The 144179-nt window shown below is 41.6% G+C and overlaps 2 protein-coding genes across 7 annotated transcripts; both read left to right on the forward strand.

The window, feature by feature from the left end:
* The first annotated feature begins 13456 nt into the window (after positions 1-13456).
* On the forward strand, positions 13457-80606 carry LVRN (laeverin). Of its 2 annotated transcripts, XM_043470658.1 has the most exons (21): positions 13457-14704; positions 34406-34548; positions 35895-36034; positions 40629-40755; positions 47491-47645; positions 48891-49004; positions 55891-56034; positions 57042-57107; positions 57201-57266; positions 57888-58060; positions 59564-59640; positions 59989-60128; positions 62376-62431; positions 65753-65906; positions 67414-67508; positions 68877-68984; positions 70119-70286; positions 70509-70646; positions 76474-76549; positions 79141-79288; positions 79392-80606. In XM_043470658.1, the coding sequence occupies exons 1-20, from the start codon at positions 14016-14018 to the stop codon at positions 79279-79281; spliced, it is 2970 nt and encodes a 989-aa protein (XP_043326593.1). In that variant the 5' UTR covers positions 13457-14015; the 3' UTR covers positions 79282-79288; positions 79392-80606. The 2 variants fall into 2 exon arrangements, with proteins under 2 accessions (XP_043326593.1, XP_043326592.1); XM_043470657.1 differs by having other exon boundaries at positions 13458-14704; positions 79141-80606.
* Positions 80607-85150: 4544 nt separating this feature from the next.
* Positions 85151-109246, forward strand: ARL14EPL (ADP ribosylation factor like GTPase 14 effector protein like). 5 transcript variants are annotated; one of them, XM_043472823.1, is made up of 5 exons: positions 85151-85337; positions 86519-86666; positions 101337-101441; positions 103475-103614; positions 108501-109246. In XM_043472823.1, exons 3-5 carry the CDS (start codon positions 101346-101348, stop codon positions 108721-108723), a joined length of 459 nt encoding a protein of 152 aa, XP_043328758.1. In that variant the 5' UTR covers positions 85151-85337; positions 86519-86666; positions 101337-101345; the 3' UTR covers positions 108724-109246. The 5 variants fall into 5 exon arrangements, with proteins under 5 accessions (XP_043328758.1, XP_043328757.1, XP_043328756.1 ...); XM_043472822.1 differs by lacking the exon at positions 86519-86666 and adding an exon at positions 89123-89182; XM_043472821.1 differs by lacking the exon at positions 86519-86666 and having other exon boundaries at positions 85151-85293.
* Positions 109247-144179: the final 34933 nt, after the last annotated feature.

Consider the following 144179-nt stretch of genomic DNA (forward strand, 5'->3'; position numbering starts at 1 on the left):
GAGGAGACACATGTGCTGACAAAGCAAGAGACTTTATTGGGAAGGGCACCCGGGTGGAGAGCAGGAGGATAAGGGAACCCAGGAGAACTGCTCTGCCGCGTGGCTCGAAGTCTTGGGTTTTATGGTGATGGGATTAGTTTCCTGGTGGTCTTTGGCCAATCATTCTAATTCAGAGTCTTTCCTGGTGGTGCATGCATCGCTCAGCCAAGATGGATGCTAGCGAGAGGGATTCTGGGAAGTGGACGGACATGCAGTGTCTCCTTTTGATCTTTCCCGAACTCTTCCGGTTGGTGGTGGCTTATCAGTTCCGTATTCCCTACCAGGATCTCCTGTCATAAAACAACTCATGTGAATGGTTACTACAGGGCCTGACCAGGGTGGGTGGTTTCAGTCAGTGTGCTTCCCCTAACAGCTCCCCTCTGAGAGACTTCATATTCAAGATACTTCTTGGGAATTGGGGTGGAGGTCTCTTTCTTCTGTAACTTCTTCCTGCTGTGCCTGGGCGTAGGCCTGCCTAGCAGAGCAGAAGTCTCTCTATACCTGATCTAAGTTGCGGTGTTCCACATCTGAAACCAGCATTCACCCTTGTAATAACAATTTAGTTTGAAACTGTTGGCTCCTCTCAGAGATGAAATAGACAGGAGCCAAACAGGAGACCTAACAGGATGGCCATCTCTGGTCCCCGGAAACAGAAGGCAACATTTGGGGTGAGGGCTGCAGGGTTTGTGAAGCTTTTTGATTGGTGGTGGTGAGGCAACAGAGCTGTGCTCCAGGACTCTTGTGTTCAGTCTGAAGGTACCATCCTCCACCTGGGTGGGGGCTCCAGTTCTGTAGAAGAACTCAAAGACACTGTTATGCATATTTCTTTGAGTAGGAACCAGGACCCTGTCTCAAGGCTGTACAAGCATTTGATTGTTTCTCCTCTGTTTCTGTATCCCCTCCCTTCCCTGATTAGCAATTGTTTGAATCCACCCTTTGGCACTCAGGGAAGGTCACGAGGCTGAATGAAACCTATATCCTATGGACAAGAAATGGAGAACACAGAACAGATCTATACTCCAGAGCCCCACAGAGTCCTGCTCAGTTTTAATTCAGGGAACTGGGCAACTATGACTGTGATAACTTCCTGTCAAAATGGGGCATAGGACTGCCTCAGCTTGGAGAAGAGACACTGAATTGGAAGTATTCCTGAGTTCCAAGTCCTAGATCTGAGCCTTTGTATGATTAAAATCTCAATCGCTTGGTCTGCCATTTTGTTGTACCAGACCCAATTAGAAGTAGCTGGAGGAGGGATAACTGGAATTTTAATAGACAAAATAAATCTCAATTCTTTTTAGAAGAATAGGCCTGAAACCCACTCTGGACCTGGCACTTTGGGGAGACTTGTAGCCAGGTAGCCAGTTGCCTAGTTTTCATAAAAAGTAAGGTGGCAGTTACTAACTTCCAGCAGACATTGTTTTGAGAATGGAGGCATCTAAGCCTGCCACGACTCAGAAAACTCAAGTGTTATCAATACAAAGTCTAATCTGAAATTACACCATAGTGTCACCTAGTTATTTCCCAGGATGTCTGAACCATAGCCACTCTATTTTGTTTTTTTAACTGTAAAATTTTCCTTAATAGCCAAAGCAGATGTCACCATTAATGACATCAGTGTTTCTCTAGGTATGAGAAGATGCAAGAATTGGAACTCATAAAGTCTGCCCCTGAAAGGATCTAACTATCTGAAGGCCTGTTCTGCCAGTTTTTCCCAGAGCACAGAGTGCCTCATTCCTGATTTTCACCCTGAACTCCTTTCAGGGGTGTTGAAAGTCAGCAGTTGCACAGGCCATGATTTAATCTCTGTAGATGTAGATGACAAGTGTCAATCTTCAGTTGGCAGAGCCCCTTTTTGCTCAAACTTGACCATGATTTTGAGGGGGGCATTTCATGACCATTTTATCCCATGGTGCTGAGAATGTCCATTCTCAGGTTTGGCAAAGATTTTGTTGATAGGCCACTCAATGTCCTGTTACTGGACTAGGCCATAAAACAGTATCCAAAATTCTCTGGACCACCTGTCTTACTAGCCCCTTGGTTCAGGAAAATATTCCTTCTTGTTGCTTCTTCCCATATTTAGAATTACACTGTTTCCATCATCAATCTCATATGGGACTATATATTATTCTATCAGAGGCCTCAGTCACATTTGGCACTGTAAGAAATGGCAATTTTGTAAAACAGGGGAAATACAAAGAACATAGCCAGCAGTATTAGTAAAGTCACAAGTAAGACTTAAGAGCTTCCGTTAGATGTACCCCAGTGTATCTCAGGTCATCTGACTTAGTCTGCTCTGTAGAATCTTTATCTTACAGGGAAATTATATATTGGACCATCTATAAGGCACATAGCCCAGTTTTCTAGTGTTACTAGACTGATTGTCCTTCAGTTCAGTTCAGTTCAGTTCAGTCACACAGTCGTGTCCGACTCTCTGCGACCCCATGAATCGCAGCACGCCAGGCCTCCCTGTCCATCACCAACTCCCGGAGTTTTCTCAAACTCATGCCCATCGAGTTGGTGATGCCATCCAGCCATCTCATCCTCTGTCATCCCCTTCTCCTCCTGCCCCTAATCCCTCCCAGCATCACGGTCTTTTCCAATGAGTCAACTCTTCGCATGAGGTGGCCAAAGTATTGGAGTTTCAGCTTCAGCATCAGTCCTTCCAATGAACACCCAGTACTGATCTCCTTTAGGATGGACTGGTTGGATCTCCTTGCAGTCCAAGGGACTCTCAAGAGTCTTCTCCAATACCACAGTTCAAAAGCGTCAATTCCTCAGTGCTCAGCTTTCTTCACAGTCCAACTCTCACATCCATACATGACCACTGGAAAAACCATACCCTTGACCAGACGGACCTTTGTTGGCAAAGTAGTCTCTTTTTTTTAATATGCTGTCTAGGTTAGTCATAACTTTCCTTCCAAGGAGTAAGCATCTTTTAATTTCATGGCTGCAGTCATCATCTGCAGTGATTTTGGAGCCCAAAGAAATAAAGTCTGACACTGTTTCTACTGTCTCCCCACCTATTTCCCATGAGGTGATGGGACCAGATGCCATGATCTTAGTTTTCTGAATGTTGAGCTTTAAGCCAGCTTTTTCACTCTCCTCTTTCACTTTCATCAAGAGGCCCTTTAGTTCTTCTTCACTTTCTGCCATAAGGGTGGTGTTGTCTGCATTTCTGAGGTTATTGATATTTCTCCTGGCAATCTTTGATTCCAGCTTGTGCTTCTTCCAGCCCAGCATTTCTCATGATGTACTCTGCATATAAGTTAAATAAGCAGGGTGACAATATACAGCCTTGACGTACTCCTTTTCCTATTTGGAACCAGTCTGTTGTTCCATGTCTAGTTCTAACTGTTGCTTCCTGACCTGCATACAGGTTTCTCAAGAGGCAGGTCAGGTGGTCTGGTATTCCCATCTCTTTCAGAACTTTCCACAGTTTATTGTGATCTACACAGTCAAAGGCTTTGGTGTAGTCAATGAAGCAGAAGCAGATGTTTTTCTGGAACTCTCTTGCTTTTTTGATGATCCAGTGGATGTTGGCAATTTGATCTCTGGTTCCTCTGCCATTTCTAAAACCAGCTTGAACATCTGGAAGTTCTCGGTTCACGTATTGCTGAAGCCTGGCTTGGAGAATTTTGAGCATTACTTTACTAGTGTGTGAGATGAGTGCAATTGTGCGGTAGTTTGAGCATTCTTTGGGGTTGCCTTTCTTAGGGATTGGAATGAAAACGGAACTTTTCCAGTCCTGTGGCCACTGCTGAGTTTTCCACATTTGCTGGCATATTGAGTGTAGCACTTTCACAGCATCATCTTTCAGGATTTGAAATAGCTCAACTGGAATTCCATCATCTCCACTAGCTTTGTTCATAGTGATGCTTCCTAAGGCCCACTTGACTTCACATTCCAGGATGTCTGGCTCTAGGTGAGTGATCACACCATTGTGATTATCTGGCTCGTGAAGATCTTTTTTGTACAGTTCTTCTGTGTATTCTTGCCACCTCTTCTTAATATCTTCTGCTTCTGTTAGGTCCATACCATTTCTGTCCTTTATCGAACCCATCTTTGCCTGGAATGTTCCCTTGGTACCTCTAGTTTTCTTGAAGAGATCTCTAGTCTTTCCCATTCTGTTGTTTTCTTCTATTTCTTTGCATTGATCTCTGAGGAAGGCTTTCTTATCTCTCCTGGGTATTCTTTCCTTAGTATGATTTAATTGTTTCCAACACAGAGGAGGCTTTAAACCTAAATTACCATAGCCTGGTGTTATCCATATAAATCCACCTCATGATTGTGGGAGATGTTTTCCTACTTTGTTGAAACTTTTCTTGTTGCTCTGATTGAGCTTGAGTAATAGAAAAAAGCTCAAATTTATGGCCAGAGTCAGAGCAGGCATTATTAATTGGCCTGGTGAGGGGATCTCATTTAGTAATATCACAGTGACCTGAATATGACTATAATTTTTTTTTTAAGTAAATTTTTTCAAGGACAAACCAGTTAGAGCCTTGTAGTAGAGAAATTTACCAAAGTAACCCAGAACTAGACACAGGTAATTGGCCACAAACCCAACAACTGGATTGATTTCTAAAACTAGCATAGGATCAGGCCTATGATAGAAAAGCATTTGATTTATATTCAAAGGTCTAAGAAGTCAAGAAAACATTATAAATGATCATACGAATCAGGTCCAGCATCTTGGGCAAGCTGTCTACCTCTGTTGTCGTCATCTTCTCATCCTGGTGTAGTGTAGTTTCTCCTGTTTGAGCATCATTTTAAGGTGAGATCAGGTCAGCTGTCTTCTCTATAGACCAATCTAGTATAGGGACCTTTGGAAGTGGAAATTAGTCTAAGAGTTAATTTCCCTTCAGTTTCATTGTGCATGAGCCAGTTAAGAGTACCTGATAAAAAAGTCCTTCCATCCAGGTTGGAGACAGTCCCTTAAACTATGTCTTTTTCCAGTCCTTGGTTGCAGGTCATGAGGCTTCTGATCTTCATCCAAAGATAGATTACTGAGATAAGCTTCAGAAACAAACTTAGGGTGTTCTTTAAGAATTCAATTAAATTTTACATTCATATCACATAACAGGAAAGAACTATCCAAGAAATGAGTCTTACTACATGCAGACCTCTATTAACAAACTCGGGTTTAACATTTATTGAGACATCTTTTTCTCCCTAAAGTTACCCTCATTTTTATCAAATATAACCAAATTAAGGCTAGTTTGTTTGCAAAATAGGTCTGTTCTCACTAATTTTGGTCTGATGATTTATATAACCAAAATTAATCATAGACTTTTTATTTTCCTGAAACATTTATAGAGTTTCAAACTGAACTTTTAAAATAAAACAGGGCTGGGAAACTCACACCAAAGGCTTATCACAGATTTTGCCTAACAAATCTAAGTGAATTCTTCCCTTTTTAAGGTCTCAAAAATTCCTTGAGATTTTTGTACCTGTTAGTGAGATAACCTTCCTAATTCATTTGATAAACTTACTGGAAACCTAACAGTTTCCAATTTCTGGAGGAGTCAGAGAGAAAATACAATTGTTTTGTTTATAATGTATAATTTTACCAAAGTATTGTCATAATTAGTTTGAGAGGAAGGTTTTCCCTACTCCCAGAAACCATAAGATTCAAACCCATAATTTTTCAGACAGAAACTATAAAAGTTATAAGCATATTTGCTGGTTCATTCAGTCCTTTTGTTACCTTTTGTGAAGTCATCAGGTTTTCCATTAGAATACCAGGACCTATCAGAAAGTTAAGAACTCCATATAATTTCTAGGATATCTGTATTAGTAATTTTACCATACATTATAACATGAGCAGATTTATTACTCATTTGATAATCTTTTTCATGTAATTTAACCAACCAAATAAACACAGTTTAATATCTCTCTTTGGGATGTTTCAGGGGCCCTCTGAAACACCCCAAAGTTAGCTAGAGGTCAAAAGTACTTCAAAAGAATTCAATTTAGGAAGTTTTATCAAAAAGATCAATTAAAGGGTTTAGAAAATTTGGTCAAATTTAGTCAACGTTGATGTGTGTATCATTTAGCTTGCTGATATGTCACAATGGGCATAAATACCAAGGCTCAAGGTCTACTGAAAGTCAGCTCCACCATCTTGGACCTAATTGGCTCTAACCAGTTTTCTTATGGCTGTGTCATTCCTAACAAAAGCCATTTATCTAATTGTAATCCAATTTTAGAAAATCCTGATCATGCATAACTCTTTTTAGTATTTTTCATAGCTTTTTTTTTTTTTTTTACTGAAAACGCACTTCCTACTTTCCTTTAGCAACCAAGAACTAACTTTTATATTAGCATTTTATAGATTGGTGAGCATAGATACCAGTGATAATTTCTAAAACCCTTGCTTTCTTAGAACATTTTAGGATGGCACCAAACATTATTCACTTATAGTCCCAAATCTCTTTGTTTCTCCGTAAAAGGAAATTAGTGTTTAGTAGTAAATGTTTCAAAATCTTATTTTATTTGGAAATGACCTAACTATTCAATAGACTTCTAACACTTAGCACACTTAGCACAACCCTTAGAAATTCAAGTTACGCCAATTTGGAGAGACTATTTTAGACAGATATTCCTAAAGAATAATTATTCTTAATAGAGCTTACCTAAAAGCTCATATCTCATTTACATTTTTTTAGAAGTTTCTTCACTTGAGGCGATGTCCTTGTTGACAAACTTGTAACTGATATGATAATATTTAACTTATATTAAACCTAGGTACAATGAAAATATTCTACTTAATGTTAATTACTCTAAGACATGTCTATATTAGATAGATAAACAAACAAACATTAATATCAGGTATTTAATACTGAATATTTCCCAGTTCACATGAACCTGAAATTTATTGTTTAGTTCAGAATTATTTGATTTGTAAGTGCTTACCTTTCCTTAAGCCAATTAAATAGAGCTCATTTACAAATTAACCTCAAAAATATTACCCAGAGACAAAGACATACCAAGACATATTTAGACAGACACAGTGCAAGATCTAGCTTCATTTTCTAAGTTTTTAGTCATGAATTAGATATTACAATATAAATTTACTAGTTTATAAAAAAACAGTTGGAATAAATAAGAAAGGTTTTTTTCTATTTTTCCCTCAGTCTCAGGGGTTAGAGATGGTCTAGATAAGTGTTCCTGAGAGCCCTGGTCTCAAGGCAGAGGGAAAGAAAATCAAGTTCTAACAAAATGGCGGCAGGTCTAAACCAAATGGTAGCCAGACAAACCAAAATGGCCGTCAAAAATCACAACACAGAACACAGAGTTAAAACACACATAGAGACCTGGCAGTCCTCATCAGACACTCCCTTAAATACAAGAATACAGTTTCTCAGAAAACCTCATATAAAGTTCAGATAAGTGAAAATATCTCAGGTCTTCAAAGATTTCAAAGGGAGGAAAGGAAGCCAGGTTGAAAGAAGAAGGGGGAGGAGGCAGGAGAGGGGGGCAAAAGAGGTGGCCTTACAGACGTCTCCTGCCACCTGCAGATACCCAGGCATTATGGGACTTTTCCCTGGGCTTCCAGAGAAGGGAGGACTGGAACTCAGCCCTACCAGAAATCAGAACCAGAATTCGAGTTCTCTGCCAAGAGGAGGTGATCAGTCTCCAATCCTCAGCTCAGGCTGAGGCCCTTCAACCAGATTCCTGCATCCAGGACCGGGGGACTAGAAAAAAGGGGGAGGATAGGAAGGGTTAAGGAGAGGAAAGAGAGAGAGAAGGGGAGAGAGGTCAATAAAGTCTCTTGTTCCTTAACGGTCGGGGCACTCTGGCCAGTTGTCTGCATCAGGAGGAGACCAGGGTCAAAAGGGTCCCAGTTGCAGCTGCTGGGTCTGGTCCATTGGCAGGCAAGCTGGCCCCTGAGTACCCTGAGTGGTCAGGATGTCAGTCTCAGCAAAGAAGAGTCCCACCTGAGTCACCATTTGTTGTAGGAAGGGGGACCCCTTCCAGGGCCTGAAACTGGGCTCTTGTCTAACACTCAGAAATGAATTGTCCGAGGAGACACATGTGCTGACAAAGCAAGAGATTTTATTGGGAAGGGCACCCGGGTGGAGAGCAGGAGGGTAAGGGAACCCAGGAGAACTGCTCTGCCTCGTGGCTCGCAGTCTTGGGTTTTATGGTGATGGGATTAGTTTCCTGGTAGTCTTTGGCCAATCATTCTAGCTCAGAGTCTTTCCTGGTGGCGCAGCATTGCTCAGCCAAGATGGATGCTAGCGAGAGGGATTCTGGGAAGTGGACAGACATGCAGTGTCTCCTTTTGACCTTTCCTGAACTCTTCTGGTTGGTGGTGGCTTATCAGTTCTGTATTCCTTACCAGGATCTCCTGTCATAAAACAGCTCATGCAAATGGTTACTCAAGGGCTTGACCAGGGTGGGCGGTTTCAGTCAGTGTGCTTCCCCTAACAGTAGCATCCTCCTTTAGCTTTTGTTTATCTGGGAATGTATAATTTCTTCTTCAATTTTGATGGACAGTTTTTATTGATATAGACAGTTTCTGTTGTCTATATCAAAAGTTTTTGTTGATATAGATGGTTTTTGTTGTCTATATCCAAAAAAACTGTTTTTTGTTTTTTTTTCAGTCCTTTGACTATGTCAACCTACTGCTTTCTAGTCTCCAATATTTCTGATTAGAAGTCAGGTGATAGTCCTATTGGAAATTCTTTGTATGTGACGAAGCACTTCTTTCTTGTAGTTTGCAAGATTCTCTCTTTGTCCTTGGCTGTTGATGGTGTGATTGTAATACATTTTAGTGTGAATTTCTTTGAGTTTATCCTATTTGGACTCTGTTGAGCATGTTAAATTTATAGATATATCTCTTGTAAAAATTTGGGGCAGTTTTTATACATTATTTCTTCAAGTAATCTCTTTGCCCCTTTCCCCCCCTTTTCTTTTTGGTATTTTCACAATCTGTATGCTGGCCTTCTTGATGGTATCCCACAGGGCTCTTGGGCCCTGTTTGTTTCTCTTCTTTTTTTATTCAGAATGGATAATCTAGTTATCTATCTTTAATTTCATTGATTCTGTCTCCTTCGTGCTTAAAAACTGCTCTTGAACTCCTCCAGTGAAATTTTTATTTTAGTTATTGTACTTCTAACTTCAAAGTTTCTATTTGGTGTTTTTTAAAGAATTTCTATCTCATTTTTTACATTCTCTATCTGATGAGATATCATTTCCATACTTTCCTCTAGTTTTTCAAACATGGTTTCCTTTGGTTCTTTTAACATATTTAAAATAGCTAATTTTAAGTATTTGTCTCTTAAGGCCAAATTTTATAAGTCCTTAGGAACATTTTCTATCGACTACTTTCACCCCTGTGTATGGGCATATTTTCTTGTTTCTTTGGATTTCTCATAACTTTTCTGATGGAAATATATTTTACATAATGTGAAAACTCTGAAAAAATATTTTCTTGCTTCTTCAGGGTTTGCTGTTGTTGTTGTCATTTGTTTGCTTAAACACTTTTCTAAACTAATTCAGTAAAGTCTGTATTCTTTGCTATAGTATCCACTGACGTCTATGTTCAGTAAGCTTTTTGGTCAGCTGACAGTTAGACAAAGGTTTCCTTAAAAACCTAGAATCAGTGCATTCCTCAGTTTTTGCCAAGCGGTTCTCTGTATGTGTCGAGGCATCCTTTTAATACTCAGGCGGAGAGCTGGCAATTCTGCCATAGCCTGCACATCAGCCTTTAGCAGTGCCTCAAGATTAGCCAGATGTGAGTGTTTAGGGCCTTTTCATTTCCTGTCTGAGCATGGTCATGTGCATAGCTGAATACATGCATGTGGCCCTCTTGATTTTCAGGAATATGTTGGAGCTTTCAAAGCCCCCATAGGTATCTAATTCCTGAATTTTTCTTTTAGGCTTTCTATTGAGCTTCAAGTTTGCCTCAATTGCTTGCCCACCCAGGCAGTTGCAATGTTAAACAATTGCCTATTTTTATTGTCAACCACTGCCCCTGGGGAAAGGCTGTTTGTACTGAATCAGCCCTGAGTCAAGTCAATAAAGACACCCAGGACAGTAAAGTCTTCCAGGGAATCACCAGATAATTCAAATAATGACAGTTCTCTCAGAATGAGGCTTTAAAGGAATTTAACACTTTTATGCTTCGTTGACAGGTTGTCAGACCGCTGGTTTTCACCACAGTACCAGGTTGTTGATTTTTAAGTCTACTGCAGAACTGAGGAGGGGGAAATGCGGACAAAGCAAGTTGAAATGCCATAAAGCTCACTGATTTTTTTTTTAAACTGAAATTTGGTTGTTTTCTTGAACAAACCCTCCCTTAATGGCTGCAAGCTTTTGGTTACTTTCTTGAGCTCTGAAAGAGTTAATTCTGACCATGTTTCCAGTGTTCATGTTGGTTTCATGGAGAAGACTTTCAGTGATCCTGGCTCTGGCTTCTTTCTGGGTATCTGATTTTTGACTCTTGATAAATTTATGATGTGTTGATTGAGGTCTAAAATTTTCTCAGGAGACCCTCAGAGTCAGTTTCTTTACTGATAGTTTACAACTGGATTTATGGTCTGACTAACCTAGCTTGATTATTTCAAGAGCCTCCCTAAGAGTTTGTCCTTTGAGCCCTCTGTAAACAAGATTCCTTTCACAGACCTTAGTGGTTCTTAGTTGGTGACATGGCATGGCCCACTTAGGCAAATAAGGGCCCTTGAGGAGCTTGCATATGGCAGGTCGATCAGACTTCCAATGCTTGCCTGTCTTCTCTTTCTCTTCCTGCACCATATTATTTTTCCTTTAAATAAAAGCTTGAATGAAAGTACTCTGTGAAAGCTGGTGAATCCTTTCAAATAGCCAAACTGGGATATATTAGCAATGGTATGTACATACAGTATAATAGCATGCAGCTACAGAAAGGAACATGAAAGATATCTGTGGACTGATATGAAAAGACATCCAGGATATATTGTTAAATGAAAATGTAAGGTTCAGAATTGCATAGTTAGTATACTATGTTTTTGATGTAGTAAAGGAGCAATACAAGGGTATATAATTGTATTTGCTTGATTTGAGTAACGAAATATTGAAAGAATACAAAAAACCTATTTAAATGATTAACTATGGAAGTGATGGAAGCAAGATACAAATTTTCATGTTGTTTTGATTTTGAAACTTATGAATATTCCCATTCAAAAAATTAAAATTTCAAAGTAAATGAAGAAAAAGGGAAAATAAAAACTAGGTTATGTGGCCCAAGAGGGATAATAAAGTATTATGGAGGCCTATAATAAATACCAAGAAAAAAAAATGGAAAAATAATTGACATGCCAAACAATAAACATAAATAATGAAAGTAAAAGAGACACAGATACAAGGGAGAAATTTCACTTGGGTGGCATAGGAAAGGCCTGGATTATTGCTTAGCTTAGGATTTCTGAAGGGGTGGAGTGTCTTCATTGGAGGAGACTGTCCTGTGCCTTGCAGGCAGCCTAGCAGTATCGCTGGCCTCTACCCACTAGGACCAATCGCAACACACCACCCCTGAAACACTGTGACGGCCAATATGTCTCTAAACATCGCCAAATGTCCAGGCGAGGGGGACACCAAGGCACCCCCAGTGTGAATCAGTGCTTTAGCTGATTTTCTGAGCAACTCATTAAAACTTTTTTTTTTTAAATTTTCTAGTAACTGTTTTCCCGGCAGTTGAGCTGTGTCCCAAAACTGCTCTTTCATGAAAATGTCAAATATTGCATATAACAGTATTTTCCAGTCCTTTAAAAATTAACATAAGCATGACTCAACCAGTACGTTATTTTGCAACTTCTTTTTGGTGACATTAATGGTTTATCAGAACTATTTTCCCTTTTAATAAGATATTTAAATTGCTCAACCACCTGACATGATTTTATCACTTTTTAGCTTTTTATGTGGCAGCCAATCTCGGCTTCTTCAATGATATTAGAGAAGTGGAATTAAATAATTAGATCCACATATACACTTTTCAGTAGAGTTTTCAATTTAAAAATGAGGGGAGGGACAGCTCTAACGTGAAGTAGTTCTGTTACTGACTCTTTTTCTTTCTACTTTTTCCATTTCCTTTCTTCTCTTTTCTTTTCTATCTTTTGTTTCTTAACCTTCCCTTGGAAGTCTGGAATCCATCAAAATGTTTCAAGAAATTGTCCAGGGAATGGTAAGGCCAATAATTAATTAGCTCCATATCTGTGGCAATCCCCATCTGGCAATGACCTACACCCAGAGGGCCTTCCTAGCTCAGGAGCTCACAATTCTGACAGCCTGACTGCTGGTAGGTCCTGCCCAGGGTAAGGAAAGGAGCTTCTCCTCCCTCACTGCTTCCCAGAATCTTCTGAGAGTGGTGCACGTGATCCTAATTATTTTTAACTATTTTATTTTTTTTCTTGTTGATTACCTTTCTTTCTTTTTTTTAAATTTATTTTTATTAGTTGGAGGCTAAACATATATATGGAATTTAGAAAGATGGTAACGATAACCCTATATGCAAAACAGATGACCTAATTATTTTTAAATATGGTTATTCCGTCTCTGAAGAAAGTAACCCCACCTGTAATCACAGCATAACCATTGCACAAGCTTGGTGTTAAGTCTTGTTCTAGTGGTCTTTTTGTTAATGTGATTAATTTCAGTTCGAGGAACTGCGAAGATCACACGGCCCAGGAGAATCACTTCGGGTTACCCCGTCTCTGACCTCTGGTGAAAGAGCTTCCTCACTGGAATGAAGATACGGATCCAAGCAGGAAAGCGAAGACTTTTTTATGGCTGCGAAGACAAAAAAAATTTTCTTCATTCTGTAAAAACCAAAACACCGAAGGAGTGTAAAGATGGGGTATGTCCGGAGCAGAATCTTCACCCACCTCTCCTCCCTCTTCCCCAGCGCCTCCTGGGTCTTCCCAGTTGACTGGAGCGCGGCACGTAGATGGGAACCCGGCTCACAGCGCGCGGAACTCCCCCGGAAGCATCCGGTAAATAGCAAACAGATGCCCAGGACGCCAAAGACCTCACCGACCAGGGCACCGCCTGGGAAACGAGCTCCAGCCGGCCGTTTTCAAGTGGAAAGGCTAACCGCCGGACTGTCCCGTTCCCTGTACTTGAAACCAGTGGGTTTCGAAACCAGGGCGTCCTTTGCCCCAGGCAGGGTGTGGGGAGCTAGTCCGGGCTCCAGTCCTGAAAGCCCATCCCTGGCAGTTGCAGAGCCGAGAGACAGCTTTATGCCTGGTCTCTTCCCGAAGTAAAGCAGCCTTCACCTGGAGACGCCACACTGCTTTGCCTGTTTGTTGTCCCCTCTTCCAGCCCCACTTCCCAAGCTGGGGCCCTTGACACCCTTGCCTTTGTTTCCAACCTCGCTCTTGTGTCTGGACCGCGTGAGTCCCGAACTTATCTAGAAAGCTAACGTAGGGCCAAATATTTAGTTCCGGAAGTTAGTTCAGACAGAGGGACTGTCTCTTGGAGGAGCATCTCAGAGCATATCCTCCAGAGTCCCGGTCCTGTCGCCACCTCGGCTCCTAGCGCAAGAATCCCCAGGTGGGCGCGGCAGGTGTGCGCCCCAAGCTCATCACTGCCGGCCAGGGACTGAGGGCCCTCTGTAACCGTCTCTTTTGCGACAGCACTCGCTACCACACCGGGGCACCCTCAACAAATCCCATGAATCCAAGTACCCCCGTCAGAGATGCCCCGATTCCAGTCTGGTCCGACCGCGCCGATTCTTTCGCGGCGGACTCCAAGAGGCGCGCGCGCTTGTTTGCGCGCGTCCGCCTCCTCCCCCGGCCCTGGCAGGGGGCGGAGGGTGGGTGGGCAGAGGACCTGGATCCGATTAGCTGGGAGGGGAAGCTGTGGTCCCAACCACTCTCTCGTGTGTCCTCCAGGAGGAGGGAGGGACGGTGCTCGAGAGGAGGGGAAGGAGTCCCATCCCTGAGCGCTCAGGCCCGGGGGTCTGAACGCCCGCGTCTCCCCCACCCCGGGCCGCGGCCATGGGACCCCCTGCCAGCTCCGGCTTCTACGTGAGCCGCGCGGTGGCCCTGCTGCTGGCGGGGCTGGCCGCCGCGCTCCTGCTGGCGCTGGCCGTGCTCGCCTCGCTGTACGGCCACTGCGCGCGCGTCCCGCCGTCGGAGCTCCGGGACCGCGGGGCTCCGGCTGCCGCGCCCTCCCTCCCCGGCCAGCAGGAGCCGACCGCGCAGCCCGGCCCCACTGCGGAGCCCGACGTGGCGGCCACCCGGAGCAACCGGCGACCTCCGGGGCCCTGGGACCAGCTGCGCCTGCCGCCCTGGCTCGTGCCGCTGCACTACGAGCTGGAGCTGTGGCCGCGGCTGCGGCCGGATGACCTGTCGGCGTCCGCGTTGCGCTTCACGGGCCGCGTGAACATCACGGTGCGCTGCACCGCGGCCACCGCGCGGCTGCTGCTACACAGCCTCTTCCTGGACTGTGAGAGCGCCGCGGTGCGCGGACCCCTGTCCCCGGACGCTGGAGACGCCTCCGCGGGCCGGGTATCTGTAGTGGAGAGGTGGTTCGCCGTGGACATGCAGTACCTGGTGCTGGAGCTCGGCGACGCCCTGCAGCCCGGGAGCCTCTATGAGCTGCAGCTCGGCTTCTCCGGCGCCGTGAGCCAGGACACCAGGGAGGGCCTCTTCCTCAACCTCTACACGGACCAGGGTGAGCGCAGGTAAGGGCGGACCGGCCCGGGCCCCGTCGACCCCCCGCCCGAGGGCCCCCGCGCGGGCTGCGGGTCTGGCTGCCTCGGGGCGCATTTCTTGGCCCTCCGCAAAGATCGCCAGCCCAGCCCTCGCGACGTTTTCTTCTAGAGTCAGAGGAGGAGTGCCTCCTTCCTCCCATCCCTCCAGAAACTGCTCGGAATAACAGGCTTTGGAGACTGTGGTGCTTCTTCCGGCCAGGTTTCAGCCTCCATCCCTGCCCATCCAGATTGTTCCTATCGTTGTCCCTTTTAATTTTCTTGTCCTCTTCAGAGAACCCCTTTACCTCTAATTCAGGACGTTCTCTAATCCAGATTATCCTCAGGGCGACGAGTAAACCCCTTGCTACTCAAAGTTTGGTCCGCGGACCAGCGATAGGTGTACTGTCTGGGAGCTTGTTAGAAACACAGACGCTTGGGCCCAACCTCGCCCAGGGGGATCCGAATATGCATTTTAACGGAGGTCCTCGGGTGATTCGCCCGCGTTAGAGTTGAAGCTCAGCGCTGGAGCACCCTTGAGGCTCTTCCTCCTTAGCGTCCTTCTGCTCTTTTCCTGCTGTGCCTCTGTTAACTGGAGGCGCCCCAACTGCTGCTTTTGCAACAGAGAGACACATGTCCGGGCTGTTTGTGTCATCGCTTTTTCTTTTTTGCCAAGGTTCTCCCAAAACTTAAGAATCACCTTTCATTCCTGCCCTCCCACCCCTGCCCGGCCCCGCGTGTTGCTTTGCTGGTGAGCGGCCGGCATCCCCTGCTCTTTGACCGGCTGTGTGCCGGCGTTCAAGAGAAGTAAAAGCAGTGACAGAGGACCTCCCCTCTGAGCCTGCAAGCCCACACGTGTGTTCTCTCCACACTCTTCTGCGATAGTGTCTCCCACGCGGAATGTTTCCAGCTCAAGAACTGCCTCTTGCCACGCTCTGGGACCACATCCCTGACCTCAGCCAAGGGCCGGGGAAACTGTTTTTTCCCAAAGTTGTGAGCCCTGCTTCACTCACGTACTCCTGGAGCATTTGCGGTTTACACAACTGCATGTACTTTTCCCTTTATTATTAGAGAAAATGTTCTCAGATGTTCTCTGAGGGAAAGAAACCCACTAAATTACCCCCTAAATCGTCTCCTGAACTATTTTCAAAACTTCAGGGATTTAAAATAAGTTTTTAACAAGCTGGCCTAGGTGGATGTGTAATCTGTAACTTTTGTTTTTAAGGACAGCATGCTTGATTTTTCTCTTAAAAATGCATCAATGCTTGGGGAATAGTTTTGAAAAGTTTCTCATGAGGGTCATGCGATACTGTACTTACATGGGGTTCTGGAAACCTTTTGAAATGACTGAAAAGGGGGATGTTTTTTGCACACCTATCTGACAGTGTTTTCTGCTGTCAGTAAATTTTCATCTGTTCACCACTCTCTTCCTTCCTCCTGTCTTAATGAGCCTTAATGAGGCTATGGCCCAGACAACTGCCCTAGCAGACACAGGAAAGGAAAGTCCCTTTCCATTTTTCTATTGTGCTGCCAACTCTAGTGGTAACTAGAAACTGTATTTTGATAGCATTCAAATTCAAATAAGCAGAAAATTTAATGAAGTCCTACAGATGTTCATAGACTTAGGTGGAGCTCTGGAACTGTGGCATCTGAGAGGAGCAGTTGCCTGGAAGTTGTTCTCTAGTCTCTGCCTCTGAAACCAGGAGGAAGAGAAACCTGCAGTCACACTTGAAGCCAAGGTCACAAAGAACCTGAACAAAACGATGACTTGTGATGGGGCAGAGTTTGGGAGCTCAACAGGCGTGAGTCTGAACTGTGTGACTTGAGGTGGTCTCTTCACCTCTCTGAGTTGCCTCTTTCATCGAATAGACATAATAAATGTCAACCTTTAGAATGTTGTGAGAGTTGAATGGGAAAAGGGGGATCGTGACTGGTATATAAGCCTTGTAGTGGTGGCCACTATCATTAGCTGGGGTATTATTATTAGGCACAGTCTCCTGTTATCTAAGCATGGAACCTGTCACATTCCTGGTAGTTAAAATTCTAAGACTATTTCTCCATGTGAAAAAGTTGCCTACTGTCTTCACATTTTTCTTGGGTGTCTCTAAGTCCAGCCACAGTGGTTGGGACATGTTTACTTCTGCTCCTGGATGGTCTCTTATCACAGTCCAGACAGGCTAATGTTTTTAAATAATTTTACTCAACTCTAAGGGAAGAGAGATGTGGCTTGGATCTCTGGGTCAGGAAGATCCCCTGGAGGAGGGCATGGCAACCCACTCCAGTATTCTTGCTTGGAGAATCCCATGAATGGAGGAGCCTGGTGGGCTACAGTCCATGGGGTTGCAAAGAGTCTGACACGACTGAAGCAGCTTAGCGAACACACACACACACACACACACACACACACACACAAGGAAAGAGAGAAAGTCAATCCAGGAAATACAAAGAGCATCACTGTTTGACTTGTAAAGTTTATGTGACGATTTTCTAGCTTCAGAAGTTGCAGGGGATGCTTTGTACTCATTCTCAGCCTTTCTCTACTTGACAGGTGACTTTACGTTTCTGCCATAGGATCCATCTACTGGATGCCTTGAACATGTACATCTTCCATGTGTGGAAGGTTGAGAGCAAGATCCAAACGCTAATGTCCCTCTAAGCAGTATTTCCCAAGCTTCATTTGCTGGCATGTGACTGTTTCCAGATTTTGCTGTATTCACATATCTCTGGCGGTGTGTGCTCAGTCATTTCAGTCATATCTGACTCTTTGTGACCCCATGGACTGTAGCCCACCAGGCTCCTCCGTCCATGGATTTCCCAGGCAAGAATACTGGAGTGGGTTTGCCATGCCCTCCTCCAATCTTCCCCACCCAGGGATCCAACCTGCATCTCCTGCTGCATTGCAGGCAGTTTCTTTACCATTGAGCCACCAGGAAAGCCCATTTCTGGCCACATTATTTACTTAAAAAGTTTCTTGATTTAAGCATAAATGTTAAGTAGATTTATTGAAGCCACTCTGTATCATTGTTATAGATGGAAAAGCACTTGAAATTTATAGAAAGGAATGGCACAAATACAACAAAACAAAACATTGTTAATATGTTCAATCTATTATTATTGCCTGCTGAAGGATCTGAAGGCTTTGAATAGGAAGACTGTTGTCTCTTTGTTAAAAAGGGAAATTAGAATTAGTTGTTCAAGACAAATAACACCAAGCCAATGCTTTCTCTTGACCTAATCAGAATGATTCGTAAAACTGAGAAAGGACTGACTTTATCATGTGTGAGCCTGATTTATGTAATAGTGTGTCTGAGGGTTACCAAAAATCTTTCTCCATCTATGCTTTGGGAAATCTTGCATTGCAATGTGGTTCACACTTCAAGGTGCATCAGAAGCCCCAGAGGAGCTTGTTAAACATGCAGATTCCAGGGGTACACCCTCAAAATTGCCAGACCAGTACGATGATGTTCATAGCAACTGTTTTCACAGGAGCTATAAGGTAGAAGAACCCAAGTTATCAATTTATGGATGAAGGGAAGAAACAAAATGTGGTATAGACTCACAATGAAATATTTTTCAGCCTTAAAAATGAAGGCAATTCTGACACATGCTACTACACAGATGAATCCTGAGGACATTATATAAGGGACCTAGAACAGTCAGATTTATAGAATGATAAAAGAAGAATGGTAGTTGCTAGGGGCTGGTGGCATGGAGAGTTTTTGTTTGATGAGTATAGAATTTTAGTTTTGCAAGATGAGAATTCTGGAGACTGGTTGTACAACAATGTGAATGTACTTAACCACTCAATGTTATACATTAAAATGGTTAAGATGGTGAATTTTATGTGTATTTTTGACCATTTAAAAATTTCAAAAGCAAAACATTTCTAGAGCAGTGAGTTTTGAGTGAGGGTTTGAAAATTTGTATTTTTTAACAACTGCTGCAGATAATCATTTTTCATGCTTATTTGCCATCTTTATATCATTTCAGTGAAATGTCTCTTAGTGTCTTTTGTCCATTTTCTAATTGAATTGTTTTGTTTCTTTACTGTTGAGTTCTGTTATTTCTTTATATATTCTACATCTGAGTCCAATGTGAGATATATTGCTTACAAATATCATTTTCCTAGTCTGTAGCTTGTCTCTTAATCTTCTTAGTAAGGTCTTTCAGAGAGCAAAAAGTTTTAATTTGAAAGAAGTCCAGTTTATCAAAAATGTTTAATAGAACATACTTTTGGTGTCATGTCTAAGCATTCTTTTTTTTAAGAGAGAGACTTTTTTAAAGAGAAGTTTTAGGTTTAGAACAAAATTTAGAGGGAAGTATAGAGATTCTTCATCTATCCCCTACCCCAACACATGCATAACCTCCCCCCATGATCAGGCACTCATTAGAATGACACTTTTTTTTAAAACTAAGGATGAATCTATAGAAATACATAGTTTACCTTAGGGTTCACTTTTGGTGTTGTGCATTCTATGTTTGATCTAATGTATGACATATCCATAATTATATTGTCATACAGAGTATTTTCACTGCTCTAAAAATCCTGTTCTCTGCCTATTCATTTTCTCACTGTCCACTCTGCCCAGCAACCACAGATCTTTTCATTGCCTTCATGGTTTTGCCTTTTCATATGTCACATAGTTGGAATCATATAGTATATTACCTTTTCAGCATGGCTTCTTTCACTTAGCAATATGCATTTAAGGTTCCTCCATGTCTTTTTATGCTTTTTATTTCTTTTTAGTGCTGAATAATATTCTGTTGTCTGGATGTACCACAGTTTATTTATACATTGACTTACAGAAGGACATCTTGTCTGCTTCCAAGTTTGGCAATCACAAAAAAAGCTCCTATAAACTCTATGGCCAGGTTTTTGTGTAGACATACATTTTCAGCTCCTTTAGGTAAATACCAAGGTGCATGATTGCTGGGTCACATGGTAAGCATGTGTTTAATTTTGCAAGACACTGCCAAGCTGTTTTCCAGAGTGGGGGTAACATGCTGTATTCCCAACAGCAGTGAGTGAGAGTTTCTTTGGCCCCATATTCTTGTCAGCATTTGATGTGCCAATGTTCTGGATTTTGGTCTATATTCTAATAAGTATCTCGTTGTTTTCATTTACATTTCCCTGATGACATATGAGGTAAAGCATCCTTTCATATGCTTCTCTGTATAGTTTCTTGGTGAATCATCTGTTGAAGTCTTTGGCCCATTTTTTAAGTGAGTTATTTGTTTCCTTTCTAAAATTTATTTTATTCAAGTATAGTTTATTTACAATGTTGTATTAATTTCTGCAGTACAGCAAAGTGATTCAGTTACACATACATAGAATGGAGTCGTTTTCTTTTTCTTCCTTGAGTGTGGGAGGAACTGTGCTGAGAAGCTTGCAGGATCTTAGTTCCCCAACCAGGAACGGGGCCAAGTCAGTGCAAGCAGTGAGTCCTAACCACTGGACCACCTGGGAAGTTCCCCTTGTTTTATTATTGTTGAAATTTCAGGAGTTCTTTGTATATTTTGGATAACAGTCCTTTATCAGATGTGTCTTTTGCAAATATTTTCTGCCAGTCTGTCGCTATCCTCTTACTCTCTTTATATTTCCTTTTACAGAACAGACTTTTTTTTACTTTTAGTGAAGTCCAGCTTATCAATTATTTCTTTTATGGATCTTGTATTTGGTGTAGTATCTTAAAAGCCAGCACCATACCCAGGGTCATTTAGATTTTCTTCTGTGTTCTCTTCTAGGAGTTTTATAATTTTACATTTCACATCTAGATCTATGAACACTGTGAGTCAGTTTTTATGAAGGGTGTAAGGCCTGAGTCTAGATTCTGTTTTTTTGAGTGTGGTTGTCTAGTAAGAGGTTTTCTTTGCTCCGTGGTTTTGTCTTTGCTCCTTTGCCAAAGATTAGTTGACTCTATTTATGTGGATCTATTTCTGGGCTCTCTATTTTAGAAAGTCCAAAAATATTTAGAAATATTTCTGTTTCTACTTCTGGGCTATTTTATGCCCTTGACCTGTTTGTCTGTTCTTTCATCAGTACCACACTGTCTTGATTATTGTAGCTTTAAAGTAAGTCTTAATATCAGGTAGTATAAATTTTACAACTTAGTTATTTTCCTTCAGTATTGTGTTGCGTATTCTGAGGTTTTGTTTGTTTTTGTGTCTCACTGTAAACCTTAGAATCCATTTGTTCTTAACTTGCTAGGATTTGAATTGGGATTGCATTGAATCTATAGATCAAGTTGGGAAGAACTGATATTCTGATAATATTGTCTTCCAATCCGTGAATATGAATGTGTTTAATTTGTTTAGTTCTTTTTAAAATTTCACACATCAGAGTTTTCCATTTTTTCTCTACCTAGATCTTGTACGTACTTTGTTAGGTTTATACCCAAGCATTTCATTTTTAGGGGCACTAATATAAATAGCTGGGCTTCCCTGGTGACCCACAGAGTAAAGAATCTGCCTGCAATGCTGGAGACCCAGGTTCAGGCCCTGGGTCAGAAAGATCCCTTGGAGAAGGGAATGGCTACTCACTCCAGTATTCTTGCCTGGAGAATTTCATGGACAGAGGAGCCTGGTGGGCTACAGTCCATAGGGACTGAATGCTTAACACTTTCACTTTTCCAATGTAAATGGTATTGTGTTTTTAATTTCACATTCCATTTTTTCATTGTTGGTATATAGGAAATAAATTGACTTTTGTGTATTAACCTTGTATCCTGCAAATTTTCTATAATTGCTTATTAGTTACAGGAGGTTTTTGTCAATTCTTTTGGATTTGTAGAAAACCCAGATTATGATGTAATCTGCAAATAAGAGTGTTTTATTTCTTCCTTCCCAGTGAATGTACCTTTTATGTCCTTTCCTTGACTTGTTGCATTTGTAATGACTTCCTGTACAGTGTTGAAAAGTGGCAAGAGGAGACATCCTTGTCTTGTCCCTGATCTTAGTGGAAAGCTTCAAATTCTCACCTTTAATTGTACTGTTAGCTGAGTAACTAACACTTTCACTTTATCAAGATTAGGCAGTCCCCTTCTATTCATACTTTACTGAGAAATTAGTCATAATTGGGTGTTGAAGTTCAGCAAATGCTTTCTTTGTCTCTATAAAGTGGTGATCATGTGATTTTTCTGTCTGTTGATGTGATGAATTATACCAATAGATTTTTTTAATGTTGAAAGCAGTCTTGCATACCTGGGATAAATCTCACTTGATTGTGGAGCATAATTCTTTTTATGCTTTGTTGGATTTGGTTTGATAACATTTTGTTGAGGGGTTTTGCATCTGTGTTCAGGAGAGCCGTTGGCCTACAGTTTTCTTTTCTTATAATGTTTTGTTCTTATTTTGGTATTATGGAAATGCTGGCCTCATAGAATGAGCTAAGAAGTATTCCTTCTGTTTCTATCCTCTGAAAATGTGAAAGAATTGATATTCTTTAAATGTTGGTAGAATTCACCAGTGAGTGCATCTGGGCCTGGTGATTTCTGTTTTGAAAGGTTATTAATTATTGATTCAGTTTCTTTAATAGATACAGGTTTTCTCAGATTGTTTCTTGTATGAATTTTGGTAGGTTGTTTCTTTCTAGGAATTGGTCTGTTTCATCTAGATTATCAAATTTATGGGCATAAATTAGTTCATTCCTTATTATCCATTTAACGCCCATAGGATCTGTAGTGATGTCTCTTTCATTTCTGATATTGGTATCGATATTATAGGATGAATATATACTGCAATTATTACTTTTTTCTATTTTTTGCCCTTGTTCTTTATACTTATTTTTGTCTTCCACTATTTTTCTGCTTTTCTTTACTATGCTGGATTTTCCAATCTATGAACACAAAATAACAGTTCATTTATTTAAATCTTTAATATATTTCATCAGCATTTTATCATTTTCAGCATATAAATCTTATACCTGTTTTGTTAGAGTTTTGCCTAAGTATTTATTTTTACTCAAACAAGTATAAACAGTATTGTACATTTAATTTTAGTTTTCATGTATCTGCTTCTCCTACATAGAAGTACTGAGTTTTGTGTACTTATCATATATCAGAGTACTTGATGATCTCACTTGAAATATCTAGGAGTTTTTTGTTTTTTTTTTTTTAATAGATTCCTTGGGATTTTCTGTGTAGATCATCATGTCATCTGCATATAGAGGCAGTTTTATTTCTACCATTCCAATACATACAACATTTCTTTTCTATTCTTATCTTACTTTGCTGGCTGAAATTTCCAGCACTATGTTGAGTAAAAGTGGAGAGTGGAGTTTCTTTTCCCTAATGTTAGGGAGAAAGTTTTTAGCCTTTTACCATTAAGTATGATTTTAGGTGGAATTTTTTGTATGTGCTCTTTATTAAGATGAAAAAGTTCCTGTTGAGTCATAGTATTTCTGGGTTGCTTTTTTTTTTTTTTAAATCGTGAATGGGTGTTGGATTTTGTCACATATCATCATTAGCTGTCACAGGATAGAATGTAATGGATAATGGAGCACACAGCAAAATTAGCAAAAGTGTGCCTGAGGAAGATCTCAGAGCAAGACCCTTCTTCTTCCCTTTATGGTGAGCATGGTTGGCAGTCATTGTGGCACCTGATTTATATACTAGAAATGGCTTAGGCCAATGGCCCTGGATTGTGCAAGTTATCTTGAGGGGATGTAGAATTTTTTACATGGGATAAGGATATTGACTAGGGAGCTCAAGAGGGGCCACCTTGCCAGGGATCAAAGTAACTGTGTTGCAGTGAATGCTATGGAGTGGTTGTGCAAGGTCTGGTTCCAGAGGGAGCTGCAGCCAGGCTCAGAGGACTGGCCTTGTGAGCAAGAGCCCAGATGATCACCGTGTTATCAGTGAGAACTGCTGGGCCTTGACTGTTGTGAAGGAATTGTTTACAAGTCATACCAGTCAAGAGAATGCGGTTAAACCAGTATGGTAAATCCAAGAAGTCCTCTCCTTTCAAGAGATCTCCTCTTTTTCTGCTGACATTCAGGTGTAGGAGAAAGCATCTTAGTTCTCATGTACTTAGGAAATGAGAGATCCCTGGAAGGTAATTTGGATTTTGAATGACTATCCCACAAAAAAGACTGTTTTAAAATCAGTAACAATGAATAACCTGTAATTGGCAAGCTTGCATTTTTTTTCCTCTACGAACTTTGAGTACAGGGGTTCCAGAGTATGCAGTCATAGGACAAGATTGCTTTACATATCTGAGTTTTGGTAAGTAAATTTTGACAATTAGTTCCCTTCATGTAAAATAAATGTTTCCTCCAACATGAATGAGTAGAGCTTATAACATTTGGATTCATCCAAGCTTTCTAAACAGTTCTTCTCCATAAAACAATGTACCTCAAAACTATGTTTCATACCAGTTTCTTCTGACCTTTGGAACCTATTGCAGAGAATACTTATGCTAAATGCCAGTTTCTCAGCTCATGAAGCTTTACTTAGCCATCTGATAACAGGCATATTATGAAAATTGAAATAAAAAACATATTATTTTCTTTCCTGGTAAGTATGAGTCACTCATATGGCCTTGGACTACAGAATGGCTAACAGGTTGTGTTTGGCTGTTTTAAAGATGTAAATAGGTCTTTTCTAAAATATCTTTCTGAGGGTAAAATTGGCTACAGCAGTATTGAGAATATTAGGGGACCATGTTCCACTTATACCTCTTGAAGATGAACTTGACCTTCCCTGAGATGCTTTCTCATAATCACTAATCCCAATTAATAAATATACACCTTTGGAGTCAATTTCATTAATGTGATATTTTGCCATTACTGGTTATGAGAATTTTTAAATATGCATCTCTTCATTTACTGTGTGCAAGATTTATGTTAGGTATAGGGTGGACATGAGAAGCCTGGAATATCTAACTCCATGAAAAACAGCTTAAAAGCATGGCAGCACAAGAGCCACCTCCTTATTTGCTCTCCTAAGTAGATTGAGAGGACTTAGAATGTGTTTAAAAAGCCTAATTCAACTGAGTAAATGTAAAGATGTTAATGGCTTTCTTCAGTGATGCATAAATCAGGCAGTATCCCATCTAGCAAATAGAGAAGTGCCCATATTTTTTAAGCTCTAAAAAATGAAAGAGCTAGCAGAAGTGAGCAGGACAAAGAAGCTATACTGGCAAAGGTTTATGGCAAGGTCATCTTTCTTCAGGCAGTCAAGTCTGATAGGGTCTATCAGACACATAACCTCACTAGTGATAACTAGGGTAATTCCAGGTTGAATGGTTTAAAATTCCATTCCTGGAGGAGGCTGAAACTGTAATTAAGTATTCAAGTCTTGGTTTGGTAATGTGGGCATAGGACAATGACTCCATTTGGGGCCTGTTATCTTGTTTTTAACAAGTAAAATCTTTTAAGTTTACTGTGAAGGAAAAGGCCCCTTTTGTTTGAAAAGCCTAACCTGCTCATGGCACTTTTGAAAGAATGTGCCCTACATGGGCCGTATACCAGTGATCTTCTCCCCATATTCCCGTTCCAGCTTTCTTTACTATTTACATGATACATCTTTTTCTAAAGTTTTACTTTTAACCTATATGTATCTTAATAATAAAAATGAATTTATTATCAAGACATAGTATTGGGTCTTTTTTTTGTTTTTAGTTCTACCAGTTTGTTGCTGCCAACCCATCTCCCTCCACCCTCACACACGCATGCTCAGTCATGTAACCCCATGGACTGCAGCCTGCCGGGCTCCTCTGTCCATGGACTTTTCCACGCAAGAATCCTGGAGTGGGTTACCATTTCCTTCTCCTGGGTCTTAAAGTCTGACAATCTCTGCCCTATAATTGGGGTGTTTAGACTATTTGCATTTGATATAGTTATTGAGTTGGTTGGACTTAAATCAACTATCTTGCTATTTACTCTTTATTGTCTAAATTGTTTTTTAATTCTGTTTCTCTCCTTTTTTTTTTTTTTTTTGCATTGAGTAGTTTTTAGTATTCCATTTAATATTAACTCAGCTAATTAGTTATGTCGTTTTGTATGTGGTTGAGGTGGGAAGTAGGGAAAGAAGATTGCTCTAAGGTTTATAATATGTGTCCCAAACTTACCACAGGCTAAAGTCAAATGAAATTACTTCTCATATTATGTATCAGTCTTAGAAGCATATCCTTCCATTTTACCCATCCTCTACTTTGGGCTATAGCTGCTACACATTTTACTTTTACATAGGTTATAAACCCCACCATATACTGTTACTACTTTTCCTTTGAACAATTAATTGCATTAAGATAAATTTTTACAAAAGAAAAAAATTCTTTTTATTTACTTACATATATACCATCTCCAGGGCTCTTCATTCCTTTGTGTACATTTCAGTTTCCATGTTGTATTATTTTGCTTCCACCCAGAAGACTTTAATACTTCTTCAAGTTTAGGTGTACTGGTGATAAATTCTCTTGGTTTGTGTCTGTCTGAAAATTTCTTATTTTTCCTTCATTTTTGAAAGATAGTTTTGCTCAGTATAGAATTCTAAATTGGCAGGTTTTTGTTTTTAATTTCAGTAGTTTAGGGATGTTACTTCATTGACTTATGAATTAAATAATTTCTGAAGAGAAGTCTAGAAACTTTAATTTTTGTTCCTCTGTATAAGATTTGCTCACTGAGATAATCCTATAATTTTTCTATTTAAATTTGTTAATATGGTAAATTACACTGACTGATTGACTTTTTAATATTAAACGAACTTTCCACTGCCATGATAAATCCCACTTGGTCTTGATGTATTATCCTTTTTATGTTTTGTTGCAGTTTACTAAAATTCTGCTTCTGATTTTTTATCTTTGCTCATGAGACATGTAGACTTGTGGTTTTTTGTGTTGCCTTACTTTTTTCCTTGCGATGTCTTTGTCTGGTTTTGGCATCAGAGTAACACTGGCTTCAGATAATAAATTTGGAGGTATTCCTTCTTTAATTTTCTAGAAAAATTTATGTAGGATTGGTATTATTTCTTTGTTAAATGCTTGGTTGATTTTCGTCAATGAAGCTGCCTGGGCCTGGAGCTTCTTTGTGGAATGGTTTTTAACTACAGATTTGTTGTTGATCAGTTGCTTAGTCATGTCCAACTCTTCGTGACCCCATGGACTGCAGCATGCCAGGCCTCCCTGTCCTTCACCATCTCCCGGAGTTTGCGCAAACTCATGTCCATTGAGTCAGTGATGCTATCCAACCATCTCATTCTCTGCCGTCCCCTTCTCCTCCTGCCAGCATCTTTCCCAGCATCAGGGTCTTTTCCAATGAGTCAGTTCTTCAAATCAGGTGGCCAAAGTATTGGAGTTTCAACTTCAGCATCAGACCTTCCAATGAATATTCAGGACTGATTTCCTTTAGAATTAACCGATTTGATCTCCTTGCTATCCAAAGGACTCTCAAGAGTCTTTTCCAACACCACAGTTAGAAGGCATGAATTCTTCGGTGCTGTCTTTTTTATTGTCTAGCTCTCACATTCATACAGCTGGAAAAACCATAGCTGTACAGAACTTTTAGGCAAAGTAATGTCTCTACTTTTTTTTTTTTACTTTACAATATTGTATTGGTTTTGCCATACATTGACATGAATCCGCCTTGGGTGTACATGTGTTCCCCATCCTGAACAATGTCTGTACTTTTTAATATGCTGTCTAGTTTTGTCATTGCTTTTCTTCCAAGGAGCAAGCATCTTTTAATTTCATGGCTGCAGTCACAATAGAAAATTAAGATCATTATTTGGACAAATTAAGATGAGGATAGCATGATCAAAATCAATCATTTTGTGCAGGTGTCTTATTAAAGAGTGAACAGTGAATTGAAAAAGACTCCAGTTGCTTTTTATGCTAAGAATCTGGCACAGTCCTCAGGGTATGACACACAGGAGAGAAATTGAATAATATTAGGGAAGACTTTAAAAGTCTCAAAACAAGGTCAGTGAACTCAAGTTCCAGGCACATGATATTGTTGGTGTCACAGAGAAAAGAGGTCAGTTCATTATCCTATAGAGGTGTTGAACCCATGTATTTCCTGTGGCTGAGTTGTTTTCTCTGGGAGATGGTTTACTCTTCAGAGTTTTAGAGCTTGTATCTTTGAAAACAAGTGTAACTAGCATATTGAAAAAGCATACCTCATATTTCAGCAAAAATGCAGTCATTTTTCTCTCACTCTCTCTTTGCAGTTTTGTCTCTGGAATATTATCTCCTGCCTGAATCCTCTAATTTTATGTATATGAAAATGCAGGTATCTTCTGTCATGTCTGACTTTTTGTGACCCCATGGACTGTAGCCCTGCCAGGCTTCTCTGTCCATGGAATTTTCCTGGCAAGAATACTTGAGTGGATTGCCATTTCCTTCTCCAGGGGATCTTCCTGGCCCAGGATCGAGCCCACATCTTTTGTGCCTCCTGTATTGCAGGTGGATTCTTTCCCACTGGGCCATTGCGGAAGCCCCGCATGAATGCTCTAGCAACCCATAATTGTCTACTAATTCTTAAGTAACAGAAGATCTATGCTCACTAAGTTACAAACACTATCCAGATGCAAAAAGCTTAGAAAATCCAGTCTTGGATGATACTCAAAACTCTGAACTTCAGTTACTATTAAATCTCCCTTTTTCTCTCTCCAGCCTTACTTCTGTGAGCTTGGGCTGACTTCATGATGGAAGCCTGCAGTGAGATAGAGGGTAGAAGTCCTTCTTTCTCTCCACCTCCTATTTTGAGTCCTCCACCTCTGTCCTGAGAGCTGTTGTTTCAACCCTACCAGGTCCTGGGAGGGAGACAGGGAGAGGCAACAGACGGGGCAGTTCTGACTCGATCCCATATTCTCACTGTTTGGTCTCACTCTGGTCTAGCAGATGCCTTTTTCCCTTGAGATGTCATGTTCCCAGACTCTTCAGAGCTTTCTCACTGTTTCTTTTTCTCTTACAATTCTCTTGTCCCTGCAGGATGCTTCTCTTATTTCTCTGTTCTGATGGTCACATGGGACTCCTTCCTCGGGCCCTAGACACACAGTAACGCATCTCCAAACTCCTCCAAGTGGCTCTGTTGGACAGAACCCGGACAGTCTTCATACTGGCTCACTGTCTCAGCGACCACAGCTCTTCCCAGGAACACTCATACATCCCTTGCCCGAGGCTGATGTGGGTGGCAAGACAATCACACTCTCCTGGTTTTGCCTCCAAAACAGTCAGTATAGATTCCTACCTGATAGGAGCTCAACTTCAGCCAGTGTCAATTCAGCTTTCTCAGAGTGAATTAGTCTGTCTCTCAGGGCTTTCCTGATGGGTAAAGAATCTGCCTGCAATGCAGGAGACCCAGGTTCAATCCCTGGTTTGGGAACATTCCCTGAAAAAGGGAATAGCAACCCACTCCAGTATTCTTGCTTGGAGAATTCCATGGACAGAGGGGCCTGGTGGGCTGCAGTTCATGGGGTCCCAAAGAGTTGGACATGACTGACAAACTAACACCCACTGTAAGTCTCTCAGCCTTGGGAAGCACTTTCTCTGCTCTCTGAGGGACTTTCTTCTGCCTAGCTCAGGCTTAGAGAGTAGCTGCCTGAATGCAGGACGACTTGGCAACACAATGTCCCTCCCCACCAAGGAATCTTTTCTCTGATCACTCTTATCTGTGTTCCCTGACCCTTCTTCTGTGTCCTCAACGTAGCTGAGAATCCCAAGAGTGGCTTGAAGGTTCTTGAGGCCATTTACTTTCAAAATCTTCATAACATGGTTTGGCACCTTTCTTTGGAATTTTGCGTCTATTATGTTTTGTCGTCTGGTGGAACCTTCAGTCTTAAGATCGTATTACATAAGTAATAAACAAACATGATTCATGGACCAATCCTTGAACCACAGTCCGGTGGTGTACCATCTGTCTTTACTAAACATTTTGGTTTCTGAGTGTTGTTACTGTGTTAAAAAAAAAAAAAAAAAATCAGAGGAGGGGAAAATGCTCCAGAGCATCTCATTTAATCTTTAACCAGCTATGCTATTTAGCACTTCTTAACTACAGCTGTAGGCAGACAGAGTTCATAAAATAATTTGGAGTGAAATACTGTACTGAATGGATGTGTTTTCTATGATAGTAGATGGATCCCCAAGGGCATCGCGTATCTTGCCTGCTAAGACTTTTTCCAGCACAAGAACGTGGTAAGTCCACAATTCTCTGGCTGTACAAGAGGTCAGGAGAGTGGCTTTGCAATCCTGAGCCACTGGGAGACAAACTCTCCAAAATTAACTCTCTCCCCAGCTGACCACTCTAAACCCAGACTTCATAGGCACCATAATGACATGGTTCAGTGAGGTTTGCAGGGAGGAGAGGGTGGTAGAGGTTCTATTTTCTGAGACCAGGATATCCTAAGCAGAGAAAGAAGGGAAATAAATATCAACCTTGGGTCCCGATGTGTCATAACCAGATTGTGTGTGATGCTGGCTGGCACTGACATTTGCCGTTAAGAATTAGCCAGAATGGCTCTATGTTGTAGGGCTTTTCCCCTTTTTGTTTCTTTGTATAAAACCAGGGAGGGAAATAATTGAGTAAAACCCAAGTGTCTTTCTTTTATTTCACTTCTCTGGAGACTGTAATCCCAGAATTGGAAGGACTCGCTTGATGCTTGATTTGTTAACGCAGTGACTCCCTAAGCTTGTGTCTCTTAGTCTTTTTGAACCTGCAGCTCCTTCCAGTGAGCATGAAAGTTTCCCACCTCCTTGAAGAGTCTGATTTTCTCCCTCCTCCCCACCTTGCCACCTCCTTGAGATTTGCATGTTTTGGGAAGTCATGGCAGCGGAAAAGATGTTACCAAGCTATATTTTCCATAGTTTCCATTATGGAAACAACAGGCATGTGTTGGTTTTCCAAATATATAAGTGTGTATTACATAGTTGCATGTGCCTTTTCACTTTACCTTGCACTTTTCATGCTGACACATCACCATTTGTACAAAGTATCCTGCTATTTCAGAAGGCTATAGATCGTCTGAAGGTCGTTGTGAAAACTCCCGAGGGGACTGTTTGTCACCATCCCCGATGGCTCAGTCATGACCACCTCATGCGCTCTTTTTTCTCTCCTGTTGAAGTCTTTGTCTCTGTTGGAATCAGTTTTAGAGCTGTAACTGGACTTACAGGCTCATCTAGTCCCATCCCTGATTTTATAGAAATGGATGTTCAGAGAGTTTAAGCAGCTTTTCCAACATTACCCCACTATGCTTACACTGCAGGTCCTAATGACTCAGGTTGCTGAATCCCCTGCTCATTTTTTCTTTTACTGTATTGTTCGTTACTTGAATCTTTCCTAGTTTATCCCATCCCCTTTAAAGATACCAACCAATATTACAAAGTAAATAAATGCCAATGTGGCATGTGGCGAACTCTACCAAAATATTTCATATTCTCCTGCATATATTAATATCAAGCTTCCTTTACTTTATAGTAACTCCAAGGCTGAGAAAATAGTTGCTGTGAACCCATATTTTTGCCAAGTTTTAAAAAATCTTACAAAGGAAAAATATATAACACCTAATTTCTGGTAGTTTAAAATTAACTGGGGAGACAAACATGATTTATTTTCAGCTTATGGCCACCTATGATCTCTGGAACCCTTTTTTTTTTTTAATTTACAATGTTGTGTTTAATTTCTGCTGTATGGGAATAGATACATTTGTAATTAGTGATTTCCAACTCTCCACCCCTAATCTATAATTTATCCCTCCTTGAATTCTTCTGTAGTTCATCTACATCAAGAACAGTTTGGGAGAATAGAAGGAATAGAAGAGAATTCACAGATCATTTACTGCTAAATTTAGTTACTAATAATATAAAACCTCAATTAATAATGAAACAGGGCTAGTGGAATTATTTTCTAGAAGGGGAAACTGAGGATCGGCAAGGGTATGTAACTAGTTCAGGGTTATCATTACGTAGAGCAGAGTCTTGGAACTGAAGTGGCTGCCGTCAGAGCCTCAAATCCTTTCAGCCCATGAAAGTAACAGTATAATAAAGTTGGAAAAAACAAATAAAGCAAAATAGTCTTGTTGAAAATGACAGTTTTGTCACTGTGACGCTAGGAACCCATCACACTAGCTGACTGTGAAAAGCTTCTGAACATGCCCCTGTTCTGCGCAGTTTTTAAAACTGTGTGAAGTTTTATGTGAACAGGGCCTTATCATGGTGGAGGAGGGATTGACAGAGCCGGATCATGGATGGACTGTGTTTTCAAGATATCTGTGTTGAATTCACCTTTTATTTATCTAAGAACTGAGCTGGAACTTCCCCAGTTGTCCATTGGTTGAAACTTTGCCCTCCAAGGCAGGGAGTGTGGGTTCCATCTCTGGTTGGGGAACTAAGATCCCCCATGCCTAATGCCCTGAAAACCAAAACACAAAAACAGTATCATAATGTCAACTAAAAAATGTACAACTGGAGAATTGCTAGTTAAGTTTTATTGGGGCAAAATTAGGACTGCAGCTAGGGGACCAGCACGTCAGAGAGCTCTGAGAGACTTCTCCAAAGAGGCAGTGGGGGAAGGTCAATATATAATATTTTGGTGAAGGTGGAGTTCAATACTCAAGTGCTTACTTTACAAAAGGCTTTCTGCTAGGCATGAGGAGCTGATGTCACCATGAGGGGATTTAGTGATTTTCTAGATATGAAGAGATGCAAGGATTGGGATCATGAAATCAGTTCCTGAAAATATCTAACTAAAGATCTAAACTATCATAACTAAAGCTATGACCAACTTAGCATATTAAAAAGCAGAGACATTACTTTGCCAACAAAAGTCCATCTAGTCAAAGCTATGGTTTTTTCCAGTAGTCATGTAAAGATGTGAGAGTTGGACTATAAAGAAAGCTGGGTGTTGAAAAATTGATGCTTTTAAACTGCGGTGTTGGAAAAGACTCTTGAGAGTCCCTTGGACTGCAAGGAGATCCAATCAGTCCATCTTAAAGGAAATCAGTTCTGAATATTCATTGGAAGGACTGATGCTGAAGCTGAAACTCCAATACTTTGGCCATGTGATATGAAGAACTGACTCACTGGAAAAGATCCTGATGCTGGGAAAGATTGAAGGTGGGAAGAGAAGGGGACGACAGAGGATGAGATGGTTGAATGGCATCACTGACTCGATGGACATGAATTTGAGCAAGCTCTGGTGGTTGATGATGGACAGGGAGGCCTGGCATGCTGCAGTCCATGGGGTCGCAAAGAGTCGGACATGACCAAGTGACTGAATTGAACTGAACGGAAAGATCTGTCCCACCAGATTCCCTAGAGCACAGAGTGCCTCACTCCACCCTGAACTGCCTCAGCAGTTGCTGAAGGTCAACAAGCAGCTGCAGCCACACAGGGTTCAATCTCCACAGAGGCATTTGGCAAACGCGCTTGTTGTTCAGTCACTGGGAGGTGCTCTCGGGAAGTGCCAATTTGTTGTTGACAGTAACAAATTCCTTAAAGGCTTTAAAAATGGTCCACATTAAAAAAAAAAAACAAAAAACAGAACTGGACCTGAAGCTAGACTGACATGAGCATGAGACATTGAATCTCAGCACCTTTGGAGAAAAAAAGGAATTTAGCGTCCGTAATGGTCACCTAAAAGCAATCACCAGTCACAGAGTCTTGGAAAATGGGCTAATGAGGCAGCAGATTTCTTTGGAGGAGGAAGCACCCATGGTCTTGTCAGCCTCCAGCAGTGTTTACAGAGGGTGAAACTGGCAACCTCCACATTTCTTCAGGGTACTCTTGTTCCTAAACTTTTCCCCGTAAATCACCAGTCCATTGTGGGATAATGTCACTTTGGAATTTTTCCATGAAGATGCAGGAAGGAGCAGTAAGGATCCATTGTTGCTGTTTGGTCACTAAGTCGTGTCTGGTTCTTGCTACCCCATGGACTACAGCATGCCAGGTTTCCATTCCTTCACTGTCTCCCAGAGTTTGCTCAGGTTCATGTCCACTGAGTCGGTGATACTATCTAACCGTGTCATCCTCTGTCTGATGGAGACTGACGCTGAAGCTGAAACTCCAGTAGTTTTGCTGCCTGATGTGAAGAGCCGACTGATTGGAAAAAGCCCTGATACTAGGAAAGACTGAAGGCAGAAGAAGAGGGTAGCAGAGGATGAGGGATTCGATAAATCCACCCGTATGCAAATGAAAGTTATTTTGTTCAGTTGGGATATGTCCATATTGGTTAGCACCAAGGGTAGGCAAATTAAAATCTCTTTAAGTCTCCAGCCAGGAAAAAGAAGGAACATGTGAGAAAAAGATAAAAATATAGACTTTCTTCTTCTGACTTACACCTTGGTGGGGAATGAAAGCAACAGACCATCCCCAAAGAAGTAATCCTAGTTTAAAAAATCCTTGGTTCTCAAAAGCCTGGCATTGTATATTTGTTCCTATTTTGTTTGTAAAAGGTTTTAAAGGCATATGATGTAATGAAGTAAATGTTATTTTGTGGTTGAAAATTAAAGAGTTCTTTTGTATTTTAGGTCTTACAGGAAATCTCAGGGGTAGTGAGAACTGGAATTTGTGTATATTATGGGAAGGGGAATAAGGAAGATGAGGGGAAAACGTTCCACCTCCTTTCTTCAGATAATTTTAAGCCATAATCCATCTCTGTCTCTGTCTCTCTCTCTCTATATATATATATACATATACACATATACACATTTGCTTCCACTGATTTAAGATAAAAATAAGTAGATTTGTCCCCCAAATGTATTTCAGGGCCCTGTTAGCATCTCAGATGGAACCAACATTTGCCAGGAATGTTTTCCCTTGTTTTGATGAGCCAGCTCTGAAGGCAACTTTTAATATTACAATCATTCATCATCCACGTTATGTGGCCCTTTCTAACATGCCAAAGCTAAGTAAGTAATGTTTCCTATCATCTTGTATCTACGTGTAATTATATGTTTATATAAATGTATACTTATATATTTTTATATGTGCCCATATCTCTGTGTGTGTGTATTTAACTCTGTAATAGATTTTACAACAGTAGATTTTCTTGGCAGTGTATTGGGAATGTATTTTAATTATGGCGTATTATAACCAGATAGGGCTGTCACCTAGGATATGTGTCAGCACCCACATCCTGGCAATGGTAAATCCTGATCCCTCTTGTATTAGGAGCTGGGAACATTGTCCTGTTTTCATACATCAGTATCCTGTCTGCCCATTAATTTGGGCTTCAGTCTCTTGATCATTAGTGACAGCAAGCTAGTGGACTTAGTCTAAATCTGGTACATAGATGTGGATTTTTTTGTTCATTTCAGGGTTTTTTTGCGGTTAGCTCACAGCACTTTTTTTTTTCTTTTGGTTGAATTAGTATGCAACTTAAAAAAATTCTGACATTTCTCATAAAAGTTAAAATTCTTAGTTTTTTTTGGAAACTCAAACCACCCAACAGCACTGGCCCTGCACTTCCTACATGCCCGTTTTGGTTGCAGGTGAGAAGAGGCTGTCCCCTGTGGTCAGAGCCTGTACCCGGCCTGCCTGTGGTCCCCACCCTGCCTGTTACGCACACCAGCCCATTCACACTGAGCACCTGGCCCTCACAGGCATTGAGTTTGTGATTTCAGGTTCAGAGACCCCAGTGGGACTCCACTGAGACCTGCCCCAAACCTGAGAATGGCAGAATTGTACCTTGTTGACCTGCCACGGGTCTGGGAAACTCTGATTAAGTGCTGAGAGAGACAGGCTGGACTAGGAAACAGCAGTGGATGGAAAGAGAGAAAGCAGCTGCTCATGGATTTGCCCTTCACCCAGACCACATTATTCATGGTGCTAATTCAGAACCAAGAATTGAGTCCTTGGTGGTGATGGTTTAGTCGCTAAGTTGTATCCAACTCTTGCGACCCCATGGACAGTAGTCTGCCAGGCTCTTCTGTCCATGGGATTCTCCAAGCAAGAATACTGGAATGGATTGCCATTTCCTTCTCCAGGGGATTTTCCTGATCCAGGAATTGAACCCGGGTCTCCTGCATTGCAAGCAGATTCTTTACTGACCGAGCTAGGAGCGAAGCCTGACTCTGTCCTTAGGCCTTCCTAATAGATAGCTCGAAGGTAGAGAAATCCAAGCTATTGTACCATGGAGAGTAGTTGGGAAGACCGTAGTTGAGTGGTTGTTGACTTGACAAATTGTTTCAAAGGCAGATAATTGTGTTCCTTATTGCTTATTTACAGTGATTTGGACTAAAATCAATTTCTTTAGGTCAGTCTGAGAAAGAAGATGTGAACGGAAGCAAGTGGACTGTTACCAGCTTTCACACCACGCCCCACATGCCCACTTACTTGGCTGCCTTTGTTATTTGTGACTATGAACACATCAGCAGGATTGAGAGGGGCAAGGAGGTGAGTGAGGGAGATGCTCCAGGCGCGGGACCGTTTGTGCTGGCTGCAGGCACTCCTCGGCGTCAGGGGCTGCACCTGCTCGGTCACGGACCTCTGCTGCTCCTTCCCCCAAGCCCTGTCACTGCTCGGAGCACGATGCTGAGCGGAGCGCAGCCTTTCCGCTGGGGCTCTGAGGAGGGATGTCTACAGAAAGGCTGCGCCTCACGTCCCCTACGGGCGGGTTCTGAGCCCCTTCTTCCTGGGCCCTGCTACCTTTCAGAGCACAGAGAGAAGCGGGGAAGGGGCCGCACTAGCATGCTGAAGCTCAGGTTGCCTGTTGTCTCCCTTGCCTACATGCTCCTGGTACCATGCTGGGCAAGCTGATGCCAAGCTGACGCCAGTTGGGGCAGCTGCTCTGGCTGAAATGCGGGCAGGTTAAGCACCGTCCCTATGAAGGAGCAGACCTACTGGGTATGAGCACTTCCCCACAGTTGTGGAAATAGGTGCTCTGTCCTGGAACACTTAGTTTTCACCCAGTTATACCTTTGTTACATAATAGTCCTTTGGGAAAATATCAAGATGATTGTAAAAGTACTTTATGGACTGGTTCACTTCCCATGCTAGAGTGTGGGGTCAAGAGTGTAGAGTCAAGAGGCTGAGGCTGTCTCCTGGGTGCATGAATTTCCAGCCTTTGGCTTGTGCAGATAAGGAAGCTGTGAATGAACCAGCTCTTATCACCAGGGGAGAATTGCTCAAAGTTCCTCCTCCGAAGGATGAATGAATAATCCTAAATTAGATGCAAAGGACAGCTCATTATCATCCTCAGCTGTTGGCTCCAGCCTGATTTCCCTTATTGAATAATCACTGGTAGATCCTTGATATTCACAGATATAACCTGGGCCAAGTCAAACATTCATGACGTACATTGATAAATCCATGGAGACTCGGTGTGGAAACCTATGCTCTGTACCTGGTATGAAGCAGTGACTCAGCGCTCACGAGCGATCCAGGATGGCTGTCAGCATCCTCATCTCTGTTGGCCTGTTGCTCTCAATGTTGCTGCACAGTGAATAATTCTTATAAACGGATCATATCTGTTTCTTCATGAAAGATCACCCTGCAAAGAAAGCTGCTATGGAAGCAAAGAGAAAATGGAACATGCTTAAGAAAGTAATGGTCTTAGCCAGAAAACTGAAATTTGGGATGAGTTTATCAGTGGAATGTTGTGTTTGGCTATGACTCAGTTCTGGAAAGCTAAGGAATTCACCATATACTCTACAGGGAACCAGACTGTACTCTTGGAATAGCATCCAGACTCTACAAAAAGGAAAAAGGACTCCCTAAATAAGAGAAAAAATTTAGCAAAGTTGAAAATGTGGTTCATGCGTGGCATGAGGATAAATATAAGACACACATAACTAAGGTTGGAAATGAGAAATGGAATATTTTCTGCTATATCAATAGAGAAGGATGTCATTGCTAAGTCACTTCAGTTGTGTCTGACTCTGTGCGACCCCATAGACGGCAGCCCACCAGGCTCCACTGTCCCTGGGATTCTCTAGGCAAGAACACTGGAGTGGGTTGCCATTTCTTTCTCCATGCATGAAAGTGAAAAGTGAAAGTGAAGTCGCTCAGTCGTGTCTGATTCTTTGCGACCCCATGGACTGCAGCCTACCAGGCTCCTCCGTCCATGTGATTTTCCAGGCAAGAGTACTGGAGTGGGGTGCCATTGCCTTCTCCAGAAGGATGTCATAGTCATCAGCAATTGCAGCCTTCCAATGTGAGCTGGTGAACCCTGAGGGAACTCAGGTAGGAAAAGAATACCTGTCGTCTAACAGCCATTAGATGACAGCCACTCCCCAGGGTGAGCCCCAAGGAAGCTCAGGATGTGAAATACACAGGATGTCCGCCACAGATAGCTGAGGTACATATCAAAGGAATGATTTCAGTGAGCCCAGACTCTTGCATCTTCCCACATAGAAAGTGCTAAATTCCTTAACTTGGGATGTCTGGGGTTTTCGTTAATTAACAGTAATCTTTTGATGTTCAGACTACCTGCCCTTTGTTGCAAAACTTCTATGTAAACTGACTCCTCCCCTCGCCTCCTCAGAGCAGTTCTCTCTGGTTGCTTGAGATGCTGTCTCCCGGGCTTGAAGTCCTAAAAATTTCTGCCATAACTCTCAACTTTTAGGGTACATATATTTTTTCATTTGACAGTTATGGCAGCCATGAAGGATGTGAACCCTCAGCGATCTGGGACCAGTACCCTGTTTTTCACATCTTGAGCTTCCTTGGGGCTGCTCACCATGGGGAGTGGCTACAGTCTGATGGCTGCTAGCGGCCAGGTGTTCTTTACCTTCCTGTGTTTTCTCAGGGCTCATCGGCTCATATGGGAAGGCTGCAATCATTGACAACTGTAACACCTTCGTTTCCTGATACAGCGGGAAATATTCTGTTTCTCAGAAATAGCATATTTTGAGTAGAGTTTATCACACATGTGCACATGTAAAGATATTTCTCCTTTAGAGGTTGAGGTCTGCTGGGTCTAAGCAGGACCACAAGGACACACTGGTGGGCTAGCTGTGATTTTGAAGGAACTTTTTCTTCAAAATGTCCCACACATACTTGTGATCCTCACTGCCCTGCCCCTCCCCCACAGCTTGAAATCATCATTTGCCTCCACTGTGGCTTAGAGTGGTCATTTGTGGGAGGAGCCTGTAAACTGGAAATTTCTATACACACATTATTACTGCCTTCCCTCCCAAAAGGCACATCGTATCCTGAACGTGGTGACTGTTACCTCCACTCAGCAGTGTGGGCTCTGGTTTAGATGTCCTCCTGACTTTGCCTTGGAGATGAGAGCTTGGGATAGGGCAGGTACAGGTAGTGTAGGGGCAGGACTGAGGCCTTGGGGTGGGAGGAGCCTGGAAGAAAGGAGAGGATCCAGGCAGGAGGCTTCTAAAACAGGTGGTTACGTTTTGTGAAAGGGAAGCATTCCGAAGCCCTCATGTCATTCAAAAGTCATAAAACGCAAGACAAACTTTCCAACAGAAATAAAAGCAAAGACAAGTGAACGTTTGGTTGAAGGACAGCAATCTGCAGATAATGTTGTGCTGCTTTTCGTTTTCTTCACGTTGTCTCTTGTGTTTTGTAGAGAGCTCATTCCCAAATAACTGTATTCACAATCAGGACGATTATCTTAATTCCCTCCTCGCTGACTTTCATTCTAGAGTTAGGTGTTTCATACGTGTGTGTAAGCACTGACACTAGCAATTCCATTTAAAAGTGTTCAGATGGTACTGTTGAAGGGGTACCATGACTTCAAAACAAAATGACAATGGATGGTAAAACAACATCAAATTAGTCACCAAAATAACACAAACAAGTTGAAGCACCCAAACAACAGTACAGTCACACTAAACTAACAAAACATGGCAGGGATTTCTTTCCATCTACTATTAGCATGAAAGTGTCATATACAGAGGATATAATTTGCTTGCTTCAATAACTGTAGAAGTCATGAGACTTTTAAAATTAAAGAAATTAAGCTTATTTCAAATTTTGAAAATAAGATGGGACTATTCATGTTTTGGGGGCTTCCCATGTGGCACAGTGGTAAAGAATCCACCTGCCAATGCAGGAGATGCCAGTTCAGTCCCTGGGTTGGGAAGATCCCCCAGAGAGGGAAATGGCAACCCACTCCAGTATTCTTGCCTGGGAAATCCCATGGACAGAGGAGCCTGGTGGGCCATAGCTCATGAGGTTGCAAAGAGTTGGACATGACTGAGCACACTTGCGTTCATGTTTTTTATTAACAAATCATTTTAAATTTGCATGATTCACATTTGTTTCATATGTTCTATACTCTGTAACCCCTACTAACTGCACAACTCTGTTTTGAATCACTGGAAATATGTCCTGAAAAGGGAAGCTAGGATCCTAAGGGCCCTTTTACTCTGATGTAGAGTCCATGTTTTCTGTGGGGGTGATACCACTCCCAGGATTTTTTTGATTTATCTTTTATTTATGTTTGGCCGTGCTGGGTCTCTGTTGCTCTGCAGGCTTCTCTCTAGCTGCTGCCAGCGGGGGCTGCTCGCTGTGGTGTGCGGCTTCTCGTTGCAGTGGCTTCTCTCATTACGGAGCACGGCCTCTAGCGTGGCGCGCGGGCTGAGTGGTTACGGCTCCCGGGCTCCCTAGCACAGGCTCAGTAGTTGTGGCGCCCTGGCTTAGTTGCTCAGCAGCCTGTGGGATCTCCCTGAATCAGGGGTCAGACCTGCATGGGCAGGCTGACTCTTCACCACTGAGCCACCAGTGGTAAAGCCCCGACCCCCACCCCCTGCAACCAGCATTATTTTTGAATTATAGAAGTTTTACATGTTATTGCAAAAGATTGAAATAACACAGTTTCTGAAGAATCACTGTTCCCAACTTAATGAATAGCCTCCAGGGCTCTTCTCATTGCATGGTCACATTTAAACATTTTATCACGCAACTTCTTCTGAAAAGATAACCTTTGGCTCCAGAGCATCAGGAAATTGGAGCAAGCAGGCTGCCACTTTCCAGAACCACTGTACATATTGCTTTTTGTAATCACTGCTTAATTGTTTCTGTCTAGATACGCATCTGGGCCCGGAAAGATGCCATCGCAGATGGAAACGCAGACTTTGCTTTGAACATCACAGGTCCCATCTTCTCTTTTCTGGAGGATTTATTTAATATCAGTTACCCTCTTCCAAAAACAGGTGAGGTATCTTCCCTTACAGTGCATTTGATTTCCTATTATGGGTGCTCTAGGTTGAGATCAAAAGATACCTAGATGGGCCTCCAAGGACCCATTGGCGTTTTGCTGTTTTTGCTGTTTTGGAATCAGCCCTGCTGGCTTCCGTCTCGTGTCCTACACGTTCCTAAACACGCAGAGGCCTGCCTGCTCTCTCTCTCTCGTGCCGTATGACTGGCTGGTGCTCAGAGGGTGCCCGGCTTCAGGTCCCTCATGGGTGCTTGCTGGCGGCTTACGTCCTCCAGACCTTACCTTCTCCCTGGCTTTCTGTCCTTTCATCTCATACCGCAAGCATGCAGTGCAATGTTCTGGATCCTTTTAACTGCTTGCGTGAATTACTCCAGTTCCCTTTAGCAAAGTTTTGTTGTTTTTTTCAAAATATGTTCTTTAGCTGTGAGTCATTGGATTAGGACTTGGGGGTCCCATCAGTGAATTTTTGTTGTATAAAATTGGAATCATGTGTGAACAGAATACGATCCTCGAAGGAATATGTAAACATTTTATTTCGCATAGATCTGTATGGAATGTCCTTAAAATTATGTGAGCTGCTCAGCTCAGAAAGTTGTTCCACGTTTTTTCTCTCTCGCTTGAGGGTATCATGTCAGTGTGTCTTGTTCCTCTGACAGGTTATTTAGTCGGAGTCTTGGGGGAAAGTATGTTTGGCCTTTACTGGCAGACAGTGGAAGAAGGTGGGGAGTAAAAATTAGGGCGCTCCAGGCTCCCGAATGCTGTGTAGCCGGGGCCTCTGCCACTCAAGCCTTCCGGCTGAGGACGGACAGGGAGTGAAGGAACGGGGGCCAGCCGTGCCTGCTCGTGGATCCCAGAGGTTACACCTGTCATTTAGAGAGTCGGAGGCAGGGACTGTGGCAGGCCAGTGGGTAAACCTCTTGAGTTTCTACTGCAGGGGCCACAGGTTCAATCCCTGGCCAGGGAACTAAGATCCTCGATCCCGCATGCCACACAGCACAGCCAAAAAAAACTAGAAAAAGAAGGAAAGAAATAAAGTTGGCAGCAACAGGAATCTGAGCATGGAGACCAAGTTTCTGGCACTTCTATGGCTGGAAGATCTCAAGATGACCCTTGTCTAGGCAAGAAAATTTCTCTTTATCTTTATTTAGATAAGGAGAAGTTCAGAGTTATTCTTGATATCCTCTTCTGTCAAAGCATCTCCTCCATGCAGTTAGTCACCTCCTTATTATCTCCCCCTCCACCCCCTTCTTCCCCATCCCCCTCATTCTCCCTAGCTCATGTCACTACAGTCTTGACCACAACTGACCTTGCTTAGTTTGACCACTGTCCCTCTTTTCTCCTCCAATTCATCCTCCACTCTGAGGCCTGAGGGATCTTTCCAAAGCAAAATCTGATCGTGTTACTCCTGTTTAAAACTTTTCTGTGGCTTCCCATTGCCCTGGGGATCAAGTCCAAACTTCACACCCTGTCTTTAATAGAGCACCTCTTGCCAACCTCTCGGGGCTTTTGACAGTTTCTCAGAGTTGGAGGGCTGCTCTAGCAGCGTCTCTGTTCTCTTCTACACTTTCATCTTCTTCTCTTCTTGGTCAGGCTCTTGCACATTCAGTTTGCACATCCTGCCATTCCTTTTACCCAACTTGTTGATTCTTATATTTCTCAACGCAGTGCCTCCTCCTCCAGGAAGTCTTCCCTGATTCTCTCTCTCCCAAGCTTCCACAGCATCCTGTGCATCCCTGCATTCAAGTTCTTGAGCTGCTAGATCCTAATCATCTCTGCATTAGGTCAAGGGCAAGTTGAGGGTCAGGGTCTGGGCTGTCCTTTTTTAAAGCATCTTCTGAGCCTATGACGCTGCTTCTCTCAGAATTGTTTAGTTGCTAAGTGATGTCTGACTCTTTTGCAACCCCATGGACTGTAGCCTGCCAGGCTTCTCTGTCCATGGGATTCTCTAGGCAAGAATGCTGGAGTGGGTTGCCATTTCTTTCTCCAAGGGATCTTTCCAACCCAGGGATCAAACCCATGTTTCCTGCATTGGCAGACAGATTCTTTACCTCTGAGCCACAGGGGAAGCCCCTCTCTCAAAGTAGTAAACAGTAAACATTTTTTTTGTGTGGGGGGAAAAGATATGTTCAATGAGTTCCATAATTCCATGTAAATTCTGGCTAGATTACCAGTTCTTGGAAGTCAAATTTATGTTGGCAGTTTTTTTCCCTGCTGTATCTTTTATAGCATCTGAGCCAGTGTTGCTCTATGAGCACGTGTAGGTGGTGCTTAGTCAAAACTGCCTTTTGATGGATAGATGATTACAATGGAGTTTCTCTATTATTGGATGTTTAAAAGGAAGATGAACTGATGTCTCCTAATTACTTTGACTTTTGGTTGAGTCATTTAAAAACAAAACAAAAAAACTATTACAGCTGCTGGTGGAGTTGGCTGTTTGGATTGTTATAAGCTTTAAAAGAAAAGTGACATCATGATGCTTTTAGGAGTAAGTATGGGTTCAGAGAAGGCAATGGCACCCCCCTCCAGTACTCTTGCCTGGAAAATCCCGTGGACGGAGGAGCCTGGTGGGCTGCAGTCCATGCGGTTGCTAAGAGGCACACACAACTGAGCGACTTCACTTTCACTTTTCACTTTCATGCATCGGAGAAGGAAATGGCAACCCACTCCAGTGTTCTTGCCTGGAGAATCCCAGGGACGGGGGAGCCTGGTGGGCTGCCGTCTGTGGGGTCGCACAGAGTCGGACACGACTGAAGTGACTTAGCAGCAGCATGGGTATTTAAGACTTGCAAACTTTTAAAATAGCAAATTTCCTTTTAAGTTTTAATTTTCTCTTAGCTTGTAACCATAGCAGGCTAACAATATATATTGTACATCTCAGCAAAGTTTGTCTTTTGGTAGCAATAAAACTCACGTACTATATAAATCATAAAGTGGTGCCGTAATTACCGTAATTAGTGAGAATCTACTGAGTAAGTGAGAATCACCTACTACTTTTCTAGGTGCCCTCTGAATGCAGAAGCCGTAGGTGGTAGGGGCTCTGTTCAGGTAGCTGAGTTCGGGCGATAGCATCTACATGTTAAAAACAGAAGCAAACAAACTTCGAAGTAGGAGACAGCACTGACTGATGAAGTCAGCATGAAGTCTCCAGAGAAAGAGGACTATGTGGCAGACACCAACACAATACTGGAAAGCGATTGTCCTTCAATTACAAATAAATAAATTTTTAAAGAAACAGTTAAATGAAAAAGAAAGAGGACAATAAGTGGTAATGGGAGTAGCCCAAATATATAAAGAACACCTACAGATAAATAAGAAAAATACAATAGGAAAAAAACAGGTAAAAGATATATGAATAGATGTTATACAGAAAAGGAAACACATGTGGCTAACAAACTTATGAAGAAATATTTAACCTCATTAAGCAGTCTGAGAATTGAGTACCTAAGGTCACAGTGACAACCTATTCAGTTGTCAGCGAGTAGGCATTCTCACAAATACAAGTGTTAGAAAGTGACTGTTGAAAGGAGTATCAGTTGTTACAACTTAAAAACCTGTTTGTTGTCTTACAATGTTGATCATCAGAAATTCCCAGAAATTCCAGAAATTCTTAAAACCCAGAAATTCCATTCCTAGATATATCTTCAAGAGGAATTTGAGCACATAACGTGCCAGAAGACATGTGCAAGAATGTTTGTAGCTACACGTTTCATACTAGTGCCAAACCAAAAGCAACCAAAGGGGTCACTGATAGAATGGATATGGCTCATTCACACAATGGAAAACTATCCAGTAGAATGGGAAACCCAGGCTGAGGCAACTAAGTGTGTTCAAAGATAATGGAGCATTACCTGTTGAGGCTATGTAATGATCTGAGTATTTCTTACTGTACACTGTCAGCTTCAACCAAGTGTAAAGTCAACTAAAGTACTGAGCATAGCACAGCTAAAGCATTCATGAGGCAAATGTAGCATGGACTATTAGCAATGATATTCTTTCACTAGCAAAGGAAAATTTTAAAACTTGTATTGTTCTAGTTTCAGAAGTAACAAATGATCACGCTGTAAAAAATTTGGAAAGATAGGGAAAGCAAAAAAAAAAGAGAAGCAAAATCTCTTGCAATGCTGCTATGCAAAGATGACCATGGGTAACATTTTGATGTCTATTTTCCCAGTGTCTGTCTTTGTCTCAATGTCCATCTTTCTCTGCATTTGCTTCTTTGTTTTTAACAAAAATGACACCATGGAATTGATACTATTCTTTGATTTAAAAAAAAAATTAACAATATAAAGCAATATGATCCAGGTAACTGTTCTTTTTTATTGTCATTTTAACTCATAGGCTGCCTACATATCAATTTGACAAAATAATTTATTTAATCCTCAGTGTTTGAAAATTTGGACTGATTTTTCCTTTCTTGAGGGGGAGGGGCTGCTTTTAAAACATGAGAGAAAACATAAGGAAGTGTTTACAAATATCCATGCTATTTGCCTTAGTAGAAATTCCAAAAATTGAAAGGCTAGGAACATTTTTAAAAGTTACGAAGCATTTTGCTGGAGTGCTTCAGAAAAACTGTACCAGTTCATACCCTCACCAATAGGCTATGTGTCAGTTTTCCTATTCCTAATTATAAATTCTAGCCAATACTAATTATTAACCTCATACATTTGAAAGCTTAAGTTATATCATTGTTTTAATTTTTGGTTTTGATGCTAATGAAGCTGAAAATTTTAAATAAGACTTTTGGGTGTTTGAATTATTTCTTTATTGAATTGTTCACATTTTTTCTTTTTGTTCACCAAAGTTCTTTAAGTATTCAAAAAATATTATCTAGTTGTGATATAGGCTGCAAATATTTGCTCCAGTCTGTATTTTGCCTTTCAGATTTGTTTGTGGTGTTTTTTGGTGCACTAACATATTTAATTTTAAATAGACTTAATTTTTTAAACAGTTTTAAGTTTGCAAAAAAAGTGTGCCCACAGTGCCAAGAGTCGTCATATATCTCCTCTCCCTCCCCTTACCCCCACCCCTAGTTTCTCCTCTTGTTAACATCTTACACTGGTGTGGATTTTTTCAAATTACAATTGATGAATCAGTACTGATACATTTTTATAACTAAAGTCCATAGCTTACATTAGGGTTCACTCTTTGTGTTGGACAGTTCTGTGAATTTCAACAAATGCATACAGTAGTGAGGGCTTGCCCGGTGACTCGGCAGTAAAGAATCCCCTTGCAGAGCAGGAGACACAGGGGACGTGGGTTTGTTTGATCCCTGGGTCGGGAAGCTCCTCTGGAGGAGGGCGGCAGTCTACTCCAGTGTTCTTACCTGAAGAATCGATGGACGGAGGAGCCTGGTGGGCTACAGCCCAGCGGGTTGCAGAGTCGGACACGACTGAAGTGACCGAGCACATACAGTAATGACATATACCCACCGTTACAGTGTCGTAGAGAGAGTCACTGTCAGAAACATCCCCTCTGCTCCACCTCTGCATCCTCCCTGTCCCCGCTCCCTGACAGCCACTGGTCTTTGTACTGTCTATATAAGCTTGCCTTCTCCATAATGTTATGTACTAACTGGAATCATGTGTAACTTTTTCTTATTGGCTTCTTTCACCTAGTGGGATTCCCTGGTAGCTCAGCTGGTAAAGAATCCACCTGCAATTCAGGAGACCTGGATTAGATTCCTGGGTTGGGAAGATCTTATGGAGAAGGGATAGGCTACCCACTCCAGTATTCTTGGGCTTCCCTGATGGCTCAGCTGGTAAAGAATCTGTCTGCAATGCAGGAGACCTGAATTTGACCCCTGGGTTGGGAAGATCGCCTGAAAGAGGGCCTGGCAACTCACTCCAGTGTTCTTGCCTGGAGAATCCCCATGGACTGTGAGGTCGCAAAGAGTCGGAGATGACTGAGCATATTTCACTTTTCTTTCACTTAGCAACATTCCCTTAAGTTTTCTCGATGCCCTTTCATAGCTTAACAGCTCATTTCTTTTTATCTCTAAATAGTACTCTGTTGTAGGGCTGTACTACAGTTTACTTATCCATTCACCTATTAAAAGACATCTTGATTGCTTCCATGCTTTGGCAGTTATGATTAAAGCTGCTATAAACATTCATGTACATGTTGCTGACTTCAGTTGTCAATTCACTTGGGTAAATCCTTAGGAGCTCAATTGCTAGACTGTATAGCCAACCCATGTTCTGCTTTATAAGAAACTGCTGAATTGCTTCTGAAGTGACTGTATCATTTTGCATTCTCACCAGCAATGAATGAATGTTTTTATTGTTCCACATCTTCTCCAACATTGATGTTTGGTTTTGAACTGCTGTGTCATGGTATCTCATTGTTTTAATTTGCTATTTCCTAATGACATATGATATTGAACATATCTTCATCTGTTCATTTGCTATTTGTGTGTCTCTAGTGAAGTGTCTCTTTAGATCTTTTGCTAATTCTGTAAAGTTGTTCTCTTATTTTTGAGTTTCAAGGGTTCTTTGTATATTTTGGATATAGGTCCTTAATCAGAAGTATTTAATTTTCATATAGTCAAAACAATTTGTTTTCTGACTCTGTCTTCTCTATGTCTTTAATGCCTTTCCCCTGCCCCTTATAGATATCCACTTGCATTTTCTTTCCAGTAATTTTATGATTTCATTTTGAGATGTTTGTATCTGGAAGTCTCAAATCTTGAGAAAGAGATGATTCATTTTTCCCTCCATTTAAATCCACTCAGATATAATTGCTTTGCCTACTTTTGACAACCGTGCAATGGAAAACTGGGGACTATTGACATTTGACGAGTCATTATTGTTGCTGCAGCCAAATGATAAATTAACAGAAAAAAAGATCATGATCTTCTACATTGTCTCCCACGAGATTGGACATCAGGCATGTGGTAAAATATTCTTTCTTATTTCACATGAAAATATTCTCCAGCTTCTGTACCAAAAGTAGCAAAAATCTTTCAAGCCCTACCATACACCAAATTTTAAAAAATAACCTGAAAAGTGGTCCAATGAGTGAAAACAAGGAAGGAACTATGTAATCAGATCCTGATGGATTTGAACTTTTGGTGATAGATCATAGTGATGAGAAATCTCAGAACATTAGCAGGTCGTATATTTAAAGAGTGATTGCGTGCCACAAAGTTCTCTTCAGGAAAAGTAAGCCAAGCAGATCTATGATTATCTGCTTTTCATTCCAGCTTAAAATAGAGTCACTAGAAGATATCCCATTTCATCAGTAGATTGTCACAAACTTTTTTTTTTTTGCGAGAAGTTACAAGTTAAAGGATTATAGTCAATATACTAGTATCACTGAGGTGACAGTCATCTAAACTGTGAAATTATCTTTTTGTTATATGGAAGTTTTAGAGAAGAGTGATTTACTGTGATTAAATTATACCCTGTTACACAGTCAACACATACTTTCACAAGTCTTGATCATCACCCAAAGTGTCATTTTTTATTATAGCCTAAGTGACACATTGTTTTGGAAAATAGGGTGCTAACTATTAATACATCACTGCTATTATAAGAATTTGGTTAAAAACCAGGGTGTGGATTTGTTGGTTTTGGAAATTATTTTGTTTTTCTTTCCTGATTCTCTTCATCATCATTTGACACTTTCCTTCTGTTAAGCTCAAATAGAAAATAATTACAACTGGACTACTTTGCAGAAACGAATACTTGAGTGATTCTTACATGGTACAGATCAAATCATGTCCTTAAAACATAATCAACTGCTTACAGCAAAATCCTGATGTAGTCTGTTTAGAGTATGAGATGCTGTCATTAGTAGGTGTTAAGTGAACATTCAGGCCTTCTACTTTAACTTAACTTTTTGTGGATGTTTAAGAAATGCTATTCTAGCTTACTTTATTTCTGAGCATCACAGTTTTAAAGCAAAAATTGCTTCCAGTCATTGGATGTGAAATTTTACAGAAATACATGAGTGACTTCATGTTATTAATAAAACAACAACATGATTTTGGAGTCCTGTTTTCAAGTTTTATCACTGATAGCAAATTACAGTTAATTTTGTCTTTGACCTTACATTTATTTAACATGTAATTACAATAAATATTACTTAAATTGAAGTTAAGATTGTTCTTTTTATCCCCAACTCCAAAAGTGGTTTGGAAACTTGGTTACCATGAATTGGTGGAATAATATCTGGCTCAATGAAGGTTTTGCATCTTATTTTGAATTTGGGATAATTAACCACTTCAATCCTAAACTCCCAAGGGTAAGTATGTCTGTTGAATTAATTTATAATTATTCTTCTAATTATAATAGTAGTTAATTTTCATTGTTGAAAGTGTGTAAAATCAGAGATGATCAATGTTGTCTTTTTTTTTTTTTTCAATGTTATCTTTTTGATTTGTTTTCTTTTGTCAGGCTTTTATTATTGTAAATATTCCTAGAAGTGAAAATTACGCAGAAATGTGTAATGCCCTGTCTACTTCATACTATATCAAAAGCTTTTCCACAGGTCATTAGATCATTCTTGAAAATAAGATTTTTAAGTGTTGCCTAGTATTTTATCATATAACTTTATAAGATATTTTCCCTACTATTAGATTTTAGGTTATTTTCATTTATTTCTACCTAGACTGAATTTTAAAGCACTTGCAATCAGTAGTCTACAACTTTAATATTAAGTAATATGCTATGTTATATTACCCATAATATAGCTGATATTGCATATGATACTCATAGCTGACATTGTATCTATTATAGCTGATAATCTTTTGCTATGTTGAGTAAATAGTAACATGGAAAATTAATTTATGTGTATGCAAATCTGAATTGAAAGTTATATTTCTAATATTTTATTTAGAGTAGTTAGGTAATGCTTTCAGAATGGCATGATATTAATTTAAGTGTTTAAATATTTAGATTTAATATGATCTTTGACACAGACCTCATTTCTTCCCACCAAGTCAGGGTTTCTTTCTTCCTCTCTGTTCCCGCCTCCCGTCATCTCTCTGATGCTCTGAGCTGCTCTTTCTGCTCCTCTTTCTGGGTCTTTTTGTCCTCTCCCCTCCCAAGTGTTTCCAAGGCTCTACTTCGGGCCTCTTTTTCTTCTCTCCATGCCCTTGCTCATTAAAGTGTATTGATGTTTGACATGCTGATTTCCACTGGTCAGATCTTCACAGGCTAAATTTATTCACTTTGAAGGAGAATCTAAGATTGTTCTTTCTATTATTATGAAAGTGAAAGTTGCTCACTCGTGTCCAACTCTTTGCGATCCCGTGGACTATATAGCCTGCCAGGCTCCTCTGTCCATGGAATTCTCCAGGCAAGAATACTGGAGTAGGTTGCCATTCTCTTCTCCAGGGGATCTTCCCAACCAGGGATCAAACCCGGGTCTCCCTCATCGCAGACAGATTCTTTACTGTCTGAGCCACCAGGGAAGCCCATTAATATTATATTGGTTGTAAACTTTTCCCTCTTTTATGAAAGGAAGAAGATAGATGATGTTTATCTTTTGCTTATTAAAAAGTTGAAAGAATAAAAAATTGACAGACCTCTCTTGGGCGCACAGAAACTTTAAAAAAAATCTTTTTTTTAACCTGTTTGTGAAATTGTGGCTTCTGAGGAGCACTGATGTAGTAGTCTTTTACTGCCCCAGTTCCATGCCACTTTGAAAGTTCAGTTCAGTTCAGTCGCTCAGTCATCTCCGACTCTTTGCAGCCCCATGAATCGCAGCACGCCAGGCCTCCCTGTCCATCACCAACTCCCAGAGTCCACTCAAACCCATGTCCATCAAGTCGGTGATGCCATCCAACCATCTCATCCTCTGTCGTCCCTTCTCCTCCTGCCCCCAATCCCTCCCACATCAGGGTCTTTTCCAATGAGTCAACTCTTCGCATGAGGTGGCAAAAGTACTGTAGTTTCAGCTTCAGCATCAGTCCTTCCAATGAACACCCAGGACTGATCTCCTTTAGGATGGACTGGTTGGATCTCCTTGCAGTCCAAGGGACTCTCAAGAGTCTTCTCCAACACCACAGTTCAAAAACATCAATTTTTTGGCGCTCAGCTTTCTTCACAGTCCAACTCTCACATCCATACGTGACCACTGGAAAAACCTTAGCCTTGACTAGACAGACCTTTGCTGACAAAGTGATGTCTCTGCTTTTTAATATGCTGTCTAAGTTGGTCATAACTTTCCTTCCAAGGAGTAAGCGTCTTTTAATTTCATGGCTGCAATCACCGTCTTCAGTGATTTTGGAGCCCAGAAAAATAAAGTCAGCCACTGTTTCCCCATCTATTTGCCATGAAGGACCAGATGCTATGATCTTCGTTTTCTGAATGTTGAGCTTTAAGCCAACTTTTTCACTCTCCTCTTTCACTTTCATCAAGAGGCTCTTTAGTTCTTCTTCACTTTCTGCCATAAGGGTGGTGTCATCTGCATATCTGAGGTTATTGATATTTCTCCCGGCAATCTTAATTCCAGCTTGTGCTTCCTCCAGCCCAGCATTTCTCATGATGTACTTTGCATATAAGTTACATAAGCAGGGTGACAATATACAGCCTTGACATACTTCTTTTCCTATTTGGAACCAGTCTGTTGTTCCATGTCCAGTTCTAACTGTTGCTTCCTGACCTGCATACTGGTTTCTCAAGAGGCAGGTCAGATGGTCTGGTATTCCCATCTCTTTCAGAATTTTCCTCCTACCCTTTGTGGACATCTTATAAAATGCCCACCGGCACACAGTCCAGGCACTCTACAGTACCCCTGCTCTTCCTCCCCTGGGCTAGACATCATTATATAGATCTGCAGAATGAAGTACTGAAAGGTTAATTGACTTGCCCAAAGTCATTTGCCTGCTTGAGGTGAAACTGTGATTACATTCCAGTGATCTGGGTCTAGGCTGAAGATGAGGATAATGGTGATAATAAATATTAATAAATAATCAAAAATATTATTTAATGCCATTCACTGAGCACTTGGGACTTAACTGCCTGGTAGTGTGAGTCTTATACATATATCATCTTCATCAATCTTCAAGATAATCCTATGAGTATAGTTGTTATTTTTTCTATCTCCTATTGAGGAAACTGAGGGTATAAGTATTAGGTAAGTTGTCCAAGATTTCACAGTTGTTAAAGGTCAGAGATGAGATTCAGTTCCAGGTTTCTCTAGCTGAAAGCCCGTGCTTTAACCCCAGGAAAACCGCTGGTAGTGCTCTCATTCTCAAGGGCTTATGGTGTGTGAGCGTGTTCATTATGACTCTCTTCATATATTCGAACTATATATATATACACAGCAAGTCTTAGTCCTTCCATATATGCTACACCTATGAAATTGTTTATATCTCTCTTTTATAAAGTAGCATCTACACATGGTTAGTGTCATCTGTAACTACTTTTGAAAGCATTTGGTTGTACCCCAAATTACCTCTGTGCTGAGAGTCAATATGGAAAGACATTCCAGTCCTTAAAATAATTAGATTCACCTGTATGTCCTTTATTGACTATACTATAAATTTCAGTTACCTTTTAATGCAACAACAATGGCTAATATATTATCATATCTGGAAAACATTGATGAAAACATGTTACCAATGTTTTTGAAGCTAAGATGGTAAGATTATCCTCTCATATCATTTAGTTTTATTTCTTTTTGTCATTGGTTCTTAATCACTGTTTTCTGTGTGTACATTTCTCAATCACTTGTAGAGCTGAGTGAACCATAACCCTTGCCAGAAGAGTATCAGATCTTGGAGCTTGAAAAAATTGCCATGAGCTTTGTTTTTAAAAAGCTTAAGGCTTTGTTTGAATGGTCTTTAAGAGATCAGAACTTTAGCTTCCTTTGAATCAGTCATTAGATTGAAAGTGAGTAAAGAGCATCACAGAAACATATGCAGAAACAGATTTCCATTTTTTCTAATTCTAGTCTAATTTCAGCTGAAAGCTGTTAACATACAAGATGAATGGGTCATGGTCAAGGATTCAGAACATTCCAGTTGGTTTCTTGACCCCCGAAGCTCCAGCTCTAACATTGGTACTCACTGACTTTTCAGCATCCCTCTTCTGACTGGTCTAAGGAAGCAGCAGCTCTCGTGGAGGCAAGGGGCACGTAGGGGCCTTGCAGTCAGTCAGATCTCGCTATGTTTCCATGATCACTGTAAGCTGAGGCAAGTAGTCGAACACTTCTGAGCTTTCCTTCCTCATCTGTAAGAAAGTTTCATGCAGTCATTCAGTAGATTGAGTATTTAGTGGGCACTGTTGTGACAACCATCATTTACTAAGCAATCCTTATGTGCTTAGAGTGTGTTATGTACAATATCTGATCCACCCTTCTGAAGAACTAATGATGATGATATAATCGCAGTAGTGCTTAACCCTTATTGAGCATATTCTATTTGCCAGTCACAGTGCTAAAAATTCTACGTAAATTAATTTAGACCTGATAATAATCCAGTGAGGACAGTGTTCACCCCATTTTCAGAGGTGAAACTGAATTTCCAGAGTGATGAAATTAGTTGCCTTTTATGAGTCACACAGTCCCTAGGAGGCTGAAGTAGGATTCAGACCCAGGTAGCTTGACTCCAAACCCTGTGCTTTCAACCACAGCGATATTCCATATGAATTTTATAATAAATACTGTACATTTCTTAGTATAATCATAGATCTGATAGAAATAGGTTTGTTCTCTGGAATCTCATAGCTTGCATGAAGAAAGAAATGGAGTGTAGAGACTCACTTTATCCAATCATTATATGCAGTAGCTAGGTAATATTTTTTTTAAAAACCTGATATTGCTTTTTACAATAGAGTTTCCCTTCCACAAGACCAGAACAGACTGGGACAAGCATCACCTTATGGGAGGCCTAAAGTAGAAAAACCTGAGGAATGTTGAGTAAGAGGTGTTCGTCTCATTCATCACAGCTCTTGTGTGATTGGGAGGACACCAAGAAGATTATGTAAACCTTATGCCAGGCAGGCGCAAGAGAGACAGACAGTCCATTCTGAAAGAAAAATATGGAAAAGGTTATGTGTACAAAAGTATTCATTAATACATTGTCTATAACAGAAAAAAAAAAAAAAACAACTGGAAACAAATGCCTACCCATTAGGCAAATGATTCAGTCAATTATAGTCCATCAACCTGAAAGGGTATTATGCAGCTGTGCATTTGTTTATTTTAGTGTTTTGCTTTTGCAAAAGTTATATCTACCCTGTGAAAATCATGATTAAGTTTGGGGTTATTTCTTTCCAATTTGTGTTTGTTTCGTTTATAATACAGTAGCCATTATTAGGAGTAGTTATGAAGATAAGACAGCAAAATTTCTAAATGAATGTGATAATAAGTAAATGAACAAGATGAAAAGTTTTTACAACTGTAAGAATAAATAAATAGGGGGAAAGATTAGAAAGAGCTGGATTAACAACATTCTAATGGGAGTTATTGCAGGATGTGGACTTACAGGAGTTTTTTATTTTGCTATTTTCTTCATTGTGTTTATATGGCAGCGGGGTGGACAGTGCACATTCTCAAGAGCTCTTAGGTGTTAAATTAATAAAACCTATACTTAACGAGTAAGGTGGGACTTTATGCAGATGCCTCCTCTAAATCTTTGCTACTCAGAGTGTGGTTCTTGAGCTATATGCCAACATCAGCATCACCTGGTCGTTTAGTAGAAATGCAGACCCCAGACTTCCCTGGTAGTCCAGTGGTTAAGTCTCCACGCTTCCACTGGAGGGGGCACGAGTTTCCACCCCTGGTCGGGGGAACTTAAGATCCTGCATGTCTCAAGGTACTGCCGAAAAACAAACCAACCAACCCAACCCCAGCACAGACTAACTGAATTAGAATACAATTTGACAAGATCCCCAGGGGATCCTTATGGGCAGTAAAGTTTGACATGCATTTATCTAAATGACAGGCTTTCTCATTTTGAGAAAAGCTGAGTTTGACGATAAGTTAACCAAAGTATGCATAAATCTGAACATAATATGCTAACTAGAGAGGGTTGATTGAAATACTGGCAAATGGCATTGGGGCAGAGTTTGGAGGGGTTGAGGGAGTCAACTGTTGAGGGGTGAGGGAGTCAACGTGGGACCGCAGAGAGAGTCCCCTGGGAGCTGAGACTTCCCGTGGTTTCCAGGTGCTCCCCAGGGTGTGCCTCGGCCGCCCCTGCCCTCTCTTTGGCTCTGTCTTTGCATGCACCTCTTAACTCTTCTTTGGTTTTCCTTCTAGCTTTCCTTCAGAAAGAAATGGCCCTTGTCACATGTCTAAGAGAGATCTAATCTTTTGGAGAGTTCTAGACCTTATTAAAATATCAATAACTGCCAGTTGCTCTGGTAGCTCAGAGGGTAAAGAATCTGCCTACAGTGCAGGAAACTGGGGTTTGATCCCTGGATAGCGAAGGTCCCCTGGAGAAGGGAATGGCTACTCACTCCAGTATTCTTGCCTGGAGAATTCCATGGACAGAGGAGCCTGGCGGGCTGAAGTTCCATGGGGTTGCAAAGAGTCGGACATGACTGAATGACTAACACTTTTACAGTAAAAAAAATTCTTAATGCATGAGCTATAAATTACAGTATACAGTTTGTAGATTTGTTTTGATTTATTTCTAGTAACTAATATTACTACATCATCATCACTGTGAATTTGTAAATTTGACATTGCTTTTGTCTTATAAATGTCCATGTAAGAGACTGATACATTTTGAGGGATTACTAATAAAGTTGCCAATAAAACTCTAGAGGATTAAAACCACCTAGAGATGCTGTTCCCTGGAGGACCTGTCTGGGTGGTCAGGGACCTCCTAACATAAGGAATGTGTTGGGTTGGCCAAGAAGTTTGTCCCATCTTATGGAAAAGTCAAACAAACTTCTTGACCAACCCAATAGATGACTGTCTTGGAAACCACATTAACTTTTGTAATTGATTTTTTTAATTGAAATAAAAAAGGAGACCAAATGGGAAGGAAAGTATCACAGAGTTTTGTTATTCAAGGACTCCTGACTTATTTGGCACATTGTAGCCCGAAGAGCACTTCTCAGTTATTGATTTCTTCCCCTCTTCAATGATAGTTTCTGAAAATATTTTAGGAGCATTGAGCTTCCTGTTTCTGTGATGCCTCAGGAGTTAGTGTGTCTCAATGTTTTCCTTTTAGAATGAGATCTTCTTTTCTAACATTTTACATGGTGTGCTCAGAGAAGATCACGCCCTGGTGTCTAGAGCCGTCTCCATGAAGGTGGAAAGTTTCACAGAAACCAATGAAATAAATGAGCTCTTTGACTTATTCACTTACAACAAGGTAAAACAGTTCCACATTTGTATTTGTGCTGCAGTCTTGCAGAAAGCTACATAAAATGGGTTCTTTGGGTTCTAGACTAATGTGCTGCTACACAATTTTGGTACAAAGACCTTAATATTATTCAGTAGATGGATCTCAGAAAACGTGGTTAAATCAGTTCTTATCTAGTAAATGTTAATCTATAATAGGTGCTCAATGCCATCTACCTTTTTAAATATAGACAGACAGCTGGATACTTTTAAGGTGAACTCTTCTGCCTGGTGGAAATTTGTTCTTGTGTCACTGAAAGAAAGGCACACAACATAAAAGCCGTGAGCTAAGTTTTGTTCAGGAACCTGACTGAGGACTATAGCCCAGGAGACAGCCTCTCAGAGTATTCTGAGAAACTCTTCCAAAGAGACAAGGGGGCAGCCAGGGTATAGCTGAAGGTTTTGTTTTGGTCCTGGGGACAACATCCAGTCAGGTATAAATAGACTACTGCTAGTCACAGGAAACAGACATCTCAAATGAATACTTACACGTGTATGGAAGGATGCAAGAATCTGGGGTCATTGAAAAGTTTCTTTAGATATGTGTCTGAACTATCTTGGGATTAGTATATTCAAAACAAAGAATGCTTCTTAGTTTTCTCCATCCTCAATTCTCCCCTGCCCACCCCCTACACCCACGCCGGGACATTGTCAGTAGGCAACCACAGTAGCTAATTGCTGATCCTTGTAGAACTGGAATGACAGGTAACCTTTATTTATTTATACTTGTCATGTGAGTCTCTCAATTTAAAAAGTTTTCTGTACCCTGAATTCTTATATGTAGGACATTTTCTCATCTTTTATCTATTAATCAGTGACAGTTTATTTTACTAGCACATTTTGGGTTAACCCAGACATTCAGTTGAGGTATACAATGCAATGAGGAGCACAGCCCAAAATCTTGTATGCCAAAATGGAATGTGTCAGTATTTAGATACTGAATTTTATTCAAATAATGGACAACTGCTTATGTCTTAGGGAGCGTCTCTGGCCCGGATGCTAGCTAGTTTCTTGAATGAGAAAATATTTATCAGCGCACTTAAGGTGAGTTTGCAAAATTGTTGTTACCTAAAGACAGTAAACATGAATTGCTTTGGCAAGTTATTCACTTTAACCTTACCTTTTCTATTTTAACAGTCATATTTGGAGACTTTTTCTTACTCAAATGCTGAGCAAGATGATCTGTGGAGACATTTTCAAATGGTAATTCTCTGACTCTCTGCCGCGTTTTTGCTGTGTTGTGCTGTAGGATCTCGGGGCCGTGTGCGTATGCGGACGCCACAGGAAAACCCCCTTCCCTTGTCTGTGAGACTGTTTTAAGTCGGAGGTTACTTCTTTAGTCTTCACCACTGTATTCCCAGGCTTCCCTTGTGGCTCAGATGGTAAAGAATCTGCTTGCAGTGCAGGAGACCTGGGTTCAATTTCTGGGTTGGGAAGGTCCCCTGGAGAAGGGAATGGCAATCCACTCTAGTATTCTTGCCTGGAAAATTCCATGGATGGAGGAGCCTGGTGCTACAGCCCATGGCATTTTGAACACAGCTGAGTGACTACTAACACACCGTGTTTCTAGTGCCCAGGATAGAGCCTGCATATATTAGATCCATAAAAAGTGTGTTCAGTGATTGAATGAAAGGATGAACTAAGGAACCACTCATATATACAGAGATGAACAGAATTAAATTTGATCCAGAAATTCCCCACTGGGTTTTACTATATAAATGAGAGATACAATCACTACGTATTGATGGTTCCTTTTAGGAGTTGGCTACCTCAGAAGACTTGGATGGTAAATAACCGCTTTTGTGATGATTTTTTTTAAAACAGGCCATAGATCACCAGAGTAAAATTCTTTTGCCAGCAACAGTAAAAAGCATCATGGACAGCTGGACACACCAGAGTGGTTTTCCAGTTATCACCTTAAATGTATCCACGGGCGTCATGAAACAGGAGCCATTTTATCTTGGCAAGGTTAAAAATCAGACTCTTCTAAGCCACAAGTAGGTAGATTTGCTCCTGTCTTCACCTTCCTTGGGGCTGAGCTCTGATCAGAAGGAAACCAGCCTATGGATGAGGAAGCGTAACTCCCCCTGGATGCACACCCTCCATGGGATGTGCTCGGGCGGGGCAGAGCCCCTGAGGTCCTGACCGAGGCCGGAGACCTGCCTTTAGGGTTCTTGCGGTGCTTCTCCCCTGGGACTTAGCTTTGCATGTTAGGCATTTCTTTTTTGTCCTTCAGACGGAGGTAATGAATTACTCAGAATTCTGTGTGAAAGCCAGTAAAATTGAATCTGAATGGCCTTACGTTAGTTAAGAAAAAAGGGGATCTGGTTGCCAGGTCATCTTCCCTTCTCTAGAAATGGAGCTGAATGGTGACCATATCCTTGAGGAATAATTCTGTGCATGTATGCCCACACATGTGTATGTGCTTTTGTAACCATACATAAAATATTAGAGTTATAGATCCCAAATTCAAACCTTAGTCTTATTTAAAATCTCTGAGTTTCAGTTTCCTTATCTGTGAAGCAAATGTAATGATACAAACCGCAGGGGCTTGTTGTAGAAGTGAAATGAGATAGGAAGTATACCGTGGTTTAGCAGTCATCACCTTCTCCTTCTGTTTCCTCTTCTTCCTTAACTTGTTAGTTTTCAACTGTTTTTGATAAAGGGTTTGATTCTCAGATCACATTGTATTAAGCATAAGCACGAATGAGTAATTTATTTTCATGTACCATCACCAACATTTTCAGGTTGTCCCACTCTTTCTAAAACCCCAGGGGGGGAAATAGGGGACCTGCAGGTCCCTTCTCCCTGTGATGTTTCATGACTTTTGAGAAGAGGTGGCCTTAGCTACCATATGAACAGAGACTCTCAGTTCAAAGGCTGAGAAGCCAGACGTGCGAGCATTTGAGCAAGATTGGAAATATTGTCTACATTCCGAGTAATGTGTGTCTTCAGATGACTAATGTCCTCCTCGTGGTCAGTGACTTCATCCAGGTCACATCCACCAGCACAGGGAGAGGGCCAGCGTTCAGCGAATATGAATAATCTGGCTGATTGTTGTTGAACACTTTTCAAACTGGGAAAAAACTTGAGGTGGAAAAGCATTTTGAAATGTTTGTCATGCTTTTTCTTCTTAAATGATTATTCAGTTTTCTTGGCCCAGATAGCTTTGGGTATGTCTGCAGCATTTGAATGACCCCTGAGTAAGGCCAGATGGCTATAATTGAATATAAACAGGCCTTGAAAGTTTCAGATACAGGAGAGCCTTAGAAGCTTACCCTGAGTTGCAAGAAGAAGCAAATCTGTGAGGCACAAGAGAATAAATAAATAGCCAAACCTGGCTTGTGAAACAACAGTGAATAATTCTAAAACCAAGTCCTGTATATCCACAAGGAATGACTGAAGAATTTGAGTCCTTTTATCATCTTTTTTAATATTGGCTCAAAGCTCTTATTCTTATGTGTGAACAATAACTGAAGTTTTCATTTTTTTCCAAAAAGTGATACATGGATTATACCTGTTCTTTGGATAAAAAATGGAACTACACAGTCTTTAGTCTGGCTAGATAAAAGCAGCAGTAAGTAACAAATTTTTAAAAATACCTTCATATATATATGCAAATATATATACACATACACATATATAAAAGCAGAGAATAAAATGTTAAAATGTCTAGCTTTTGAATAGCTTATTTAAAAGTAAAATATTACATCATTCTTGTTGAACATAGAGCTTTAAAGAAACATTTCTAATCAAAAGTTATTGTATGTGAAAAAATATAGTTATATGGTAAGATCAATACATATTTTAGAATATCTTTACTTTTTGTTTTACTGGATTTGTAGAATTAAGAGGGCATAGTAAAACACGTAGTGAAATATTTTAAAAATGTACCAGTTCAAACTGTTCACTTGTTTCTTTGTAGAAGTATTTCCTGAAATGCAAGTTTCAGATTCTGACCATGACTGGGTGATATTAAATTTGAATGTGACTGGATATTATAGAGTTAACTATGATAAATTAGGTTGGAAGAAATTAAATCAACAGCTTGAAAAAGATCCTAAGGTAAGTTTTATTTTTATGCCTTTTACTGAATATCATTAATACTGTACTCTCTAGACGTCATAGACTGAGCTCTTATTAACCTGACTGGTGGGAACCTGACCCCTTTGCCACCCCTCAATACCAAGACATGCTGGATTTTTTTTCTTAGAAAAGAGAGGTTTTGGTTGTATGTATTGTGTTTATGAACATTAATCTCACTTTTCCATAATAATTTTACCTTTCTAAGTGAAAAATCAAAATAATTTCTGATTAACTGTTAATTTTGTGATGTTAGGCAAGTTACTTAAATGTTCTGCTTCAATGTCTTCACTTTAAAATGGGAATAATACCGTATCTTTCTTATTCCTTGTGAGAATTAGAGATAAGGTAAGTCAACAAATACTTTAAATGTCTAGGGACTTCCCTAGTAGTCCAGTGGTTAAGACACTGTACTCCCAATGCAGGAGACACAGGTTCAATCCCTGGTCAGGGATTAAGATTCCCCCATGCTACGTGGTGTGGCCAAAGCAAAAATCAAAACAAAAACCTTTCTAAACACATAATAGGTACCAGTACATAAATGCTAGAAAATGTTAATTTTCTAAAAATTGCATTTTCAATCTTCTGGCCAAGGAGATAATTTAATTCACAAGATATCAGTAATAATCCAATATCACTTTAAAGTTATCAAATAACTGTAAATTATTATACAGTATATAAAAATTAAAGTATTGGCTAGCTCTTAGCAGTCAGACTTTACTTAGTTGAATTAAACCAAATCTGCATTAGTGGAGATGGATGCTGGTTTAGAAGTCTGTAGAGTTGGCTCTGCTGTGAAATCTGGGGCAGTTCATTTAGTCTCCGTTTGTAAAACTAGTGTGTTGAACTAAAAGATATCTTAGGTGTCTCTGTCGTCAAAATTTTTGTGAGTCACCCACCGAGTCTCTGGCAAGAGAGGCAGTGCACAGAACTGGCAGAGCTTGGGTTCTCGGTCAGATCAACTTGTGTTAGTATTTTTGATCATCATTTACCAGATGCGTGACCTTGGGCCTCTTATTTAGCCAGTCATGCCTTGGATTCCTTGTCTGTATAATAATGGGTATGATGGACCAATGTTAAAAGCTTGTGAAGATTAAATAAGATGATGTATGTATGATGTTTAACAGAAGCCTAACCCAATTCAGGCATTCAGAACATGATCAGTAATTTTAAAAGATTTATCACTGGGCTTTTGAATAAAGGTACAAAAACCAGCTGTAGTAATTACTTTATTTAAAAATCTTTTTCAGAGTAGCTAAATTTTTTTTCATTTCTAAGGGCAGTCTTAGCTATGGAAACACTAGGTCCTGCCATTATAGCAATGATTTCTTGAAGCCCTTGTAGATTTTACTTATTGAAAAACTGAAGTCAGTTATTCCTACAACATAATTGCTGAGCAAACAAAACATTTCTACTATTAATATTAATCTAGAAAATGTAAGTACTATTATTACTGCCAGAAAAGATATGTGACTACTGCCAAGGAAAGAATTAGGCTTGGCTTGTGCAGATGCTCAAAGGGATGTTGTGAAGATAAATCTTCTGGGACCACATATGTGAATATGCTTGGTGGGGGTGGGGGGTGGGGTATTGCTGTTGAAGGAATGCTGTCGGAAACTTTGGGACCCTTGGGACACAAGCTGAGATGGTCCTGTGGCCTGGCAGTGCTGGGGAGCGCAAACAGAAGCCTGAGAAGTTAGGCTGGCCGTTGACTCCTTTTCATGATTCAAAGGGTTCTATTGGTGGTACTGTGTCGAATTGGGAAACTCTTGAGAAGAGAGATACCACTGAAAAGAGGACCTCAGCATTGCCAAAATAGTGCTAAGTAATATTTATTTAAGGCTTTCTATGCCAAAAAGTACCCTGACAACAATTTGGACGTTGTGATACAATTAACGTATACTTTTTGTTTCAGAGAGGCCCTTTAAACTTGGCTCCCTGTTTTATTTTTTAACATGCTGTTTTTCACATAGTATTTTGGCAGAACTCTCAGCCATATTTAAGCCATATGATTGATGTCCAAAGGGACCGCTTATCAAAAACAGATGTATAATAAATAAATTATGGAAATCATCCTTAGAAATGATCATTTCTCTGTACATGAGATAATGCACATGAAAGTGCTTTGTAAGCAGCAATGATCTTGAAATGTTGTTATTATTTTGAAAGTTATTTTTCTACTAAAAATGTTCTCATCTTTTCCTGAGCATTTTTGGATCTCATCTGCAGGCTATTCCTGTTATTCATAGACTTCAGCTGGTTGATGATGCCTTTTCCTTGTCTAAGTGAGTATATTTTCTTCTCTCATCATTTAACAGTGTAGCTTGAAAAATTTACAAAAATAATAACCTCATCCCTATGAAGTTGGCTCCTTAGTTTACACAAGCCCTAACTTATTAAGATTAGGGTGAAATTCTGTGGTTATTGTGAAATTTTATGATATAAAAGATGCTGGACAACATGAATGGACCTAGAGAGTGAAATATTGAGTGAAGTAAGTCAGACTGAGAAGAAATATCATATTACATCCCTTACATGTGGAATCTAAAAAGAAATGATACAAATGAACTTACTTACAAAACAGAAGGAGACTCACCGACTTAGAGAAAGGACTTAATGCTTGCCGGGGGAAGGATGAGGGGAAGAGACACGGAGTTTGGGACAAACACGTACACACTGCTATATTTAAAATAGGTAACCAACAAGGTCCTACTGCATAGCACATGGAACTCTGATCAATGCTATGTGGCAGCCTGGATGGGCTGGAGTTTGGAGGACAATGGATACACGTTATGTGTATGGCAGCGTCCCTTTGCTGTTCACTTAGAGCTATTACAACGTTGTTAACTGGCTATAGCTCAGTACAAAAGAAAAGGTTTAAAATCTTTTTAAAAAGTTGATGGAATATGCAACAGCATAGATGAACCTTGAGGACATTATGTTATGTGAAATAAACCAGTCACAGAAAGACAAACACTGCATGTTTCCACTTATATGAGCTACTTAGAGTAGTCAGAATCATGGAGACAGAAAGATTGGTGATTGCCAAGGACTGGGGCGGGAGGGAGGGAGGGGCATGGGGAGACACTGTTTAATGGGTGCAGAGTTTCAGTTTCACAAGATGAAAAGAATTATCTAGATGGCCAGTGATGATAGTTGTACATTATGAAGTTACTTTAAAACAATTTTTTTGGAGTACAGTTGATTTACAATGTTAGTTTCTGCTATGCAGCAAAGTAAACCATTTACACATATGAATGTAATTAATACCAGGGAACTGTACACTTTAAATGGTTAGGAAGACAAACTTTATGTTTTGTGTATTTTGCAACAATAAAAAATTAGAAAAAAAAGACAATTCAGAAAAGGTCATCATCAGGAAAGAGCAATAACATCTACTACTAATAAAAAACGAAAGCCACAGGAAATAATGTTTTTTATAACAATTTGACTAGAAGGAATATATGTTCTTTGTCAAGTCAAAATTTGGTGGTTAATTATATGAAAGTCCCATGTATTTTTTATTAAATTAACTTTGGTATAATAAGATTTAAAGTGATCATGGAGAAATTTTGAAAGGGTCTTAAAGGCGCAGTGAAGAAAATTTAATGTTTTAAAAGGAAGTCCTGGGGGGAAGGGAGGATAGACTGGAGTTTGAGATCGACATGTACACACTACTATATTTAAAATAAAATAAAGCGCCTTTCCATGATAAAAAAGAAAAAGGGGGAAGCCCTTAAAGGAAAATCTTTAGAAGGATGCAGTAGAGACGATGTAAGGAGGAAAAGGTAATAGTGTTTAAATATTTATAGGATTATTACAAAATGTATAAGAATCATTATTTTAAAATCTAGATCAAGAGTGAAAACTTAGGTAACATACATGGAGCTCAGACTTGCATTTGTAAAGACTGTTAATGTTCAAATGGATAAATTTAGGAAGATTATGGAAGATATTTTCATATGATTCTAAGATATTGGAAGTTAAGGAAATAAAGTCACTGATATATTAAAAATAAAGAGTTTCTGGAAAGAAGTAGACTATCAATTAAGACTTTGAAATAATTTTTGTTACCCACAAGTGATGGCTGTATGTGTTTTTAATGAGCCTAAATTCTAATGTATTACAGAATGATTGATTTCATTGGTAGTGGATTTACTCTACTGCTAATTTTCTAACCAGGGAAATGAATGTATGTTCAGAATTTAAATTTTTAGACAGTAAAGCTAAGGAGTACACATAATAAATTATCCAGTGTATTCTCTCTTTCCTTCACCTGTTGTATTTCTTGAATGAATGCATATTTTATCCCTCCTTTTTTCCTACTTTCCCCTCGACGTAGAGCACATTTCCCCACCCACTACTTCACTGAAACATTTCTCTGATATTGCCATGAATTTAGTATTGTTAACCACATCCTCCTGCAAACTTCTTTTTTGACTTCCTGAGACTTCAGTGTGCAAACGTGGTTCTCCTCCAGTATCTGACTTCTTTTTCCAGCTGCCCTGAGCATCTTTAAGACCAGTCATGGTTATGTTATTTTCTTCTATCTTTCCTCTGAGTAATTCTTGCCTTCTTATGGTTTCAGTGATCATTTTATTATGTATATGTACAGTGCCCACCAGATATAAGGTATTCAATAAATGTTTGTAAAGGATATGTTGATGACTTCTAAATCTATATATCTACTTATCTCCTCCTGTCTTCTGTTCATCTTGAGGTTATTTAAATTCACTGAACTTTATTTCTGTCTCTAAATTGCTCCTACTATCAGTCTCTCCTTGTCAAAGCTACTACCATTCTTCCCATCTCCCCCACTTGAAACTTTAGAGATATCCTTGACTCTCCTCTCTCTCTCCATCTCTCATCAAGTCACTGTGTCCTATCTATTCATTCTGGGGATCTGGGGAATGTCTTTTGGATTCTCACCTCACTTACCACCTTCATTGCTTCCTTGCTAAGTCAAATTTGCGTCACCCTTTGTCTGGCCTGTCACATTAGCTTCTAGCTGTTAGTCCTTTAGAATTCCATCCTGTCTTCTGCAGCACAAATGGAAACAAAATTTTAAGGCATCAATTTCATGATGTTACCCTGATTGTTTAAATACCTTCCCACCAAATGTAAATTCTTCATCCTGACGGTCAAGCCTCTCCACACTTTTGATTACCTATTGGCCCCCATCTCTCAGTACACACGAGAGAAATTCCCTGCCTTGGTTAACTTGGTCTGCCATGAACCCACGCGTTGTCCTAACTGCCTTCCTCTATCTTTCTACTCATTCCAGTCCTACCCTTCCTTCATTCTTTTTTCAAGTTCTTCCTCCAGAAAGCCTTCCCTGTCCCTCCCATCACATGCCTATATTTTTCTTCTTTGCTACTTTATTGTATTCATTGACCTTTAATCTATCAAGCTGAAATGGAGAGCCTGTCAACATTGCTTGGGTTCCACCTTATCAATGAGATGGGGCGTTTGTCCTCTAGCTTCTTGATTTCATATACCTTCTTGAAATCAGACACTGAATCATATAGGAAACATGGAAAGTGTGCAAATCATTTAGCAAGGAAAGGCTTTTTTGAATCTTTGTTGTTTTTTTAAAAACCAAACAGAAATGATTATATCGAGATTGAAACAGCACTTGATTTAACCAAGTACCTTGCTGAAGAAGATGAAATCATAGTGTGGCATGCAGTTTTGATGAACCTAGTAACCAGGGATCTTGTTTCTGATGTGAACAACCATGATATATATCCATTGTTAAAGGTAAATTATTTCTTTGTTAGATGGTTTTTACAAATAATTCTTTTGTTTCATCTTCCTTCCATATTTTAGATAGCATCTCTCCCAAAATAAGAGACTGTTAGTTCTGTATATATCCATTTCCTTAGGGACAGTTACTTATTCTTAGAAGAAAATACCTTGGTCAGAGAACTGCCCTAGGAGATGTATTTGAGAGAAGGTGCTGAGTTCTTGCTGAGGTGTCAATGTGTCTTAAGAAACCAGAAGTGGATGGAAATGGTATACTTCTCTTTTTTTATAAAGAAAGCATAGTGTCTGTTAACAACTGTTTTCCTAAAAGATTGTTGGTAAACAGAGTGACTTTTCACAGTTCTATATCCATAATTTATATACTCTGATTTATAAGGCCAGCACTTAAAACCAGAGAGCTATATTCCAGAAAAGTAAATATTTTGAAGCTGTTTTTGATGTTGGGAAGAGAGATGCAGAAATTAGAGTTAATGAATGAAGAAATGACTGTGCCATCTTGTCCTTATAAAAGGGGAAAATAGCATCAATAAAAGGGGAAATTTCCATTATTAGGTCTTTAATGGTGATCCAGTGATCATAAGCTAGATGGCATAGGAAAAGCCTAAGTTTGGGAGCAGCCTGTCGGAGATTTGGGGACCGCAAACAAAATAGCAGATGTGTTAGGTGATGATTTCAAGTGAGTTTCCAGGGCCATCTGAGAGCAAAATCATAAGCACCTTGGAGTTCCAGACTTTCTTCTATCTAGTGTCTGAAGTGCTGTTGTGAACGTACTTGAATGTGGGCATAGTGACCAGTAGAAGGCGCTTGGATGTCTGTGGGGTTGAGGTGGCTCATTGATGACATCTGATCCTTGGCCCATGAGTAAAGAAGTAAAAGCTCACTTTTGTTTTTAGAGAATTTCAATGAATAATACTATTCTGAGGGATGTATTGGTAAATATATGACTGTTAAAATGCTGTTATTTACCAGCCAGCAGCTCAGTTAAAGAAATCTTATTTTGGATCCAGAGTTTACATTGTCCAAGGCATAAATCAGTGTTCCTTGTTTTCATATTTTTATATATATATATAAATATATACATATTATTATGTATAATATATTATACATATATTACATATATATATATACACTAAGCATGAAAGTTTGAAAGTTTCAAGGTAGAAAGTTTGTCTTATATTTTTCCCTTTTTTCCCTCTATTTTAAAGACAACTAGAAATTTTGGGGTGATAGTAAATGATAAGAGTGGCTAATATTGATTAAGCTCCTACTATGTCCCAGGCATTGTGCTTACACACATCATATTGTCTACATATTGCTTTCATATGAAGAAAGTGAACCTAAAATGTTTAAAAAAATCAGTTAAACATTTAGTAACAAATGAAGTTTATTTCTGAAGAAATATCTGTCACCTCTCTGTTAATGTCTTTTCAGACAAAGGGAAAAGCAGTGCAAATTGAGTGTTGTGAGCAGAACTAACTAATATTCTCTTTATTGTTTATAGAAGTATCTGTTGAAGAGACTTATCTCAATATGGAATACTTACTCAACTATAATTCGTGAAAATGTGACAGCCTTGCAGGAGGACTATTTAGCTCTGTAAGTACTTTCTGAACAATGACAATTGAATTAAATGATTCATATTAATGGATAGGTTTCCAGATTCATAAAATAAGATCCTAATAGTTAACGATTCACTGAGAGATTTGTGTGCAATTTGAGAATAGTAGCTTTGAGATTGGTGAGCTACATATATCTTAATGGGAAATAGATGTTAGGGATCTTAATTTACCTGCAAAGCACATACGTGTACACACAGTTGTTTATAGCTTTATATTCTCAACTATTATGCTACTGGTTGAAATCTCAAGTAAGTTGTACTATTGGTGAAGAGTTGTGGAAGACACGGGAGGAGCTGGAATGGAGAGTGGATAGGCAAGTTGTCTGAGCGAACAGAAAGGCCCAACCAGGCAGCACCTTTGTTAACCAGCTGTGGCCTTGGCTCTGCTACACTGGCCTGAAGCGACCTGTTTTTGGTAGCATCCTGGGGCCAACCTCGGGAGTTAGATTGTGCTTCCAGAGAATTGCTTCTTGCTGCTGCCAGCTTGGGAAGAGTGGAGAGAGGGGTGAATGTGTAGTGAGTGATCAGAAGGCTTCCACCCCTGGTCTTACTACTGCTGCTTATCAGACGGTCAGGCCAGGCAGAGAGCAAACCGGAGGGAGGGTGGGACAAAGGAGATTTGGCTCTTGTATTTTCAGGAAAACTTCCGACCCTTCTGAATTCCTTTACCTCTGGCTCCAAACTGCAGGGTGTGAGGAGTCACACATCACACTTATCTGGATTTATCATTGTTCCTCTCCGTGTTCTTTTGAACCCACTTTCTTTGCAATCATAACACATACCTCTGCTCAACTATAAAAACAAAAACAGAAACCTCCGTTCCTTTTCTGGGGATGACATTAATAGCCAGGAGGAGCAGAGAGAAAACTGGAAGCTGAAGTGAGGGAAGGCATAGTGTCAGAGGAGAGAAATAAACCATTCCCTCTGTTTTCATGTGTAGAGAAAGAACCGTATTTTTAAGTGTATTATATCAGATACTCTAAAGTCATTTTTTTAAAATCTGTAAGCCAATTGTTGTATGAGAGAGAAAAAATAAATTGATAACAGATGTGGTGTATGTGTACACCCGTGTGTGTTTGAGGGAGATGAAGGATGGCAGTAATTTATTTCTTACCTTCAAAAAACTACCAGCCTGAGAGCTTATTTGGTGCCTAAGAGCGTCTCAGCAAATATTTCCCTGAGCCTTAAATATAGTTGCCATCCACAAAGGCTATTTTTTAACAAACCTGATATTATTGGAAGGATGTTTTTAAAATACCCATCTTTTTATGAAACACATATTCTTGGAAGCAGAAAAAAATAAATATAGTAATGAAAAATAAATGTTCTTTGATTTTTCCTTCAAGAATATCACTGGAAAAAGTTTTTGGAACTGCATGTTGGTTGGGTCTTGAGGACTGTCTTCAGCTGTCCAGAGAACTCTTCAGAAACTGGATGAACCATCCAGAGAATGAGTAAGAGTCGTATTGTAATTGCCCTTCTTTTTGCTCTGTTTGAGCACCAACAGTGTCTCTCAACGTTTCATGCCTTTACTTTGGGAAGGAACATTTTGTTTTTACTTACATAATCTCTTTCTCTTTTTATTCTTTTTCAAATATCCTTTAAAAACAGATACACGCACACAGAGAATTGTCTCATGTGGGTCTGTGCATAACAATCAGTTCAGTCCAGTCACTCAGTCGTGTCCGACTCTTTGCGACCCTGTGGACCGCAGCACGCCAGGCCTCCCTGTCCATCACCAACTCCCGGAGTTTACCCAAACTTATGTCCATCGAGTCGGTGATGCCATCCAACCATCTCATCCTCTGTCGGCCCCTTCTCCTCCTGCCCTCAATCTTTCCCAGCATCAGGATCTTTTCTAGTGAGTCAGTTCTTCACATCAGTGGCCAAAGTATTGGAGTTCCAGCTTCAGCATCAGTCCTTCCAATGAATATTCAGGACTGATTTCCTTTAGGATGGACTGGTTGGATCTCCTTGCACTCCAAGGGACTCTCAAGAGTCTTCTCCAACACCACAATTCACAATAGATCAGAATTTATACACTGAAATCTCACCCAGGACCTCTCATTACCAGTGCATCCCCTAATAAGCACCTGTGCTTATTTCAAGTCTTACTTAGGTTGTTCTTTATGGTTATTTATTCATATATATAAAAGTGCATCAGCGCATCTCTATGTTTTCAGCCTCGTTGACAGCTGAGACTCATACTCTGTCATTTTGGTGTTATTATATTACCGTGAATATATGCCCTCAGATGGACTCTTAGAAAATGTGATAATAATATATGAAATCAAACAGAATTATCAGCATACACTGTTGGTACTATTCTAATTTGTTTCTCCCTCAAATCTCCTTAGTTTCTAAACTAATTTGATGACCTCAAGATATTAGTGTGAATGACAGTTTCCACAGTTGCTTTTCTAGATTCCAGCTTTTGCTATTCATATCTGAGATTTTCTAGATATGAAATATGAAAATGAAAACAGATTTTCATTTTTTCTAGATTTATACTGCTAAATATGTGGCAACCTAGATTAACATATAACTTAACTACTATGAAAAATATCATTGCATGTTATATCTTACAGAATACCTAATCCAATTAAAAATGTTATTTTATGTTATGGCATTGCCTTGGGAAATGATAAAGAATGGGATTTTTTGTTAAAAATCTACAATAATAACACAAAGGAAGAAGAAAGGATTCAACTTGCTTATGCAATGAGCTGCAGTAAAGATCCATGGATACTTAACAGGTGATTATTGTAACTTAACTTGAAAAGGTTCTTGGTGGAGGAATGCAATTAATAAACTAAAGGGAGAAAAACAGACCTGAGCTAATGTAAGAATTAATATGAAACATATTTATGCGCCACTAACTTAGAACCATACGGGATTTTTAACTCCACTTATATAAATGTATTCTTTCTGTTGAATAATTTTTACATATTTATTTTCTGCCAAATGCACTTTTGCAGATATATGGATTATGCCATCACTGTGTCTCCTTTCACTTTTAATGAAACAAATGTCATCGAAGCTGTTGCAGCATCTGAAGTTGGCCGATATGTTGCAAAGGACTTTTTAGTCAACAATTGGCAAGCTGTGAGCGAAAGGTGAGGAGGAAATGTGAAACCGCCCTTTTCTTTAGGTCATCAGTCTGGTGCTAGGGGCTCAGCTTTAGTCTGGCTAGGTCCCTAAAGGCCTTCACGTTGCCTAGAAAAGTGGTTGTTTTTCCTGCTCGTGTCTTACCACACACTAGCTTTGTGGAAGATAAGGTCATTTATCCTTGGTTTTGGCTTTCTTTGTGAATGTAGTTTTGCGTGAGATACCTATCTACCTCAGTTTCCCCATTGTGCCCACTAAGAATCTTGTCTTCAGAGACACAGATTAGAGTTAAGTCCTGTTTTTCGGTATGAGTGTACATTTTCCATTTTGTTTTGTGAAGTACATCGCCGTATCTTAAAGAAACAACATATGCAACATATTACTACATATGCTTGGATGCTGAGCTTGTGTCTTTTGTCAGATTCCCTTTATATATTTGGGTTCCATATTATTGAACGTTTTATGTCTTTCACCTTTTAAGATTAAATATGCTTGCTTCATAGCCTGTCAGGTAAAATAGACATTGAAATGCACAAGTCAAATAACTTACCTTTAATAATTGTTCTTTCTAGAACATGACTTAACCATACATTCTTTTTTGGGAGGGGGAGGGAATCAAGCTATTTTACTGATGGTCTTCGGCAGACAGTCAAAGGGCAGGAAGACAATGAGGTCCAACATCCTTCTGCTGGCTGGAACCTCCCCAGCTTCATAGTCACTGAAAGCCTTAACCATGCCTTCTTAAAAGCCCAGAATTAAGACACAGCTTCACGTTACTTCCCAGGCTCAGTGCTTCCTAGTGCCTGGCACTTGTGTGTATTTGTAAGTGTTGAGGACTTTTCACATGGTGCCTGTCAGTCCAGGGTCACATCCACACTCAGACAGGTGAGCATAAGCACGAGCCTGACACTTTCTAATATTTTGTACTTAGTCTTCTCTGACTCTTTGCAACCCCAGGGACTGTAGCCCACCAGGATCCTCTGTCCGTGGAATTTTCCAGGCAGGAACACTAGAGTGGGTTGCCGTTTCCTCCTCCAGGGGATCTTCCCAACCCAGAGGTCAAACCCAGGTCTCTTGTATCTCCTGCATTGGCAGGCAGATTCTTTACCACTGACCCCCCTGGGAGGCAGAGCTTTGTAATTACCTGGAGTGGCTGATACATATAAAGGCTTCCAAGCCCACCTACTCCTTGAAAATCAGAATCTGTCAGAATAGGGTGCAAAATCTGTAGCTTTCATTAATCCCCTGAGTGACCCCGGTGTAGTTTAACAAGGAACTGACTGGCACCAGATTAAAAAATTAACTAAGGCTGCATTGCTCAATACACTGGCTACTAGCTAACATATGGCTATTTAAATTTAAATTAGCTGCAATTAAATAAATTTAAAATTCAGTTCCCGACTTGTACCAGCCTTGTTTTAAGTGCTCAGTGTGGCCAGTAGCTACCGAAATAGACAGACCAGAGAGCATTTACATCCTGGAGAGAATTTGACTGCACAGCCCTGCTCTATGGGGTAAAACAGCCCCTCGATTCATTTTCCCTCTCTTTCTATACCATACAAAGCACATCTAACTAGTGAAGCTCTTGCAAATGGCTTTGAGCAACCTGTGGGAAAGATTGCTCTTAATTTAAATGTGTTTTAATTTTTATCCCTCAGAAGAATTTTTTCTGCATTTGGAGAGCAGAAACATGTTTGCAATACTCTAAAAAGTCCATTGTCTAGTAATTTATTTAAATGATCTAACTGTATTAAACACGAGTATAGAAGGACTTCCTTTTTTAAAAAAAAAGAACAACTCTAAATGGATATTTCATCATCCCTGAGAAGTTCTTAGAATTATAAATGCATTCACTTTTAACCATGGCTTAAATTTTTTTATCTTTTAACAAAATGCTATGTTCATAAAATAGATGTTTTTCTTTTCTATTTATGATAAATTAATCTCAGTTCACTCCTCTTGCCCATTCTGCTACAAAACGTCTTTGAGACTCAAGTAAATTTGCCTTCTACATCTAAAAGATTTATTTTTAGGATTCAATATATAGTCACCAGTCTTGCTGAATTTTGAAAACGATTTTGAGTGTATATGGATTGTAAGAGGACAAAAAAGTTCAAATTAATAATCAAATGTTTTCTACATTGAAATGGCACAAGGATGCTTACCTTATTCTTTGTATATCAGAATATTTACTTATCACTTATTAAACAGTTATATTTGACATGAATAGTTGTGTGTCACCAGTCTTCATAAAATGATATGAGACAAGTAAACAGATGCTATGACAAATTTTACATTTATCTTATTTGAGTGAAAAGGATTTATTCTGAACTTGCTAAAATGTGACTAATCACTTGTGAGTTAGCTTTGAAACTTGTGTTTCTCCAGAGTGTTTCACTGAGCATTGTTCATGGAAGATACTGACAAGCCTTCTGCAAACAAGGGAGGCAGTAGCCCAATCAGTTTGGAAACTATTTTAACTCCCTCAAATTCACAGTGTATGTTAGCATCATAAAGCTCCGAGAAGCCCGGCAGAAGCAAATCTAGCATCTAGCCCAGGGTCTTGTCACTGTGATCCTGCTTTGCACTGTCTGTGCTAACATAAACTGTCATTCTGCCAGTAGATCAGTTGTTCCAAAACAAAGACAGATGAGAAAGTAAATTTTCTAACCCTCTCATCTGGAACTGAAACTAGACCAACATTTATTTACTGATGGCCCACTAGTTAACTTTTAGGCCTTGGTTAAAAGTTGTATAAAATGGAAGATGTTGTATGTGATCTACTCTAAGGTTCTTTCTGGTAATAAATGTTCTAGTTTTTCTATGCCAGGCATAGTTAGCTCAAGCTGTTGTAGGGGTTGTAAAGTGATGAAGACATGGTGTCTGATAAATGTTACCGAGGACAGATGGAAAGGGGATTGAGAGAAGAAGGGGGCTTGAGTTGGAAGAAATCACCTTCTGTGAGGAGGGGAAGACACCAGTAAATGCCGGGAGGGCAGGGCTGAGAGTCTGACTTGGGACGGGCCTCATAACTGGCTGGAGCGTCAGGCCCTGGAAAGGAGGAGATAGGGCTGGTCAAGCGAAACAGTGGAGACACTGCCCGTAGCAGTCCAGGGACATCTATTTGCAACTGAGCCCAAAGCTCTTCCCAGGAAGCCGGATCTGAAAATGTATGCAGGACCATTTGCCTGAGTAAAACGGTTTCCTCTTGGCTTCTCACGCCCCTGTTCAGGGCTCTGCTCCGGCAGCCGTGGGGCATTTAGTTCATTGTTAGATGAGCGATCTTTTGGATCCTGATCCCAGTGAAGGAGCTTCCATTAACCATAAAGACATCTTTCAGGTTACAGAGAAGTCACCATATACCTGCAGCTGTGGATAGACCCTATGGAAGAATGTGTAAATAGACGTAAAGCAACACGACTTTTTGTGATGTTTTATTGGATGCGGTAGAGAGGTTATTTGTATTATCCTTGTTACCTTGCTTTTGAATTTTATAAAACAATGTAGACTTTGTGGCCTATTGGAAAATCCTAGTTTTACTTGAATATAAAATATAAAGTATCATCTGTTTCAAACTGAATAAACCTTACCCTCTTCTTCCCCAAATGCTTAATTTCTTCTCCAGATAAGTTTTCTATCTTCCCAAAACTTTGTGCCATTTTATTTACTTATTTAATTTTTTTGTGCCATTTTAATTGGCAGCACTTTTCTCTTTCTTTTTTTGATTGCTCCAGTTTATTTCTTTAAATTTATTATTCATTACATATTATATATAATAAATATGTATAATAATAATAGATGAATTATAACAATATAAATTATATACATATGTTGGCTGAGCCACACAGCATGCAGGATCTTTGTTCCCCCACCAGGGATCGAACCTGTATCCTTTGCAGTGGGAGCGTGGAGACCTAACCACTGGACCAGTGGGGAATTCTCTCCAAATATGTTATACTGGCTGAAGTCTTAAGCTTAAAAACTTACACTCATTTTCCGTTTACTCTGTTGTGTTTCATGATGGGGAACATGGAGCTGAAAGGGTTAGATTGGAACAACCTAGAGAATTAAGATGTTATCAGAGTGGTGTGCTGAGGCGCTGGAGGGCCCATTCCTATCGCCTGTCACCGGGTGAGGCTAGATGCCTGGGTGCCTCCATGCTCGTTGCAGGAAGCCAGATGTGGCAGGAGAATGGGTGGGAGGGGAGGACGGACGCGAGAAAGGAGGGAGGCGGAAGGTGTGGAAGGTGAGACGGACTAACGTTCCCCATCACCCTGGCTAGCACTGAATGTTGTAAGTTTTTTGAAGGGGCAGCTATACTGACAAACACTGGCTCCTGCCTTCATGTTAATACGCTTGACTACTGGCAGGATAAACTATTTGTAACATATATTTTCTTGTTGAGTTCTATTTCAGAGAGATTACTCTCTCAACAGGAGTGAGAAATCATCTGTCTCAAAAATATCTCCTCTTGAAACTTTCAAGAATAGGAAGGAATGAAGAGTGCCTTGTACCCTGATAGGTGCTTCAACACACATCATCGCATTTAATCTTCACACCAATGCTTTTAACTATATGTGATTCCACATTTTGGCAATTTATAAGTTGTCCCAAGGTGTCTTCAAACCCAACTCAGCTTTTAGCATAGCTTTTCTCTTTATTTGGTAGAAAAATCACACATTTAGAAACTTAAGTAGTTTTCTTCTATTTCCTACCCTTTTTTTTTTGGAACTCAGTTTCTTTGCAAATTTTGTCAAATTTCTTGAGTCATTTCACAGGCTTTTTATACTTGGTCAACAAAAATGAAGAGCTAAGAAACATTTCCTCTTTCCCCATAGAAACAGGTTTGCTTGCCTGAATTATATGTAGACTGTCTCTTGTTTTTTGAAGTAGATTTAGTTTACCTTACAGCTGGGAACTTGCAAAAGGATGAAAGCAGTGTTCTCTTCCACCTTTGTCATCCAGACACCAGTGTTAACTCTCAGAAATTTTAGTTTCAAGTATACATTTTGGGAGTAAGTCAGTTTTGTGAATCAACTATGAATAGGACAATGGCAATTCAACCCTTTCTTGTCCATTCCATTGTATTAACCTATTTTAATTTTCTTTCTTTTTTAACGCATCCAAAAGTCTTTCTTTACTTTTTTAACCACAGCAGCCCTCCGAGCAGGTATGTGTCACTGTCTTTCCATAGCAGTGCTTCGTGGCTGTTTGTCAGGCAGTTCTTATCAGGCGTTCAGGGTCGCTAAACTAAAAGGGGAGTTTCAGTGGCCAGGCCTGTCGAGGGGGCTCGGGGAGACCCAGAGCACTGACCGTCGGGGAGCCCCAGCATTTCCAGAATCTCTGAAGATGCAGCTCCTCTTTCCAAAAAGCACAAATACAGAAGCTTCAGTAAGCTTTCAGGGCATTTTAGTCAGAGCTTCTGAAACCGATTCTACATTAACTACATTTTTAAGGAAGGTACTTTGAATATTTCCTTGTTCTCTTTTAAATTTTCTTAATTTTGGATGTGTGACATCTATTCTAACCCCTTCATTTTAAAAGAGAAAAGCAGTTGCTATTACTGATTTTAAGAAGAGCTTTTTATATTTAAATGAAACTTTTAAAAACCATGTGTTACATAAATCAGTATTTATAATTACTTCTTTGTGGTAATAGACTTTTCTACAGCATGGACTTTCTATTAAAAGATGAAGCTAAACTACTTTGTATATGGTTTTGCTTAGATCTGGGAGACAGGGATTCATAGGGACTGTGTGCTCAGCATTTACCTGCTGTACAGCTTTGTCTTACAAAACGTTTTCCTCTCCTGATTAGCGTGTTGTTGCTCTGTAGGTATGGAACGCAATCATTGGTTACCCTACTATATGTAATCGGGAGAACCATAAGTACAGATTCACAGATCTTAGAGGTAAGTAGTATAGATATTGTGAATTATGACAATGTAGAAGCCATTTTTATGTAGTTTGGAGTTGCTAAAATTAAAAATAATAAGCTTATCTGAACTATTACCTTCTGTGCTCTATTGATGCTATTATCACTGTGCAGGAAATGTATTTTAATTCTGCCTTGCTCCTGAAATAGAGGCCATTCTTATTCATGGAGGGTTGGATTTCACCATTTCTCATCTGCATCATTCCAATAGATTGTGGCCTCCGCACCCTGGTCCTATCTTCCCTCCATCCCATCCATCATAGTATTGCCGCTCATTGCCCTGCTCACAAAGCTTCAGTAGCTCATCATAGTTCTCACAAAAAATTTAGAAGTCTTTTCATTAGCACACAAGACCGTTCATAATCTGGCTGCCTTACTCGCCATCTTAATTTTTGCCCTCTTCACGAACCGTTTCAGAGAATAAGAAACATAGGCACCTCTGCACACATTTCCTTTAGTTACACTGTTCCACTTAGAAATTTTCTTAAATTATCATGTCATTGCACATTTCCTAGATTTCAGAAGCACTGTACCTTCTGTCTCATAGCCTCCTCATGCCTGTCTTTGGCTGGATAATTCCTAATCATCCTTTTAGACCCTGCTCCAAACACAAACTCTAGGACATTTTTAATTAACTGATTGACACCCTCTCCTTCATGCACGCAAATCATCCTATGTCGTTGTTACTGTGAGAGAGGAAGAACTGATAGTTCCTGGAGGAATGATCTTTGCTTGAGTTTTGGCCTGCCTGAGGCTGAGCTGTCAGGACATAATTTATCAGGGATTCCCCAGACGAGAGAGTGAGGGGCACACCCAAAAATGCTGAAATGACAACTCCTAGAAGCAAAACTGAGTTGTGTTGATCTCTTCAAAAGTGCCTCAGTTCAACTTTGTGTCTACAGAACCCAGTGTTGCTGTTGTTATTGAATGAGTGAGTGAAGTTTGTGTAACTTTAGCACTCCCCAAAGTTCTAAAACTCTACAATCACTGATGGTCCATTTCTCTCAAAATGCAAAAATGGATTTAGTAGTGGTTCAGTTATTGCAATTTTGAAAACAAGTAAGTTAGCTCCCATGAATATCCTTATCAAAAACCGGTTAACACTCAACAGTCCTGTTTGAATCAGTTCACATGGTAATATCGAAAATAATTGCTAAAAAAGGAAAATGAAAGTCACATGAGTGCTTTTCCCTCCATACCAGCAGTTTTTAATCCACTCTCACATCTCTTGACCTGGTCTTTCTACTCTACCCTGCTGGAGCCTGGCCTCTCTCATGCTCTCAAGCACCTATGAAGCCCCGTCCACTGTCCACAGCCCCACACTCCCCTCCTGCCCCCTGCAGACACCCAGTGTTGGGCAGTGCTGCTGGCATGCGGCTCCCGCTGCCTGCCAGGAATGCCCAGGTGTGGGGGGTGGAGAGAGAGAGGTTTGCTCTTGTTCCCTTAATCTACTTTTTCCTAGAACCTTACTTTTCTTCTGCAATGCAGTTAGGCATGACAACCCTATTGTTACTTAATTTCAAATATATTAAAAGTTTAAGTGACCTTTTGTGAAGTTTGTTGGCTCTGTGGTAAAGAATCTACCTGCCCATGCAGGAGACTGGGGTTTGATTCCTGGGTCAGGAAGATCCCCTGAAGAAGGAAATGGCAACCCACTCCAGTATTCTTGCCTGGAGAATCCCATGGACAGAGGAGCCTGATGGACTTGAGTCCATGGGGTCGCAAGAGTCAAATAAGACTTAGCGACTAAAAAACAGGGGCAATTTAGTTCAGTCGCTCAGTCGTGTCTGACTCTGTGCGACCTCGTGGACTGCAGCACGCCGGGCTTCCCTGTCCATCACCAACTCCCAGAGCTTGCTCAAACTCATGTCCATTGAGTCAGCAATGCCATCCAATCATCTCATCCTCTGTCCCCTTCTCCTCCCGCCAGGAGGAGAAACAACAGGGTACGCTATCATTTTATGGTAATGTATGTTCTGAGTTCTTATCCAGTGACACAGAAATAGACTTTTGAAATATATCTTATCCACCACTTGGGGTCTGGCTTGTATGTAATATTGGAACAAATGTTCTTATAACTGAATGCTTGACCTGACTCAGTGAAGGAGTTTAGCCAATGGATGATCTACTATCAATACTCTTAAGGATAACATCTGTAAAGAAACAGATGCTGTATGCTGGGTTTGAGCTCTGGAAATTATGTTATTTTTGAGAAGAGGGAGGGTCTCCTGTATCTCTGTCCCCAAGTCTGGTCTAATATCCAACAGGAATCAGGAAATCTTTGTTGAACACCTACTCTGTGCTGCCGGGGGAATAGAGCAGCATATAGAGCAGACAGATTTTCTACTTCCTGGACCTTCCTCTCTACATCGGCTTCTTCAGGACAGGTGTATTCTTCGTCACATTTTCTCAGTCACAATCTACTCAGGAACACACATTTCTACTCATTCCAACGGCCATTCATCCATTTGCGAGATCACGCTACTACCTAACATGAACTGTGGCTTACTGTGTCTGAGTGAGAAGTTCAGTTACACTGATGGACTGACCATCTATTTCTTCTTTCAGCTGCAGCAGTTTTGCAGTAACATGTTGGAGGAGCACCAGAGACTCACAGTTCAGGCCAAATTACAGACAATAAAGAACGAAAATCTGAAAAACAAAGAGCGAAGTGCCAGGATAGTGGCGTGGCTACGGAAAAACACATAATTTAGTGGTGACTTTCAGCCTTTGACTTGCATATTATAATGTGCTCACAGTTTTGTCTTCCAGGATTCTCTGAGTCTGGAAAACCACACGTTTTGTTGTTTGTATTTCAGTCACATTTGCTGCTCAGAGTCCTGTTCCTCCCACGTCGTCACATTTGGCCCCGTGGCTCAGCGGCTGTTGGGGATTTGGCCAACCATGCTGCATTTCTGGGGAAGATTTTGCTTCATGTCAGGCTACAAACCACATAATTTACTTTAAATGCCTTGGAAAAACAAATTTACCTTGCAAAATTTCGTTTATTCTGTTGTGAAGGCCAGTGGAATATTACATCATTAGCTAAATGAGGGCATTCTTTTCTGAGGGAAACACAAATTTGCAATAACTCCAGGGTTTATTTAGTTCAATACTGAAAAGAGTAATAAGCAAATGACACAACAGTGTAATGAAACAGAAACCAGAAAAATAATATTCACTGGCAGACAGAAAAGCCAAAGAAATGCAAATTTTAAAAAGAACAATTTTATGAGCCACGTTAAGTGCCCCAGAGGCAAGAAACAAGTCTCCTCCTGCCCCTGTCTCTCTCCCCAGTGTGTGCTGCATTGTCCCGCACTTTACTGGCTACCGAACCTCCTGGTGTCACAGAGAGACTGGGATCATAGCACCCAGGAAGTCCCCGTAGGATCGCTGTTGTGGAGACCAGATGGAGACCAAGGCTCTGCTGAAGCTCTGGACTATATACTTCACCTGTGGGATGGACTGTCTTTCAGCCGCAAAAATAGTGATGTCAACAGACAAATAGCAATTATGGGCTCATCTCTAGTGCAAAGGAAAATGGTCAAATAAAGAGAAATAGAACTAAAGGATTAACCAGAGCATCATCTTTACAACTTTGCACTCATGGGGATTAAGTTTGAAATGTGGTTTTGATTGGCCAAATTGAACCTGTTTGTAGTCTGGACAACTTTAAACATTGTCATCAGTCCCAGTGTACAGAATTAGCTCAGTTTTGTTACCTCTGATTTAATCAGGACCGCTAAGGCAAATCACCCTACTCTAGACTTTGTGTGTCTACTGTTTTAATTCTCATTTAATTTTGATTTTGTTTTTACAGAATGGGGGTAAAACTACAGATCTCCTATCTACCTCAGAGTGATGCTGTAAAGATTAAGGATTATGTCAATGAAAAGCCTCTATTTTTTAAATTTAAAAAACAATTGGAATATAATTGCTTTACAATGTTGTGTTAGTTTCTGCTGGGCCACAACATGAATCCGCTGTGTGTATGCTTATGCCTCATCTCTCTTGAGCCACCCTCCCACCCCTCCCATCCCATCCTTCTAGGTCATCCCAGAGCACCGGGCTGAGCTCCTTGAGTCATATAGCAGCTGCCCTTTAGAAAAAAGCCTTTAAATATGTCATATAAGCTCAAGGCAATGTGATCTAAGGGTTGTTTTTTTCCTGTTTCTTCTTTAAGTTAACACAGTCAGAAATTAATGTGCAAGACAAAAGCTCACTTTCATATTCACTTTCCAAGAAGATTCTCCCTGGGAGGGAGTGGGAAACTATGGGACGTGAGAACAAACCAAAGCCGTCTGTGCAGACTTGATCATGGATTGTGGGTCCAAGAGAGTGTTCTTAAATTCAGCAATTTAAAATGTAGCAATAAACTGCCTCCATGGCTTCAAATTATTACTGTGCAATATCTCCCTGTGTCTTTTTAAAATGTGCAATCTATATTTCCTGTGTTTCTTCCAATCATCCGTCTCATCTTTCCATCACCGAGTCACATATCCACTCCACTGCTCTCCTCCTCCCTTCCTCTCCTCCACCTCCCCCCCTCTCTCCCCCTGGGTCCCCTGTCCTCCTCCTCCCTTCCTTTCCTCCACCTCCCCCCACCCTCTCCCCGTGGGTCCCCTGTCCTCCTCCTCCCTTCCCAGTCCCCTCGGCCGCCCTCCCCCTGGTTGTCCACGGCCGCTCTCCTTGGCCTTCCTCCCCTACTGTGCTCTCACTCCACCAGGCGGACGCTGGTGCTTGGGGGTTTGAGTGGGCGCTGATGCCTGTTAGCAGGTGATGCCAAGCCCTGATCCTACCAGAGGAGCACCCTGGGTGCTTCAGACCATCTGCGGACCAAGTCCTATTATACCATAGCTTCTGTAGTCATTATATAGCACTGAAAGTGTTTATTCAAACCCAGTGCCCAAATATTTTGCTGATAGTCCCTCCTCTAAATATGAACAACAGTTTTGAACAATATATACTTTCTTGTACTTGGATGAAGCCAGTTATTCCAGATAAGCATTTTATTATTAAGTCATACCTTATATTTAGTATAAAAAGAAGTAATTATTGATTACTATGATAGCAGTTAAGTCAGGCAGTGACACTGTGGCAGATATGTCTAAATGATAGAAATACTTTAATGACCAATCAACCAGCTTATCTACTAGCACAACTGTAACACAATTTTTTGACCCATCCAGTTTGCTTTACACTGTTCATCCTAAAACAGGTTCATAAGATACACAATGTATTCATGATTTTTTTCAAGTTGACAACCAGAAATTAAAGTTTTCCTTACAATCTTATCCTTTTTGGCTCCTCAGACCCATTTGGTGACTTTCCATTGTTGACCTTAAGTGAAAGAACAAATGCCTTAGTCTTGAGGACTCTGGATGCTCTGTAACTTAGAGCTCTGGGGCCAGTTTGTACGGCAATTTATTCTGAAGAAGGAAGAAGCAAAATGAGCTTTTAAAAGCTCTGCTTGATTACTTTTCCTGTTTACTCCAGTAAATGCTATCTTTTTTTCCATCCAGATTCTAGCAGGATCATCCCAAGCTTTAAGAGAGGCTTAAAAATAAATATAACTGCTCCTTTGTATGAACGAATTATGTAGCATAGTCAGCAGCATTAGAAACTACACATATATTGCCTCCAGCTCGATCTTCTGTCCAATTACACAACATTCAGCAAAGACGTTCTTCACTGCACATGTGTTGAAAAGTTATTTGGACTCTTCCTTTCCCCTTCCTTTCATAAACAGGTCAGTCCTAAGTGCGAATTGAGGGGCAGCTGGAATAGGGTGTAACAGCTTGAGTAGGTGAAGAAGGAGTCCAGCCAGCAGGGAGCAGCTTGAAGGGTGAGTAGAGCAGTCACACAGGGCAAGGAGCTAGCTTATGACACAGACCGTCAGAGCCCACACAGGGTGAGAGTGGGGGAGCCCATCGTGGGGTGGAGAGGACGTTCAGCATAAGTTACCAGTGCCTGAGGAGAAAGAGGAAGGCATTCTATGGGATGGCGGAGAGGCAGAGATGGAAGCATGGTTACCACTGGGGTATGGATCAAATAAGACAATTTACAAAATGACAATAGGATCCAGATTTCTCACTGCTGGAGAAGGGAGTTGCAGATATGCAAAGGGAAAAACTAGAATGAACCCTTTGTTGTTGGATTGAAATTGAAGGTATTATTAGCAGTTCTCAGAGTTCTCAGTAAATGGATAGATTTACACATATGGCTTCCCAGGTGGCGCTAGTGGTAAAGAACCCACCTGCCAATGCAGGAGATATAAGAGATGCAGGTTTGATCCCTGGGTTGGGAAGATTCCCCTGGAGGGGGGCCTGGCAACCGACTCCAGTATTCTTGCCTGGGGAATTCCATGGACAGAGGAACCTGGCAGGCTACAGTCCATGGGGTTGTAAACATACATGATCTCACACAGACACAAAATTAAAGAGAGAAAAAAAATTTTTTTCTTGTGGTGAGAATTCTCCATTTACTCTCTTAACTTTCATATATAATACATATAAAGCAGTGTTAATTATATTTATCATATTATACATTACAGCCCTAGTATTTATTATCTCTGAAAGTCAAGATAATATATCTTTTAATCTTATCTTTTGAATACCTTCAGGTAACCCCTCCATCCACGCCACCCGCCCCCCCACCCCTACCTTTGGTAATCATAAAAATCTGATCTCTTTTCTGGGAGTTGGTTAGTTTGTTTTTGAAGTGTATGCATAGTTGCTTGGAGAAGGCAATGGCACCCCACTCCAGTACTCTTGCCTGGAAAATCCCATGGACGAGGAGCCTGGTGGGCTGCAGACCATGGGGACGCGAAGAGTTGGACACGACTGAGTGACTTCACTTTCACTTTTCACTTGCACGCATTAGAGAAGGAAATGGCAACCCACTCCAGTGCTCTTGCCTGGAGAATCCCAGGGACGGGGAAGCCTGGTGGGCTGCCGTCTGTGGGGTCGCACAGAGTCGGACACGACTGAAGCGACTTAGCAGCAGCAGCGGCAGTTTACTCTCTCAGTTGAGTCGGACACTTTTCGACCCCACGACTGCAGCCCGCCAGGCTCTTCTGTCCATGGGGGTTCTCCAGGCAAGAATACTGGAGTGGGTTGCCATGCCCTCCTCCAGGGGATCTTCCCAACCCAGGGATAGAATCCAGGTCTCCCGCACTGCGGGCAGATTCTTTACCATCTGAGCCACCAGGGAAGCCCATGAATACTGGGGTGGGTAGCCTATCCCCGCTCCAGGGGATCTTCCTGCCCCAGGAATCGAACCAGGGTCTCCTGCAATGCAGGGAGATTCTTTACCAGCTGAGCTACCAGGGGAAGCTCATGTTTTTAAGGTATAATTGACTAATAACACTATGAAAGTTCCTGGTTCACAACACAGTGATTTTATATTTCTGTATATTACAAAATGGCCACTACAGTAAGTCCAGTTATGATGTCACCATATGAAGATATTATAGAATTATTGACGATATTCCCCGCGCTGTGCACTTCCTACCTGTGACATTTATTTACAAGCTGGTAGCTTGTACCTCTTCATCCCCCTTACCTGTTATTCTCCTCTCCAGTATTTCCTTCCCTCTGGCAAGGACGACCTGTTTGTTCTCTGTACCAGTGACCTTGTTTCTGTTTCCTTACGTGGGTTCATTTGTCTTGTTTTTTAGATTCTCAATTTAAGCGAAATCATACATTATTTTTCTCTGACTTATTTCTCTTAGCATAATACCCTCTGGGTACATCTGTGTTGTTGCAAAATGAGAGATTTAATTTTTTGTAGCTGAGTAATATTCCATTATATGTATATACACCACATATTCTTTATCCATTCATTCAATAATGGGCACTTGTGTGTGTGTGCGTGCACGCGCGTGTGTGCACGCTCAGTCGTGCCCCACTCTCTGTGACCCCATGAACTGTAGCCTGCGAGGCTCCTCCATGGGATTTTCCAGGCAAGAATAACAGATTGGGTTGCTATTTTCTACTCCAGGGGCTCTTCCCTACCCAGGAATTGAATCTCCTGCATTGGCAGGCAGATTCTTTACCACTGCGCAGTTGCTTCCGTATTTTAGCTATTGTAAATAATGTGGCTATAAGGGTAGCTCAGCTGGTAAAGAATCCGCCTGCAATTCAGGATACCCCCAGTTCGATCCCTGGGTTGGGAAGATCCCCTGGAGGAGGGCATGGTAACCCACTCCAGTATTCTTGCCTGGAGAACCCCCATGGACAGAGGAGCCTGGCGGGCAAGAGTTCATGGGGTCACAAAGAATCGGACATGACTGAGCCGCTAAGCACAGCACACATAGGGAGCATGTATCTTTGCTAATTAACGTTTTTACTAATTAGAAAAGGGAGAGGCCAGGGCCAGGGCCAGTCCACCCATGAACACATTTGGCGGGTGGGGGCCGCTGGCTGCGGTGCCCTGAGGTAGCGGTGGCTAGTGCCAGCCCTGTGGTGGGCGGGGCTGTCCTGACCTTGCGGTGACCCCCCATTAGCCTGCGTGCTAATGGGTGGGGCTATGTCCCTTCCCAGCCTGCTGCTCGGCCCCAGGCGGTCAGATCCAGTGCAAACCGGTTGGTGGGTGGGGCCTGGACCCACACTAATATAAGCGGGAGGCAGGACTCTGAAACGGTGTTTACCACCTCCAGCATTCTCGTGAGGGGCAGGGGAGCTCCCACAAGTGGCTGCCGACAGTACCTGTGTCCCCGGGGTGAGTCCCAACTGCCTCCTGCCTCTCCAAGAGCGTCTCCCGAGGTCAGTAAGTGGGTCTGGCCCAGGCTGCTTTCCCATTACCGTCTCTGTCCTGGGTCCCCGAGAGTGCGAGATTCTGTTTGTGCCCTTTGAGTGGAGTCTGTGACCCACGGCCGTCCGGCCCTCCTGAAAGTAAGCCCCCCACTGGCCTTCAAAGACGCGTTTCCCGGGGGCTTCTCTTCCCCTGGCTGACAAGGCCAGAGTGGGGTTTGGCTCCTCAGCCTTGGGGAGAACCCCTGCAGTTGGGACTGCCTTCTCATGGGTCTTCCCCTTAATAGCTCAGACGGTAAAGTGTCTGCCTACAGTACGGGAGACCCAGGTTTGATCCCTGGGTCGGGAAGGTCCCCTGGAGAAGGAAATGGCAACCCACTCCAGTACTCTTGCCTGGAAAATCCCATGGACCGAGGAGCCTGGTAGGCTACAGTCCATGGGGTCGCAAAGAATCGGACACGACTGAGCGACTTGACTTGACTTCACTTCTCAGGGGTCAGTTGCAGGGGCGGGGCTTGGGGCAGCTGGTGCTGGTAGCTCTGCGGGGACACGTTAGGCTGGGTCTCGGGGGCGGGGGGTGGGGTGCGGGGTCCTGAGAACGGGAGCCCAACAGCCCTTGCGGTGAGGGGGATGCGTTGCGCAGAAACAGGAAACAGCCAGAGGCGCATGCGCGCTCTCTCCGCCAGCCTTCTGTCGCCCTCCGGCGCCCCCTGTCGGCAGAGTCAAACTGTGGGCTGCAGAACAGCGGTCCTAATGTCACACCGCATACCGCGGAGGGGAACAAGGCGGGATTTGCAGCTGAGAGATAACCGCTTAATCCCCCACTCAGGTCAGTCTAACTATTCTGGTGTTAACACCTGGGGAAACAGAGGCTTAAGGCGCAGTGCTGGGAGAGGCGGCGTGTGTGCTCAGTCGCCTAAGCCGTGTCTTAGACTCTTCAGTCTGAACTCTGAGACTAAACTCTTCAGTCGTGTCTTAGACTCTCTGCGACCCCATGGACTGCCGGCCGCCAGGCTCCCTCTGTCCCTGGGACTCTCCAGGCAAGAACCCTGGAGTGGGTAGTCATTCCCTTCCCGACCCAGGGATCGAACTCGCGGCTCTTCCGTGTCTCCTGCGTTGGGAACGCGGGTTCTTTACCACCTGTGCCACTGAGAGCAGAAGTCGGTTTAGTTTTTTTTTTTTTTTTTTTTAAGGCCCCACCGGCGTCCCGGGCCGCACCGGAACTGGCCCTGACATTATCTGCCGATTCTGAGGGGAAGCCTCGGCCTTTCTTTCCTGACCACTCCAGACTGGCCGACGCTGTGGCTGCCCTTTCTGTCAGCGAAGCTGCCCTCCCCAGAAGTGAGAATTTAAGACCAGCTCATTTACTGCCAAACCCTGTTTACTTCGGTATTTTTGTTTTGACCGTCCGCTTGAAAGTGAAAGTCGCTGAGTCGTGTCCGACTCTGTGACCCGAGTCCATGGACTTCTCCAGGCCAGAATTCTGGAATGGGTAGCCTTTCCCTTCTCCAAGGCATCTTCTCAACCCAGGGATCGAACCCAGGTCTCCCGCATCGTGGGCGGATTCTTTACCAGCTGAGGTATCGGGGAAACCCCCGACTGTCTGCTTGGAACATGGTTAATATGCTGAGAAGCCTTTTAATCCATGCCACCCTCCAAGGGGTCTTCCCTAACCAGGTGTCAAACCTGTGCCTCTTATGTCTCCTGCATTGGCATGGGAGTTCTTGACCACTAGCGCAACCTGGGAAGCCCTAATCCACAATCTTGCCATAAACCAGACAGCTTGGCTCAGGTGGTCAAGAATCCACCTGCAGTGCGGGAGACCTGGGTTGGGAAGATCCCCTGGAGGAGGGAATGACAACCCACTCCAGTGTTCTTGCCTGGAAAATCCCCATGGACAGAGAGGAGCCTGGTGGACTACAGACTATGGGGTCACAAAGAGGATAAGTTTGAGCGACTAAGTCCAGCTAACCAGCCAGGCAACTCTTAGAAATAACAAGCAGTGCTTCAGGTAGATACGTTGTTCAAAACAAAGGAAAACTTTCTAAAAATAATTTCTTAAAGCTAAATTTGGACTTGTGTTGAAACTTTAGGAGAATGCATTTAAATAGGTTGTTACTTCTACTTTGTAAACATTATCTAGTCAGATTTTTATGGAATTCCAAGAGTTCTAAAAAAAAAAAAAACTAGTTTCTTGCTGTTAAATCATTATTTATTATGGTTTATAATTGCATTTTGCAATATAGATGGTACAGAGAGTACAGTTGAAGAATATTGATACAAGTAAACTTTATTGATACAAATGAATGTGCTTATCCAAGAATATGGTTATATTTCTCACAAAAGCTTGCTATAGCTGAAATGCTGACTTCCTATAGTCTGCATAAACCATGGAAAGGATTGAAAAGGATTTTAAATCATAAATCATAAAAACGATTTAAGTGAATCCAAAGTTAATTTAATTCAACATAAATTTTAATTGCAGATGTCAAATGTGTGGAATGTATGAGTATTGAATTTATTGATGCATTTTGAATGTCCTTACTGATTTTTTCTTTTAAAAGCAATGAGTGACTTTTTTTGGTTTTTATGCATGTTTCCATTTCAAATTGGAAACTCTCCTCTGAGGAGGAGGAGAGTAGTAAAGTGAAAGTATTGCACTGCTCTTAGGGGGTTTCTCTAGGGCTTCTTAGAAGTATTTTATGGACTGTACAGCTGTTGATTAGTATGGCCAATTCTTGATTGTGCCAGCTATGGGTACAGGGGTGGGGAGACTTGGACAAAGAGTAGGCTCAGGATGGCTCTTGTCCCTAACCCCCACTTCAGCTAGAATAGCTGGAGTTTTATTGGCTCAATATATTGGGGTTTACTCTGAGAAGTGAAGTTGCTCAGTTGTGTCCGACTCTTTGCGACCCCATGGACCCTCAGTCCATGGGATTTTCCAGGCAAGAATACTGGAGTGGGTTGCCATTTCCTTACTCTGAGAAGAATCTAAAAAACAATGTGTGAAAACTGATGGGCTCTACAACCTGCAAAACCCTTTGCAGGTGTGACATCACGTTGACACTCTATAAATCATGTTGTGTTGCAGCCTCTGGAAGTTCCATACGCCCCATCTATAGTCGTCTCTCCTCTGAAATGACTCACCTTTGGCTGTAGAAGAGGTCAAACAGATTCCATTCGAGGAACACAAAACTTCTAGAGCCAGTGTGCACGGTGACTGATTTGTGGTCACCAAGAAACATCCCCTCCACATGCGCATTCCCGAAGCAGTAGGGTTATCATTTTTTATTAATCTCTTTTAATTCTGGATTAAGGTTTTGCGCCATCTGCTGGACATATTTTGCCACGCTACAAGAGAACATTTATTCTCAGAAGTGTTTTTTGAAATCTTTATTAATACTTTAAAAAATTGTAAAAGGCATGTTTATTACAGGAAATGGATAAGTGTAGGAAATAATCTAGCATAAAACAAAGATCCAGAGATAACTACTACTAATATCTAGCTTTTTTTTTTTTTTTAATACACATAAGAATATGTTCCTGGAGTAGGAAATGGCAACCCACTCCAGCTCTAGTATTCTTACCGGGAAAATTCCATGGACAGAGGAGCTTAGATGGGCTACAGTCCATGGAGTCACAAAGAGTTGGACACGACTAAAGACACACAACGCGTGAATATGTCATGATTAGGTTTGATTTGTGTTTTCAGGGGTTTTGTTTTTATTGAAGTATAGTAGGTTTACAGTGCTCTGTTAGTTCATATACATATACACACACATATTATTGTTTTTCAGATTCCTTTCCATTACAGGTCATCACAAGCTTCTGAAATAGTTCTCTGTGTTCTACAGTGGGTATGTGTTCATCTTGTTTTCTGTACAGTAGTATGTATCTGTTAATCCTACATTCCCAAATTATCCCTCCCACTTCCCCTTTGGTAACCATAAGTTTTTCTATGTCTGTGAGTCTGTTTCTGTTTTAAATAAGAAAAAAATTAAGTTTGAGATCCATACTCTGCTCATTTGGGTTGCGGCTGTAGTAAAAGGAGAAGGCACTTTGCAGATATGAGATTCACGGGGTGGGAGTGCTCTTGGGTTCTGTTTTATGTGAACCTTAAGGTTTGCTGTGCAAGTTACGCGACACAGGGATCTTCTTACCTTCGAACTTACCTGGCAGCGTGGGAGGCGGTCCAGGTGGGGTGTGGGTCAGACCCTGGGGAGAGCGTCTTACTGCTTGGATTCCCGGGAAGCAGCTCCCTGGGTTACTGGTCCAGGGTGGGCCTCCTCCCTTCTGTCAGCGATCAGGCACTGAGCCCCGTGTGCGCGTGGCTGTGACACATGCTACAGAGCTGGAGACGTCTCCTTCTCTCCTCGCTCCCAACAGCCTTTGTGTTATGTCAGTATTATGTTATTTATTTACATAAGGCTCCGTTATCATCATAGCTATATTGGGGCTATATATCTTTTATAAATATAAAAAATGATGCTCTCTTGTCCTTCCTAATTCTTTTCATCTTGAAGTTTGAAATTAAGATTACCAACTCTATGTTTTTTGTTTGAATGTTTCCATGTATTTTTGTTTATTCTTTTTTTAGTCTTTTTGATATATAATTTAGAATATTATGCTAGCAGATACAATAGAGTTTGGTTTTTTTAATTAAATTTGTCAGTGTGTTAAAAAGGACAATAAATGAAGAAATCTGTTGCTTTGAAATAAGTCCAGTACCAAAGACCAGTATATAGACAACTAACTATAACACAGGGCTTCCTTGGTAGCTCAGTGATAATGAATCTGCCTGCCAGTGCAGAAGACCCAGGTTCTATCCTTGGATCTGGAAGATTCCCTAAGGAGATGGCAACCCACTCCAGTATTCTTGCCTGGAGAATCCCATGGACAGAGGAACCTGGCAAGTTGTAGTCCATGGGGTCACAAAGAGTTGAACTCAACTTAGCAACAAACAGTAACTACAACACAAGCTTGGAAATATAGAAGCAGGGTGCTGACTCTAATTGCGCAACAGAACTGCAGAAAGAATCAGTGACATCTAGTAACAGGTTAACGGAAGGATGCAGTGACCGTGAGGCTGGGAAAGCAGACTTAGGTCATGTAACAAAGGCTGAGGATCACAAAATTCCACCGTCGTGTTGGAGAAGGAAGGTGACACAGTGTAAGGCGATTTTAGGAGGATGACCATGGTAGTCATGTGTGGAGATATCAGGAAGGATTGAAGGCAGAAAAACCAGGCTAGGGCCCCAAGCTGGCCTGGTAACTGTGTGGAGTATGAAACAGAGATGAGAATGCCTTATTCAATGAACTTAGGAATCAGAGCAAAGTGAAAAATCACACCCCGTGACTAATTACTGCTAAATAAACTTTGGACCCAGTTGTGAAAGAAATATGAGGGCAAATATATGGTTCTGTGGATCTGGCTTCCCCAGTGGCTCAGGAGTAAAGAATTCGCCTGCAGTGCAGGAGACCTGGGTTCGATCCCTGGGTCAGCAAGATCCCCTGGAGAAGGAAATGGCAACCCACTCCAGTATTCTTGCCTGGAGAACTCCATGAACAGAGGAGCCTCGAGGGCTGCAGTCCACAGGAGCACAAAGTCAGACATGACTGAAGCGACTGAGCACGCAGCACCCGTGGAGCCTTGACAGTATGCAGAGCCTTCCGGTACCAAGTAGCAGACCCTGGGGGAAGCTGGAAGCCCTTCCCTTCCACAGACTTCCAGTACGTCCTTGGCACCTGAGTGACCAGGAAGATAGGGCAGAGTGTGGAGACGCATGGAAGCGATGGTTGCTGTTGGAGTGGCAGGATGGGGAGACAGGGTGGCAGTCAGCCATGCAGTTACTGGTCTGGATCAGTAAAAGGACCAGGGACATTCCAAGTCGGAGGAATTGCAAGCCAAGAGCACATGCGAAGCCAGAAAGAATGGCCTCCATGCTATGAGCAGAGATAATCAGAAATGATTAGAGTGGGACCTCTGCAAAGGCACTGGGAAAAAAACCAAATAACTGGTGAAGAATACACAGCAGAACAAATACACCATACAGAAGAAGAAAACATGAACAAATTTCTCCATGGAATAAAAAAAAAGTTTGGAAACTTTCCTCTTTGAAATGAGAGATCAAATCAGAGATAGGACTCTTTTAAAGAGATGAATCATGTCTTATTTGTCTTTTTATCTTTCACAGGGTGCCTCGCCAGTAAGGTATTTAATCAATGCTTGCTAAGTGAATGATTCAAAGAGGAGTCATAATAGATTCCAGTGAGCTCCTCCAGTGATCAAGCCACTGGTCCTAGTTCAGGTTATCAGCTTCATTCACGTCTGAACCTTCATGGTGATTCCCACTGGGAAGTCTGTCCTTCCAAAAGTACGACTCCTAAGAGTTTCACAACGGAACAGTATCTTAATCAAACAATAACCTGCAATAATAGTACCAGACAGTAAGGATTCATCTCACTGGGATCCTTCTAGTAGAGGCTTAGATAAACCCACTGAAAGCCTGTTCCGTAGCTGCTGAGAAGGATTCTAATGCATTTAGGAAGTTAAACGAGAGAGTTTCCTACTGCAGCCCCTTCCTCAATGCTCCTGACTCTCAAAGTCAGTGACTGTTTAATTACTTTATAAGCCACATGCTACATCACATTGGGTTTATTAAAATTAATTGGCTGCAAGTAACAAATTTTCTTAATATCCCCTTCTTTCTCACATGAAGGTAGTATACTTTCTTACATGAAGGGTAAATACTCATTTGTGCTATGTTATTTTCAGTTAATAGAATATTTTGGAAATTATGTCATAAAAATCTTCCTCATTATTTTTCACAGCTGCATAGTCATCTATGTTTATAGTACGTGTGGCTACATCATACTTTGTTCAACCGCTCCTGTATGTATGGGCATTCCAATATTTCCCAGTTTAAGAAATACTACAGTAAATAAGTTTATGAGTGGTGTTATTTTTAAAGTAACAGTTGAACTCTTGAACAATGTGGGGGTTGAACTGCTGACCCTCTACAATGGCAAAGTTCTGATCAAAGCTTGTAGCCAGACTTGCATATCCAGAATTCCTCTGTGTCCAAGGTTTCTCAGAATCCATGGATTCAACCTTCAGCAGATTTAGCTATCCGTGAATCATGTGTGTGCCTGTGTTCTAAGTCACTTCAGTTGTGTCCGACTCATTGTGACCCTATGAGCTGAAGCCCATCAGACTCCTTTGTCCATGGGATTCTCCAGGCAAGAATACTGGAGTGGGTTGCCGTGCCCTTCTTCAGAGGATCTTCCCAACCTAGGGATTGAACCCTCATTTCTTAAATCTGCTGCATTGGCAGGCAGGTTCTTTACCACTAGCGTCACCTGGGAAGTCCATGGATCATGTAGTATGGCATTGGAAAAAAAATTCCTGTATAAGTACACCTGTGCAGTTCAAACCCATATTGTTCAAGGGTTAACTATACAGTTTATGTCACAAGTTCGTATTCAGATAGCTACACACTGACAAATGAATATAACTTATGAATATAAAGGATTTTACACTCCCGGAATTAACAGGTAACTGAGGAATGTTTTACAGTGTGAATTCTTAATTTTAAAAAAGCAGCCAATTTTAAATTACCTCCACTGAAGCTCTAAAAAACCTGAGAACATCTGAAGAGAGAAAATTATTTTCTTAGTCAAAGTCATGTCAAAGTGCAATATATTCAGGACTAGGAACTTTAGCAAGGTATAATTAACTTTACAAAATACTATCTTCCATTTTAAAAATCATACTGTTATCTTCTTAAAAAATGATGTAAAGTTCCTGTGAAGCTTTGCTAGTTACATGATTAATTTGCAATGCTTTAGATTTTTTTAAGCAGGCCTCCCCCCCCCCTTTTTTTTTATTGAGGTGTGGGTAATTTACAGTATTGTGTTAATTCAAGTGCACAGTGACTCAGTTATGCACATAAATATATATTCTTTTTCAGATTCGTTTTCATTATAAGCTATTGTAAGATATATAGTTCCCTCTGCTATTAAAAAAATCATTAGATTTTGCTTGAGAAACTTGAAAATAATACAGGAAAATTATTTTGTATAATTTATATTCTTTTTCAAATTGAAATAAGAGGAAGCAGTAACTTTTGAACTTGTGACACACATTTCTTAGCACTTAAATTTTTAAAAAAGATTTTCAGTTGGGACTTTTCTTGGTTGATTACAATCCATATCCTTTAGAGGATTTTCCTTCAGATTTAGAGGATAATCCCTTGTATCTGGCCCTTGATGTATGTTTGTTTTTTCTGTAGCATCTTGTGTGGTCAGATCATTGAAGAGTACATTCTCCTGTCATGCATATAAGAACAAAGCCAAACATTGGCCAAAGATGCATTTTTGTAATGTGTTATTGTCTGTGAAAAAATCTGGTACGATTTTTACCTGATTTGAGGATTGTTAATCCTTAACTGGCAAGATGGAATTGGCAGTTCTTACATGACAAGATGACGTATTTTTTATGGGCAAAATTTACTATGTAATCTCAAAAATACAGCCTTTGCCTTGTGGTTATAAAATTCAGGTCAAACATACTTAATTCTGGTACCTCCTTAAGGTTTTACATCACTGACAAAGGGATTGCAAGCTCTTATAACTAAGATTTTGTTTCCTTTTTCCTTGTTTTTGTGACAAAAGTTATTAGGAGTGAAATGATGGTTTTTACCATATAATTCAGAAATGAATGAGGCGGGTGTTAATCTCTCTGGAAAGTGGTTTAATGACTCATATCACAACATCTGAGTCCTGGTGACAGAATGATTAGAGGACTGTAATTTAGAGGTTAATGTATGTCTTAAGCACAGCTTAGAAACGTGGTTTAGTTCTCCTCTGAGACAACAAGCTTTTTCTCAATGGTTTTTAGCTTAAACATGTATATATACATATATATGTTTATATGCAATACTTACTGTGTAATCTCAAGAATACTCAGTTACTTAATGGATATAAAATTTCAGGTCAAATACACTTAATTTTGGCACCACCTTTACGTCTTGTATCCCTGCCAGATGGGTTGGAAGCTCTTGTAACTGACAGTTTTGTTGCCTTTCTTTGTTCTTTGCAAGATTACTGTGTGTGTGTGTTGTGTGTTAGTCACTCAGTCATACTCCAACTCTGCAATCCCATGGACTGTAGCCCACCAGGCTCCCCTGTCCATGGAGTTCTCCAGGCAAGAATACTGGTGTGGGTAGCCATTTCCTTCTCCAGGGGATCTTCCCCACCCAGGAATGGAACCTGGGTCTCCTGCATTGCAGGCAGATTCTTTGATGGTCTGAGCCATCAGGGAAGCCTTTACCACATATATGTATCTATAATATATATATTGGGCTGTTTACACTGAAATATAAAAATAGCTAGGAACCAATTTACTGTTAACATTAGTTGAATATCTGAAGTCGAGATATAACATTGAGCAGTAGAGTTATTAATTGTGAATTCTAGATTCATTGCTTATTGCGGATTGAAGATGGATGAGCAAATGAAATGATCATTGCCTGATTTTACATGATTTTAGATAGACTCCTGGTGGAAGAGATAGGTAACAATTAGACCCACCCTCCACCTGTTCCGTTTTTCCACCTCTCCTCCTCTCAGCCACTCTGACAAAGCGTTAAATTGTAGGAGTACCTTAGGGGCCTTCTGACTTTTCCCCCAGAGGGTTCTGTGGTTTCTCAGCAAAACAAAGGAGACAGGGCAGCCCAGTTCTCTTTGTCTGTTCTTCTTCTCTTCTTTATCATCCAGGCATAAAGGTATGTGTGCTTTTTCTTTCCCACTGCTTCAGCTTGGCAAGGCAACTCTCATTGAGAAGTAGGCACTCACAACATTGTGGAAATCATCACTGGAAAGACCCTCCCTTTCAAATGATGCTCTTGAGTCCCTCTGAGGCTGGCAGAGAGAGGAGAGGCAAAAGCAAGCCACAGGATGTCGGTTTTGAATCGATATTCCCATAGTCAATGTCGTGTAGGTAAGAGCAGAAGAAAATCGGGGTGCTTTTGTTGCAGAGTGTCGTAAAACAAAAATGAAAACTAAGAAATGAGTGTACAAGGGCCTTAGGAAAAGGACCTCCACACTTGAAATTTGGGATGAGTGGTTCTGGAGTATATTTACCAGGACACATTTGAATGTATATTTAGCAGCATCAGGCTGAAATGGCCCAGGCTACTGGTCTCATAAACCAGTTTTCTTCTTTCTTTGCTTTCCATTGATGGGGCAGAGTCATCAGGCAGATGTCTTTTTTTCTTTTTTTTTTTTATAATCCTTAAAATCTAAGGAGGAATTTAAATGTATAACTCGAGATCCAGATAATGAGTGAGGTGTGAGCCCTTCAGGGGCTTTGGTTTCATTCACTGGCCACAGAATGCAGCCTTCCTGGCACTAACAAAAAACAGAATAAAAGCAACAGTATGGTCGCCCAGCTTATCAAATTCTCTTCTGAGTGCATTTCAAATTATTTTATGTTAGCTGTTTTCACATTGTTTATGCTGGGCCATTTTGCATGTGTGTGTGTGGCAAATCTAGCAATAAAAATGTTCCTAGGAATCTTTATACATTGCACATAAAGATGTTCTAAAGCATTAACATTGTTTACCTAAAAACGCTGTCAAAAACTTGGATCAAAACTTTTAATTCTTATGGACAAAGGGCGATGGAGATTTTGTTGGAGATATCGAGCGATTTTGTGGCTTTGAATGCAATGACTCAGCCAGGAGGGAGCAGTAAGGGAATGGCCTGAATGGATCATCAGCACCGAAGTTGTTTCTTTTCCCAAATGTGTCCCTGGTGGGATTTGTTCACCTGTCAGTTATCTCAGAGATCTGTCATTTTCACCAAGAATGGGAACTTGAGGCTAGAGACAGAATGAGATTAAGATAACTTGACTCTCTTCTTCAAGGGCATTGAATGAAAGTGTGTGTGTGTTTTCTAAATGCTTTCTGAGGGGTGTCTACTGAGCGCGTCTCTGAATAAACCCCTTTATTTGCTACTGAATAAAAGTGGAGACCAACTTTTGAGCTAGAGCTTAAACTGAAGACTTTTCCTCCCTTGAAAATTTGAAAATATCCTCAGGGATAAAAGTGTTAAAAGCACTTTACCTTGTGCAAGATACCATCAGCTGACTTCAGCCACACCGTGCTGGGGGCAACCCGAAGGGAGAGTTAAGTGCTTGTGGTGTGAGTCATTTCACTGCGTTGCCCTCGATGACGGCTGCCTGAGAGTGAGCAGAAATGCGGGCTCAGGGCCCAATGCTGTTTCTAGGGTGACCTAGTTCTGGAGGCCTCCAGAGTGAGGACCTTGCCAGGGTGTATGGATCTGGAGTTTAAAGGTAAACATAATTGTCATGCTGGCTCCTATGTACGTATAGTAGTAGTAGTGTGTGTATGCTCAGTCGTGTCCGGCTCTGCGACCCCATGGACTGTAGCCCACCAGGCTCCTCTGTCCATGGGATTCCCCAGGAAAGAATACTGGAGTGGGTTGCCATTTCCTCCTCAGGGGTTCTTCCTGACCCAGGGATCAGACCCAGGTCTGTTGTTCCTGCATTGGCAGGCAGATTCTTTACCACTGGTGCCACCTGTGTGTATAAGTCAACCATTAATACTTCATCTGATTCCTAACCTGAGAAACTGGAGAAAAGCCTGTCTGTCCGGGGCTCTTCCCAGTCAGCATTTTCTGAAAGGATTTTTAAGAGTAATCTTGCCTGTATGTAACTTTCTTCTTTTCAGCTGACTTCTGAATCCAATCCTGAGGTCAGTTATGGCTCATGTGTCTGAGATGGGAACCCTTTTCCAGCACATCTTGGAGGTGTGTGCTGGGACAGAGAGGGAGGAGGAGGCGGACTTGAGTTGATCTAAATGCATCTTCCCCTGTTCCTAGTCCAGCTTTCATTGAAAAGTCTCCATGTGACTCAGGTTGATTATATCCCATCCCTAAACGGATACACTGTGGTCATCATAAAAACAAAGCCTGAAGCAGTGTAACTTCCTGAAAAGGGCTTAGTTTAGGGGGTCGGACAAACCTGGATGTTAAACCCATGTGGCCGACATGGTCTTTCTGGGCCTTAGTTTCCTCATCTGTAAAACAGGGATAGCAGTATCTAGTTCAGAGTACAGTAGTGGAATTAAATGAAATAATATATGTAGAATGCTGGTTAACAAAGTGCTTGGCACATAGTAGGAGCCTAATAATTAGCATTATTAGCATGATAGTTGTGAAATATTTATTGAGTGCTAGCTGTGTACTGGGCTTCCCAGGTGGCTAAGTGGTACAGAATCTGCCTTTCATTAAAGATGCAGAAGACGTGGGTTCAATCCCTGAGTCAGGAAGATCCCCTGAAAAAGAAAATAGCAACCCACTCCAGTATTCTTAATATTAATCTTATTTGTGTCGTGGATGCCTTTGGCCAGCTGTTGTATCTATGGACTATTTCTCAGAATGGTTTTTGTTTCTTGCTTTTTTTTTTTGTCCAGAATGATGTTTTTAATCATACAGAAAAAAATCTATAAGGTTATAAAGAAAACCAATTATATTGAAATACACTTGCCAAAATGTTAAAAAACAATTTATGTTGGTAATATATGTTCTATTGGGGCTACCCAGGTGGTGCTAGTGGTAAAGAACCCTCCTGGCAATGCAGGAGACATAGGTTCGATCTCTGGTTTGGAAAGATCCCCAGGAGGAGGGCATGGCAACCCACTCCAGTATTCTTGCCTGGAGAATCCCATGGACAGAGGAACCTGGTGGGCTACAGTCCATAGGGTTGCAAAGAATTGGACAAGACTCAGGTGACTTATCATGCATATGTTTTATTATTAATGCATCAAATCAGATCTACCATCATTTTGAAGAGATGATGAGTCCCAATAGCATTTTGACATATCCTCAACTATAATGAGTAATGAAAAACTTCTGTCAAAAGTATGACTAACACTATTGTGGTTTGTTGGTTGCCTTATAATAAAAGGAAATATCAGAATTTCAGTTAAAGATGAGTAAAAATAAATAGGTATTCTTTATTCATCCAAGTTCAAGGGCCCCCTGCTTTCTTTCTCTGGTTAGGAACCCCTGCATGGGAAATGCCAAGCAGGGGAATACATGGAGTTCTGAACCATTTTATTATTTTTCCTGGGACAGATATTTTGGACTCCTAATAAAATCCAGTTACAGTTTCAGGACCTGGTGGAATTCTACTAAAAATTACGTTTGCTTTATTCAGAGTAGGAAGAAGTAAGTTTTACCCCTAAGCTAATCTATTTGTGGAGACCTGCATTTCATGAAGGACTTGAAGGCATGTTGGGTCGAGGATTTGCATAATATATTTGTTTCTCCCAATGCAGTTAAATGAATGCTCTTTCAAAAGATGTTCTCACTTGCAAAGATGATCATTAAGTCATGTCTATTCCCATGTGGAAGAAAATTTGTTACATGAAGAAGCTAGAAGGTTTAGAATCCCTCTGGGGGCAATTTTCTAGAGGAAGCTTCAAACTGAGCCCAAGAAAGAAAGGATTCTTTGAGGATGAGAGTGATGGGGAGGCTTCTTGGAGTAAAGAGATAAACCAGAGTTCAAAGGGGAAGGCTAGAATTAGATAAGAGATGGGAGGGGTGGTCACAGGAGTGGGTAGCTCACCAGCTTTGGTGCAAGGAAAGGAATGTGGGGAGGTGAGCCTAGATAGGTCGCCAGAGTTCATTTCGATGGACCTTCATTGATATGCCAGGGATGTGGGATGTTATTGGCAGAGGGGAGTCACTGAAGTCTTCATAGGAATCAGATTAAAGACATTTCTGACTTAAGAATATCAGCATGACCACAATGTTCTGGGTAAATTCAGGGTAGGAAGAAATTGTGGGCAGTCGTTTTAGGATAAGACTCAAAACTGAGTGGAGAAAATTATACCTCTCCTAACATCGCCTGTAATTTCCTAAGGATAAGGATTCATCTGGGGAACTTACTAATTATTGCAGATCATCACAATTTTCCTCCACAAGTGGTCACCCCAGTAGGGCTGGCATCTGACAAGGAATTGATCATTTTTAAATAGTTCCGTGTGGTTTTATCTCCAGATGGCTGGGGAAATGCTCCTGAGGAATGTCTGGCTGATGAGATGTGAAATTGCATAGGGTAGTGTCAGAGCAAAAACTGCACCCGACCAAATGAAACAGGCCAAGTAGATTTTATACCATGCTATCATAGAGAAGGAAAGCCAGAACTCAGTCTGAACTCAACTCCACTGAAATAAAGGTGGGAGTGAAATATTAGAGGATTTTAGGGGGGAGATCCATGGGATGTGTTGAGCATATTGAGTAATTCCAAAGCTTGCAAATGCTCTTTTCTGTGATTAGGCCACCTGTGTTTACTAACAGGCGCTCACCACTCCACCAATGATCGAGTTAGGCGTCTACCTTCTCTCAGAGACTGACGAATGGGTTCCTGGTCTTTCTGGCTGATAACATTTCAAAGGGATAGTTCATAGTCCTTGAGAAAGACCTTCTGGGCTTGTAAAACTAGCCTTAGGAGGCTGGGAGGAGATTTACATCTCAGTGGAGCAGAGAAAGAATTCACAGTGACACATTTTCTGAAGAAAGGATGTAAGAAAAGGGAGGTCAAGGCACAGAGTCAGAGAAGGCGGAAGTTTAGTCAGACTGAGGTGAACATTACGCTTATCTGGGTCAGTACTGCTATTACTACTACTACTGCTGTCTTTGGGGTAGGTTCTGCCTGACTCATTGGAAAATACCCTGATGCTGGGCAAGAATTGAAGGCGGAAGAAGAGGGCTCAGAGGATGAGATGGTTGGATGGCATCACTGATTTGATGGGCACGAACTTGGGCAAACTCCAGGAGATGGTGAGGGACAGGGAAACCTGGCGTGCTGCAGTCCATGGGGTTGCAAAGAGTCAGACACGAACTGGCGACTAAACAGCAACACCAACTACCTGATAGAGAGTGGAAGGAAGAGTCAGTGTCAGGGATGCGACGAAAGAAGAGTCAGCATGACTTCTGACCCGCTTGGGGACCTGGAGAGGGCGCAGAAGAGCGGGCAGCCCGCGGGAGGGGCACAGACAGGGGAGCGTGCAGAGGCGGCGGTGGGATTGGAGCTTCCGGTTGGCAGGCAGAGCGGGGGTGCGGATGGACTGGTCATAACTGAGCGTAACCCTCAGGCCCTGTGTTGGAAACAGCGCCCGGCTCCCAGCATGGGTGGTTGATGAGAGAGGCGGCAGCCAGCGGGGCGGCGGTACCGTCTCTGGAGCGTGGTCCTTTCTGGCAGAACACTGCAGAGAAGCTCAGAGTGTGCATTTATCATTGGCACCGTGTGTTAGCTTCACCTAAGATGCGTGCATGCACACACACACACACACACGTGCCTGCAGAGACGTCTTGTATGTATATTAAAGTATTTCAAAGTAAATTACAGGCATGTAAGCAGCTGAGTTGTATGGAAAACTGATTGCTTCCATTTAGCACAAGTTGTGTTAGAAATTTGTCACAAAACTTGAGTGAGGAAGTTGGGGCTTTTGGAGGCAACCTGGGCAATGATTTCGGAAGATGTGATAATGAAACCATGGGAGCAGAGATGTTCACAAAGTTATTGAGGATGTGTGTATATTAACACGTCTTACTGTTTTTCAAGGAAGTAAATGTAAGTGGGGAAGAATCCAGGTCTAAGAGTTTCTAGTCCTCTTGAGCAGGAGTGGATGGCCCCAGGGCTACCTGCTCCAGAGAGGTCTGCAGTGCTAAGAACTGTCAAAGGTTCAGTTGATTTGCTCATTGAACACCAGGCCGAGAAGACGTCAGTAAAGCATTCTGGAGAAGTCAGAGGCAGGATAGTGGTAAAGAAAAAGTAAGAGCCAGGAAAGCAATGGTTTTTCCAGCAAGTCTGGCGTTGAAAGAGTAAGATGTAGGGAGAGAGCAGGAAAGTCACAGGGTTAAGTTACTCAGAATGTATGATTTAATGTGTATTTATTTTTTTCAATTACTTCTCTTTAGTGATCAGAAATGAGTGAACAATCAGGAAAAAACAATTCCATGCAAGAGAGACCTGCAGGTCAAAATTCTCCTGAGAAAACTGGCCAGATCGGACAGAAGCAACTGGTATGGTACATGGATACTATGATTCTGTGGTATTTGGGGAGTTCTCAATTGAGGAGTCTCTGAGTTGCTTTGGATTTGGGTGGGAAGGTGGCCGCATCAGGATTCCATGGGAAAGATCTCTGCTCCCTCATCTACACCCTGCTCACTGCCAGGGTGGTCTCATCTCACCTGTCTGCTCTGTGCCTCTCAGTTCCCAATGTCCTGTGCAATAAAGGCCTACCCTTGGAATAGAATAATTGTAAAGAATATGGTCAAGTATTTTCATTTAACAAATCATTGTGTTTTCCCCCCATGATACACTAATCCTGGCTCTAAAACTTGGCCCATGTTAACACATCTAACCCTTAACACGAGTTACTACTGTTAATCCATTTTGCAAAGGGAGAAACTGAGTCTTAGAAGTAGGAATGTGCTTAAAGCGCCCCAGGAAGAGTGGTGGAGCCAGGGTTTGAGCAGAGACACCTAGTCCCTCGCTGCGCTGCAGAGAATAGTAGATGATGCTGAGCTGTGTTTATTGCACACCAATACTTAAATACAGAATTGCTTCCTCAGGTTGTCTGTAAAACAGAGCCATACACACCAACCAGAATGAAATTTAAAGAAACATACGCATATTCTTTTAGAGTGACTAACAAAAAACAAAAACAAACAAAAAAAAATAGAGTGACTAGACTGTTTATAAAAAAAGCCTGAGGTTCTGTTACTAATTTGTTACATTGAAAGTTTCCCTTTGGTTAGAAATGTCCTATTTCACATATGCGTTAACCTGAGTTTTTTGGGGCAACTCAGATTACTTTCTTCTAGCAACTTTTGAAAGAGCATTCATTGTCTTCCCTCCTGATATGTGTGCTGCATGATCAAAATTAGTTCTCAGGATTGACTGAAGCATCTTTATTACTTGCCTTTCCAGTTTGTTGTTGTTTAGTCGGTAAGTCGTATCTGACTTCGATCTATGGACTGTAGCCCACCAGGCTCCTCTGTCCATGGGATTCTGCAGGCAAGAATACTGGAATAGGTATCTGTCCCCTTCTCCAGGGGATCTTGCCAACCCAGGGACTAAGCCCACGTTTCCTTGTTGCAGGCAGATTCTGTTCCCGCTGAGCCCACCAGGGAAGCCTCAGTTTCAAATTACGTGTCTGTGTTAGTCACTCAGTCGTGCCTGACTGTTGTGACCCATGCACTGTAACCCGCCAGGCTCCTCTGTCCTTGGGGTTTCCCAGGCAAGAATACCAGGGTGGGTTGCCATTTCCTTCTCCAATTCAGATTATAAATATCCCCAAACAGATATTTTGAAAATTTCCACTAACACGCTAGAAAGTCTTTCAAGCAAGAGTTTTCTTCCTGCAGTCTGGCTTTGAGAGAGGATCCCTCAGGTGGCTGTATTCTGCATCGATACCCTGGTGGGGTCCACACCCCCAGGGCAGTGAGCTTGGAGACATTCCCTAGAGCAGCAGTCCCCAACCCTTTCGGGACTCATTTCATGGAAGACAATTTATCCATGGACTGAGGCGGGGGGGGGGGGGGATGGTTACAGGATGATTCAAGTGCATTACATTTATTGTGTGCTCCTATTGTTAATTACATCAGCTTCACTTCAGATCATCAGGTGTGAGATCCCAGAGGTTGGGTACCCCTGTGCTGGAGCTTGGGAGTGGAGGGCTCTGTGTGCTGTGTCCTCACTATGTTCTGAGATACTTTGCCTGGGGGAAGGGCTTTTACTTCATCCCCACCAGTTTTGTGAAGCCAAGAGGTGTTTTCCAGGTTTAAAGGAAATTCTTCTGTTCCCCCTTGTTTTTCATTTTTTAATTATATGTAGTTTTACACTATGTATTTGTTAATTCAGAAAGAATGACCTCATATGAAAAATTTTACATCATCTTTTGAAACTAATCAGATTAAACTGTTGATTTCTCTAGGTAAAGAGCTGAACCGTCATGCCATTGTGGTAAAAGTTACAGAAACTTCATCCTGATGCAATGTAAAACAGAAAATTATCAGATTCTTAATACTAACACATTTTATTTGTTTCATAGCAACAGATAGAGCGGCAGTTAAAATGCTTGGCATTTCAAAATCCTGGACCACAGGTAGCTGACTTTAATCCTGAAACAAGGCAGCAAAAAAAGAAAGCACGAATGTCACAGATGAATGAGTATTTCTCTGTAAACTCCAAGTAAGATCAAGATTTATTATATTTGATCTGTGGGATTATAAAATGCATGAGTTCTCCTTGACAAAGTAATTAAAGGTTGCCTCTTTTTTATGATTTAAAAATGTATTTTCTGTGCTTGCTTCAGTAGCACGTATACTAAAAATGTATTTTCTAAAGTACAATATCACCCCATATGTCTGGAAGTTAGCAATTTCAAGAAATAAATTGTAATCCCCAATAAGGGATCAATTTTTAAAAAATATGCTTCAGAATTCCTTGCACTGGAGTATTAGCTGTGGTATGAAAGATAATTAAAATGAAGAAAGGTATATAATTATGAAGGGCTTCCCCGGTGGCACTAGTGGTAAAGAACCTGCCTGCCAGTGCAGGAGTCATAAGAGACATGGGTTCAGTCCCTGAGTCAGGAAGATCCCCTGGAGGAGGGCGTGGCAGCCCAGTCCAGTGTTCTCGCCTGGAGAACCCTGTGGACAGAGGAGCCTGGTGGGCTGCAGCCTACAGGGCTACAGAGAGCTGGACGTGACTGAAGGGACTTAGCGGGCACGTGTCGCTCTGTAACCTCTAGGTGGCGCTCAGGGGCTCCCGGGAACGCTGGTCCTTTGTGTCTCAGTGCAGGAAGAGTTCAGTGAGAGGCAAAGTGATGGATCAGAAGTGATTCATTAGAACAGGATGCTTGGAAGGGCTGTGGGCAGGCGAGAGGGTGCCAGGCCCGGAAAGGAAAAGTGAGGAGGAGGGAAAGACCGCCTTCTTCCTCGTTCTCAGCTGTCTCATCAGCTCCTCCGCCAGGCTGGGCAGGGGGTCTTCTTGTCCCTACTTGGTCAAGCCAGGACTGTCATGGCACCATGGAACAGTTATTTCAGGCCTCAGTGCAGTGAGAGCCTTTCATTTGGAAATGTCCTCTTTCCAACAGTGACTGTTTTTATGTATCCAGAGGGCACGTCCTAGGGGTCGTTAACTTCCCGAGCTCCCTGGGCAGGATGGGCCTCCTGCCGCCCCTGTTTCATTCTTGGGGGCATGTCTCATGCTGCTGTTGGACGGTGGTGTTGCTAAGCAAGCCTGCTTTATTCAGTGATCGTTCACTTACAGGGGTCTTCCACACTTTCTTTACTTACGGTCCTCTAGTGAGGTTAACAGTTTAATCACCTACTTTGTCCCTTTATCTGTCCCTTTCAATCAGGAGAAATAATATACCCATAGGAATGAATGCAAGTATCAGAAGGGCACAGAATATCACAAATTCAATTATTGCTAGCACATCAGAGGCATAAATTAAGAAGACCATAAAGAAAAAGGTTGATATATTTGACTACATTAAAATTAAGAGTTAATGCCCTTTGCAAGATACCCTAAAAATAACGAGAGAGATATCACACAGTAGGAGAAGTTATTTCTGAAGGAAAAGATAACCATCCTAAGAGAAAAATGAACCAGTGAATAGGTATTTATTTCATAGAAGAAACGGCTTTCTGGGTAGCTCAGCCAGTAAAGGATCCGCCTGCAATGCAGGAGACCCCGGTTCGGTTCCTGGGTCAGGAAGATCCCCTCGAAAAGGGATAGGCTACCCACTCCAGTATTCTTGGGCTTCCCTGGTGGCTCAACTGGTAAAGAATCTGCCTGCGATGCAGGAGACCTGGGTTTGATCCCTGGGTTGGGAAGATCCCCTGGAGAAGGGAAAGGCTTCTCCAGTGTTCTTGCCTGGAGAATTCCCGTGGCAGAGGAGACTGCTGGGCTGCAGCCCATAGGGTCACAGAGAGTCAGACACGACCGAGCAACACACACAGGCACGCACACATACACAAAGGCTAGTGAACACTCAGGATGCTGAAGCTTCCTTATCGGTACTCTGTGGGAAGTACTGCACTGCCCAGATGGGTGAAGAGTTTCGTCTTCTGATATCACTGTTGATGAGGCCATGGGACATGAACAAGTGTAAAATAGGACAAGCACTATGTGAAAACAGCTTGCATTGCCTGTGCACCTTATGGCCTAACACCTTCACTCCTGGGTGTACATACTGGAAAAACCCGTACATGTACAACAGGAGACATGTTCAACAAACTCATCTCTGCAACAGCAGAGAAAATAAAGCAGTAATAATCCAAATGCCTATCCATTATGGAAAAGATAAGTAGCTGGTAGAGTGGAATACATATAAATGTAAAAATATTTGAATATAGCTACATGCACTACCATGGGTGAATCTCAAATCATGATACAGAATTCAAAAAGAAAATTACAGAAGGGAAAATGCAGTGTGCTTGGAGATACATACACATATGGCATCAGTCAGTCAGTCAGTTCAGTCACTCAGTCGTGTCTGACCCTTTGCGAGCCCATGGAACGCAGCACGCCAGGCCTCCCTGTCCATCACCAAGTCCTAGAGCTTGCTCAAGCTCATGTCCATTGATGATGGTGATGCCATCCAACCATCTCATCCTCTGTCGTCCCTTTCTCCTCCTGCCCTCAATCTTTCCCAGCTTCAGGGTCTTTTCCAATGACTCAGTTCTTCACCTCAGGTGACCAAAGTATTGGAGTTTCAGCTTCAGCATCAGTCCTCCCAGTGAACACCCAGGACTGATCTCCTTTAGGATGGACTGGTTGGATCTCCTTGCAGTCCAAGGGACTCTCAAGAGTCTTCTCCAACACCACAGTTCAGAAGCATCAGTTCTTTGGCACTCAGCTTTCTTTATGGTCCAACTCTCACATCCATACATGACCACTGGAAAAACCATAGATTTGACTAGATGGACCGTTGTTGGCAAAGTAGTGTCTCTACTTTTTAATATGCCATCTAGGTTGGTCATAGCTTTTCTTCCAAGGAGCAAGCATCTTTTAATTTCATGGCTGCAGTCACCATCTGCAGTGATTTTGGAGCCCCCCAAAAATAAAGTCTCTCACTGTTCCCATTGTTTCCCATCTATTTGCCATGAAGTGATGGGACCGGATGCCATGATCTTAATTTTCTGAATGTTGCATCTGAATGATGCATATGGCATCACAAAAAGTAAAACAAGGAGATGAGATTCCTTTTAGCTAAGTGGAGGGATGCAGTAGGTGGGGCATAAAGAAGATGTCAAAGATGTGACACCCCTTCATTAAGCTGGGCAGTGGGCACGTGAAAGTGTGTTTTATTGATCTATGAATGTGTCTTGTACATCTTTTGTACATATAATAGCTTAGACTCTTAGAGCGGATAGCATCAGTGGGCAGGAAGCCAAGACCCGTCTTGACATCTGAGTCGTGGTGGGGAGTGTTTGGGTGAAGGCGCAGGGAGCTCAGAGGCTGAGCTGGGCTCTGCCGGCTGCGTGGCTCCCCATCCTTGTCGTTCCCATAATAGATTTTCCATCTCCTTGGCTACTGACACCTGTGTTTCCTGTTGCGTGTAGGCGCTCTCATTCCTCAGATGAAATGCTTCCAGTGTAAGTCCTCATTGGAAGGCTGTCCTGCTACATTGAGATGATCAGGCAAATGTGTAGTGCCCCTTCACCTTCTCCGCTAACAGGGAGGGGAGGTAATGCTTGGGGACCCTGGGTGCGGAAGGTCAGAGCTTCACAGCCTGTCTGACTTCAGCTGGGAATCATGGGTGCAGGCCCTACATGGGGACTTTGTCATTCTCGGGGTTTCAAGCAGCTCCGTATGCAGGATTTGTTTCAGACGGTTTGGTTTTGAGAGGGTGGCAGAGTTCTGGTGGAAGACTTCTGCTTCCTGGACTTGCTGTAGAGGCTGAAGGCATCAAGGGTCCTGTGAGGCATGAGGTCGATCTCTTGTGTCCTCCACTCGTCGCGTTTCCTGCCCCACACTGGGTGAAAGACCGTGAGACAGGGACAGAAGCCGGGGCCTCAGGAGGCGGTTAGCAGAGGCGGCTTGGGTTTGCCTGTTCTTTCAGTGATGTCGGTGTAGTAACTGGCAGTTCTGACGTGTGTTTGAGTCACTCAAAATGTGATTGTGCTCACACAGTGCTTTTTCCGTTCTTTCTCTTTCTAAAATCTATTTATCTCCGACTGCACCGGGGCTCTGCTGCAGCACGTGGGCTTTCTCCGTCACAGCACGCCGCAGGGCTGGGCCCCTCGGGCAGTGCCTTCTCTCGTCGGGAGCGCAGGCGCTGCAGTGATCGGGCCTCGGGCACTGTGACTGGCAGGCTGAGTTGCCCCGCAGTATGTAGGATCTCAGTTCCTAGACCAGGGATCAAACCTGTGTCCCCTGCACCGGCAGGCAGATTCTTAACTACTGGACCACCAGGGAAGTTCCTTCCTCCTTTTTTTTAACAGTTGACCACTATTTTTATTTGATGTATTTATTTATTTGGGGCTACATTAGGTCTTGGTTGCTGTGTGGGCTTTTCTCTAGTTGTGGTGCTTGGGCTCTGTAGTTGCAGCTCTCAGGCTCGAGAGCAAAGGCTCAAGACCAGTGGCCAGCATCTTAGTTCCATGACGAGGAATCTTCCCGCATCGGGGAAGGAACCGTGTCTCCTGCATTGGCAGGCAGATTCTTCACCACTGAGCCACCAGGTGAAGCCCAGTTTTAGGTAAGTGGAGTGCTTCTTCTTACGAAAGAAAAAAAAAAAAGAATGTAGTAGAAAAAAATCCCATTAAGAATGGTTATATTTCTAAGTGAAATTCTGTAGAAGGAAGCTTTCAGTAGCTTTCAATCAGCTATTCCTCACAATTGGCTTGGGTTGGATATCACACCCCCAGCATGCTAGAAGGATGGAGCATCGCTCTCAGTGACAGCCTGACTGCATTGGTCAGGGAATGTATGGACTGAATTTCCCAGGACATACTGCCTTCTAAAGTTCTGAAGGGCGCCTGGGTCATCTTTAGGGTTCTGCTTCTTCAGAACAAAGGGAGCTCATTTAGGCAGATTGCTAGCGCCATTCTTTGCCTCTGCAGAGTCGTGAAGAAGTATGACAAAAGTGGCAGGCTCATCTGCAACGACGCGGACCTGTGCGACTGTCTGGAGAAGAACTGCCTGGGCTGCTTCTACCCCTGCCCCAAGTGCAACTCCAACAAGTGCGGGCCAGAGTGCCGCTGCAACCGCCGCTGGGTCTACGATGCCATCGTCACCGAGGCCGGGGAGGTCATCAGCGAGCAGCCGTTTGACATTCCCGACTAGGACGCAGCCCTGCAGGGTGATCAGTTTTCTCTTGTTTGCTTAAGGTTAAGCCAGCCTGTGTTTCCTGGGTGAATTTTAGGACTGGGGGAAACAGTGTTTAAAAACGTAACTTAAGACTCATGTTCTCTGAAGCCACAGAGCTGTGTGGAACGGGCCCGCCTTCTCCAACCTTCCTGCTGTGACATCTCGGTTCCTCCCCTGGTAACCCAGGAGTGAGCCCCGGGGTGGTTATGAGTACCAGCACCTCCATCACTATTCTGCGCTAGATTAAAAGTCCCTTTCCCCTTTGCTGGTGCCTTAGGAGACAGAGTGTGAGGGTTTTCAGAATTCTGTAGCTGCGAGCTTGTCTTGACATGCAACGTGGAGTCACACATTCACTGTCGTTAGTTACCCTTAGGCTCTTACACATCCCCAGTTCTAGATAGCACTGCTTTTTGGATTGACGTGACACTGCATACCCAGGCTCATTTTTTGTTGTTACTGTTTTAATAATAATAAAACAAAATCTGGTAATACTTGGCAATGTTTGTGTTAAAAATTTGTGTTTTACTTGTAACGTGGAAGCGGGACTTGAATATTCTAAAGGTCAGTAGTTTACCTTGTTTTTTCATTTCAGGATCAGTATTTTCAGAATATTTTTTCAAAAGGAGAAATCTTGAGTTACTTGATGAAAGCATCTTGGCTGATTGAGTGTGTTGATACCTGACTGAGTAGATACATGATGTGGGTTTTTTCAGCTCTGATACATGGTAGGAGGTTTATAGAGACTTGGACTCAGCTTCCTTTGAATGTGTTTTTCTGAGTCCTGTTTACTGCCTCAGTGGTTCTCATCCTTCAGTGTGCATCAGAATCACCTGGAAGACTGGGTATAGGGTAGAGCTTTCTGCCCCACCCCCAGCTTCGCATTTGCTAGGTCTGGGGCAGAGCTCTGGAATTTGCATTCCCCAGGTGAGGTTGATGCTACTTCTGTGGAGACCTGAAATGTTAGTTTTCAGAGGTTTTTTTTCCCTGCATAATCAGTTTCAAAAGTAGTTATTACTGCACAATGCCGGGGAAGGTTCATGATAGTTCTGGACTTATTACTTAACAGTACGTTTTGGGACTAAAGTAACAAAAAGCCTGCAAGTCAGGCTGTGACGCCAATATTCCTGTACATGTAGCAGGAAAACTGACTCTCTTTCTCAGAATTTACTAGGTTTTCCAGACTCAACTTTGTGCTCTATGCTTCCACTTCACTGCCTTTAACCATCACAGCCCTGGAAGAAAGAAATCAAATCACCCAAGTTAGATCCTTTGAAATGCCCATCAGGAACACGTAGCCCTGAGACCAGTCAAAAGGAATGGGGCCCCTTTTTTTTGGCTTATATTATGTTTTGCTTTGAGAATAATCGTTGTTTTGTAAATGACTGACCAAGTGAATTGTTTCATTACTTATTTTAGGATAATGTAATTTTAAAGTCGAAAAGGAATCTTCCAGGTTGTCTAACAGATTTGTCAACAGATTATAACCAAGAGGCTGTTCTGTGCGAGGCACAGGGATGGAGCTGTGCGTAGAACTCAGCTGGTCCTGTCTTCACGGAGTCTAGAGACTAAAAACAGTCTGGTTTTTTTCCCCACAGTTGTGGAAATTTAGACCCAGTGAGATTAAAATGACTCGGTTAAGGACAAACAGAAGCCCTGGCAACCTTGGTGTTTTGCCCCCTAAGACTAGGTCAGCATTGTTTCTGTGACATCACGTATGTCCCTAATTGGCCTGATAGTGAACTCACGCCAGTGCTTCTACTAGTGTGCGTTCCTGAGTGCCCCCAAACCATATAGGAATCATGACCCCCAGGGAGGAGGCTTGGGAATCCACACATTAAAACGAGCACCCAAGTAGACCTACCCAAGTAGGTCTCATGATCAGGTGAGTCTGAGAAACATTGCTTTACCATATATATATATATAATTTTAAAAATACTTTTTATTAATATACATGTATTTTGTAACTTCAAATTTAGAACACTTAGAGTCAGCATGAACAGGGTAAACTATTCTTCAATGATAAAGATTTGAAATGGGGAAATAGATACTGAACTGGTTCATATTAACCTCCCCGTTCAATTTGTCCAGTGAAAACTTGTCTGGTGAAAACTCTTGCATATTAAAAAATAATCAGGCAAATTGACATTTAGCTGTCTTTCCCTTTTGTCTCCTCTTGTCCTATTAAACATTAGATGAGAGAATCTGATTTAAAACATGTTGGCAAATTATGTTGGCAGGTTTTCCAAGTAAAGCAAAAAATAAATGCACATATTTATTAAACAGATATCTCATACTGCTCTTATGGAAGCCTAGTAAAATCTTTGATGAAGTCCTTTTTTTATAAAGCAGTTTATTTCATCTTGATATAATGCCAATACAATATATTTTTTAAAAGCCTTTTGCAATAAATGATTATTGCAAAAATAAATTGATGTGAATTGTCAGAAACTTATTTTGTAAGTGTCTAGTTCTATCACAGGCTGAACAAAGCTCTTTAGTTAATTTGAACTAATTTCAGATTAACAAGGAATAGAGCTGTACCATCTGATTAAGGAAACTGTCTTGTCAGTGTAATAGGATTTTTTCTCTTCCTGGTGATCTTTCAGTGTTGACTGGTGTGTTTTCATGAATATGTATAGAAATTGTAAGGAAAGCTATTTCATAGGTTGTTTAAAATATAAACTGAAGGATTTAAAGTCACTGAGTACTCCTTTACACAAAAATTTATTCCAGTGCAAGTGGAATGGCATATCACATCAATTTGCATAATAGTTTATCTGAGTTAATTTGTAAGAGAAAGAATCCGTACCTCCCCCTACCCTGCAATACGAATCCTGGATGCAAACTCTCGGAAAAATCACTGAAGCTCTCCTTTATATATTTATTTACTTGTTGTGGAAAGTGAACAATGCAACTTGGATATTTTGTGGCTATCATGGATTGTAGTTCTCTAATGCCTTGGAAACGTAAACACATGGGCAGGACTGCAGTGTTTGGCCATGCAGGCTATTACACGGTGCTTTTCATGGGGACTGTACTATATATACTGTATTATCATACATACTATACTATACTATAATGCCACCACTCACCCGGGAGCACAGCAGAGTGGCTCTTCTATTATAGCCGGTGCCCTTGATGTGTGGATTTATTTTGTATAAAATAATGAAAAGGATAGCCCTACATTGTGCTTTTCCCCCTGCTACTGTTTCTTTTACCTTCGTTCTGTGTGGTGTCTTTTAACAGCAGACTACAGTTTTCAGGTTAGTGTGAACAGTACTCCAAATACATTATCTGGTCAAACCAGTTTTCATACTTCGTTTTTCATAATCTATATTTTAATCCTAGGTTTGGATTATTCTTTTTCATATTCACACATTTCCTACAATTTTGCTTTTTCCGTAATTTTTTTCACTCTGTTACCATCACTATCTATGTCTAACAAGTGGTTTATTTTGGGTTTATGGTTTGTAGTTTCAGCAGAATTTCCCTGCTTGCTTTGTATGGTTCTTTTAAAGTTGGCTGATGCTTAAATCAGATATAATAAATTCAAAGAGATTAGAGACTGGTTTTAATTGTTATTCCTTGGATAGTGAATTCAATAGCCCTGAATGCTTAATAGATACACTACTTAGTGATCATTCATTTGTGCATTTGAGTACCTCCTATCTGCCAGCTACTTTACTGGGTGCTAAGGATACAGTGGGTAAGAAAAAAATTCATAAAGCTGAGACATATGAAGTAGAAAGAAAACGCAAGCTACTTAAACTGTGTCCTTCCTCAGATTCAAGGTCTCTATCCAGTCTGCCTTTCTCTCAATTTTTCAGTCATCCTGTGTTTATTTGTTTAACGTTTCCACCTGTGCCTCCTCAGAGAAATGGGAGAATATCTGTCCACCCCATCTTTTTGGAGGTGGGAGTCCCTTGTGGTCTGTGATGTGGAGATAATGCCTATCTCACGGAAGGAGTTGTGAATTCCTGTCTGTTTTCTTCTCTGGGAGACTTTGTTTCAGATGACTGTGGTTTCCTTAAATATCTGCTGGAACTTACCAGTGAAACCGCTGAATCTGAGGTTGGTTGGTTGGTTTTTATAAGAAGGTGTTTAATAATACATACATTTGTAAAAAAAAAACAGTTATATTCTATCCTAATGTCAATTTTGGAATTATCCATTAAATCTGAATTTTCATATTTGTGAACATAAGTTCAAAATAAACTCATCATTTTTCACTATAAATATTTCCCCAAATTTTAGTTATAAACTGTTCAAAGGGTGGTACAAACCAGTATCTTTCAATCAATTCCATTCTCCTAAGTTAGTCAAGGGGCTTCCCTGGTGGCTCAGAGGATGTCAAAGTTGGATTATAAGTATTCTGACACACGCAGGTGTGATGCAGAAAAGGGAAACACATGTCTGTTTAGGGGCAGCAGTTTTTTTAAAAACACAATCTGCCCAGAAACGTTTCTCAGCTCTTTCCTAAGTTTTATCTGAAGCCTGAGCTAAGAGGTCTGAGCCAGACCTGTTTCTTGCTATTTCTTTTCAACACACCTATAACCAGTATGCTCCCTGCAGCAGTAGCTAAAAAAGTGTTGCTACAGCTCACAGAATGTCTCCACTGAAATAGAATACAAATGACCTAGCTTTGGGGAGTTACTACAAACCAGCCCCAGAGAGAGAAGAGAGAAAAGGAGGAATAGGAGGGAGGGAGGGATGCTGCTTTTTTGAACTAATTGAGATTCAGAATCCTTCTAGCTTTGAAATTTCTCTAATGTGCTTGGCATCAGAGTAGCATTAAATTATAGGATTTCTACAACTTTTGCATATATTCTTGGAAGATGAGGTTCATTTGCATTTTGCAGTTTTTAATAGTCCTCTTTCCTAAAAAAAACTTTGTAAAGTTATATGCATGGTTTTGGCTCCCTCTGCTGGCCAGTCCTATGTGCTTTGTAAGTTTTACACAGAGAACAAAAACCAACACACCACTATCGAAACAGATTTGGGTTTTTCACCCTGCAAAGTTTAGTGCAATTTTTCAGTTTAATGCTTTCAAATCTATGGCAGTCTTTCAATTTGGTAACCACGTTTTTATTCTGGTGCTGCCTTTTCCTTCAAAGTTATAATTGAAAACAAAGGCTACATTTAGCAAAAACATAAAGTTTAGAAAGTATTTCAAATAGAAATGTGTGATTCCGTTTATCTTGACTTTTTCTCAAGCTATCTGTGGTGAAGGTACCAGTTATGCAGACTGATGCCATTGCATGTACCCATGGCAACGCGAACAGGTCCAACAAGCTCCTCAGCTGCTCACCACGACAACCATTTAAGCTTTAGCCATTTAAACTCACCACCTCTGCATCATCTGGGCAATGTTTCTCTTTCTTAGAAAGGATAGAGGTCTCCCAACACAGATAACTTTGACATCCTGACTATCTCCCCTACCCCAAATCTTCATTGCAATTTCTATTCTTTTCTTGCCTCCATGCCTATAGCTTCTCTCCTGCCAAAGATGTGACCTCTGGATCCCATCTCCCCTGATTCTTCTGGAGCCCCACCGTATTGTTATTTCTCTTTCTTTTCTGTATCTCTGCACACTTAGTCTTTGTTAGCTTTTCATGATTAGCATATAGACATGCTTACATCTGTTACAGTTTTGAACTGCAAACAGTCTGGCTAATTTAAGCCAAAAAAGGATCCACCACGTGTGAGGTAACGTATAAGAGCCCACTTTGGAAAGAGCGGATTCTTTGTGGAGCTGGGGAGCAGTGCACAGAGGACAATGACCTCAGGACCAATTGTCAGGAGCTTACTGAGCTGGGAGAAAGAGCTGAGTTGTCAGGAGTTAGAGCAGCCAATGAAGGGGACAAAAAGGAAAGAGTTAAGTCTTTAATCACTTAACTGAGAGAGATGGTAATATGCAAGGGGCTAAAACCAAGCAAAGCACCACCCCCCTGTACCCTGTTCTCTTTTCTCCATAGTGGAGGGTCAGCTGGACTGGGCAATCATTGGAGGGCATCTTACCATCCAGAAGTCCAGAACGAGGTTCCTGCAGTTTTATGAGGCCTGGGATTGGGTGTGAGAGGACTAGGAGTGGGTGAATACTGGATACTGAGTCAGAGTTGGGAGAGAGGTCTTCAGTTCAGTCGCTCAGTCCTGTCTGATTGTTTGCAGACCCATGGACTGCAGCATGCTGGGGCTCCCTGTCCATCACCAACTCCCGGAGTTTACTCAAACTCATGTCCATCGAGTCGGTGATGCCATCCAGCCATCTCATCCTCTGTCATCCCCTTCTCCTGCCTTCAGTCTTTCCCAGCATTAGGGTCTTTTCCAGTGAGTCAGCTCTTCCCATCAGGTGGCCAAAGTATTGGAGTTTCAGCTTCAGCATCAGTCCTTCCAGTGAACACCTAGGACTTATCTCCTTCAGGATGGACTGGTTGGATCTCCTTGCAGTCCAAGGGACTCTCAAGAGCCTTTTCCAACAGTGTAGTTCAAAAGCATCAATTCTTTGGCACTCAGGTTTCTTTATAGTCCAACTCTCACATCCATACATGACTACTGGAAAAACTGTAGCCTTGAATAGATGGACCTTTGCTGGCAAAGTAATTTCTCTGCTTCTTAATATGCTGTCTAGGTTGGTCATAACATTCCTTCCAAGGAGTAAGCGTCTTTTTATTTCATGGCTGCCGTCACTGCCTGCAGTGATTTTGGAGCCCCCCAAAATAAAGTCTACCACTGTTTCCACTGTTTCTCCATCTATTTGCCATGAAGTAATGGGACTGGATGCCATGATCTTAGTTTTCTGAATGTTGAGCATTTAGCCAAATTTTTCACTCTCTTCTTTCACTTTCATCAATAGGCTTTTTAGTTCCTCTTCACTTTCTGCCATAAGGGTGGTGTCATCTGCATATCTAAGGTTATTGATATTTCTCCCTGCAAACTTGATTCCAGCCTGTGCTTCCTCCAGCCCAGCGTGTCTCATGATGTACTCTGCATATAAATTAAATAAGCAGTGTGACAATATACAGCCTTGACGTACTCTTTTTTCTATTTGGAACCAGTCTGTTGTTCCATGTCCAGTTCTAACTGTTGCTTTCTGACCTGCATACAGATTTCTCAAGAGGCAGGTCAGGTGGTCTGGTATTCCCATCTCTTTCAGAATTTTCCACAATTTATTTTGATCCACACAGTCAAAGGCTTTGGCATAGTCAATAAAGCAGAAACAGATGTTTTTCTGGGACTCTCTTGCTTTTTCTATGATCCAGCGGATGTTGGCAATTTGATCTCTGGTTCCTCTGCCTTTTCTAAATCCAGCTTGAACATCTAAAAGTTCATGGTTCAAATACTGTTGAAGCCTGGCTTGGAGAATTTTGAGCATTACTTTACTAGCATGTGAGATGAGTGCAATTGTGGGGTAGTTTGAGCATTCTTTGGCATTGCCTTTCTTTGGGATTGGAATGAAAACTGACCTTTTCCAGTCCTGTGGCCATTGCTGAGTTTTCCAAATTTGCTGGCATATTGAGTGCAGCACTTTCACAGCATCATCTCTGAGGATTTGAAATAGCTCAATTGGAATTCCAAACACTAGCTTTGTTTGTAGTGATACTTCCTAAGGCCCACTTGTCTTCACATTCCAGGATGTCTGGCTCTAGGTGAGTGATCACATCATGATTATCTGGGTCATGAAGATCTTTTTTGTACAGTTCTTCTGTGTATTCTTGCCACCTCTTCTTAATATCTTCTGCTTCTGTTAGGTCCCTACCATTTCTGTCCTTTATTGAGCCCATTTTTGCATGAAATGTTCCCTTTGTATCTCTAATTTTCTTGAAGAGATCTCTAGTCTTTCCCATTCTATTGTTTTCCTCTATTTTTTTTGCACTGATCACTGAGGAAGGCTTTCTTATCTCTCCTTGCTATTCTTTGTAACTCTGCATTCAGATGGGAATATTTTTCCTTTTGTCCTTTGCCTTTCACTTCTCTTCTTTTCTCAGCTATTTGTAAGGCCTTCTCAGACACCCATTTTGCTTTTTTGCATTTATTTTTCTTGGGTCATGGTGGAGAGTTCTGACAAAATGTGGTCCACTGGAGAAGGGAATGGCAAACCACTTCAGTATTCCTGCCTTGAGAACCCCATGAACAGTACGAAAAGGCAAAAAGATAGGACACTGAAAGATGAACTCCCCAGATCAGTAGGTGCCCAGTATGCTACTGGAGATCAGTGGAGAAATAACTCCAGAAAGAATGAGGGGATGGAGCCAAAGCAAAAATAACACCCAGTTGTGGATGTGACTGGTGATGGAAGCAAGGTCCGATGCTGTAAAGAGCAATATTGCTCTTTAGTTATGTTAGGTCCGTGAATCAAGGTAAATTAGAAGTGATCAAACAAGAGATGGCAAAAGAGTGAACGTCAATATTTTAGGAATCTGTGAACTAAAATGGACTGGAAAAGGTGAATTTAACTAAGATGACCATTAGATCGACTACTGTGGGCAAGAATCCCTTAGAAGAAATGGAGTAGCCATCATAGTCAACAAGAGTCCAAAATGCAGTACTTGGATGCAATCTCAAAAATGACAGATTGATCTCTGTTCATTTCTAAAGCAAACCATTCAATATCACAGTAATCCAAGTCTATGCCCCGACCAGTAAGGCTGAAGAAGCTGAAGTTGAGTGGTTCTATGAAGACCTACAAGACCTTCTAGAATTAACACCCAAAAAAGATGCCCTTTTCATTATAGGGGACTGGAATGCAGAAGTAGGAAGTCAAGAAACACCTGGAGTAACAGGCAAATTTGGCCTTGGAGTACAGAATGAAGCAGGGCAAAGGCTAATAGAGTTCTGCCAAGAGAACGCACTGGTCATAGCAAACACCCTCATCCAACAACACAAGAGATGACTCTACACGTGGACATCACCAGATGGTCAACACTGAAATCAGATTGATTATATTCTTTGAAGCCAAAGATGGAGAGGCTCTATACAGTCAGCAAAAACAAGACTGGGAGCTGACTGTGGCTCAGATCATGAACTCCTTATTGCCAAATTCAGACTTAAATTGAAGAAAGTAGGGAAAACCACTAGATTATTCAGGTATGACCTAAATCAAATCCCTTTTGATTATACAGTGGAAGTGAGAAATAGATTTACAGGACTAGATCTGACAGACAGAGTGCCTGATGAACTATGAACGGATATTTGTGACATTGTACAGGAGACAGGGATCAAGACCATCCCCCAAGAAAAAGAAATGTAAAAAGCAAAATGGCTGTCTGAGGAGGCCTTACAAATAGCTGTGAAAAGAAGAGAAGCCAAAAGGTGTCTTCAGGATTCCCTAAATGCTGGATGAAGCACAAGCTGGAATCAGGTTTGCCGGGAGAAATATCAATAACCTCAGATATGCAGATGACATCACCCTTATGGTAGAAATCAAAGTGGAACTAAAGAACCTCTTGATGAAGGTGAAAGAGGAGAGTGAAAAAGCTGGCTTAAAACTCAACATTCAGAAAACTAAGATCATGGCATCTGGTCCCATCACTTCATGGCATATAGATGGGGAAACAATGGAAATAGTGACAGACTTTATTTTCTTGGGCTCCAAAATCACTGCAGATGGTGACTGCAGCCATGAAATTAAAAGATGCTTGCTCCTTAGAAGGAAAGCTATGACAAACCTAGACAGCATATTAAAAAGCAGAGACATTACTTTGCCAGCAAAGGTCCATCTAGTCAAGGCTACGGTTTTTCCAGTAGTCATGTGTGGATGTGAGAGTTGGATTATAAACAAAGCTGAGCACCGAAGAACTGATGCTTTTGAACTGTGGTGTTGGAGAAGATTCTTGAGAGTCCCTTGAACTGCAAGGAGATCCAACCAGTTAATCCTAAAGGAAGTCAGTCTTGAATATTCATTGGAAGAACTGATACTGAAGCTGAAGCTCCAATACCTTGGCCACCCGATGTGAAGAGCTGACTCATTGGAAAAGATCCTGATGCTGGAAAAGATTGAGGGCAGGAGGAGTAGGGGACGGCAGAGGATGAGATGGTCGGATGACATCACCGACTCAATGGACATGAGTTTGAGCAAGCTCTGGGAGATGGTGAAGGACAGGGAAGCCTGGTGTGCTGCAGTCCATGGGGTCACAAAGAGTTGGACAAGACTGAGCACTGAACAATAACAACAAGTGCCCACGGCCTCAGATAAAGAGAATAAGGATTGAAGAAGGTCCTGGGGCTAGGAATGCAAGTGTGCAGAGCACTGGGCCTGAGAAACCTTGACTGCCACACCCTCAGAGATTGCAGTGAACTGACTGTCTTCCAAGGCGAGGAGGGAGGCCTTCCCCTGAGGCATCCATGGAGAGCTCTTGTAATTGCCCATCAGTTCAGTTTAGTTCAGCTTCTTAGTCGTGTCCAGCTCTTTGTGACCCAATAGACTGCAGCATGCCAGGCTTCTCTGTCGCCAAGGGACTCTCGAGTCTTCTCCAACACCACAGTTCAAAAGCAATTCTTCGACGCTCAGCTTTCTTTATAATCCAACCCTCACATCCATACATGTCCACTGGAAAAACCATAGCTTTGACTAGATGGACCTTTGTCGGCAAAGTAATTTCTCTTCTTTTTAATATGCTGTCTAGGTTGGTTGTAAATTTTCTTCCAAGGAGCAAGCATCTTTTAATTTCATGGCTTCAGTCCATAGTCATTGCCCATAGTCAGGCCTGAAAGGTCACACATAGGTTTTTTAACCAGGAGCTATACATCTCATCACTATGCAGATGAATCAACTCTTAAGCATTTGTGTGTGTCTGTGTGTCTGTGTGTCCTGGTGTCAGTCAATCCCTGGGGAAAGTGTTGAACTGTCCTACAGTAGGTCAGAACCCACTCAGTGTAGCACCCCCACCAAAACAGCATAGAATGGGAGAAGGGGATTGACTCAGATAAAACCAAGGGCTGTTGCAAAAAAAAGATAAAAGGGAAGCGAGTCAGGTTAACTCAACATCTATGCACTACCCATCTCAAGTCTCTGCCTTCTTAGAAAAACCAAAGCAAAAACCTGTTACAGAGAAGTCTCTCTTTCATCCTATTTACCCCTCCCCATTTTGCCAAGACTGAGCTTCTAACAATAATCTTCAATGCTTCGGCTATTTCTTGGTTATTTATTTACTTATTTCTCAACTGCTGCTATCTGTTATCAGCTCTGCCTTCCCCCTAGTCAGCCAAAACTTTCCTGGGCAAGACCCCCAAGAACCGCACTGTGGTTAAAGCCCAGGGACCTGTATTTGACTCTGCTGGCTCTGGTCTGCTTTTTGAAACCATCTCTGCCCTCGTTTCTTTCCCCCTCCTTCCTCTCCATTTTTTCCCAGTCTCTTTTGTGGTCCTTTTATTGTTCTTTCATCACAGAGTTTCTGTCTTCAGCCCACTTGCATACTCCTTGTTAGATGCAGTCGTTCTCCACCTCTCACCAGGACCAAGGTTGGGAGTCCCAGGTCTTGAGTTAGCACGTGTGGTCCAAATCCTGGCTCCACCTGAAGCTCACTGAGTCACTGCCAGAAAGCCACTCATTGTGAGTTTCCTCATCGGTGAGAGCGGACCTGCCAGCAGGGTTGTTGTTGGTTTTAATGAAACAATGCTCACCAAGCATTCAAAACAGTGCTGGGAACCCAATAAGAGTAGCTTGATAAGTGGTGGCTATCGTTGTGTATTCAAAGCATCTACCCTGGCCCATGCTCACATCAATTCTGGCACCTTTTTGCTTTGCGTTTTCTTTTATTAGACCTCACATTAGTTACATCAGTTTGTAACTTCCTTATCAGGAAGACTGTGCTTGTTGGATAGTAGATCCTTAGCACAGAGCCTGGCACACAGAAGATGCTGGATAAATGCAGATTGGGTGAAGGTGATGGACATCATGCGCCACATGCTAAGGGGAATATGAAAGTAAAATTGGCGTGGTTATGAAAGATCCTCTGGGTTTCCTAGATAGTAGCATACTTTGTTTTCATGTATGGCTATCATTTTTATTTTTTTGGTCCCACCTGACAAATATCCTGAACCTTGTTCAAATAAAATTCAAGAATCTTTCGGATAAGAACTTTTCCTTTCCTTTGTCTTCCTATCACCATGACCTTCACTACCATCATCATTACCATCAGAATTGTCTTCAAGTACCTGATGTAATCACTGAATAATAATCTTGGAAATTTGTCCAATTAGAATTCCTGCTGCAAGGGCGAGATGTATGGAAAGAGTACCATGGAAACTTACATTACCATACGTAAAATAGACAGCCAACAGGAATTTGCTGTCTGGCTCAGGAAACTCAAACAGGGGCTCTGTATCAACCTAGAGCGGTGGGGTGGGGAGGGAAATGGGAGGGAGGTTCAAAAGGGAGGGGATATATGTGTACCTATCCTTCAATAAAAAAATAAATTGGAAGAAAAAAGAATCCCTGCTGCAACTTAGGTTCCCCAGGAAGTAGCATCTGATCTTCAGTTAGCACGCAAGAAGTTGGTTAAGAAAGGTTCTTGAGTTCGGCACCTAGAATGGGGTGGGAAGAAAGCAGGATTAGCTGGAGGGAGAGGGTGGACTGCAATGCAGACAGACCAGGCACTCAGCTGGCCCCAAGAAGCTCTGCAGCTGAAATGGTTCTTTGACATTGTCCCTGTTTAACCTCAGGGAGACACAGTGGTGTGCTGGAGCTGGCTCCTACTAGCTCCAGAGAGGAGAGCTTGCATGCATCTCTTCCCAAATATGCATTCATTGGCAAAACTTTGATTTGAAATGGGCCATGGTAGGAGTGTTTACCTTGCCAACCAGAGCAAGACCCTGTTTTACTCCCAGCTAGTCCCTCCCATCAGGAAACTTCCACAGGCCTCTTATCCTCATCTCTCAGAGGGCAGGCAGGATGGAAACCACAGTCACAGGAAACTAAACCGATTACATGGATCACAGCCTTGTCTAAATTAATGAAACTATTTGAGTCATACCGTGTAGGGTCAGCCAAGATGAACAGGTCACGGTGGAGATTTCTGACAAAACATGATCCACTGGATAAGGGAATGGCAAACCACTTCTGCATTCTTGCCTTGAGAACCCCATAAACAGTATGAAAAGGCAAAAAGATAGGACACTGAAAGATGAACTCCTCAGGTTAGTAGGTGCCCAATATGCTACTGGAGATCAGTGGAGAAATAACTCCAGAAACAACAAAAAGATGGAGCCAAAGAGAAAACAATGCCCAGCTGTGGATGTGTCTGGTGGTGAAAGTAAAGTCCAGTGCTGTAAAGAACAATATGGCATAGGAACCTGGAATGTTAGGTCCATGAATCAAGATAAATTGGAAGTGGTCAAACAGGAGATGGCAAGAATGAACTTTGACATTTTAGGAATCAGTGAACTAAAATGGACTGGAATGGGTGAATTTAATTCAGATGACCATTATATCTACTACTATGGGCAAGAATCCCTTAGAAGAAATGGAATAGCCCTCCTAGTACTAACCCAATAGTACTTGGGTGCAATCTCAAAAACAGCAGAATGATCTCTGTTTGTTTCCAAGGCAAACCATTCAATATCACAGTAATCCAAGTCTGTGCCCTAACTAGTAATGCTGAAGAAGCTGTAGTTGAACAGTTCTATGAAGATCTACAAGACCTTCTAGAATTAACACCCAAAAAAGATGTCCCTTTCATCATAGGGTACTGGAATGCAAAAGTAGGAACCCAAGAAACACCTGGAGTAACAGGCATATTTGGCCTTGGAGTACGGAATGAAGCAGGGCAAAGGCTAACAGAGTTTTGCCAAGAGAACGCACTGGTCATAGCAAACACCCTCTTCCAACAACACAAGAGATGACTCTACATATGGACATCACCAGATGGTCTACACTGAAATCAGATTGATTATATTCTTTGCAGCCAAAAATGGAGAAACTCTATACACTCGGCAAAAACAAGACCCGGAGCTGACTGTGGCTCAGACCCTGAATCCTTATTGCAAACTTCAGACTTAAATTGAAGAAAGTAGAGAAAACCACTAGACTATTCAGGTATGACCTAAATCAAATCCCTTATGATTATACAGTGGAAGTGAGAAATATATTCAAGGGATTAGATCTGATAGACTGAGTGCCTGAAGAACTAGGATGGAGGTTCATAATATTGTGCAGGATGCGGTGATCAAAACCATCCCCAAGGAGAAAAAAATGCAAAAAGGCAAAATGATTGTCTCAGGAGGTCATACAAATAGCTGAGAAAAGAAGAGAAGTTAAAGGCAAAGGAGGAAAAGAAAGATATATCCCTTTGAATGCAAAGTTCAAAGAATAGTTTCCCACCTTTTGAGTGAACAATGCAAAGAAACAGGGGAAAACAATAGAATGAGAAAGACTAGAGATCTTTTCAAGAATAGTAGAGAAATAGAACTGCCATATGACCCAGCAATCCTGCTGCTGGGCATACACACTGAGGAAATGAGAATCGAAAGAGACACGTGCACCCCAATGTTCATCGCAGCACTGTTTATAATAGCCAGGACATGGGAGCAACCTAGATGCCCATCAGCAGACGAATGGATAAGAAAGCTGTGGTGCATATACACAATGGAATATTACTCAGCCATTAAAAAGAATACATTTGAATCAGTTCTAATGAGGTGGATGAAACTGGAGCCTATTATACAGAGTGAAGTAAGCCAGAAAGAAAAACACCAATACAGTATACTAACGCATATATATGGAATTTAGAAAGATGGTAACAATAACCCTGTATGCGAGACAGCAAAAGAGACACAGATGTATTGAGCAGTCTTTTGGCCTCTGTGGGAGAGGGCGAGGGCGGGATGATATGGGAGAATGGCATTGAAACATGTAAATTATATGTGAAACGAATCGCCAGTCCAGGTTTGATGCATGATACAGGATGCTTGGGGCTGGTGCACTGGGATGACCCAGAGGGATGGGATGGGGAGGGAGGAGGGAGGGGGGTTCAGGATGGGGAACGCATGTACACCCATGGCGGATTCAAGTCATTGTATGGCAAAACCAATACAATGTTGTAAAATAAATTAATTAATTAATTTAAAAAAAAGAATAGTAGAGATCCAAGGGAATATTTCATGCAAAGATGGGCACAATAAAGGGCAGAAATGGTATGGACCTAACAGAAGCAGAAGGTATTAAGAAGAGGTGCCAAGATTACTCGAAAGAACTATACAAAAAAGATCTTAATGACCCAGATAACCATAATGGTGTGATCACTCACCTAGAGCCAGACATCTTGGAGTGTGAAGTCAAGTGGGCCTTAGGAAGCATCACAACGAACAAAGCTAGTGGAGGTGATGAAATTCCAGCTGATCTATTTTAAATTGTAAACGCTGATGCTGTTAAAGTGCTGCACTCAATATGCCAGCAAATTTGGAAAACTCAGCAGTGGCCACAGGACTGGAAAAGGTCAGTTTTCATTCTAGTCCCAAAGAAAGGCAAGGCCAAAAATGTTCAAACTACTGCACAATAGCCTTCATTTCACATGCTAGCAAAGTAATACTCAAAATTCTCCAAGTGAGGCTCCAACAGTACCTGAACCGAGAACTTCCAGATGTTCAAGCTGGATTTAGAAAAGGCAGAGGAAACAGAGATCAAGTTGCCAACATCCATTGGATCATAGAAAAAGAGAGAATGCCAGAAAAACATCTGCTTCACTGACTATGCTAAAGACTTTGATTGTCTGGATCACAGCGAACTCTGAAAAATTCTTAAAAGATGGGAATGCCAGACCACCTTACCTGCCTTCTGCGAAGCCTGTGTGCCATTCAAGAAGCAACAGGTAGAACTGACTGGTTCCAAACTGGGAAAAGAGTATGTCAAGGCTGCATATTGTCACCCTGCTTATTTAACTTCTATGCAGAGTACATCATGTGAAATGCTGGGCTTGATGAAGAACAAGCTGGAATCAAAATGGCTGAGAGAAATATCAATAACCTCAGATATGCAGATGATACCACCCTTATGGCAGAAAGGGAGGAATTAAATAACCTCTTGATGAAGGCGAAAGTGGAGAGTGAAAAAGTTGGCTTAAAACTCAACATTCAGAAAACTTAGATCACAACATCAGGTTTCATCATTTCATAGCAAATAGATGGGAAAACAACGGAAACAGTGACAGACTTTTTTTTTCCTTGGGCTCTAAAATCACCGCAGATGGTGACTGTAGCCATGAAATTAAAAGATGCTTGCTCCCTGGGAGAAAAGCTATGACCAACTTAGCATACTAAAAAGCAGCAAAGTAAAAACATTACTTTGCCAACAAAGGTCCATTTAGTCAAAGCTATGGTTTTTCCAGTAGTCATGTATGGACCATACAGAAGGCTGAGCACTGAAGAATTGATGCTTTTGAACTGTGGTGCTAGAGAAGACTCTTGAGAGTTCCTTGGACTGCAAGGAGATCAAAGCAGACAATCCTAAAGGAAATTATTCCTGAATATTCATTGGAAGGACTGATGCTAAACCTGAAGCTTCAATACTTTGCCACCTGATGCAAAGAGCTGACACGTTAGAAAAGACCCTGATGCTGGGAAAGATTGAAAGGAGGAGGAAAGGGGACAAGATGGTTGGATGGCATCACTGACTTGATGGACATGAGTTTGAGCAAGCTCTGGGAGATGGTAAAGGACAGGGAAGCCTGGTGTGCTGCTGTCCATGGGGTCGCAAAGAGTCAGACAAAATTGAGCAACTGAACAAGAACAGGAGCATTTACATTACAGAGATTGGAGCTAGGCCGCCCTGAGAATTGGAAGTGGCCTCGAGCTCTTTAGGTGAGGAGATCCGTGGAGAAGCCTGACAACCTTCTCAGCAGCTGGGGGAATATCACCCTCCTTTGTGGGGAGGAAATGGACTACACAGCAAGGCATTCCCCTGCCCCGCCCCCATGATCAAGAGATGCTGATCTGAGAAAGCCCAAGGAGTTGATGATATTTCTAAATTTTATACCTGTCATTTTAACAGCAGTATTTCCTTTATAATTCAAAAAGTTGCAAATAGTTAATTGGTTAAAAAAAAAAATAAACCTCTTCTAGAACAGTTTTAGAAAACAGGAAAATTGCAGATACCGTACAGAGAGTACCCCACACCCAATTTTCCCAGTTATTAACATCTTAGGTTAATACAACATATTTGTTATAATTAGTGAGCCAATTAATGTTACAATTAATGTACCAATACTGATACTTCAATATTAATGAAATCCCGTGCTTTTTCAGATTGCAAAGGAGAAACTACTCAATTCTAGATATAGAACTGAGAATGGGCAGATTAGATTTGATTGGATTGTCCTATATGATTAGAACAATGAGGAAGCTGGGTGAAGAATCAGACAAGCCCCGTGTTGTTATGTGTGGCTCTAAGGAGGCAGGTTAGCGCCTCTCCGGCTGTTTGGCTGGTTAGAAGCACTGCTTTGTCTTTGGTAATGCTACTCTGACTGTTCCTAGAGGATAGTAACTATGCCGTCTGGTCAATTTATTAATCTAAGCACACAATATAGAGAAAGCCTTTAAAAATCTTCTGTAAATAACAGGGAGTTATTAGCCCCCAAATGGAGGGGCTACTGGGACAGAGGTCATGCTGAGTTCTCAGGACACATGGCAGGGCTGTAAGCAATCTCAGTCCAACCTGTGCTCTGATACATTTTGGTAAAACAGCTGAGCACACAGGAATAGAAAATGTTGCATTGACTAAGAGCTGAAGCACTCAAGGCCGAGCAGCTCTTGGGTTGAGACTCTGCTCTAAGAGTAAAACTGTCTTCAAGTTATATACCTCCAGAGAAGAAATGCTCACCCCACTGAGCCTCAGGCCTCAGCCTGTTGCTGACTTTCTCAGTAACGTGACCCCTGGGAATGCTGAATTATCCCTGTGATCTTAAAGCCCCTGCAACTTGCTGCCAGACTTGGCAGGGCAGGGATCGGAAAGGAGACCTCTGAGGTGAGGTGGCAGGATTTGGGCAGAGTTGACTCATTGGAAAAGACCCTGATGATGGGAGGGATTGGGGACAGGAGGAGAAGGTGATGACAGAGGATGAGATAGCTGGATGGCATCGCCGACTTGATGGACATGAGTTTGAGTAAACTCTGGGAGTTGGTGATGGACAGGGAGGCCTGGTGTGCTGCGGTTCATGGGGTCGCAAAGATTCAGACACAACTGAGCGACTGAACTGAACTGAAAACCTTGGAAGTCTGTGCTTCGTTTTATAAGGGAAACTAGAGTGATTCTCGCACATACAAGTCAGGCTGTTTAATTCTCACCACAGCCCAGGGGAGCCGACGTTTTTCTCACCTCTGTTTTGCAGATCAGGAATAGGAAATGCGGTGCAGTAAAGTGCTCTGTTTCAGGTTACACAGGCTTAGGGCTCAAGCCACCCTGATGCTCTTTGGCTCAAAATCCCTACTATGGTTCTGAAGGGAACTGAGGAGGAGATTAACCTCTCCTCCTCCTAGAGATTCAAAATAGTTTTAGCTGGTTAGTGGCTCGACTTCAGGCAATGAATCAAGACATAGGGGAAATGATTAAAAAATTGAGAGAATTGGGACTCTATTAAAATGGTGTTAGGTGAGGTAATCTGTGTTTGTGTCAGAGACCTATAATTTACGTAGATTCACATGCACTTTTTTTTTTCAGATACTGCATAAATTGAGAAATGTGTGGAGTGTTGTGGAACCAAATGTATTTGTATGTGTTCAACACACTGTACCATTGACTCAATTATCCATGTGGGATTGGTGGTGTTAGTTGCTCAGTCGTGTCCGACTCTTTGCAACCCCGTGGACTGTAGCCCTCCAGGCTCCTCTGTCCATGGGATTCTCCAGGCAAGAATACTGGAGTGGGTTGCCATTCCCTTCTCCAGGGGAATCTTTCCAACCCAGGGATCAAACCCAGGTCTCTGGCATTGCAGGCAGATTCTTTACCATCTGAGCTGCCAGGGAAGCCCATGTGGGGATTATTCAATTTTTAAAAATTGATTAATTTATTTTAATTGGAGGCTAATTACTTTACACTATTGTGGTTGTTTTTGCCACACATTCACGTGAATCAGCCATGGGTGTACATGTGTCCCCCATCCTGGACCCCCCTCCCACCTCCCTCCCCATCCCATCCCTCAGGCTCATCCCAGTGCACCAGCCCTGAGCACCCTGTCTCATGCATCCAACCTGGACTGGTGATCTGTTTCATATATGATAATATACATGTTTCAATGCTATTCTCTCAAATCATCCCACCCTTGCCTTCTCCCACAGAATCCAAAAGACTGTTCTTTACATCTGTGTCTCTTTTGCTGTCTCACATATAGGGTCATTTCCCCATCTTTCTAAATTCCATATATATGCTTTAATATATTGTATTGGTGTTTTTCTTTCTGACCTACTTCACTCTGTATAATAGGCTCCAGTTTCATCCACCTCATTAGAACTGATTCAAATGCATTCTTTTTAATGGCTGAGTGATATTCCATTGTGTATATGTACCACAACTTTCTTATCCATTCGTCTGCTGGTGGACATCTAGGTTGCTTCCATGTCCTAGCTATTGTAAACAGTGCTGTGATGAACACTGGGGTACACATGTCTCTTTCAATTCTGGTTTCCTCAGTGTGTATGCCCAGCAGTGGGATTGCTGGGTCGTATGGCAGTTCTATTTCCAGTTTTTTAAGGAATCTCCACACTGTTCTCCATAGCGGCTGTACTAGTTTGCATTCCCACCCACCCTCTCCAGCATTTATTGTTTGTAGACTTTTTGATAGCAGCCATTCTGAGGGGCATGGGACAGTATCTCATTGTGGTTTTGATTTGCATTTCTCTGATAATGAGTGATGTTGAGCATCTTTTCATGTGTTTGTTAGCCATCTGTATGTCTTCTTGGAGAAATGTCTGTTTAGTTCTTTGGCCCATTTTTGGATTGGGTCATTTATTTTTCTGGTATTGAGCTGCATGACCTACTTGTATATTTTTGAGATTAATTCTTTGTCAGTTGTTTCATTTGCTATTATTTTCTCCCATTCTGAAGGCTGTCTTTTCACCTTGCTTATAGTTTTCTTCATTGTGCAAAAGCTTTTAAGTTTAATTAGGTCCCATTTGTTTATTTTTGCTTTTATTTCCATTACTCTGGGAGGTGGGTCATAGAGGATCCTGCTGTGATTTATGTCAGAGAGTGTTTTGTCTGTGTTTTCCTCTAGGAGTTTTAGATTATTCACTTTTAATTTGCAATCTGGCTTCTCCTTTCAGTTAGAATGTTTCAGAGCTACTCTTGGAATGCCAACTAATTAAAATAATTTAAGTAAAACATAACTAGGTACAAAAATAAAATTCAATCTTTTCTCAGCTCCTGAAGATTCTGCAGCTGAAACGTAACTCTAATTCATCCACTATCTTTTCATTCTCCAGCACCATTTTACTGCAGAGAACTTTATTGCTTTCCATGGGTTATTGCAGTAGTTCCCTATCTGGCTTTACTGCTTACCTCTTCCCCATCCAATAATCATTCTGCTGACAGTAATCTTCAACAAGCACACACACATCTCAACAAAAAACTTTCTTTGCTTCAAAACATTTAATGACTCCCCATTTCTTATCAGATTGAATGTACATACCAAACTGATAATTTAAGGCTTCTTCATGCCACCTGCCCCAGGAAGTTTACCTGATCAAACCTCCACGTCTTATCACTCTTCCCAGCTCTGAATCCTCTTAACGCACTAGATGTTTTTCTCTAAGGGAGACTAAGGTATTCCTGAACTCGTGTTGTCTTTCTGCTCTCCTGTCCTTTTATTAAAAATTTTTTATTTTTATTGAAGTTTAGTTGTTTTACAATGTTGTATTACTTTCTGCTATACAGCAAAGGGAATCAGACATGTGTACACACACACACGTGTCACACGTGTCACACACACACACGTGTATCCCCTTTGCCAACACAGAGCACTGGGTAGTGTTCCCTGTGCTATACAGTAGGTTCTCATTTGTCTTCTATTTTCCTACACAATAGTGTATAATAATGTCTATCTCAATCTCCCAGTTCGTCCCAGCCCTCACCCGCTTTCCCGCCTTGGTGTCCGTACATCTGTCCTCTACCTCTGTGTTTCTATTTCTGCTTTGCAAATAGGTTCATCTGTACCATTTTTCTAGATTCCACATATAGGCATTTATATTAATTACAGTCTCCGCAGGAGTTCATCTCAGCTAATATGCAGTATAGTGGCAAATAGATAAGGAAACAATGGAAACAGTGACAGACTTTATTTTGGGGGGCTCCAAAATCACTGCAGATGGTGACTGCAGCCATGAAATTAAAAGATGCTTGCTCCTTGGAAGAAAAGCTATGACCAACATAGACAGCTTATTGAAAAGCACAGAGATTACTTTGCCTACAACGGTCTGTCTAGTCAAAGGAAATCTACCCTGAATATTTGTTGGAAGAACTGATGCTGAAGCTGAAGCTCCAATACTTTTGGCCACCTGATGTGAAAAGCCGACTCATTGGAAAAGACACTGATGCTGGGAAAGATTAAAGGCAGGAGGAGAAGAGGACAACAGAGGATGAGATGGTTGGATGGCATCACCGACTCAGGGGTCATGAGTCTGAGCAAGCTCTGGGAGTTGGTGATGGACAGGGAGGCCTGGCGTGCTGCAGTCCCTGGGGTTGTAGAGTCAGACAGGACTGCATGAATGAACCGAACTAACTGCTGACAAACCCCACGGTCAGGAATTTGGGTCTTTTCCATCCTAAGTGTCTAGCATAGTGCCTGCCACACAGTAGGTGCTCAGCGAACACTACTGAATGAATAAAGTACCAACAGCACAGGCTCTGCAGGCACTGCAGAGCTCCAGGGATGCAAACACAGGAAGGGCAGAGGCAGCAGGACACAGGCTGGAGCTGTCCTGGGCTCCTTGAGGAAAGTGACCCATGGCCTGCCCAGCTGAGCGGACAGTGCTTAAAACTTTTCTTAAAAAAAAAATTTATGTGTATACATACACACTCCTAAATATTTGTTTATACACACACTATCTACATAATACATAAAAATATCCTCACCCCGTATGTGTATATATACATATGGAATGTATACATATAAAATCAGTTCAGTTCAGTTGCTCAGTCGTGTCCAAATCTTTGCAACCCCATGGACTGCAGCACGCCAGGCCTCCCTGCCCTTCACCAACTCCCGGAGCTTACTCAAACTCATGTCCATCATGTCGGTGATACCATGCAACTATCTCATCCTCTGTCGTCCCCTTCTCCTCCTGCCTTCAATCTTTGCCAGCATCAGGGGCTTTTCCAATGAGGCAGCTCTTCGCATCAGGTGGCCAAAGTATTGGAGTTTCAGTTTCAACATCAGTCCTTCTGATGAATATTCAGGACTAATTTCCTTTAGGATGGACTGGTTGGATATCCTTTCAGTCCAAGGGACTCTCAAGAGTCTTCTCCAACACCACAGTTCAAAAGCAACAGTTCTTTGGCGCTCAACTTTCTTTATAGTCCAACTCTCACATCCATACATGACCACTGGAAAAACCATAGCTGTAACTAGATGGACTTTTGTTGGCAAAGTCATGTCTCTGCTTTTTAATATGCTATCTAGGTTGGTCATAACTTTCCTTCCAAGGAGTCAGTGTCTTTTAATTTCATGACTGCAATCACCATCTGCAGTGATTTTGGAGCCCCCCAAAATAAAGTCAGCCACTGTTTCCACTGTTTCTCCATCTATTTGCCATGAAATGATGGGACCAGATGCCATGATCTTAGTTTTCTGAATGTTGAGCTTTAAGCCAACTTTTTCACTCTCCTCTTTCACCTTCATCAAGAGGCTCTTTAGTTCCTCTTCACTTTCTGCCATAAGGATGATGTTATCTGCATATCTGGAGTTACTGATATTTCTCTCAGCACTCTTGATTCCAGCTTGTGCTTCATCCAGCCCGGCATTTTGCTTGATGTATTCTGCATATAAATTAAATAATCAGGGTGGCAATATACAGCCTTGACGTACTCCTTTTCCTATTTGGAACCAGTCTGTTCCATGTTCAGTTCTAACTGTTGCTTCCTGACCTGCATACAGGTTTCACAAGAGGCAGGTCAGGTGGTCTGTTATTCCCATCTCTTTCAGAATTTTCCACAGTGATCCACACAAGTCAAGTCTTTGGCATAGTCAATAAAGCAGACATAGATGTTTTTCTGGAACTCTCTTGCTTTTTCGATGATCCAGCGGATGTTGGCAATTTGATCTCTGGTTCCTCTGCCTTTTCTATAACCAGCAGGAACATCTGGACGTTCACATATAAAATAGGTAAATAAATCACGTGTATGTGTGTATATATACACACACACACACATATATAATAGGTAAATAAATACATGTAAGTAAATTAATTCGTGTACAGTCTTAAGTCGGAATGGCTGAGCGATGGGGCAGGACAGCCGGGGCCGCCCCCTCGCCCCTCGGGGGCCGCCCGAGCGGACGGGCGCGGCCGCGGCTAGGCTGGCCTTTCGGCTTGCTGGCCGCCGCCGTTGGTGCCCGGGAGCCGTGCGGCTGGCGGCGTCCGCAGCGCCGATCCTGCGGGGGAGCCCCAGGTCGCCCCGGCTGTGCGCTGGGCCCCCGTCCCCGGGAGGCGCGAGCAGGGCCGGCCAGAGTGAGCCCCGCTGTCGCCCGGCGGAGGCGGGGCGCCGGCGGCGCAGGCGCAGCGCGGGCCTCGGCGAGCGCGGGAGCGCGGGCGCCGCCCCTGCACGCGGGCTCCCACTCGCTCGGGCTTCCAGTGAGCCTGGAGGCTGAGGTCTGGTCACTGTCGCTGTTCCCCGAGGCCGTAGCACAGGTTCCCAAGCCATCCTGGGGTAGTACTGCAATCACGGGAAAAGGTGACCCGTTTCCACTTCAGTCCCTTCAGACTGAGTATGAGAGAGACTCCCGTTGGTCCTTGGATGGGCTTTAATACCCAACACGCGTTAATAAATACACCTTTTCAATCCAGGTAGAATAGGCCCCAGGTCAGGAGTTTGGGGCTGGTAACAGCATCTGACCAGAATTTGGTAACATTGCTTTTGTTTTCACTTTGTTTCCTTTTGTTCATTTATATATGTAGTTAATTTCTGTTCGTGATAGGTAAGGTCGGCTGTCGATGGTGGTGATACAAACTTATAGTATAAAATAAAATTAAGTAAAAATGACTCCATTTGTTGAAAGATAAGTAATAGTGTAGGTGATGTGTGGATGCAGAAAAGTGCGAAAGTATAACAGGCTGGATAATGACTTCGTTGTGTCTAGACTGGAGAGCGGTCTTTTTGAAGAGGAGACTTGTCATTTGGAAGTTTTTCCTTATTTGATTGAGCTCTGAGAGCTAATTCCTTTCCTCACACCAGTGTCCTGGGTGACAAACTACATCAGTGAACCATAGCCAACGTGGTGCAATAGAATTGTTCTTATCACATGATTTGAAGCTGATTACAGTTAAGCAGGGTTTTATTTATTTTTAATTGTAGAGTAATTACATTATTGTGATGGTGCTACACATCAGAATGAATGGGCCACAGGTATGCGTGTGGCCCTCGCATCCTGAACACACCTCCCACCTCCCTCCCAACTCTGGGTTGTTCCAGAGCACTGGTTTTGGGTGCCTTTAAGCAGGGTTTAAAACAACTGTGTACTTAGGGACCCCAAATGATATTGTATGTTAGCGTTTGCTTTTATTCCATTATCTCCTATGTAGCGGTCTTTTTTTCTTTTTTTGGTGTAATTGCCGCTTCCCTCCTCTCACTCTTTTCAGAGTTGTGTTTTAACTTAAGGGGATACATAAACACCCACTCCTAAATTGAACCGGTTCCCCACAGAGTGCAGGCTTTCCGAAATAGAGTTGCCTGGCCCAGAAGAAAGAGAAAATTTGCCAAATAGACATTTTCTTTTTTTTTAATTTTTAGACATTTTCAACAGAAGTACTTCTAGGGATATCTTTTGGAAATGTCCTGTCTTCTTTGCTGGCCATCATCTGTTTTTCTTAATTTCACTCAGACTTACCTTTATAGCAGTCAGTTATTGAAATGAAAACTTACAGTCAACTGAACTTACAGCAATGACAGTACCACTTGGGGAAAACTCATTTTAAAACTTTGTTTTGTGAATTTCTTTAGCATGAAAAAGCAGTGTCCCTGATAAATGAAATAGATATAGGAAGATTTCCATGATTGTTCACCCAAATTCTTCAAAAATTTCACCTAAAGGTTTGTATGTTTGTATTTCTATAGCTTATAATTTGTTCTTATGATTCCACTGCAACTCTAGGTTTCTACTTGAACTTTTTGCAAGGTGTTGTTCTGCAACAATACTGCAGAACACTGGGTCTGTAGAAAATTTGATGATAGTCCATGATCAAAAGTTTAGGAAATTCTGTCTTCATTCAAAATACTTTTTAAAAAAAAATTATGGAACTTTTCAGAGTATACTTTATGGTAGTGTTAATAATAAATATTTAAGGGTGAATATTGTGTGCAGAATTTTCTATACGTATTTGACCATGGAACTTTTTATCTGTTTTGTGACAAAGGTTTTGTGGAACTTGCTTTGGGAAAATTCTGATATCACGATTTCATTCTTCCTCTTAATAATAATTCTGTGGTTTTGCTATCAACCAGTATATAATCTTTCTCTTCCACTTTTATTTCAAGGGTGTGGTTATCTTGAAAGTATTGATAGTTGGTAATTCACTACTTGGTCACCAAACTTAGTTAATTTCTTTATTGGCTTATAGAAGAATTATGAAAATCAGACACAAGAAATACCCAATTCATTACCAGAAACTAGTGTAATCCAATATACTTTGTTTACAGAAGTCTAGAATGGGTACCATACATTTCAGAAAGATTGCTTTTAAAACTTTAAGTTATCTGATAGATTGACTTTTGGGTACCACCGCATTTCCCCATTATGATACTTAGGTCTTAGTATGTTAACATAAAGGACAATCGCAGGTGTAAACCCCGGCATATAGAAATGTGTGAGGATTTTGGTTGTTGTTGTTACAGTGTGTTTAGGGTGCTGCTGGCATTTCTATATATAGAAAAATTAACACCCACTTTCCATTTAAATTTAAGTTTCTTGGACACTTGGTTTCTCATTTTATAACATGGGCCTTAAATTTTTTCTCCCATTGAGAGGATAAAAATGAATGTATCTCTTTAACATTCTCTTTAATGCCCACATATGTGTGGGTTACTTTTGGTACAGAGGGAGGAGTTAACCTGCTGTTGGAAGCAAATACTGTGACTTACATTTAATATTTATCTGCCCAGGGTTGTTGTTGGATTAAGATGATGAAGATGTGTTTGGAACTTTGTTTTATAGCTGTATTCTCCATTTGTTGTTCTGCTCACATATTTTAGGCTCCACCTTATTTTAAGGGTGCATATGTCATGTATTAGTGAATGGGAGGTGATAAATGTTTCCTTGTCCCCCTTCACTCCAAACCACTTTATTAATAAAATGCTTTTGAAGATCTTAAGAATGTTCTTTTTTTTTTTTTTTTTTGCTCTCTTTAAAAAATAAATCTCACTTTCTTATACATTTTGAGGACATTGAAGTTTATTTTTCTATGTGCTCAATCACTATTTTTATTTTGCCAAAAAAGCACCTCATTTGGTATATGTTAAAAGGAATCAGTTGACAAACTTGGAAGTTAGATTGTACATATTCATTGAATTTAATGAAACATGTGGCTCAGTGATTATACATTAGTAATACTGTTATTCTGTTTCTCATATTGAGAAACTCTGGTACTGTAGGTCATTATTTCAAGAAGGTATATGGTAGTCACAGAAAATTACATTAAGTGATTCATAATTCAGGTTGATCCAAGTCTTTACATTCAAAGACTGCCTTTATTAACCCACATAGTTGTCCCTAATCCTCATTTCTGCCAGCTCCTCCCATAAACTTCTTGCACATTGTTAGAAAGACTGATGGACGGTTTCTTTTTTTTCTTTTACATGTAAAGAATCTTATGGAGAGATGGGTTTTAGGGTCTTTAAAGTCAATGGGCTTCCCTGGTGGCTCAGATGGTAAAGCGTCTGCCTGTAGTGCGGGAGGCCCGGCTTTGATCCCTGGGTCGGGAAGATCCCCTGGAGAAGGAAATGGCAACCCACTCTAGTACTCTTGCCTGGAAAATCCCATGGACAGAGGAGCCTGGTAGGCTACATAGACATGGGGTCGCAAAGAGTCGACACAGCTGAGCGACTTCACAGGTCAACGTCAATGCAGAAGGTGATGATCTCATAGAGACTGTTTCAGGGAGGGAGAGGCAATTCCTTAGGAAAATACCAAGTTGGATCCTAACATAACATTTCTTAATAAGCCAATTTCAGTTGTATTATTTTTCTTCAGAAGTTTGTTGGAGCTGTTTGCTGCTTCTGTAGTTGAACATTTAGACTTGGAGTGCATGTCTGTCTTTTAGCCCTGGAATCACCTTAGTGCACACGAGACCTCAGTGCACATTGAGGAAACAGACACATTTTCCATCTCACACTCACACTGACTGCAGGACTTAACTCGCTCAGGGAATGGTGGACCTAATTATTTAGTTTGGAGAAGGAAATGGCAACCCACTCCAGTATTCTTGCCTGGAGGATCCCATGGACTGAGAAACTTTGTGGGCTATAGTCTATGGGGTCGCAAAGAGTTGGGCATGACTGAGTGACTAAACAACAATTATTTAGTTAGTATTCTATCTCTGTTTACAAAGTGTATAGTTGAAGTCATATAAGTGAATCCTGTTTAAATTCACATAAATTAAATATGTCACTCTGTTGTATTAACTGATGACTTACATACGCTTTGTCCCTTTTATGTTTTACGAACTTATGCCTTCAGAATCTTCAGGTTCTCTTGTCTTAAAATTTAAAAGTACTACTGTATTCATTAAAGAAAGTCTCTTACCTATTACCAGTCTCTTAATGATTTATGGGATTAGAGCCTGTGAGGAGAAAGAAAAGTTTCTTAAACATAAATTCACTGGTATTCTATATTTGTCAGGTAAGTATATTCTTATAAAAATCTCATAGGTAAACAAATATTCTGTGTGTCCTAGTGAAAGAAAGGAGGGGATAGGATAGTATAGATTTATGTGTTAGCTTTTAAATTGGGGGGAATGTGAGTATCTTGACCTAGTTGGTGCCAACTTGAGGAATTCTAATATGATTCCCTGTTTTCCTTCAAGTTGTATTGAGTTGGGTTCTGTTGCTGCAAGCCAAGTTATTTTAATTGAATTTAGATTCAGACATGACTGTTTCCCATGGCTTCCATTCTTGTAGGCTCTACTTATATTGCTTTGTACAGTAAGGGTTTGCCTTTATTTATATTCACAGCATTAATCACCTATTAATTTTTCATTTTAGGTTATTAAAATGTCACATTCATTAGTGTAGTAATTAGAAAATCAATTATCCTCCTAAGTTAAGGACCAAAAAATTTGAGAACAACTGTGATATTTAATTTCTTATATTTTAAAAGGTCTGGCTGAAGATTTTGATTTGAATTTTGTCCCCTTGTTAATATTGTTGTAGGGAGGTTTAGACTTATTAAATAGGTGTGTGTCCTGGAATAAGACATTTCTCTGGATCCTAGTGATTTCTACCATCCAGCTAAAAACTAACTGTATTACATTTGGTAGATAGTGGAGAATAAGGCAAAGGGTTTGAAGATGGCATTGATACGTACTAAAAACAACACAGGCTTTGGGATCACACTGTTTACTTCTTGGGGAATAGCTAAAGAATCTCGAGCAGGTTACTTACCTGGTTGAGACTTAAATTCTAGTCTGAAAGTTTGGACAATAATAGCAACCTTCCGAGGTTTTCCTGGAATTAGATACAGTGCGTGCGTGCTCAGCCGTGTACGGCTCTCCTGAAGCCTCTCCAGCAGGCTGTAGCCTGCCGGGCTCCTCTGTCCATGGGATTTCCCAGGCAGGAGTACTGGAGTGGGCTGCCGTTTCCTCCTGCAGGGGACCTTCCCGGCCCCGGGGTCGAACCCGGGTCTTCCGTGTCTCCTGCATCCGTAGGAGGATGCTTTACCACTGAGCCACCTCAGACGCCTTAAATATGGTCGGAAGTGTTAAAGCGTCTATTACAGGACAACACATTCCTATCTTAATTCTTTAAGAAGTCTTTCCAGTTTAGGGCAGCAGAATAGAAATGCGTAGCTCTTTATAAGGCCATTGTTAAGTTTTGCCAAAAGTGAAACTAGTTGTGAAAGTAGAAGGCATAAAGAAGATAATTCCTTCTTCTTCTTCTTTATTTATTTATTTATTTATTTATTTTTTTTACAAATAGTCTCTCTATTATCTTTAGGATAAATTTAAGAAGACAATGTTTAAGGGAAGATTAGATCTATTAAAAGACCTTACTCCATTTTGTTCTTTGGTGCTAGTGACCTTTTCCTAGCTGTTTGAACCAAGTGAAAAAGGTTAATAAAGCTCTACAGTAAAACAATCTGACTTAAAATAAAGCTGCATACTTAATAGAAAGCCTGGTCCTTTGCTTATAAATAGGAGAATATAACTGAATGTTTGATGAATGCAGAACTTTCATAAGATTTGAGACTATACCAGTTCAATTTCAAAATAAAGAGGAAAAGAAGTTCAAAATGTTCAGATCACCAGATGAGAGTATAAATTATATGACAAACTGTATATAAAATAGAAATTAGGTTGTGGGCATCCTAATGTCACATCTATACTGAAGATATACAAAATTAAGTGTCTTCCAATTTTGTATTTTTAACCAGAGAAAAGTCGTTTTCTATGAATACTTCTATTTACCAAATCAACCACTGACTTGGTTCTAAAAGAGTTAGATTATTTAAGTTCTGTAAGAATTTCATCTGAAATGGTTTTAGCAGCATACAGTATCAGTAATTATGATATGAAGTCAGCACAACATTTGCTAAAACTGGTTTGAAATTTCCTTAGTGCAGTTTTACCCAATTATGTTAGTGACCTTGAGAATTAAAAAAAAAAATACAAAAAAAAAAAAACAAAACCAATACCAGTCACAGCAGTGTCCTGTGAAAGAAGTTTCTGTAACCTGAAGTTAATTTAAAATTACTTATGATTGTCACTTATTTTGGGCTCCTAATAAAATCCAGTTACAATTTTAGGACCTGGCAAAATTCAGTTAAAATTTCTATTTGCTTTATTCAGAGTACGAAGGAGTAAATTGCCCCCCTAATTTGTTTATGGAGACCTACATTTCATAAAGGACTTAAACAAAAGCATCTTGGGTCAGGATTTGCATAAAATATTTGTTTCTCCCAATGCAGTTAAATGGATGCTCTTTCAGAAGATGTTCTTGCTTGCAAAGATGATCATAAAGTCATGCCTATTCCCATATGGAAGAAAATTTGTTACATGAAAAAGCTCGAAGGTTTAGGACCCCCTGGGGCAGTTTTTTTGAGGAAGCTTCAAACAGCCCAAGAGAGAAAGGACTCTTTCGAGGATGAGAGTGATGCAGAGGCTTCTTGGAGTAAAGAGATAAGCCAGAGTTCCAAGGGGAAGACTTGAGTTAGGTAGGGCTTCCCTGGTGACTCAGCTGGTAAAGAATCCGCCTGCATGCCTGAGACCTGGGTTCATACCTGGGTTGGGAAGATCCCCTGGAGAAGGAAAGGGCTACCAACTTCAGTATGCTGGCCTCTAGAATTCCATGGACTATCCATGGGGTCGCAAAGAATTGGACACAACTGAGGGACTTTCACTCACTCACTGAGTTAGGTAAACGATGGGAGGGGTGGTAACAGGAGTGGGTAGCTCAGTAGCTTTGGCCCAAGGGAAGGAATGTGGAGAGGTGAGCCTAGACAGGTCACTAGAGACCATTTCAATGGATCTTCACTGATACGCCAGGGATGTGGGATGTTATTGGCAGAGGGGAGTCACTGAAGTCTTCATAGGAATCAGATAAAGACATTTCTGATTTAAGTATCAACACAACCACAATGTTCTAGATAAATTTAAGGTAGGGAGAAATTGTGGGCAGTCACTTTAGGATGAGGTGGCAAAACTGAGTGAAGAAAATTATACCTATCCTTACATCACCAGTAATTGCCTAGGTAAGATTCACCTGGAGAGCTTATTAATTATTGCAGATCATCATGATTTTCCTCCGCAAGTGGTCACCCCAGTAGGGCTGGCATCTGACAAGGAATTAATCATTTTAAAATAGTTCCATGTGATTTTATCTCCAGATGGCTGGAGAAATGCTCCCCGGGAATGTCTGGCTGATGAAATGTGAAATTGCATGGGATAGTGTCAAAGCAAAAACCGCACCCAACCAAGTGAAACAGGCCAAGTAGATTTTACACCATGCTATCATAGAGAAGGAAAGCCAGAACTCAGGCTGAACTCAACTCCACTGAAATAAAGGTGGGAGTGAAATATTAGAGGATTTTAGGGGAGAGATCCATGGGATGTGTTGAGCACATTGAGTAATTCCAAAACTTGCAAAGATTCTTCTCTGTGATTAGGCCACTTCTGTTTACTAACTGGCTCTCATCAATCCACCAATGAGCGAGTTAGGCTTCTACCTTTTCTCACTTCAGTTCAGTTCAGTTGCTCACTCGTGTCCAACTCTTTGTGACTCCACGGACTGCAGCACACCAGGCTTCTCTGTCCCTCACCAACTCCCAGAGCTTACTCAAACTCATGTCTGAGTTGGTGATGCCATCCAACCATCTCATCCGCTGTCATCCCCTTCTCCTCCCACCTTCAATCTTTCCCAGCATCAGGGTCTTTTCTAGTGAGTCAGTTCTTCGCATCAGGTGGCCAAAGTATTGGAGTTTCAGCTTCAGCATCAGTCCTTCCGATAAATATGCAGGACTGATTTCCTTTAGGATTGACTGGTTTGATCTCCTTGCAGTCCAAGGGACTCTCAAGAGTCTTTTCCAACACCGCAGTTCAAAAGCATCAATTCTTTGGCATTCAACTTTCTTTATAGTCCAACTCTCACATCCATATGTGACTACTGGAAAAACCATAGCTTTGAGTAGATGGACCTTTGTGGGCAAGGTAATGTCTCTGCTTTTAATATGCTGTCTAGGTTGATCATAGCTTTCCTTCCAAGGAGCAAGTGTCTTTTAATTTCATGGCAGCAGTCATCATCTGCAGTGATTCTGGAACTCAAATAAATAAAGTCTCTCACCATTTCCATTGTTTCCCCATCTATTTACCATGAAGCTGTTGCAGGAAGGAGGACCTCTTCCAGGGCCTGAAACTGGGCTCTTGTCTGACACTTGGAAATGAATTGTCCAAGGAGATACGTGCTGACAAAGCAAGAGATTTTATTGGGAAAGGGCACCTGGGCGGAGAGCAGGAGGGTGAGGGAACCCAGGAGAACAGCTCTGTCACATGGCTTGCAGTCTTGGGTTTTATGGTGATGGGATTAGTTTCTGGGTTGTCTTTAGCCAATCATTCTGACTCAGGGTCCTTCCTGGTGGTGCATGCCTTGTTCAGCCAAGATGGATGCCAGAGAGAAGGATTCTGGGAGGTCGTCAGAGATGTGTCTCATTTTGACCTTTCCCAAACTCTTCCCATTGGTGGTGGCTTATTAGTTCCGTGTTCCTTACTGGGACCTCCTGTCGTAAAACAACTTATGCAGATGTTTACTGTGGTGCCTGGCCAGGGTGGATGGTTTCAATCATTGTGCTTCCCCTAACACAGTGATTGGACCAGATGCCATGATCTTAGTTTTCTGAATGTTGAGCTTTAAGCCAACTTTTTCACTCTCCTCTTTCACTTTCATCAAGAGGCTCTCTAGTTCTTCTTCACTTTCTGCCATAAGGGTGGTGTCATCTGCATATCTAAGGTTATTGATATTTCTCCCTGCAATCTTGATTCCAGCTTGTGCTTCATCCAGCCTGGCATTTTGCATGATGTACTCTGCATATAAGTTAAATAAGCAGGGTGACAATATACAGCCTTGACGTACTCCTTTTCCTGTTTGGAACCAGTCTGTTGTTTCATGTCCAGTTCTAACTGTTGCTTCCTGACTTGCATACAGATTTCTCAGGAGGCAGGTCAGGTGGCCTGGTATTCCCATCTCTTTCAGAATTTTCCACAGTTTGTTGTGATCCACACAGTCAAAGGCTTTGGCGTAGTCAGTAAAACAGAAATAGATGTTTTTCTGGAACTCTGTTGCTTTTTCAGTGATCTAACGTATGTTGGTAATTTGATCTCTGGTTCCTCTGCCTTTTCTAAATCCAGCTTGAACATCTGGAAGTTCATGGTTCAGGTACCTTCTCTCAGAGACTGATAAATGGTAGCCTGGTCTTTCTGGCTGATTGCATTTCAAAGTAGAGAAGGCAATGGCAACCCACTCCAGTACCCTTGCCTGGAAGATCCCATGGACGGGGAGCCTGGTAGGCTGCAGTCCATGGGGTCGTAAAGAGTTGGACGCAACTGAGCGACTTCACTTTCACTTTTCAGTTTCATGCATCGGAGAGGGAAATGGCAACCCACTCCAGCATTCTTGCCTGGAGAATCCCAGGGACGGTGGAGCCTGGTGGGCTACCGTCTAGGGGGGTTGCACAGAGTCAGACACGACTGAAGCGACTTAGCAGCAGTAGCAGCAGCATTTCAAAGGGATGGTTCATATCCTTGAGAAAGACCTTCTGGGGTCGGTAAAACTGGCTGGAGGCTGGGAGATTTACATCTCAGTGGAGCAGAGAAAGAATTCACAATGACACATTTTTAAAGTAAAGGATCTGAGAAAAGGGAGGTCAAGGCATAGAGTCAGGAAATGCAGAAGTTCGGTCAGACTGAGGTGAAGGGTAAGTGCATCTTGGTAAGGGTGAGTCTTGCTGCTGCTGTTACTATTACTGCTGCTGTCTTAGGGCTTCCCTGGCGGCTCAGACAGTAACGCGTCTGTCTGCAGCGCCAGAGACCCAGGTTCGATCCCTGGCTCGGGAAGATCCCCTGGAGAAGGAAATGGCTACTCACTCCAGTATTCTTGCCTGGAGAATTTCCTGGACAGGGGAACCTGGTGAGCTACAGCCCATGGGGTCACAGAGAGTTGGACACGACTGAGGACTAACACGCACAACACACTGCTGTCTTAGGGTGGTTTCTACCTAATAGAGAGTGGAAAGGAAGAATCAGTGTTAGGGATGCGACGAAAGAAAAGTCAGCGTGACTTCTGACCTGCTTGGGGACCTGGAGAGGGCGCAGAAGAGCGGGCAGCCCACTCTAGAGGCCCCAGACAGGGGAGCGTGCAGAGGCGGCGGTGGGGTTGGAGCTTCCGGTTGGCAGGCAGAGCGGGGGTGCGGATGGACTGGTCATAACTGAGCGTAACCCTCAGGTCCTGTGTTGGAAACAGAGCCCGGCTCCCAGCATGGGTGGTTGATGAGAGAGGCGGCAGCCAGCAGGGCGGCGGTACCGTCTCTGGAGCGTGGTCCTTTCTGGCAGAACACTGCAGAGAAGCTCAGAGTGTGCGTTTATCATTGGCACCGCGTGTTAGCTTCACCTAAGAAGAGCGCGTGCACACACACACACACGTGCCTACAGAGACGTCTTGTATGTATATTGAAGTATTTCAAAGTAAATTACAGGCATGTAAGCAGCTGAGTTGTATGGAAAACTGATTGCTTCCATTTAGCACAAGTTGTGTTAGAAATTTGTCACAAAACTTGAGTGAGGAAGTTGGGGCTTTTGGAGGCAACCTGGGCAATGATTTCGGAAGATGTGATAATGAAACCATGAGAGCAGAGATGTTTGCAAAGTTACTGAGGATGTGTGTATGACATTAACACGTCTTACTGCTTTTCAAGGAAGTAAGCGTAAGGGGGGAAGAACCCAGGTCTAAGAGTTTCTAGTCCTCTTGAGCAGGAGTGGATGGCCCCAGGGCTACCTGCTCCAGAGAGGTCTGCAGTGCTAAGAACTGTCACAGGTACTTTGCTCATTGAACACCAGCCCAAGAAGACGTCAGTAAAGCATTCTGAGGAAGTCAGATGAAGGATTAAAGAGTGGTTAAAAAAGAAAAAAAAAAAAAAGGACAGAAAGAAAAATTTCCAGGAAAGCAATGGTTTTTCCAGTAAGTCTGGCTTTGAAAGAGAGTAAGATGTAGGGAGAGAGCAGGAAAGTCACAGGGTTAAGTTACTTGGAATATATGATGTTAACGTGTTTACATTTTTCATTTACTTTTTCTTAGTGATCAGAAGTGAGTGAACAATCAGAAAATAACAATTCCACGCAAGAGAGACCTGCAGGTCAAAGTTCTCCTGAGAAGAACTGTCAGGTCAGACAGAAGCAGCTGGTATGGCAGGTGGATACCATGGTTCCGTGGTATTTGGGGAGCTCTGTGTGGGGATCTCTGAGCTGCCCTGGATTTGGGTGGGAAGGTGGCCCCGTCAGCATTCCATAGGGAAGATCTCTGCTCCCTCATCTTCACCCTGCTC

Source organism: Cervus canadensis, chromosome 6 (assembly GCF_019320065.1).
Source record: "Cervus canadensis isolate Bull #8, Minnesota chromosome 6, ASM1932006v1, whole genome shotgun sequence".
Lineage (NCBI taxonomy): Eukaryota > Metazoa > Chordata > Mammalia > Artiodactyla > Cervidae > Cervus > Cervus canadensis.

What these genes read in the sequence shown, in the direction of transcription:
- ARL14EPL (XM_043472823.1), top strand. Translation starts at nt 101,346, where the DNA reads ATGAGTGAACAATCAGGAAAAAACAATTCCATGCAAGAGAGACCTGCA. An exon ending in AGATCGGACAGAAGCAACTG is followed by an intron (nt 101,442 to 103,474) that starts GTATGGTACATG and finishes TTTGTTTCATAG; the next exon opens with CAACAGATAGAGCGGCAGTT. An exon ending in TATTTCTCTGTAAACTCCAA is followed by an intron (nt 103,615 to 108,500) that starts GTAAGATCAAGA and finishes TTGCCTCTGCAG; the next exon opens with AGTCGTGAAGAAGTATGACA.
- LVRN (XM_043470658.1), top strand. Translation starts at nt 14,016, where the DNA reads ATGGGACCCCCTGCCAGCTCCGGCTTCTACGTGAGCCGCGCGGTGGCC. An exon ending in TATTTATCAGCGCACTTAAG is followed by an intron (nt 57,108 to 57,200) that starts GTGAGTTTGCAA and finishes CTATTTTAACAG; the next exon opens with TCATATTTGGAGACTTTTTC. An exon ending in AGCTTGAAAAAGATCCTAAG is followed by an intron (nt 60,129 to 62,375) that starts GTAAGTTTTATT and finishes TCTCATCTGCAG; the next exon opens with GCTATTCCTGTTATTCATAG.